This window comes from Polypterus senegalus, chromosome 3 (genome assembly GCF_016835505.1).
Source record: "Polypterus senegalus isolate Bchr_013 chromosome 3, ASM1683550v1, whole genome shotgun sequence".
Classification (NCBI taxonomy): domain Eukaryota; kingdom Metazoa; phylum Chordata; class Cladistia; order Polypteriformes; family Polypteridae; genus Polypterus; species Polypterus senegalus.
Window position 1 is genome coordinate 297,285,059 of NC_053156.1, and position 144,179 is coordinate 297,429,237.

The window sequence follows — 144,179 nt, forward strand, 5'->3', positions numbered from 1 at the left end:
GTGACGTCAACAGAGCCAGGTGGAACTTCCTGTGAATGATCTGCAGGAAAGCGAGAAAAAGAGTCAGTGCACTCTGCCACATCCCGGTCAGATTCGGAATTGCACTCAAGCCCTTTAGCTGTCTCCCATGCGCACGTGTGTGACAGCATATAATAAGGTCATAAGCCCACCATTAGCATCTCAACATTTGGGTCGTATACTTGTGCTTTAATTGTAATGTGCCCAGGATGGCACCATTTTTCATTTACTTTTCTTCTTGCCGCTTTTACTCCTGCCTATGTCCATCCCCGTGATTTTAAATCCATCCAGTGCAACCGTGGACTCCGGAGTTTCAGCTCTAAGCCACATCTCAGTGAAGCAGAGGAGACTGCGGAGTTTGTGTTCCCTTTGGCTCCTGATCAGCACTGAGAGCTCATCCATTTTGTTCACTAACAATCTTAGATGTTCAATTATAAATTAAAAAATAAAAATAATAGAACTGCTCTTGTATTGTGCAATGGAGCTAAAAGGTCCCAGTAAGAAAAAAAAAGCCTTAAAACTTACTGACTGTGCTCACTTTGAAGTAACAAAGGTTTTGATTTAAGAAAACACGTCTTCCGTGTCTCTGAAAAATGATTGTGATGGCAAAAGTAAACTGAAATTTATCCCAGACTCTTGAAACTGTTTTCATTATTATTACCACGCTTATTTTAACTTCACCTGTTTGTTGTCTGGTACAAATCTTATAATCAATATTTCACCCACTTCCTATTGTCCAAATGACTTAACATTTTGCACACTTACTCACTTCTGATGACGGTACATGAATCAATATCAGTTTCACTAATTGATCAATTAATCCATGTTAATTAAGAAATGAAATTTTCATATGAAGAATAGCTAAAGATTTCACCAATAGATGGCGCTTGTAGCAGATAGACATATTAAAGGAAGTGTTATTGATTACAAAATTACACTAAAACAAGACTTATATTAAGTTAAAAAGTGTACTAAAAAAGTACATCACTCATAAAATAAAAGCATGGGCGTTTCTCATCAATCAATAAAATCTTAGCTAAAATCTATCCATATATTATATAGTGCCTTTCACATCTATCTATCTATCTATCTATCTATCTATCTATCTATCTATCTATCTATCTATCTATCTATGATATAGTGCCTTTCATATCTATCTATCTATCTATCTATCTATTATATAGTGCCTTTCACATCTATCTATCTATCTATTCTGTGGTGGGCTTGCACCCTGCCCGGGATTTGTTTCCTGCCTTACACCCTGTGCTGGCTGGGATTGGCTCCAGCAGACCCCCATGACCCTGTGTTAGGATATAGTGGGTTGGAGAATGACTGACTGACTGACTCTCTATCTATTATCACACAAGTGCGATAATTCCTCACTGATCCTCAAGGTGGCGCTCTATATTAATGCCTTTTCTCTTCCTCCCACACTGGATGACTAACATCTATCTATCTATCTATCTATCTATCTATCTATCTATCTATCTATCTATCTATCTATCTATCTATTATATAGTGCCTTCATATCTATCTATCTATCTATCTATCTATCTATCTATCTATCTATCTATCTATCTATCTATTATATAGTGCCTTCATATCTATCTATCTATCTATCTATCTATCTATCTATCTATCTATCTATCTATGCCTGTGTTATGTGCCTGTGTTTTGTGGGTGGTTTCCCAAGACTGTTCTCAGCCCTATTAAGGTGACGGTATCTCACAGTTCCTGGCAAGTCATTCAGATATATCACGGAGTCTGTGAATGTGCTTGTGTTTCTTGCTGTATATTTTGATTCATTGGATTGTTTGAACTTCTGGTCCTTTTCTTTGGCATGGCCTTGGGTCTCCTTTTTGGCACTTTTTTGATCTTGGACTGCCTTTGCTTGGCAGCTCCTTTATGTCCTTTCTATGCTCTTCAGCGCTATACTGTATAGTGAAACAGAGCATTTTTGTTTCCCCTCATTACTAGCCAGGGTTTTAACTACTTGTCGATTCCTGAAAGGAGAGATGCATGAGAATAAACCTCATACAGGTAGGCAGTAGACTTCTTAGGCATACCATCAACCACATCCTGGAACCGAGTTTCTTTGCAGCCTTTGTCGATTTTTGTAAAGTATTCAACTCAGTTGATCGAGCTGTCCTGTACGACAACCTGAAACTTTGCTGGATATCATGGCTGGCCTGTACACTTGTACTGTGAGTGCTGTGCAGAGAGAAGGCAGAACCTTTGTGTTTTTCCCAGGTGTTTTTAGGGTCCATCAGGGGTGTGTTCTGCTCCTAATCTGTTCAATGCTGGCATGGACTGGGTGTTGGGCAAGGTCGTGGGGTCCAACAGCTGTGGGGCATCTATTGATGAAGAAAGATTCACTGATCTTGACTTTGCTGACGATGCTGTGATGTTCGCAGAGTGAATGGAGCCTCTGATCGGTGCGCTCGTGAGACTGAGCGAGGAGTCGGAGTGTCTGGGTTTGGGTGGGTCCTGATATAAACCAACATCCAAGCCTTTAATGACCTCTTGAGCACGGCCATCAGCAGTGTGTCTGTCTGCGGAGAGAGTGTTGACCTCGTCGAGAGGTTTACTTACCTCGGCAGTGACATTAATGTCTCTGGTGACTCTACCTGTGAAGTCAATAGATGGATTGGGAGAGCATGGGGGCTCATGAGGTTGCTGGAAAGGGGTGTGTGGCGCTCCAGATATCTTTGCAAGATGACGAGGGTCCAAGTCTTTAAAGTCCTATTGCTCCCTGATTTGCTCAATAGTTGTGCGACATGAACGCTATCCAGTGACCTGAGATCAAGACTGAACTCCTTCATGTGTGTCTCTATGGAGAATCCTTGTGTACCGCTGGTTTGATTTTGTGTGGCATGTTACCTGCATTGTGAGAGGAGCGTCAGTTACAGCACTACGGCCATGTGGCACGATTCAACGAGGGAAATCAGCTCACAGGACCCTTATTGTTAAGGACCCGAGTGGCTGGGCCAGGCCTGGGGGGATTGCCAACTGGGATCCCAAGCTGTTTCATCGTGTGGTGCACACAGCAATGCACTGTAACAGCACATGTTCCCCAACCTGACCTGACTTGACCTGCTAGGCAGTAATCAGCCATTGAGACAAGAAGCAGGACCTGCCTTGCTGTCTTGCTGAAACTGAGCGAAGGACTGAGATCACTGCAAAATCAGTTTCACTTCCTCAAGTGAGGGCTACCCACATTCAAATGTCTTTTCGCAACTTCCAACTTTTTTGTAAGAGTGTGGCAGCAGGCTTAACAGCTGTGTTTGTGCAAGAGAGCCAGGAAAATTGAAAATAAGTCTACAGGACAAGTCCACATGGACACCTGAAGGTGACTGGATTTTGGTTTCTGATCTTGATTCCTACTTATACCAGGTGGCCGGGTTGCACCATGTTTATCTCTGCTACAGTATGAGATTCTTCCCCAGTCTTTATATTTGTAGGGTCTGCACATCCTCCACAGGCCCACAGTGGTTTTTCCCTTGGTACAGCAGCTTTCTTCTCACATTTCATGGACATCATAATGACTGAAACATGAGAATGTCCTCTGATGGATTAACTCCCCATGCAGGGTTGGTCTCTTGTGTCTATACTGCTGGGAAAGAAGAGGCTCTCATTACCAGTTAATGAGTTGATGGATAATTAACAGAATCTGAAAGAGTGGAAACTGCAAACGTAATTTAAAATATTGTAAAGCGAAGACATTTTCAGAAACACAGTACAGTACTTCAGTCAGAACAGAGGGACAGAGATGGAATGTTAGAAAATGTTAGAAACTTTATCTTCACTCAGAGATGCACGTAGTAAGTTGTGTATTAGACCAGTGTTTCTCAACCAGTGGGTCACAACCCATTTTTTGGTCACAGGTTGCTGTCGTTGAGTGAGAGAGTGAGTTGCAGTGGACCACCTAAGCAATTAACAGTGTTGTGTAATATTTATCCACATATTTATTTACAATCTTCACACATATGGAACCGGGATGATAATAATAATAATAATAATAATACATTTTATTTATATAGCGTCTTTCCCATGCTCATAATCAACGCTGTTATATGTGCATGCATTTCAACAAGGTACCTACCCACCCCTCCTCTGATATTCACAGGTGATTCATTAAAGGGAGCTGCTCCGACATCAGCACTTGTCTCACCAAGGGGTCAACTTGAGGAAACATAAAAAGAGGTACAACTGGGTTGGGACACCATGAAGTTGGAAAAACACTGTATTAGAACGTAGGACTTCCCTTTTATCACCGCAGATCAGTTTAAATACCTCAGCGTGAACATTAAGCTCTTTGTCAACAAAATTTTGCTGTCTGCATGGAAAAACTTAAGCAAGACTTGCATAGATGGTCTATCTGACTTTAGCTGGAAGAATGAACACTGTCAAGATGAAAATCCTTCCTCAGCTTCTTTTTCTGTTTCAAAGCATTCCGATATACATCAATAAATCATTATTTAAGAAGTTAAATTCAATTATAACCTCATTTATTTCGAATTCAAAACATCCACATATCCAAAGGGCGACCCTGCAAAGACCGGAGGCAGTAGATGGCATGGCACTACCTAACTTTTAATTTTATTATAGGTATTATTTCAAATCATCCCCATATACATTACCAAATCATTTTTTATGAAGTTAGATTCAATCAATCAATCAATCAATAAACATTTATTTATATAGCACATATTCATACAAAAAAATGTAGCTCAAAGTGCTTTACAAAATGAATAGAAAAATAGAAGACACAATAAAAAATAAACATAAGTCAACATTAATTAACATAGAATTAATAAGGTCCGATGGCCAGGGTGGACAGAAAAAACAAAAAAAACTCCAAAGGCTGGAGAAAAAAATAAAATCTGTAGGGGTTCCAGACCACGAGACCGCCCAGTCCCCTCTGGGCAATCTACCTAACATAAGTCAAACAGTCCTCTTTGTATTTAGGGTTTTCATGGAAGGACCTGATAATGATGGTCACGTAGACTTCTGGCTTTCAGTCCATCAATGTTGGTGCATCCTGATGCTTTGAGTAGATGGTGGTGGCGCAGGCCGCCACCACAAAGAAACCGGAAAAAGAAATAGAAGAGAGAGTTGGGGTCAGTACGGATTTTAGATTTTGTGAATAGTTATTAGATAGATAGATAGATAGAATATTATGAAGAATTGAACATACAGAGTATCAGTATTAAGTTAAAGTGAAGTTATAAAAAGGCCATGTTAAAGTAATGTGTTTTCAGCAGTTTTTTAAATTGCTCCACTGTATTTGCCTGGTGAATTCCTATTGGCAGGCTATTCCAGATTTTAGGTGCATAACAGCAGAAGGCCGCCTCACCACTTCTTTTAAGTTTAGCTTTTGGAATTATAAGGAGACACTCATTTGAAGATCTAAGGTTACGATTTGGAATATAACGTGTCAGGCATTCCGATATATAAGATGGAGCAAGATTATTTAAGGCTTTATAAACCATAAGCAGTATTTTAAAGTCAATCATAAGCTCCTTCATTTGGAATTGAAAATATCCACTGACTTTAGCTGGAAGAATGAACACGCAAAGGGCGACCCTAGAATTTTGAATTTTATTACTGGGTGGCAAATATACAAGCTATGAAAACATGGACATTGACACAAGTAAATGAACAGACACAGGCTTGGTCTGCAGTAGAAATAAAATCCTGAAGTATTTCTATATACTCCGTGCTTTGTACCCCAATAAGTACAACAACAACAACAACATTTATTTATATAGCACATTTTCATACAAACAGTAGCTCAAAGTGCTTTACATAATAATGAATAGAAAAAAGACACAATAAGAAAACAAAATAAATCAACATTAATTAACATCGAATAAGAGTAAGGTTCAATGGCCAGGGGGGACAGAAAAAACAAAAAAAACTTCACACGGCTGGAGAAAAAATAAAATCTGTAGGGATTCCACACCATGAGACCACCCAGTCCCCTCTGGGCATTCTACCTAACATAAATGAAACAGTCCTCTTTGGATTTAGGGTTCTCACGGAAGGGCCTGATGATGATGATGATGGTCACGTAGACTTCTGCCTTTTAATCCATCCATCATTGTTGGAGCATCATGAAGCTTTGAGTAGGTGGAGGTGGCGCAGGCCATCACCACAAAGAAACCAGAATAAGAAACAGAAAAGAGAGTAGGGGTCAGTACGGATTTTACAAGTCATCACCAATATACTAACAACCCAATTGTGCTTCACTCACTCAGAATATGGAACCAACGTAGGAAGCATTTTAAGACAGAGAAGTTTTTACCTGTGGCACCACTGCATGATAACCAGCTTTTCCCACCCTGTCAAACGTACGCAGCTTTTAATGTCTAGAAAACATCCAGGATTAAATCACTTAGAGATCTGTACATTGACAATGAACAATTACACACTAAATTTAACTTTCCAGCAACACATTTCTTTCACTACCTTCAAATTAGAAACTTTGCTAAACAAAACCTGTCCAACTTTCCTCACCTCCCTCTAATATCAATCAAAATGAGGACTCGGACAGCATTTCTGTAATATATGAATATATTGTACACCCCTTCCCTTTCAAAGATTCGAGAGTACAGTGGGAAAAGGATCTCTCACTCAGCATCTCAGAAAAGGAGTGGCAGGCAGTCGTGCACAGAATTCACTCGAGCTCCATATACACAAAGCATACAATTGATCAACTTAAAATGATCTATCGAGCACATCTTGATAGGTTGGAGTGGTGGCTCTGAGGCTAGGGATCTGCACTGGCAATCGGAAGGTTGCCGGTTCATATCCGGTAAATACCAAAAAGGACTCTGCTCTGTTGTGCCCTTGAGCAAGGCCCTTAACCTGCAATTGTTGAGCACTTTGAGTAGTGAGAAAAGTGCTATATAAATGCAAAGATTTACATCTGTCTCATTTAAAATTGTCCTAAATGTTTCCGGGGAAAGAAGGAACCTGTGAATGTTGCAATCGAGCTCCAGCCTCACTGGGTCACATGTTTTGGGCCTGCACCAAATTAACATCATTCTGGACCAGAATCTTTAACTGCCTATCCGACAGCCTTGGGGTCACAATCACCTCCTAATCCACTAACAGCTGTGTTTGGTGGGCTCACAAGGGGGCTTAAAGTGGAGAAGGACAAACAAACTGTAATGGCCTTTACTTCACTATTGGCACGTTGACTTGTCTTGCTCAACTGGAAGAATCCTAACTCACCTCTGTTAAGTCATATATTATCTAAAATTGGAAAAAAATCTAATTATCACTTAGAGGATCTTTGCAGAACTTTTTAAATACCTGGTAGGATCCCATCATCTAATCTTTTATTCTATTTATTTTTTATTTGTTTACTTACTTGTTTTTCTTACTATTAAAGTTTTACTCTGTTGGCCTAACTCTCTTTCTCATGGGTGGGCGTTGATTTTATTGCGAACCTAGTTTTGTAAAATTTGATTTGCTTCTATGGAATGTCATTCAATTGCAATAAATTCAATTAAAAGTTTAAAGAAAAAAAAAAAAGAACATAGGACTTTAAGGAACTTCAAAATTCAACTTAAGTGAAGTAAAGAGAATGAGGCCTCCAAATGCTCCACAAAAGTCATTAGTATCCAGGCCAGGCCTCCTTTACCTACCTGTGAAAGGACTCAACCTAATGGGGATGAATCCCTGCCCCAGTGGCCTGCATCAGGCTTTGAAGGCACAAAAGGGATGATAGCCTGAAAAGCAAACTTGAATTAGAAAATTAGAACAATCGAGACGACAACAAGCCATTCAGTCCAACAAAGCTCTCCAGTCCTATCCATTTAAGTCATCTAAAAAACATCAAGTTGAGCTTTTAAAGTCCCTAAAGTCTTACTGTCGACCACACTGCTTGGTTGCTTATTCCAACTATTTGTGGTTCTCTGTGTGAAGAAAAAACCTCCTAATGTTAGTATAAAATTTCCCCTTACCAAGTTTCCAACTGTGTCCCCTTACTCTTGATGAACTCATTTTAAAGTCACCATCTCAATCCACAGGACTAATTAGGTCATAATGTTCAAACACTTCAATCAGGTCTCCTTTTCATCTCCTTTTGCTTAACTCTTTGAAGGCTGAATATTTTTTCCCAAAACCTCAGTTTTCTTAAAAGCGCGCAAAGCAATGGCTTCACACAGAAATCAACATAAAACGTCTCCTGTTTGGCATCTCTGGCAGCAGCGGCTGTTTGGGATCAACTTGATGGCCAGCAGGAAAACGTGGCGGGCTGGCGGCCTGGCTCTCTTCACACAGCGGGTGGGCAGCGGTGGCAGTCCCAGTGCAGCGCAATCTGGTTTGTACCTCTTGTCATCGTAAGTTGCGGTCCTCCCAGGCGAACGTTGTCCGTAGGTACATCAGCTACACGAACAAGTTGAGCACAATTGTCAGCTGGGGACCGATCAGGAGATGCTGGTACCTCACTTACGTTGCATTAAAATCGAATCTGACAAGTCCAAGACTGATTCAGTGATAACAGGCAAAATGTCATCCATGAACATTGTGCTTTGTGCATTCTCTTTGGCCTCTCGCCAAACGTTGATGCCATTTTAAAGGTTATTTGCTTTTCGCTACTCATTCACACCGAGGGAGTCGAGGTCAGATCAATACTTATGTGGTTTAAAGTGCCAGAGGGTAACCAGCTGTGTGTGTATCATTCATGGGGCACTGTTGTGATTAGGGTCTGTGTGTATGTAAGTCTCATGAAGTGCTAGGAGAGTGACAAGTTGTATTATTCATAAGACACTTGTGTGGTTTAAAGTGCTAGAGATTAACCAGCTGTGTGTGTGTCATTCACAGGGAGCCGCTGAGTTACTACAGTGGTGTGAAAAACTATTTGCCCCCTTCCTGATTTCTTATTCTTTTGCATGTTTGTTACACAAAATATTTCTGATCATCAAACACATTTAACCATTAGTCAGATATAACACAAGTAAACACAAAATGCAGTTTTTAAATGATGGTTTTTATTATTTAGGGAGGAAAAAAAATCCAAACCTACATGGCCCTGTGTGAAAAAGTAATTGCCCCCTGAACCTAATAACTGGTTGGGCCACCCTTAGCAGCAATAACTGCAATCAAGCGTTTGTGATAACTTGCAATGAGTCTTTTACAGCGCTCTGGAGGAATTTTGGCCCACTCATCTTTGCAGAATTGTTGTAATTCAGCTTTATTTGAGGGTTTTCTAGCATGAACCGCCTTTTTAAGGTCATGCCATAGCATCTCAATTGGATTCAGGTCAGGACTTTGACTAGGCCACTCCAAAGTCTTCATTTTGTTTTTCTTCAGCCATTCAGAGGTGGATTTGCTGGTGTGTTTTGGGTCATTGTCCTGTTGCAGCACCCAAGATCGCTTCAGCTTGAGTTGAAAAACAGATGGCCGGACATTCTCCTTCAGGATTTTTTGGTAGACAGTAGAATTCATGGTTCCATCTATCACAGCAAGCCTTCCAGGTCCTGAAGCAGCAAAACAACCCCAGACCATCACACTACCACCACCATATTTTACTGTTGGTATGATGTTCTTTTTCTGAAATGCTGTGTTTCTTTTACGCCAGATGTAACGGGACATTTGCCTTCCAAAAAGTCCAACTTTTGTCTCATCAGTCCACAAGGTATTTTCCCAAAAGTCTTGGCAATCATTGAGATGTTTCTTAGCAAAATTGAGAAGAGCCCTAATGTTCTTTTTGCTTAACAGTGGTTTGCGTCTTGGAAATCTGCCATGCAGGTCGTTTTGCCCAGTCTCTTTCTTATGGTGGAGTCGTGAACACTGACCTTAATTGAGGCAAGTGAGGCCTGCAGTTCTTTAGACGTTGTCCTGAGGTCTTTTGTGACCTCTCGGATGAGTCGCTCTGCGCTCTTGGGGTAATTTTGGTCGGCCGCCACTCATGAGAAGGTTCACCACTGTTCCATGTTTTTGCCATTTGTGGATAATGGCTCTCACTGTGGTTCACTGGAGTCCCAAAGCTTTAGAAATGGCTTTATAACCTTTACCAGACTGATAGATCTCAATTGCTTCTGTTCTCATTTGTTCCTGAATTTCTTTGGATCTTGGCATGATGTCTAGCTTTTGAGGTGCTTTTGGTCTACTTCTCTGTGTCAGGCAGCTCCTATTTAAGTGATTTCTTAATTGAAACAGGTGTGGCAGTAATCAGGCCTGGGGGTGGCTACGCAAATTGAACTCAGGTGTGATACACCACAGTTAGGTGATTTTTAACAAGGGGCAATTATTTTTCACACAGGGCCATGTAGGTTTGGATTTTTTTTTCTCCCTAAATAATAAAAACCATCATTTAAAAACTGCATTTTGTGTTTACTAGTGTTATATTTGACTAATGGTTAAATGTGTTTGATGATCAGAATACATTTTATGTGACAAACATGCAAAAGAATAAGAAATCAGGAAGGGGGCAAATAGTTTTTCACACCACTGTATGTGTAAGTGTATATCTATTGTGACAGATAAGGGGCGCTGCCGTCCCCTTGATCCCTCAGACCAGACGCCAGACACCAGGTAAAAGTCCAAATATTAAATTTATTTGAACAATAATGTGCACTAAGCTCCCTCCACTCCACAATACTCATATAATAATAAATCAATACAATAATCAATACTCAATCCTCCACACCCTGACGCGTTGTTCCCTTCCTCCCAACTCAGCTCGCCCATCTGGGATCTCCCACAGTCCTTTTTAAAGTCCTTGACCCGGAAGTGTTTCTCTCTCTCCGTCCATGTGACTGGTAACACTTCCGGGTCAGATAAAAACTCCTTTTCTTCAACCCGGAAGCACGTCATTTCCTCTGTCCACGCGACTAGGACGTACTTCCGGGTTGTAGGGAAAACAATCCTTGTTCCTCCCTGCATCATCCTCTAGCGGCACACATGGTATCCAGCAGGGCTGTGGATAAAAACTCCATTGACCATGATTCCCTGCTGGCATTCAGGGCACCTCCATGCTGCAGGGAGGGCTCCATCTGGCGGCCTGGGGGTATTGGCCGGTATGAAGGCCAGCCATATACCACACTATGCATTTGTGTGATAATCTTATGGTGCAGCAGTAGACCAACCCAGTAACAAATCTGATGAGTACACTTACCCCTAGGTAAGGGTAAGAGGAGGGAAATAGCACGATGATACAGGCCTTTACTATATCATCAAATTTTTTCTCACCATCCTGCTTTAAAATAGGAGACTAAAAGCAGCCACCACTGCAAATACATGGGGAAAGTTTAAAAAATATACCATTTCTGGGTGGCATATCCTCAAGCTTATTGTCACAGGCACTTGGTACAATTAAATTCTCTCTTACATGTTTCCTCAGAATGGCGGCATATTCCTTTGTTCAAAAATATAAAAAATAGTCAAACATTTTTATGGGATGCACTTACTTTTTCAGACTGCTGTTAGTGATTAAAGAATGATCACAGCTGGCCACAATCCACCAGTCCAGGAGAGTTTAGCCACCTCAGTGATGCCCAATAATTTCAACAGTCAGCCACAAAATGCCATCTTCCCAGTTCTTTAAAAGAGTGAAAACAAGTCACGTGGATGCAGCTCCAGAAAAAAAAATGCCTGACGGTGCAAAAGTGGAGGAAATGAGCTAAGGGCCATGGTGACCACAAACACAGCTGGTGGCCATAGGGTGACACCCACGGCGGCTCTTAGGCTTACCTCATTCCAGTGTTCTCTTCATTCAGATTCTGACATCGGTCAGAGATGAGCTCCACTCTGTTGTCTCAGATGCTACCCCTGGTGTTACCGCTCCTGCTTCTACTGCAGACATGGTCCAGCCTGGCTGAAGAGCCACATCAGTTAGCAACCTGCGCTGGTCATCCAGGGATACCAGGATCACCGGGCAACAACGGAGTGCCAGGGAGAGATGGACGAGATGGAAAGGAGGGGAGAGAAGGCACAAAAGGAGAGAAGGGTGAGGCAATGTGGGGCAAACAGGACCTGGGGAGGAAGATCATAAAGGCAATGAAAAGCCACCAGAGGTCATTGGTGCCAACCCTGGAATAGGGTTCAGGATTTAAAATTTGCACTAGTGGGCTCAGTAACGATGTGTTAAGTGTATCACATTACATTAGGCCTGGATTTTAAGGAGAGATGGTCTGTAGTTAGACCTGACCACCCCACTCCTCTAAAGGCTTCAGAACAACTCCCAAATAGAGCTAGGCTTTGTCTTGCACCCAAAAGTAGCATCAGAAAATGTGCGGCAAGTGTTCTTGATGTTGGAAACTGAAAGGCAACAAGCTGTAGAATGAAAGACAGACCTTTGTCTTGAGTCACAGATTTGGTTGGAGACCTAAAGCTGAGATCCACTGATGTCAGGTTTTATAAACAGGCCTTCATTTTCACTAAAATCATATGTCTTCACTTCTGCTGGTTGATGTGGACTGAGAATCCTCAAAATTCTTTAGCACTTGTTAGTGTCCGATGATAAGCTTATAATAACCGTCGTAATACTTAATTATTTTATTGATACTTTTACAACTTATTTACAAATTTTTTTGGTCATCATTAATAAAACTATCAGAACTGGACTGGGCAGAGCAATTATATTGTTTTAATACAATTACAGGTTTGTGCAACAACAACATTTATTTCTATAGCACATTTTCATACAAATACTGTAATGTAGCTCAAAGGGCTTTACATGATTTACATGCATTGGAATGACTGACTTGGGAGTGCAGGCTGATGAGAGTGTGGTGCTAATCTGGGGAGAACCGTCTTCACCTGAGGCACTGCAGCATCTGCAACAACTTTTGGAAGATGCAGTAGGAGCAGATGGGCAAGCTTTTGAGCAGATGGGCAAGTGGCTTTCACTTACATTGCATAGTTCCTCTAGATATGACCGTGTGTTGTGGTGGAAGACAGTGCAGTTATTCACAGCTCAGAGATGTTTTCAGAATATGCACATTGGAATCACGTAAGTCTTTGAGTTTCACATGTTAAGTAATCTCTATCTCGAGGTCTTTGTAACATTTCCATTTCCTTGAGAGAGATATTTGAATCATCTGGGACTGCTGTGTTATCAAGTAGGCGTTGTCTCTTTCTCCAATCATGGAGTATGAAGTCTGGCCAATCTGCTCTGATAGTACAACTGCTGTTCACAGACATGTTGAACATGATGGTGATGTACTCAATCATAATGACTTTTTCAAATGGATGACTATACCTGTGATCAGGAACTGGCAGGCTAAGCTCTTGAAGCAGTGGCCTGTACATGCAGCTACCTCTCTGATTGTGCTGATGTGTGCATTGTTTCGGTCTAACATTGAGCATCCAACAACAATATGACTGCAGTGCTCCTGTTCTTGTTGACACAACCTGTACTTGCTTTCATTATCCATCTTGAAAATATTCTTTTGATCATAGTGCATGTTCAGTACCTGATCATCATCATCCTCATCTTCTTTTAACATAGTAGCAGAACACTGGTGCAGTAGTTAGTGCAACCACCTAACTCATCCAGCATTGTCTATCTTGATGATATTCTCTTGATGATAGTCTATATTTAGTGCCTGATTAACATCATCATCATCATCTTCTTCTAACATAGTTGCAGAATGGTGGTGCACTAGCACTAGTTAGTTTAACCACCTAACACAACCAGTATTGTCTATCATAGGGATTATTCCTTCAATGATAGTCCATATTTAGTGCCTCATCATCATCATGACCTTCTTCTTCTTCTTCTCCTTCTAACATAGTAGCAGAACACTGGTGCAGTAGTAAGTGCAGCCACAACACAACCAGCATTGTCTATCTTGAGAATATTTCTTGGATGATAGTCCATATATTTAGTGTCTGATCATCATCATCTGCTTCTTCTTCTTCTTCTTCTTCTTCTAACATAGTAACAGAATGCTGGTGCACTAGTTAGTGTATCATCATCATCTTCTTCTTCTTCTTTTAACACAGTAACAGAACACTGGTGCAGTAGTTAGTGCAACCATCTAATACATCCAGTATTGTCTATCTTGAGGATATTCTTTTAATGATAGTCCATGTTTAGTGCCTGTTCTTCTTCTTCTTCTTCTTCTTCTTCTTCTTCTTCTAACATAGTAACAGAATGCTGGTGCACTAGTTAGTGTAACCACCTAACACAAGCAGCATTGTCAATCTTGAGAATATTCCTTTGATGATAGTCCATATTTAGTGCCTGATCATCATCATCATCATCTTCTTCTTCTTCTTTTAACACAGTAACAGAATACTGGTAACAGTAGTTAGTGCAACCACCTAATACATCCTGTATTGTCTATCTTGAGGATACTCTTTTGATGATAGTCCATGTGTAGTGTCTGATCATCATCATCATCATCTTTATCTTCTTCTAACATAGTATCAGAATGTTGGTGTGGTAGCTAATGTAACCACCTAAAATAACCAGCATTCTCTATCTAGAGTATTTTACTTGGATGAAAGTCCATATTTAGTGTCTGATCATTATCTTTTTCTTCTTCTAACATAGTAGTAGAACATTGGTTCAGTAGTTAGTGCAACCACCTTACACAACCAACATTGTTTATCTTGAGAATATTCCTTTTATGATAGTCCATATTTAGTGCCTGATAATCATCATCTTCTTCTTCTTCTTCTTCTTCTTCCAACATAGTAGCAGAATACTGGTACAGTAGTTAGAGAAGTGGTTCTCAACCTGTGGGGCGGGCCCCCCTAGGGGGGGAGCAAAGTAACAAAAAGGGGGGCGCGAAGATGTTAAAAAAAGAAAACAAGAATCAAAATATGAACAAAAAATCTGTTGAAACCAAAACAAATTAACTTAAACTACATTCTGATACGAGAACAATAAATATAGAGTTAGATAAATGTCGATAAAAGTTAAGTAGGTATAATAAAACATGCATCTACATTTCCAAAAAATGTTAGGGGGCCGCGAATAAAACTGTTATGAAAACTCGGGTCGCAAATACTTAAAGGTTGAGAAATGCTGAGTTAGTGCAACCACCTAATACATCCTGATTTGTCTATCTTGAGGTTACTCTTTTGATGATAGTTCATGTGTAGTGCCTGATCATCATCATCATACATCATAATCTTCATCTTCTTCTTCTTCTAACATAGTAGCAGAATGCTGGTGTGGTAGTTAATGTAACTACCTAACATAACCAGCATTCTCTATCTAGAGTATTTTACTTGGATGATAGTCCATATTTAGTGTCTGATCATCATCTTCTTCTTCTTCTTCTAACATAGTAGTAGAACACTGGTGCAGTAGTTAGTGCAACCACCTAATACATACAGTATTGACTATCTTGAGAATATTCTTTTGATAATAGTTCACCTTTAGTGCCTAATCATCATCTTCTTCTTCTTCTTCTTCTTCTAACATAGTAACAGAATGCTGGTGCACTAGTTAGTGTGACCACCTAACAATACAAGCATTGTCTATCTTGAGAATATTACTCTGAAGATGGTGTATGTTAAGTGCCTAATCTTCTTCTTCCCATTGTTGTTCTTCTTTTATGTGAGTGGTACAGTGGTAAGTGAAGTTGCCTCACACATCCAGCATACTAGGTTCAAATCCCACACTTGATCGGAGTAATGTTTAAAGTCTACATATTCTCACTTTGTCTATGGGTTTTCCAAACATGTGCCTATTACGATAATTTGTGAACTCTAAACTGGCTGACAGTGTGTGCATGCGTGTTACAAAGGTTGAAATAAGACATTGGTTTAATGTGATGAATGTGGGTAGAGCCAGTTTCTGTAGCCTTCGGCCACCACCCAACTTAAACTGCACCCCACCTCCTTGGCCCCTCCCATAGGTGGTGAGCCCATGGGGAGGAGGACCCACGTTACCTCTTCGGGCTGTGCCCAGCCGAGCCCCGTGCAGGCCCGGCCACCAGGCGCTCGCCATCGAGCCCCACCTCCAGGCCTGGCTCCAGAAGGGGGCCCCGGTGACCCGTGTCCGGGCAAGGGAAAACGTCGTCCAAGGTTTTTGTTCTTCATTGGAGGTTTGTTGAACCGCTCTTTGTCTCATCCCTCACCTAGGACCAGTTTGCCTTGGGTGGCCCTACCAGGAGCATAAAGCCCCGGACAACATAGCTCCTAGGATCATTGGGACACGCAAACCCCTCCACCACGATAAGGTGATGGTTCAAGGAGGGGTTTCAAGGAGACCATTTCCAGTGAGAGTTGGACTCCGCCAGGGCTGCCCTTTGTCACCGATTCTGTTCATAACTTTTATGGACAGAATTTTTAGGCGCAGCCAGGGTGTTGAAGGGGTCCAGTTTGGTGGACTCAGGACTGGGTCACTGCTTTTTGCAGATGATGATGTCCTGTTTACTTCTTCAGGCCATAACCTTCAGCTCTCTCTGGATTGGTTCGCAGCCGAGTGTGAAGCGGCTGGGATGAGAATCAGAACCTCCAAATCTAAGACCATGGTCCTCAGTCGGAAAAGGGTGGAGTGCCCTCTCAGGGTTGGAAGCGAGATCCTGCCCCAAGTGGAGGAGTTCAAGTATCTTGGGGTCTTGTTCACAAGTGAGGGAAGAATGGAGCGTGAGATCAACAGGCGGATCGGTGCGGCATCCACAGTGATGCAGGCTCTGCATCAGTCTGTCATGGTGAAAAAGGAGCTGAGCCGTAAGGCAAAGCTCTCAGTTTACCAGTTGATCTATGCTCCTACCCTCACCTATGGTCATGAGCTATGGGTAGTGACCGAAAGAACGAGATCGCGAATACAAGCGGCTGAAATGAGTTTCCTCCGCAGGGTGTCTGGGCTTTCCCTTAAAGATAAGGTGAGAAGCTCAGTCATCCGGGAGGGGCTCAGAGTAGAGTCTCTGCTCCTCCGCATCGAGATGAGTCAGATGAGGTGGCTCGGGCATCTGATCAGAATGCCTCCTGGACGCCTCCTCGCAACTCCAACCGGGAGGAGGCCCCGGAGAAGACCCAGGACACGCTGGAGGGACTATGTCTCCCGGCTGGCCTGGGAACGCCTTGGGATTCTCCCGGAAGAGCTGGAAGAAGTGGCCGGGGAGAGGGAAGTCAGGGCCTCTCTGCTTAAGCTGCTGCCCCCGCGACCCGACCTCGGATAAGTGGAAGAGGATGGATGGATGGATGGATGGATGGATGGATGGATGGATGGATGAATGTGGGTAGAATAAGAAAGGGACAAATTCAAAATGACACCAAGATTCCTAGCAGAAGAAAAAGGTCTGAAGACATGGTCACTAAGGGTGATTGAGAAGGAGCTCATGTTCTTAAGTTGAGCTTCAGCACCAATTAGCATGATGTTGGTTTTTGTTACTGTTTCATTTTAAAAGATTATATTCCATCCAGGTTTTAATTTCACTGAGGCAAGTTGTAAACATAAACAACTCTGATGTACTTTCACATTTAACAGTACAATAGATCTGAGTATCATCCATATTGAAATGGTAGCCCAGTCCTAATATTTGAATAATTTGGCCAAGGGGGATCTTGTAGATACAGAAGAACTGAGGACAGCAGACAGAGCCTGGCGGAACTCCTTGTGTGACCAGTGCTGAGCCGGACCTTCTGTTGCCAAGACTAACAAATTCCTGCCTATCAGTCTGATAAGTCATAAAGCACAGGAAGGCAGTGCCAGAGATACCCAGAATGTTCTCCATGCCTGGCAGTATCAAGTGCTGAGGCCTAACCGATCATCCTGTCAGAAATACATTGGATCAGAGTGGCCTGGGCATCAGGGTCATCAGAATTTTCCACCTGCTAAGTGAGAATGAAACCAACTGAAGACACTGCCAGAGAGGCCCACCCGTTGTCTAAGGTGATTGATAAGAATGCTGTGGTCTGTGGTGTCAAATGTTGCACTCAGGTCTAGGAGAACAAGAACAGATATGTGGCCTGTGTCCACATTAACCTGAATTGTCATTGACTGCTTCAACCAATGCAGTTTCTGTACAATTATTTGTTCTCAAACTTTACTGAAACTTATCAAGATCAGAATGTTTATTCAAGTAATCATCTAACTGTTGTTTCACTTTTATTATTAATTCAGGAGATATTGGTATCCAAGGTCCTCCAGGAACTGAGGGGCCACTTGGCCCACTTGGACCCAAAGGAGCCCCAGGAGATCCAGGGCCCAGAGGTAAGGAGCTCAGAGTGATGCTGAATTTTCTTTTCTAGAAATTCCCAATGGTTTCACCCCTCAAGCCCCCAGCACCCAGGATGACACTTCTTTTTCTACTCATTCTTCCCTTTCTTGAAACTAAAGCCAATCATCTGTATCATGAAATGATCTGATGACTAACCTGCCATTTGTTTTGTAATCTTTCCTCCGTTTTTGTCATTTCAGGTGAACGGGGTGTGTGGGGTCCTCCAGGGAAAGTGGGACCAGCTGGGGAGAAAGGGGAGAAGGGAGAAGTAGGAGCCCTCGGCAGGCCAGGTAGGTCATGACATCATGTCCCAATAAGTAAGTCCAGTCTGACTGTCTAATGTTGTATGTCTGTCTGTATGATGGTCATGATAATATTTAGATCAACATTTGGTCCTCTGACAACTAAGAAATTCAACTCAGAAATGTGCATGGTGATGAGTTTGGGGTATTGGAGATTGTGGTGACCTGACTACAACAAAAATTCCTTTTGTTGGTAAAAAGATTGGCAGTGGGCAAAATGGACAACAAATAACAAAGAACTAGGACCCTGGGAGGAAATTCCACTTGATAGCCATTAGGTTATCTGAGGTTAATCTAAGGAGATAACAAAAGGGACGGGATTCCCTTTATGGAATTTACCGAAGGTATATGAGAACGTATCCAGACCCCATCACTTTTCACAAAAATCAGAAATATCTCATTGACACAAGTATTCAGATCCATTCCTCAATACTTACTTAAGACTTCTTGACATTTGACGTGACAAGATTCATAGACCTGGATTTGAGGATTTGGTGCCATTCTTCTCTGCAGATCAGCTCAAGCTCCTTCAGGATGGCTGGAGACCATCATTGGACAACCATTTTCAAGTCTCTCCAGAGATGTTCAATTAGGTTCAAGTCTGAGTTTTGGCTGGGCCACTCAAGGACATTCACAGAGTCCCACCTGTGTTCTTGTTGCTTTGTCCTATTGGAAGGTCAGCCTTTGGCCCAGTCTTCAGTCCAGAGATTTCATAAATGGGTTTTCATTAAGAATAACTCTGTTCTTTCAGCTATTTCTCAACCCTCAGTAGTCTTTCAGTCCTCGACCCTATAGCATGATGCTGCCACCACCATGCTTCACTATTGAGAAGGCATTGCGCAAGTCAGGAGTGGTGCCTGGTTTCCTCCAGACATGATGCTTAGCAATGAGATCAAACAGTTCCATCTGGGTTTCATCAAAGCAGAGAACCTTGTTTCTCATAGTCTGAGAGTCCATTAGCTGCATCTATGCAAACTACAAATGGCACCTAATATGCTTTTTACAGAAGAGAGACTTCCCTCTGACCACTTAAAGACCAAATTGGTGGAGTGTTACAGTGATTATTGTCCCTTTGGAAGTTCCTCCCATCTCCATATACAGTTCTTCTGAAGCTTAGCCAGAGAAACCATCAGGTGCTTGGTCACCTGTCTTATCAACGCCTTTCCCCCACGATTACTCAATTTGGCCAGGTGTTCCAACCATCTTCCATTTAAGAATTCTGTAGTCCACCATGGTCTTTGGAGCCTTCAATGTTGCAGGTGTTTTCTGTAGGCCTACCTCTGATCTATGCTGTAACACGATTTTCTTTCTCTAAGCTCTGCTTAGAGTTTTTACTCAGCTGTGGGATCTTCTATAGACAGGTGTGTGCCTTTCCTACTCAGTTCAATCAATTAAATTGATCACAAGTGGACTCCCAATCTCACTGAGATTGCATAGGTGGTGAACCAGCTGAGGGTAGGGAATCTACAGGGATCTGTGGTATCCGGGATGAAATTCTCCAGGCTGGTGGCAAGGCTGTCCTCCTGGCATTGTAAGCAATATTTGATTCCATCTGGGAGATGGACATCATCCTAACTGACTGGAAAACTTACCTGTACACTGGTACTGTGAGTGCTGTGCAGAGTGGAGGCAGGACCTCTGCATTTTTCCCAGTTGATTCTGGGGTTCATCAGCGGTGTGTTCTGCTCCAACTCTGTTCAATGCTTGTATGGACTGGGTGTTGGGCAGAGTCATTGGGCCCAGCAGCTGTGGGGCATCTGTTGGTAAAGAAAGATTCACAGATCTTGACTTTGCTGATGACGATGTGATCTTTGCGGAGTCAATGGAGGCTCTGATAGAGGCTCTTGAGAGACTGAGTGAGGAGTCTGAGTGTCTTGGCTTGCAAGTGTCCTGATAAAAACCAACATCCAGGCCTTTAATGACCTCTTGGGCAGGGCCATCAGCGGTGTGTCTGTCTGTGGTGAGAGTGTCGACCTCGTCATTGAGAGGTTTACTTACTTCGGCAGTGACATTCATGTCTCTGGTGACTCTTCGTATGAAGTTAGTAGACGGATTGGGAGAGCATAGGGGGACCATGAGGTCACTGGAAAGGGGTGTGTGGCACTCCTGATATCTCTGCAAAAGGATGAAGGTCCAACTCTTTAGATGCTTCTTGTTTGTGAGACAAGGATGCTGTCCAGTAACCTGAGATGAAGACTCGTCTCCTTCGGTGCTGTGTCTCTGCTGAGAATCCTTGGGTACCACTGGTGTGACTTTGTGTTGATCATGGAGTCCCGAATTGTATTGTATTGTATTGTAAGGGAGCGTCAGTTACAGCACTACAGCCATGTGGCATGATTCCTCAAGGGTGATGCGGCTTGCAGGACTCGAGTAGCTGGACCAGGCCAAGGGGATGCTCACGTAAAACCTGGCTGCAACAGACACAGGGTCATTTCCAGAGTGTGGGACTGGTTCGAGTGTCTGCCTTGAGGGTTGCCAACCAGGATCCCGAGTTGTTTCATCGTGTTCATAATAGCACTCAGTTTTGTGTTCATTTTCTCCTCCATCATAAACTCCAGGGGGTCCAGAGTGCGTCCCATAACTGAACTTGCCCATTTAATGAGCTTGATGATTCGGTGGTCTGCTCTTGATTTGATGTTACCTACCCAGCATGCTACATTAGAAGATATAAAGGATGTCACTTCCCACATAAAAAGAACACTGTCTACTATGGAAGAAGAGCTTGTCATTAATGTGGACTCCCAAGTATCTGTAGGAGTGGACCACCTCCACATCTACTCCTTGAATAATGGCTGGACACAGAAGCTCTTTGGTGTGTTGAAGGTCAATAAGCAGTTCCTTGGTTTTGCTGATGTCACACTGCAGGCAGTTCTCAAAATTGTCCCCCTGACTCGTTTCTTCTACCAATTGTGACGGGCAGCCGGGGCCCACGCCCAGCCGGGACGCCTCTGCTGCATATGTTCCGGGGTAGCAGCCATGGACAGCTCAAAACCTCTCCTGGGATGCTTGGTGACAGCCTCCCTGGCCGACGGTGATTTTCCAACCTCCCGCAGGGCTCCACGGGAGATGGAGTCCTCCACAGTCTGGCTGGGAGCGGAGGTGGCCGCTAGGGGGAGCTGCCTGGATTCCACAGCCCGACTGGACAAATCTTCAGCCCTACCCAGAAGTGCAATTGGGAACAGATGGTCAAGCACCTGGAACACGTCCGGGTGGCTATAAAAGGGTCCAGCCACCACCACTCAGGAGCCAGAATCGGGAGGAGGAGGACTAAGCTTGACGAGGAGTGGTGGTAGAAGAAGAGAGAACGGTGTTGTGGGTCTTTGTTTTGTGCTTTGGGACTGTGTTGGGCTGTGGGACATGGGAAAGATGTGCCCCATGGCTGAAGAGAAAATAAAGAAAGGTTTTTCATTGTATACGCACCTCCGTGTCCATCTGTGTCGGGTCAGGTGCCTATAGAGCACCTTTTTGTTACACAATACACCCCCATAAGTACAGACTTGTCTGAGAATTTCTGCAGGTGTCCTGGCCTGCTGTTATACTGTATTTATAAGTCTGTGGTGTACAGAGTGAAGAGAAAAGAGGCAGGCCTGTTCCTTGTGGTTCAACTATGTTGGGTTTATGGATACATGTGGAGTAACTTGTTAAATTCGCTTTGTTAAATTCAGGGCCGCCAGCCAACGAGAGTCTCATTGCAGCGCTGGAATCCCAACTTGAGTCGATGTCCAGGCTGTGGGAGCAGTTTGCTAAACTCGAAAGACGTAAGTAGTGCCGCTCTGTCTACAGCATGACAATAACAGGTGTACCTTTGCAGTCCAGTTCATTGTACGGAGTCATTGCCTATGTCAGAAGCACTGGAGGCAGATGCCAGCTCTGGGTGGGGCGCCAGTCACTTGTAGGGCCCATTTACATACAGTGCTCATCATAATGTTTGGGACAACGACTAATTTTTCCTTGATTTCCCCCTCTGCTTCACAGTTTAAAACTAGAAATCAAACAATTCAGACATCGTGATTAAATTACACATGGCAGACTTTCATTTAAGGGGACTTTTCAGTGACACACAGCACTTTTTTCTACATTGTCCCCCCATTTCTTGTCACCATAATGTTTGGGACACAGCAATGGCAGGTCTGTTAAAGCCGTCATATTTAAGATTTTGTCGCATATCCCAGCATGCAATGACTGCTTGTCATCAGCGATTCACAGAAATCAGAAGGTGCTGAAGGTCTTCTCATGTGATGATCTGCCAAGCCTCTCGTGCAGCCATCTTCAGCTCCTGCTTGTTTCTTCATGTTTTCTCCTAAGTATATGGAAGGCCTGCTCAGTTGGATTGAAATTAGGTGACTGGCTTGGTCATTCAAGAATTTTTTATTTTTTAGTTTTGATAAACTCCTGTGTTGCCTCAGCAGTGTGTTTAGCTTGTTACCTTGTGAGAGGATGTGAGTTTGAAGGTCTTTACTGAACTTGAGTAGATCAGATATTTTTACACACCTCAGAATTCATTGTGGCGTCAGCAGTTCCATCATCAATGAGAGAAGTGTGCAGGACCTCTGGCAGCCATACATGCCCAAGCCATAACACCCCCAGCACCGCCATGTTTAACAGATGAGGTGGTCTGCTTTGGATCTTGGGCAGTTCCTTGTCATCTTCACACTTTGCTCTCACCATCACTCTGATGAGGTTCATCTTTATCTCATCTGCCCACCAGACCTTTTCCCAGAATATAGCAGCCTGTTTCAGGTCCTTTGTCCCAAACTGTCATCTGGCCATCCTGTTTTTGTGGTTTGCATCTTGCAGTGTGTCCTCTGTGTTTCTGTTCATGAAGTCTTCTGCTGATATTCGTCTCTGACACGCACACACATCGGCCCCCTGAAGTCTGTTTCTGATCTGTCAGTCAGGCATTTGTGGCTTTTTCTTGACCATAGTGAGGATTCTTCTGTCATCAGCGGTGGAGGTCTTCTTTGGCCTACCAGTCCCTTTGTGAGCCCACCAGTGCGTCCTTTCTTCTTCATGATATTCCAGAAAGTTGATTTTGGTCATCCTAAAGTTTAACCAAAGTCTCTAATGGTTTTATTCTAGTTCTTCAGCCTCATTATGGCTTCACATGACTTTCACTGGCGCAGCTCTTGTCCTTATGTTGAACAACGGCAACTACAGACTTCAAAGGGTAGAATCAAGCTGAGGTATCTTATAAAGCAACAAAACCCACCCGAGGAATCACAAACACCTGTGACGCCAAACATTACAGTGCCCTGAAATGCGGTGACTGTGTAAAAAAATATTCTGACTGAATTGTCTGCAAAATGAAAGTCTGCCATGGGCACTTTAATCCTGTTTGATTTGTTTGATTTGTAATTTTAAACTTTCGAAGAACACCGTAGTGGCGCTAACGGCGAGTGAAAACTTCAACTCCCAGCAGTCTCTGCAGTGGCTCTGATTGGTCATCTGCTGAGGGTGCAGGGGCTGCTGGAGACAAGGAGGCCGGCATGACATTTTAAAGGAGGCCAGTTATATACTGTATATTTTTGTTGTTTCGTGTCTTGAGTTACCTGTCTGTTTGCTTTCTCGCTCAATGCCTGTGGATTCTTTTGTTTGTCCTGGAGATCGTCTCCTGTTCGGTGTATGGACCGTCTGGTGTCTTCCTGCTACACGAGGACTGTATTAGGATTGGTTGTCGACCTGCAAAGAAAGGAGCGCTCCTGATCCCATCAGGAAATTCTGGTAGGGCTGATCTTTACAATCACATACAGCGAGCTGATTTCTGGACTATTCATCTCCGTCATTTCATTACCTCAGTTGCCGTTTTCTATGGACTTCATCGTGTGTGGGTTTTGTTAGATGTTTGTTATCGTTGAATTTGTGTTTATTGCATAATCCCCGGAAGGGAACTGGGCTGGGATCATTGCTATTTGCGTAATGTGAAAAGATTACGACGGACACGGAAAGAGGTTTGGGGGCAACTGCCCGTATACTTCAAAATAGGATGATGGTTGGTTCAGAGTTTTACAGACTTTAGTCCAAACAAGAACAAACAGACAGGCAAACATGGCGGCTTTAAAGTCAGGCAGGGGAAGTGATGTCATCAGGACAGGAACTGGAAGTGATGTCATTGGAGCTAGAAACCAGAAGTGATGTCATCACACCCCTTCCCCCACCAACCCCAAGTCACCACCATTATCCACCCCCAAACCCCCCCATCTCTCAAGCCTACCCACCCCAGAATCGGAAGTGACGTCATCGGTTCCGGAAACAGAAGTGTTGTCATCGGATCCAGGCGAAATTTCCCATGGTCGGTCTGCTGATGAAAAAGAGTAAGGATCAGTGAACTCTGCCATCTCCTGGTCTGGCATGGAATTATCTTCCTTTGAGCCTTTTAGCTGCCTCTCATGTGCACGTATGACAGTAGTTATATTTCATTTATTATTGTTGAATACAGTCTTCATTTTCTGTTTTATTACCGGTGTGCTTTTTGTCTCTGGGAGGGAGTGTGTGTGCATGAGTCGGGCCAAGGCTGGGTGTATTCCTGGGATCCCCACGGAAAAAAATAAATAAATCACCGTCATAGGCGGTGTGAATCTTAGCTGAGTTTTTAGTCCGCTACAACGTGCCTTTATCCCAAACATTATGGAGAGCAGTGTATATGTCAATTTACAATAAAAGATGCCTCTGGGATGCTGGAAGAGCCCGTCCACTCCATATAGTAGCTGGTCTGGGATTTACAACCAAGCCTGCCTTCCAGAGCATCAATCAATGTGCCCTCCACCCCAACACCTTATAATCTAATCAATTCAAATTAAATGTAGGGGCTCATCCCCTAATTCTCCATCTAAACTGAGCCATATGCTATTCCACTAGGATCATGTCTCCAAATAAAAAAGGGAATCATCCACACCTCTGCTGGAGGCCTAAGAAAAATCCTGAGTTTTATGGATCTGCTAAATCACAACAGCTTTTCCATTTATGTTTCTGGTCAAGTAAGGTGTCATACAGTCCAGAATGAGACACATTACCTGAATTGTGAGGGAGCATCAGTTACGGCACTATGGCTATGTGTCGCGATTCTCCGAGGGTGATCGGGCTCATTGTTGAGGACCTGAGTGGCTGGACCAGGCCAAGAGGACACCTACGTAACACCTGGCTGTGACACATAGATGGTCATTTGTGGAGGGTTGGTCTGCCTAGGGGGCTGCCAACCAGGATTCTAAGGCATTATTAAAGTACACATTGAAGACTTTCATTTAAAAGGATTTGGATATAGAAATGACACCACTTTTTACATTCTCCCTTAATTTCAAGGGAATATTTGGGACAATTGGCAGGTTTGTGGTTCCTCAGGTGTATTTCAATTCCTTATAATATTCCTTGGCATCCTTCTACCCTTTGGGGTCTGTAGTTGCCATTATTCAACATGAAGACAATAGCTGTAACAATGAAAGTCAAAGAATCCATTATGAGGTTGAACAACGAGAGTAAAACCATTCAAGACGTCAGTGAGGCCTTAGGATTACCTAAACCAGTCAGTTAGTCAGTCATTTTCTACCCTGCTTAGTCCTAAACAGGGTTGCTGCGGGGTGCGGTAGTCTAGGATTTCAAGGATTCAGTCCTCTGAATTGATTCCTTTCTTCATTAAATGGCAGCCAAACAGAAGCGGGATATGAAATGAGCCGAGAGATGACCAGCTAAACTGGAACGTCAAACTCCCAGCCAGTTTCACTCCAACCAGTTTCTTAATGAGAAGCCAATTCTTGTTGTTAATTAAAGCCGTCATTAAATATCAGGACTTGTCGCTGCTTTCATTCGGCCACAGCAGACTATTGATTTTCTGTTTTTTCTAAGACCACAGTCAAGATGTTTTGGTAGCCTGAGCAGACCAACATGACTGAGACCTTCACCTTTTTTATTTTCAGGTTAGCTGGTCATGTTTTGTGTCTCATTGTTGTTTGGCTGCTCATTAAGGAAAAAAGAAACAACTAAGGGGGTCTGAGTCAAGTTAATCAGCAGCAATTAAGAAGGTGGTTAGAATGAAAACCGGCAGACACTGCTGCCCACCAGGACCGAAGTTGGACACCCCGGGCACCATTGCTATAGTCTAAGGAGTCTACCTTGACCAAATCGGCCTGTTTCCTTCATCATATTGGATGATTTACTGTATCACGTTTCACATGCTTTATTTGCCTGATTAAATTTCTTCCCATCCTATCTTGTGTTCTTCCTCTCAGGCTTTACCTTCACACACTGGAGGCTTCATAAACACAAGCTCTTTGCTGTCACCTTCAATCCAGGCACCTTTGAAAATGGCCTGAAGCTTTGCAAGGAGGCAGGAGGTATTATGCCATACCCAGAGAATGAAGAGGAAAACAACATCTTCCACGATTTGTACAAAAAAGTCGGACTGATGTACATCGGTGTCACTGATACGAAGACAGAGGGGACCTTCGTGGACCTTAAGGGCAGACCTTTGTCATTCACTAAGTGGAAGGCTGGAGAGCCCAATAACTCAGGAGGCAGTGAGAACTGCATTCATATTTGGCATAATGGAGAGTGGAATGACACAAACTGCAATAGTGAAATGCATGCCATCTGCCTTTTTCTGCCAAGTTCTGTGTAGTTTTACGTTGCCAGGACAAGTTGGGGTTACTGAGAGGGTTTAATTGGCATAGACAAAGCTTCTCCATTTAGCTTGCCTGGATCAGCTACTAGGCTTTTACAAGCAGATGCGTATCATGAAATAAATGCTTACCACAATTTCCATTTCTTAGTCCCTAGTGTTATTGTGTGGACTTTCTTACACCTTCCTATGTGATTAAATTGTTTAGAATTCAATTTTGTTATTAATTTTAAGTTTCAGTTCTGTTTTCACCTCATTGGTTTCATTTACCATCTTGTTTTCCTTGTTGTCATATTTCACATTCATTACCACTGATGACATCACCCCCTCTTTACAGTATTAACATGTCAGCCAAGGCACAGTACAGCATCCTTCGGCAGGTAAAACTGTTAAAGAAGACCAAAATCTTAGAAGTTTAAAGAATTCAAATAAAGCGACAAATCTAAGGTGATGTTTCATGTTTCTGTGTATATGAATATTCGATTGATTTGTCCTTTGAATTCAAGGCATTTTGTTGTTTCGTGATTTCCTATGTAAGTGCCCAAGAGGGTAGATGGGCATCCCAGCCAGGTTGGAAGGTGTGGCCTACAGGGGGCGCTCCAGCTCCCCAAAAGATAGACGCAAGCACAAGTTCTTTCTAATACACAGGCTTTTATTTACAGGTGGGAAACTCTTCCCAAATGTTTCCCACTCACGGAAACAGTACAATAAGCACAGATGATAAAGGACACAACAATGCCTTTCTTTTCTTCTTCTTTCCCTCTTCCTCTGTCTCTCCTTCCACCTCCACTCCTCCCCACAAACTTCATTCCTCTTTCTCCCAACGCTGGCTCCTGGAGCAGTGGCAGTGGGCTTCTTTGATCCAGTACCTGGGAGTACTTCTAGTGACCCCTTAGTGTGGTCCGGAAGCACTTGAGGTAGAAACCCAACCAAGTATGGCTCCTCTGTCCCTGCAGTAAACCCAAGCGACACTCATGGAACCCAACAGGCCTGTGCCAAACTCCAACTCCCATGAAGCCCTGTGGAAATTCCAGGCACCGCTGCAACATAGTGGGGCTGCCGTCTAGCGTTCCAGGGGAGGTAATGTCCTGTGCCTGTTTCCTACCCTGGTCCTTCCATTATTGAGGCATCCTGAACAGTTTATGGCTCTGGCCGTCTGCACAAAAAGCTAATTTCCTGCCAAGGAAACACCTTCATACCAGGTTGAAGTGATATAATGGATGGGCTGGCAGAAGCTGGAAGAGCAATTCCATCCCCTTTATGACAGGTGGCAGTGGTCCTCTTGTTGCATCCTAATTTAGACACCCACAGGGATGCTTGGGAGTTGGGAGTCCAGAATCGCAGCCCTATCAGGATTCCTGGGTGCTGGTAGAGGGCTCTGTCAGGGGAGGACCTCCCTGCTTTCCATATGATCTAGAAGGGCTTCCAAAAGGACATACTGTGACATCAGAAGCATTCCCGGGTCTGCCTTGAAAATGAGCCCACCACCTCATATCGGAGAATCAGGAGGCAGAAGTAAGAAAAAATGTACTTGTTTGGTGTATTTTGGCTGCTGTTTGTATCTGATAGTGTTGGTGAAACATAGAAATTATTTTATTGGAACCCCAAATTACAGTAAATGAGCTGGCATTGTGTTTGAGTTCTGGGGGCTCAGTGGCACCTCTTTGTGGTTACAACTAGGACTGACCTTTCTGCTTCCTGCCTATTCTTTACATAAGAACATAAGAAGTGTGACAAATGAAAAGAGACCATTCATTCCATCCTGCTTGTCTGTGAAGTTATAACTGAACTGCCCCAGTCATCTAAGTGAGAAGAGTCTTAATGATGAGCTCTTGAAGTCCATATCTTGGTAGTTTGTTCCATATTCCCACAGTCCTTACTAGCTTCAGTCCTTAATGCCCTTCTCCTTAATTTCTGGTGGTGTCCTCGAGTACGTGATTCACCGTTAAGTTGAAAGAATTCTGCTGGATCTCCTTTATCAATGCCGTTGAGGATTTTGAAGACGTGGATGATGTGGATCTCCTCTGCTTGAGCCTAAATAGGTGTAATACTCAGAGTCCGTCACAGTACAACATGTCCTCAAGTCCTGGGATGCTACTGGTTGCTCTCGGCAGCAGAGATTCAAGTAGGAGGATTCCTGAGAAAGTTGAATAATTTTGCTCATGTGCAGAGAAGCCCTGTTGTGGTGTGAAATTTCATTTACAAGTTGATAAATATTTTGTATGTCTTTATTTGTAATTTAGACAAAGCAAGTCTTTAGGACTGAATCTTTGTATTTTTACAACAGGGTCGATGGAAGTGCCTAAAACCAGTTTGGCAAGTGTTTCTCTGCAGGACTCTCTCAATCAACCTCTGCATGGATGCCCACTACCTAGCTGGCGAGCTTCACCTTAACAAAGGGTATTGAGGGCAGGTGTGAAACCATTGTGTCGCACCAGAATTCTATTGCTCTAAAGTTGCCTGTTTGGTTTTAAATCAGAAGCCATTAAGTACCACAGAGCCCTATTGATAGCGTAGAGAATCTGTAAATTTGCTTGCTTTACTCATCCCTCTCTTTCTTACACCATCTGATGAAGGAACATCTCACACACTGTGAACTGAAAAAAATCACACTGGGAAGCACAACGCGGCAGCCATATTGAGACAGGCATGTGGCCTGTCCTGAAGAAAGCTGACCAAAAATGATGACTTAACTGGAAACATTTTAAGTAACTACAAGCCTGTGTAACCCTAACCCTAATTATCAGGTTGTATGGTTGCCAATATTCACTTGCACTTTGCTCATTGTTACTATTTATGAATATTATCAATAATACATTATTTAAAGTGTAACTTAACTCCTGCTTGTCTTTTACTACACCTATTTGCCTGAGATTATAAATGTAGAAGGGAAGGTGGTGAGAAGTTATATGCTACAATAGCTTATAAACAGTGGTACATCTGTGAGATTTGAGCCATTCTGACAAAAGGCTACATCAGCATACTCCCAATTGTGCCCCTGTAGAAGGTGCTGAGGATGGCAGTGGGGATTCTCACTCTCTTCAGCCTCCTAAGGAAGTGCAACCCCGCTGAGCTTTCCTGGCCTTGTGTGTGGTACTGAGAGTCCAGGAGATATCCACAGTGATGTAGACCTCCAAGAATTATGTGCTGTGGACCCTCTGATAAAGCCATTGATATGCAGGCAGCCTTTGCTGTGAAGACCACAATCAACTCGTTTGTCTTGTTGACATTAAGGGATGGATTGTCGTGCCCACACCAGCTCACTAATTGTTCCACTTCTGCTCTGTCAGATGTTTCAGCTTCATTACAGATGAGTCCTACTGCTCTTGTATCTTCAGCAAACTTAATGAGCTGATTTATGCTGGCTTTGGCAGTACAGTCATGTGTTGGCAGGGTAAAGAGCAATGGACTGAGCACACAGCCCTGAGGGGCCCCTGTGCTCAGTTTGATGGCACACAATGTTTTAGTGCTCACATGTACTGTCTGTTGTCTTTCAATCACTTCCATGATGTGGAACCTGTAGGCTCTGGTAATGTTATGGATTGCTGCCCTGAAAATGTTTCTTCGTCAGCTTGTCACAACAGTCAGGACAGCACTGCATGGACATTCTGCCACCCACTAAGCACAAACAGTCCCAACAGATGTGTTGTGTGCAACAAGCGTGAGCAGCACAAAGAAACGCATTGTATTTATGGCACGTGTTCTTCTCAGCCTGCGCTCTGTGTGGTGCCTTCCTTCAAGGACTTTCATCAGTCATGTTGCTGGTGTGAAAAGGAACAGACTCGACACACGTAATAAAGGTTTGGAACAGCCATCCATATAATATTCCTAGCTGTTTTTTTCAAGCAATCAGAATTGTTGACAGTACCGAGTCCAAGATAGAACTGATGAGGGTTGGGAAAGATGGCGGCTTTAAGTGATCAGACTGGAAGTGGTGTAGGGTAACCGGAAGTGATGTTCTTCTGACATCAGCCTGTGTGTCGGAACTGGAAATGGCGTTCTTCTGGGAGCCGGAACCGGAAGTGACGTTCCCGCGGCTGGTCTGTAGAGATAACAGGAGAAGGTTTCGTGCACCCCACCCTCCCCTGGCCTGGCGTGGAATTGCCTTTACTTGGTCTACACAACATCCCCCTACTCGCACGTGTGTGACACTGGTCAAAATAAAGCAATTAACAGTTTCTGTTGATAATAAAATTGCTCCTTTCTAATTCATTTCATTACAAGTTCTGATAGAGTTTATCATAACAGCATCCTGGTAATAAATGGTCCAGCAGTCAATGTGTTCAGGCTTGCGTTTACTCGTAGCTGCTGCTTGTGGCTAATTACACAATTTGCGCCGCACTGAAAACTAGCAATGTGGTGCAGTGAGTGAGTGATCACACAGGAAACAGTGCTATATTTTCAATGGTGGTATTCATAATATTTCCATTATAGCTTGGTAATATCCCCCTCAAATGAAACTACTGCAAATAGTGACATCAAACATGCGTGAAGCAGATCAACAATAACAACAACAAAATTCATTTCTATAGCACATTTTCATACAAATGATGCAGCTCAAAGTGCCTTACAACATGAAGAAAGAAAAAATTAAAAATATAAAAATAAAATTAGGCAATACTAATTACCATATATACTCATGGATAGGTTCTCCTGCGGATAAGTCAGGACTTGATTATACTGTATGATTTCTGGAGTTTTATAATGTTGGTCGTATAAGTCGAATGCGGAAGACTCAGGCTATTGTTCCAAGAGATTATGATATGCCCACCTGAGAGAGTAACCATGAAGCACATGGCCATTTTTTTTTGTGTGGGTGCAACAATGCGCTGTATCAGCGTGTGCTCCTAATCTCTATCTCTCTCTATTGTGCCTACGTTCGGTAATACCCGAAATTTTCCGAACCGACATTTGCTCTGATTTGTGTTTTTTATATCTTACACCCTCATACACCTTTATCGTAAGAGCATCCCTTATCTACGATGGAGCGTTCGATCAGAAGAAAATATGAAGCTGTGTTGAAATTAAAAGTCATTAAAGTAGTGAAAGAAATTGGTAACTGCGCTGCTGCAACGAAGTTCGATGCACCTGAGAAACTGGTGCGAGACTGGAGGAGGCAAGACGATGTAAAAGAAAAATTAAGTTTTGCATTTTTGAACAGGCGTACAAGTCAGGGTCTGATTTTATGATTGATTTTTTGGGATTCAAGACCCAACTTGTTCAGGGTAGTGCAGATCTAATTATGCAGATCCAGACCGTCTGGATGATTTTGATTTATGTGGGGACAATTCCAGTTCGGCATGAAGACGATTCTTCATGTTGTCAGTTTGCACACTTCTCGATGGTCCAGGAATTTTCAGGTGATTTTCTATGTAGTAAACTTAAAAAGTTATAGCGTAATAAAAAGTGCATAATTAGATCTGGACCACCCTATACACGAGTATATACGGTAACAAAGAATAACGTAAGGTCCAATGGCGAGGAGGACAGAAAAAACGAAGTCTGCAGGGATTCCACGGCCATGAGGCATGATTTTCCTCATGATTTTCAGGCTTCAAATGGAAGAATAAGATGATGATGATTTTTTTGGAGAGGAATATAGCAGATAAGGCGAAAGAAGACCCCAAGAGATTCTTTCAGTATTTTAGTAGTAAAAGAACAGACAAGGAGGAGGTGAAGAGCATCAGGAATAGTAAAGGGGAATTAAAAGATACAGACAGTGAAATAGCGGATGCCCTAAACTTACATTTTTCTGAGGTGTTTACAATTGAGCAAGTGGATAACCTCAGAGCAGTAACAGGGACTACTAAGGAGGTACTGAGGGATTTGGAAATTGTAGAGGGAGAAGTGCTGCTCAGATTAAATAAGATGAAATCAAACAAATCACCAGGACCAGATAATATTTACCCTCGTGTTCTTAAGGAGGCTAGTGAGTACAGATATAAACCCTTGACACATATTTTTAGGAAGTCACTGTGCACTGGAGAGATTCCAAAGGACTGGAAAATGTCAAATATCATCCCATTATATAAAAGGGGTGACAGGGCAGATCCAAGCAACTATAGGCCAGTAAGATTAACAAGCATCACAGGAAAATTAATGGAAGGAATTATTAAGGATAAGATTGAGCAACACATGGCAAGGACAGGAGTTATTCTGAACAGTCAGCGTGGGTTCAGAAGAGGGAGGTCGTGTTTTACTAACATGTTGGAATTCTATGAGGAGGCAACAAAAGCATATGATCAAAGTGGAGCAGATGATATTATTTATCTGGACTTTCAGAAAGCATTTGATAAGGTGCCACATGAGAGGTTGGGCATCAAACTAAAAGAAGTGGGAGTTCAGGGTGATGTTTTTAGAGGGTGATGGTGTGAGGAATCTCATCAGAACTGGCCGATGTTAAGAGTGGTGTTCCACAGGGGTCAGTGCTAGGGCCGCTGCTATTTTTAATATATATAAATGAATTAGATAGGAATATAAGTAACAAGCTGGTTAAGTTTGCAGATGATACCAAGATAGGTGGATTAGCAGATAATTTGGAATCCGTTATATCATCACAGAAGGACTTGGATAGCAGACAGGCTTGGGCAGATTGTTGCCAGTTGATGTTTAATGTCAGTACATGTAAGGTATTACACATAGGAAGTAAAAATATTAGGTTTGAATACACAATGGGCGGTCGGAAAATCGAGAGTACACCTTATGAGAAGGATTTAGGAGTCATAGTGGACTCCAAGCTATCAACTTCCCAACAGTGTTCAGAAGCCATTAAGAAGGCTAACAGAATGTCAGGTTATATAGCGCCTTGACATGTGGAGTACAAGTCACAGGAGATTCTGCTCAACCTTTATAATGCGCTGGTGAGGCCTCATCTTGAGTACTGTGTGCAGTTTTGGTCTCCAGGCTACAAAAAGGACATAGCAGCACTAGAAAAGGTCCAGAGAAGAGCGACTAGGCTGATTCAAGGGCTACAGAGGTTGAATTGTGAGGAAAGATTAAAAGAGCTGAGCCTTTACAGTTTAAGCAAAAGAAGATTAAGAGGTGACATGATTGAAGTGTTTAAAATTATGAAGGGAATTAGTCCAGTGGATCGAGACTTATATTTTAAAAAGAGCTCATCAAGAACACGGGGACACAGTTGAAAACTTGTTAAGGGTAAATTTCACACAAACATTAGGAAGTTTTTCTTTACACAAAGAATGACAGACACTTGGAATAAGCGACCAAGTAGTGTGGTAGACAGTAAGACGTTAGGGACTTTCAAAACTCGACTTGATGTTTTCTTGGAGGAAACGAGTGGATAGGACTGGCGAGCTTTGTTGGGCTGAATGGCCTGTTCTCGTCTAGATTGTTCTAATGTTCTAATGATCCTGGTCATGTGGACCTCTGTCTTCAATCCGTCAATGTAGGGACTTCATAGTGCTTTGATTAGGTGGTGGTGGCACAAATCATCATCACAGAAAAAAAAGAAAAAGAACAGCAGAGAAAGTAGAGGTTCGTATGGATTTCAGAGCCATGAAAAAAAGACAATTAAATGCATATACAGAATATCAGGGTTACACTAAACTGAAGCTATGAGAAAGCCATGTTAAAGTAATGAGTGTTAAGCAGTTTTAGCAGATCAGGCAGTGGTGTAAATGTGAAGTGGAGTAGCTTACAAAACACATGCGTGAAAGTTCTGCAAATGGCTGCTACAGCTTTGTAATGTCACACTGGCCTTGAAAAGCATCATGGGGCGCTGGAAAAAAAAATCCAGCCACCCGGGCGAATTTCCAGGAAAGTATTCGGTGAACAAAGTCACCGGGAAATAAAGAATATGCACTGTGATAAACGGTTTGGCAGAGTTTCCTGATCAACACTATTTACAAATTGTCACACAAATGCATCGAAGGATAGCCCACCGGGCTCATCTGATTTACATCATAATGCTCCGAGACGAGGGGGATACTGGCGCTAATCGTGTCCTCTTCTGTTCCCTCCACATTGCCAAGGAGATGCCCAGTGAGCACAGCTGACTCCGCCCCTTCCTGTCCTCCTCCTACATGGTCTTGAGCTGTCATTCTGTGATCAGAGCTCCATCCTCGTAACATTCATTAAAGAACAGGCCTTGTGTGCTCCTGGAGGCTACCTGAGTTTCCTTTTTTGCTTTACATCTGTGCCATAGAATGCCTCCAGGTTGGCACCCCGATATTTATTACTTTCTGGCTTGTTATTCCTCGCTTGACCACAAAGTTTAAGGCCTAAAAAGTGTAACTGTTTTATTAAGTTCTTTGAGCATGGAAAAGGTGCTACATAAATAAAATGTATTATTACTATTAACATTATAATTATTATTATTGTTATTACTATTATTATTAATTAATTAATTGTTTCAGAGCAAGATACCTTGGTAACAAAACATTATGGTTCAAAAGTACTTGCTCTTTTCCTTTTAACTAAACTTCTATCCTTGTCTTGTGACTGTTACTTTATTTTTAAACCACTCATATTAATAGTTAAGGTCTCACATATCCTTTTTGGAGCCAAATTGGTTAATAAGCCGAGCTTTCACTGGTGGCTCAGGGTGGTCTGTTTCCTTGACACCCAACATTTCCTATTTATCACACACATGCATTCCACACTGCTTTGTGTCAGGGTGGGCACAGCTGTAAGTAAAGGGTTAACAGATCAAACAAAAAGCTGGAGGCAATGACATCCAGCTTAGCCATTTCTGAAAAGCTCAAACTATATAAACACTGACAAGAAGCGCGGGAAGTCAAACCCACCTGATGTGCCGTCTACCCTTTGTGCCCTTACTGTCGTACCACAAACAAGAGCCAGTTCAGAAATGAAATACTTCTAATGACACTGAGAGGCAAAGTGGCATCAAAAATCCCCCCAGCCTACAGACCTTCTTCAGCAATTCAGTCAGCCATCCTTTGTAAGTGCCAGGCAGGATTATCCGGCAAACTACCCGGGAGAAAAGAGGGATCCTTTTCAAGAAGGGAAGCCAGAATGGAAGAGCAGCGATGGACTGGCATCCCATCTGGGATGGGTATGGACCCCTAACCTGGACAGGATGACAACAACAACAACAAAATTTCTTTCTGTGGCACATTTACATACAAATGGTGTAGAGTAGCTCAAAGTGCTTTACAGCAGGGGTGTCAAGCTCCAGTCCTGGAGGGCCGCAGTGGCTGCAGGTTTTCATTCTAACCATCTTCTTAATTAGTGACCCATTTTTGCTGCTAATTACTTCTTTTAATTAACTTGACTCAGGCCCTTTAGTTGTTTCTTTTTCCTTAAGGTCTCACATATCCATTTCGCACCCAAATTGGTTAATAAGCCGAGCTTTCACTGGTGGCTAAGGGTGGTCTGTTTCCTTGACTCCCAACAATTCCTATTTATCACACGCATGCATTCCACACTGCTTTGTGTCAGGGTGGGCACAGCTGTAAGTAAAGGGTTAACAGATCAAACAAAAAGCTGATGGCAACGACCTCCAGCTTAGCCATTTCTGAAAAGCTCAAACTATATAAACACTGACAAGAAGCACGGGAAGTCGAGCCCACCTGATGTGCCGTCTACCCTTTGTGCCCTTAAAGTCGTACCACAAACAAGAGCCAGTCCAAAAATGAAATGCTTCTAATGATACTGAGAGGCAAAGTGGCAACACATCAAAACTCCCCCCAGCCTACAGACCTTCTTCAGCAATTCAGCCAGCCATCCTTTGTAAGTGCCAGGCAGGATTATCCGGTAAACCACCCGGGAGAAAAGAGGGATACTTGCCAAGAAGGGAAGCCAGAATGGAAGGGCAGCAATGGACTGGCATCCCATCTGGGATGGGTATGGACCCCTAACTTGGACAGGATGACAACAACAACAACAATAATTCTTTCTATAGCACATTGTCATACAAATGGTGTACAGTGCATCTGGAAAGTATTCACAGCGCATCACTTTTTCCACATTTTCTTATGTTACAGCCTTATTCCAAACTGGATTAAATTAATTTTTTTTCCCTCAGAATTCTACACACAACACCCCATAATGACAACGTGAAAAAAGTTTACTTAAGGTTTTTGCAAATTTATTAAAAGTAAAAAAACTGAGAAATCACATGTCCATAAGTATTCACAGCCTTTGCCATGAAGCTCCAAATTGAGCTCAGGTGCCTCCTGTTTTCCCTGATCATCCTTGAGATGTTTAATTGGAGTCTACCTGTGGTAAATTCAGTTGACTGGACAGGATTTGGAAAGGCACACACCTGTCTATAGAAGGTCCCACAGTTGACAGTTCATGTCAGAGCACAAACCAAGCATGAAGTCAAAGGAATTGTCTGTAGACCTCCGAGACAGGATTGTCTCGAGGCACAAGTCTGGGAAAGGTGACAGAAAACTTTCTGCTGCTTTGCAGGTCTCAATGAGCACAGTGGCCTCCATCATCCGTAAGTGGAAGAAGTTCGAAACCACCAGGACTCTTCCTAGAGCTGACCGGCCATCTAAACTGAGCGATTGGGGGAGAAGGGCCTTAGTCAGGGAGGTGACCAAGAACCTGATGGTCACTCTGTCAGAGCTCCAGAGGTCCTCTGTGGAGAGAGGAGAACCTTCCAGAAGGACAACAATCTCTGCAGCCATCCACCAATCAGGCCTGTATGGTAGAGTGGCCAGACGGTAGCCACTCCTTAGTAAAAGGCACATGGCAGCCCACCTGGAGTTTGCCAAAAGGCACCTGAAGGACTCTCAGACCATGAGAAACAAAATTCTCTGATCTGATGAGACAAAGATTGAACTCTTTGGTGTGAATGCCAGGCTTCACGTTTGGAGGAAACCAGGCACCATTCATCACCAGGCCAATACCATCCCTACAGTGAAGCATGGTGGTGGCAACATCATGCTGTGGGGATGGAACTGGGAGACTAGTCAGGATAAAGGGAAAGATGACTGCAGCAATGTACAGAGACATCCTGGATGAAAACCTGCTCCAGAGCGCTCTTGACCTCAAACTGGGGCGACGGGTCATCTTTCAGCAGGACAACGACCCTAAGCACACAGCCAAGATATCAAAGTAGTGGCTTCAGGACAACTCTGTGAAGGTCCTTGAGTGGCCCAGCCAGAGCCCAGACTTGAATCCGATTGAACATCTCTGGAGAGATCTTAACATGGCTCTGCACCGACGCTTCCCATCCAACCTGATCGAGCTTGAGAGGTGCTGCCAAGAGGAATGGGCGAAACTGGCCAAGGATAGGTGTGCCAAGCTTGTGGCATCATATTCAAAAAGACTTGAGGCTGGAATTGCTGCCAAAGGTGCATCGACACAGTATTGAGCAAAGGCTGTGAATACTTATGTACATGTGCTTTCTCAGTTTTTTTATTTTTAATAAATTTGTAAAAACCTCAAGTAAACTTTTTTCACATTGTCATTATGGGGTGTTATGTGCAGAATTCTGAGGAAAAAAATGAATTTAATCCATTTTGGAATAAGGCTGTAACATAACAAAATGTGGAAAAAGTGATGCGCTGTGAATACTTTCCGGATGCACTGTATCTCAAAGTGCTTTACAGCAGGGGTGTCAAACTCCAGTCCTGGAGGGCCGCAGTGGCAGAGGCGTAGCTAGGGTTTTACGCCCCCTCCTGTTTGTCAAGATGCAATGAGGAAGGAAAAGAAAGTTTTAAAAAATGGATTTAAAATAACATTATTTTAAGAAAAATAATTCATATTTTTTATTTTAAATAGTTTTACATTTTTTAATATTTTAATTTTTTAAAGCACTTTTATGCATATATTTTCAAGGTTTTACTAAATTTATAATTAAGACAACAATGGTAGTTCGAAAATATATATTTGCAACAACTTAGACAATGATACACTAATGCCTCATGCCAGTCACGCGGCCTGTTTAATAACGTCAAAAATGTTTCTGGGTGGGAGTCAAGCATGTTAGAGTAGTGGAGGGGATAAATTATTGTCTGTTGGGTATATAGAACTAATACGTGCTTCGAAATCAGAAAGAGACAAAAAACACAGGAAAAAGATATCCTCATACTGATGGAGTGATGGACTGAGTATGTGAATGTTTTTTATTTACTTTTTAGTGTATTTAAGAACGGAAAACATTTCATTCTAAAATTTCGTAATATCAATTTGGCGCTCCCTGGATGCTGCGCCTGGGGACAGATGTCCCCACCTTGCCCCCTCCCCAGCTACACCACTGCACAGTGGCTGCAGGTTTTCATTCTAACCATCTTCCTAATTAGTGACCAGTTTTTGCTGCTAATTACTTCTTCTAATTAACTTGACTCAGGCCCTTTAGTTGTTTCTTTTTCCTTAACTAGCAGCCAAACAATAATGAGACGCAAAACAAGCGGCCACATCACACAATATCTGAAAATAAAGACAGGTGAAGGTCTCAGTAAGGCTGATCTCTCAACTCACCAAAACTCTTTGACGATGTTCTTATGAAAAACAGAAAATCAACAGTTTTGGAAATGCCAGCTGTGGCAGAACGAGGGCAACAACAAGCCGTGGAATTAAATAACGAGTTTAATTAACAGCAAGAATTGGCTTCTCATTAAGAAGCTGGTTGGAGTTTGAAGGTTGGCTCGTTTCACGTCTCATTTCTGTTTGGCTGTATTTTAATGAGGAAACAAATCAATTCAGAGGACTGAATCCTTCTAACAGGGCTATTAAAATTTGAATTAGCAGTGAAAACAAGTTTCTGATTCGGAAAAGGGTTAGAATGAAATCCTTTAGCCGCTGCGACCCTCCAGGCCTGGAGTTTAACACTCGTGCTTTACAGGATGAAGAAAGAGAAGACAAAATATTACAAAAAAAAAATCAGGCAATGCTAATTAACATAGAATAAAAGTAAGGTCTGATGGTCAGGGATGGACAGAAAAACTAAAAAATACTCCAGACAGCTGGAGAAAAAAAAAAAAACAAAATCTGCAGGGGTCCCAAGACCACCGGGCCCCCACTGGTCAACTATCTAATATAAATGATCTCAGTCATTCCTCATGGTTTTCAGGCTTCACGTGGAAGAATTAGACGATGCTGGTCATGTGGACCTCTGGCCTTTAATCCATCAAAGTAGGGACATCACGGTGCTTTGATTAGGTGGTAGTGGCGCAGATCGACCACCATAGAAAAATGGAAAAAGAGCAGCAGAGAAAGTAGGGGTTAGTAGAGATTTCGGAGCCACTAAAAATTAATGATAATGCAATGCATATACAGAATATCAGGGTTACACTAAAATTAAGCTATGAGAAAGCCATGTTACACTAACGGGATTTTAGTAGTTTTTTAAAGTGCTCCACCGTATCAGCCTGGTGAATTTTTATCAGTCAGCTATTCCAGATTTTAGGTGCATAACAGCAGAAGGCCGCCTCACCACTTCTTTTAAGTTTAGCTCTTAGGATTATAAACAGACCCTCATTAAAAGATGTAAGGTTACGATTTGGAGTGTAAGGTGAGAGACATTTGAAATATAAGATGGAGCAGATTATTGAAGACTTTGTAAACTATAAGCGGGATTTTTAAGTCAATTCTAAATGGCACAGGTAACCAGTGTAGTGATGCTCAGACTGGGGTGATGTACTCAGACTCTGCATAACAACAGCAGGCCGCCCGCCTCACCACTTCTTTTAAGTTTAGCTCTTGGAATTCTAAGCAGACCCTCATTTGAAGATCCAAGGTTACGATATGGAGTGTGAGGTGAGAGGCAGAGTGAGATTATTGAAGGCTTTGTAAACCATAAACAGCATTTTAAAGTCAATTCTAAATGGCACAGGTAACCAGTGTAGTGACGCTCAGACTGGTGTGATGTGTTCTGCTTTTCTTTTCTTAGCTAAGATTCTGTCAGCTCCATTCTACACTCGTTGTAACTGATTGATATCTTTTTTTGGGTGGTCCTGAGAGGAGTGTGTCATAGTAATCTAGTCGACTGAAAACAAAAGCTAATTTCTTAGCATCTTGCAAAGTTACAAGAGGTCTAACTTTTGCTATATTTCTTAAGTGAAAAAATACTGTCCTAGTAATCTGATTAATATGTGATTTAAAATTCAGGTCAGGTCTTTACCTCCATCTTGACTTTTAAGCCTATTGGATCAAGTTTATTTCTAATACCATCCATCCATCCATTATCCAACCCGCTATATCCTAACTACAGGGTCACGGGGGTCTGCTGGAGCCAATTCCAGCCAACACAGGGCACAGGCAGGAAACAAACCCCGGGCAGGGCGCCAGCCCACTGCAGTTCTAATGCCCTCATTATATCCATTTTCGACAATCACTAAAATTTAATAACAAAGAGGCATGGGAAGGCTCAAAGTTCTGAATATGATTATCCCCTTTCCACTAGATGGCAGCATTCTAGGACCTCAATAACCGTGTGGACACCTGTAGGGCATGATGAAAGTTGTAGCGCCATAAGTTGACCATTCAGAGGATACAGCAGGGATTTATGATCTCTCGTTTCAATCCTGAATTTTAACTCACGGACCGTCCCTGTTTTAATGGATTATTTATTTATTTTTGAATATGGCACTGCTCTATTTGACTGTTTGTTTGACTTGGGTTGAAATAAAGGCACTGCACACTGTTACACCCTAACCCTTGCTACATGCGTGTCCTCATTTGCCCAGCTCATCCTTGGTCACGTTATCAATGGTGGCAGGTTCAAGAGGCTCACAAAAGCAACAGGGAGTATGGAACCAGCTTGACCCGTTGCAGTCCTCTTAAAATCAGAGTCTGCAATGTTCACTTTAATCACGATGTCCGAATTTTTTGATTTGTAATTTCAAACTCTAAAACAGAGGGAGGAATCAAGGAAAAAATTTGTCTGTGTCTCAAACATTATGTATTACTAGGGGGCTTTGCCCCCTGCTCATTTTGCTTGTCAACCCCCAGGCCTGTGCTATGCGCTGGGCTCTTTGCAGTTCTGCCATTTGCGGGTGGGGATGCGGATGAACAATGTAAACAGATTTTTATTTTGTTACATATGTATCAGCGCATGTATAACTGCCCGTGATTGAATTTCGGCTCTTTCTCTCTATTAAATAAAATGACTTTTTCAAATGTTTGGCTCTGAGATTTGTTAACGGGAAACTGTAAACATTTTAATACGAATGGCATATCAAGATCTCCTTTCTTGTCAAATGTTATCCCCTGAAGATGTACTACATTACCTTTCGTGCATACATCCTTCTTTCTACAGTAATTCGTGCGGTGGGAAACAGGACAGTGTTAACGGTTGTAGGTATTCTACAGGATATTGTATGTTGTTTATTTTCATCTTCCACACCACCACCACTAGCTGTTTCAGTATAGTCTAATGATACACATTTAACCAATTTGCCATGTAACCGATCATCAATGTTTGCGTTAATTTGTTTGACTTCATCGTTTCTCTGTGCTACGATTGCCTGTGTACTCATTTTTTCTGTTGATAACCCTTCGGGATGAAATTCTTCAATAAAAATTTGGACATAATATGTGTTCATTAGTTGGGAACTTAAAGTGGGGAAAACGTAAAAATTGTTAAGACCTGATAGTGCAGGAACTGTGTCTGACAAAAGCATTCACACGAATGAGAGGTGAGAGAGTCGAGGTCTTGTTTGAAAATGTGTGAGAGGAGGGAGGGACTTGAACAACAACAACAACAACAACATTTATTTCTATAGCACATTTTCATACAAACAGTAGCTCAAAGTGCTTTACATATTAAAGAATAGAAAAATGAAAGACACAATTATAAAACAAAATAAATCAACAATAATTAACATCGAATAAGAGTAAGGTTCAATGGCCAGGGGGGACAGAAAAAACAAAAAAAACTCCACACGGCTGGAGAAAAAATAAAATCTGTAGGGATTCCACACCATGAGACCGCCCAGTCCCCTCTGGGCATTCTACCCAACATAAATGAAACAGTCCTCTTTGGATTTAGGGTTCTCACGGAAGGGCTTGATGATGATGATGGTCACGTAGACTTCTTCCTTTTAATCCGTCCATCATTGTTGGAGCATCATGAAGCTTTGAGTAGGTGGAGGTGGCGCAGGCAAAAAGAAACAGAAAAGAGAGTAGGGGTCAGTACCGATTTTAGAGCCACCATGAATAGTTAGTTTGAGGAAATTGAACATATAGAGTATCAGGATTAAGTTAAATTAAGATTAAAATGAAGTTATAAAAAGGCCATGTTAAAGTAATATGTTTTCAGCAGTGTTTTAAAGTGCTCTACTGTATTAGCCTGGCGAATTCCTATTGGCAGGCTATTCCATATTTTAGGTGCATAGCAGCAGAAGGCCGCCTCACCACTTCTTTTCAGTTTTGTTCTTGGAATTCTCAAAGAATTCTCAAAAAATCTCAAGGCAAAATTCTCGTCTTCTGGGACATGAAAAAGTCTTTTCCATAAAGTCTTGTCTCGTCAAAGGATTTTTTTATATAATAGAGAGATTTAACATTGTGTATTAGTGTTTGTTGAAACACCAGCTTTCATTGGGGAATCCGTGTTTACTTTTCTACTTGGGTAAGCTAAACACGTAGAGATGGTAAATGACACAATTGCGACTGCTGACTTCCCAGCTCTGCCGTATGATGAATTAGCATTAAAACATCACCTGCTTTGCCGCTGTGATTCCTGCAGAGGGCACTGAAGGTGTAAAGATGCTCGAAAATGACAAAGTGTTGTTGGAGTTGAATAAAACAAGCACCTTGTTAGTCAAGAGTTCTAAATAAGAACAGAAAATGAGCCCACATCCATCTACATCTGCAAGTTGCGTACCTTCTAGGATTTGTTTTAAGATTACTGTATTTCATTCATTTTTAAATGTCTTCATGGTCGTGCTCCTCCCCATGTTAGAAATTTAATTATAAAAATATGTTCCTTTCAGATCTGCCTGGTTGGTGTTTTCCTAAAAAGAGTATGCGGAGATGAGAGTCAGCTTTTTACAGCGTTCAAATTGTTTTCCTTGATTATTTGTGAGCTCTGCAGTGCATGTAAAAGTATTTTTTCATTTTCTTGATTTACAACATTGAATCCCAGTGGGTTTAACATGCTGCTTTTCACGTTGATCAGCAGAAAAAGGATAATTGATGTCAAAGTGATAACAGATCTCTATTAATTAGAAATGTAAAATACAAAACACTTGATCACTTGTGAATTTCCCCTTGGGATTAATAAAGTATCTATCTATCTATCTATCTATCTATCTATCTATCTATCTATCTATCTATCTATCTATCTATCTAAATATTGACCTCCTTTAATATGATAAACTATGTCACAGGAGGAAGCTGAGTGGACCGAAAGAAGGTAATTTCATGCCAGGCCAGGGGGCGGCAGGGTGCACTAAAACTTTCTCTATTTTCGCTGCAGACCAGACACGGGAAAACCTGCCTGATTTCTCATACAAGACATCACTGCTGCTTCCGGTGCCAAGAGTGATGTCCCTTCCAGTTCTGGGCCCGTAAAAAGATGTCACTTCTGGTTCCTGCCACAAGAAAGACGTCATTTATGGTTTCGACATAGATGACATCACTTCCTTTGATGGCCTTTGAAGCCGCCATCTTTGCCACTACTCATCAGTTCATGTTGAGAACTCATCCTGAGCACATCTGTGCAACTTCAATTAACCTTTGCAGCTAGGTACAATATATGGGTGGCTGCCCCAAATCTTTTTGTGTGTCCATGGGTGACTTCTTTCACAACTGAAATCCTCACTGGGGCATCCCATTGGTTATAGAAGTCATGGAATGAGTTCAATGGAGGTCACTTGTCTGGAGCTTCAATTCGCTGTCGTATAAATGCACCTAAAGGGCCCATCTTGTGGTGGGGTCAGTATGGTGGATTGACTTACACAATGAAGACAAAGGAACATTCAGAGCACAAGACAAAAAAAATATCCATGCCACCGAATATCAACTGTAGATGCACCAGAAGATAATTGGGCGTCCCACCCCTGGATGGAAGCAAACTCCTTACTCAGAATGCCTTATGGTTCCCATCCTGACTGGAAAACCCAATGATACCAGGAACCAGCAGGGGAGCAATTCATCCACCAGCATTCTAGGTGGCAATGTCCTTCATGTAATGTCCCAGTCTGGATAACTGTTGGGCCTCATGGGAGTTGGAGTCTGGAAATGCAGCCTTGTAGGGTTCCCTGGGGGACGGCTTCAATAGCTCTGGGAGTCAGAATCTGGAGGAAATGGGCAACACTCAAATGGAGGACGCTTGGAGGTTTACTGTGTTTGTAATTGCATTTGTGGCTTGTTATTGAAAGGAGAGTTGGAGGGATGCTTGGGAAAGGAATAAAGATCCTTCATTTTATCTTATCAATGTGTGGTGCCTTACTGTGTCTCTGGTTTGGGGCTCTCTGGTGCCCCCTTGTGGTTACACCATCAAGAAAGGGAAAGAGTATGGCAGAGACGATGTGGTAGAAGTTCAATTGGAAATAGAATTGAAGAAAGAAATCTTGTCTTCATTAAAACCTTCACTAAAAGTCAGGAACCAGGCAGGAGGAAGCTTGTCCACTGCATCTTTAATTACTCTCCAGGAAAGCCTGAAGAGGGAGCATTCATCCCAGCCTGTTGTTCCAGAATGTTCAGAGTGGTCAAAACAATAAGGGCAGAGGTCCATTCTACAAGTATAAACAACTGAATTTACATTACAGTGCTCATTAATGCAAATATTTACTCTGATTGGTTTGTTCATTTACATCCAAATGTTTTACTACACTCTTGATTTTCTCATTTCTCTGAGGTTCAGCTATTACCCTTGACATCTCTGTGTGTTTCACATCTGTCCAGTCTTGTTGTTTACAGGACATCTGCTGATCTCTCAGTCATCTCCTAGTACATTTTGTGTGCTTCATCAAAGTCAAAGTGAACTTTATTGTCATCTCAACCATATAGAAGTATACAGATAGACGAAATTGCGAAGCTCAGGGTCCACAGTGTAACAACATGAAGTGCAAATAATAAATTAAAAATAGAATTAAAATTAAAATTTAAAATTAAAACACAAACAATACAAGACATTGTGCAAAGACAAGACAAAGAAGTAGCAGCAATATTGACGTGTAGTAAGCAATATGAACATTGATGCAATGTATGGTATTTGCAATCTAGATACATAAATATATATATCGGTATGTAATATAATAAATAAATAATAGATATAGATAATACAGAGGTTATCAGTGTATGATAATAGTTGTTTAAGACATGTGTATACAATGACAGGCCATAATGTTTGACAGCAGAAGGATATCAAGAACGTCAAAATCCTTCAAGGTCAGTATGAGATCTTCAGTTCTTTTCTACCTACACACTCGTCTTTGTAGGACAGTGGCCTGCATGTACAAAAGTTCTGTTTTTAGAGGTGGTTGAGGCCGTGTGAAAGATCCCAGGGGGCAGCATGGTGTTAAGGAGTCTGACAGCTTGGGGGTAAAAACTCTCCTTCAGCCTGGTAGATCTGGCTCTGATGCCCCAATAATGTTCTGTGCTGCCTTCACTATCCTTTGCAGGTTATTGTGGTTGAATATGTTGCAGTTACCATATCAGACAGTGATGCAGCTGGTCAGAACATTCTCAATGGTGCCTCTGTGGAACATGAGGCCACCTCAGAAAGTATAATCTCTGTAGAACTTTCTTGATGAGGTGTTATGCGTCCACGTAGGTTTCTCAGTTATGTGCACACTGAGGAACTTGGTAGTCCTAACAGTCTCCACATCTAAACCGCTGATGCTGAGTGGGATGTGGGGTGGATGTGAATTTATGAAGCCCGCAATTATCTCTTTTGTCTTGTTGACATTGAGAGATAGATTGTTGTCTTCACACCATGCGGACAGTCGTTCCACCTCATCTCTGTATGCTGTTTCATCATCTCTGCTTATCAGTGCCAGCACTGTCGTATTATCCGCAAACTTGATGATGTGGTCATTCAGCATGACTGGTTTGGTGGCTGGTCAGTGATGGTATATCTGGGGGGGAGGCATATCCATGGAGGGACGCACAGACCTCTACAGGCTAGACAACAGCACCTTGACTGTCATTAGGTATCAGGATGAAATCCTTGGCCCCACTGTCAGACCATATGCTGGTGCAGTGGCTCCTGGGTTCCTCCTGGTGCACCACAACGCCTGGCCTCATGTGGCGAGAGGATGAAGGAATTGATAGCATTGACTAAACAACCCCCATAAACCCACGCTCACTCTCCTGACCTCATTCCAATAGAACACCTCTGGGTGGAACATTATGTTTCGGTCCATTCAGCGCCACCAGGTTGCACCTCTGACTGTCCAAGAGCTCAGTGATGCCCTGGTCCAGATCTGGGAGGAGATCCTCCAGGACCCCATCCGTCGTCTCATTAGGACGTTGTCAGGCATGCATACAAGCACATGGGGGGCATACAAACTTCAGAGTATGATTTGGAGTTGCTGCAAAGAAATTTCGCCCAAATGGACTCGTCTACCTGCCTATCGCATTATTTGTTCCCTTTGATTTTCAGGGTGTCCCTCTGTCTGTTGATGATTTTCATTTTCATCCTTTCGTTCCACATGCATCACCATATTAGTTCATCCAGCAGGATCTTTTTCCCATTGAGATCTGATGCGTTTTCAAAGTGTGCCTTTCATTTTTTTAGAGCAGTTTACTTAACGATTGTTACCTATAAAGTCTCTCTCACACTGGAAATCTGCTAGAGCAGAATGTCCACAAAGACTGAAGAAGATAAGTGAGAAAGGCCACCAGGAGACATCTGCAAACTCTGAAAGAGTAACAAGTTACAGAGGCTGGGATTGGAGACACAGTAGCTGCTGCCCGGATGCTTCACCAGTTGCATCCTTATAGGACAGCGACAAGGAGAAAAATCACACCCAGGACATCTCGGCAGAAGGCACATGGTAGACTCTGAAGTTAGCTACGGTACAAGAATGCTGTATGGTCTGACAAGACCAAAGTAGAGCTTTATGGCCATTAGACTAAACATCATCTTAATGCTGCACATATTCAAAAACACGCCATTCCCACCATAAAGGTGCTGGGAGGCATGTGAGGGGAAAAATGAACGCAGGAAAATCTGACAAGGTCTGCACCTTGAGAGAAGACCAACAAGACAACAAATCCAAGCATAAAAGCCAAAGCTTCACAGGAATGGCTGAACGTTGTGGAGTGGCTGAGCCAGAGTCCAGATCTGAATCCAATAGAGAATTTGTGTCTGAACTTGACAAAGGTGGTCCACTCAGGAGCACCGTGACACCTGACAGTGCTGGAGAAGCTTTAGAAGGAAGAAGAGAGAGGAAAAATGGCAGAACCAATAGAGAAAGAGAGAGAGAGAGAGACCTAAGGCTGTCATGACTGCCGTCTACTAACATACTGACCTCAAGGCGGTAAGATCACTGACTTTGTTTTATATTTGTAATTAATTTAGCCCACCTTGCACAGATCTGCTTTCACTTTGACATAGGTGCAAATAAAGGACAGCCATGTTGGAATTCCATATATAACGACGGCTCAAGATGCTTCCTTATTTAGTATTTCTGTAACAGCTAGGAAGTCGGGGGTCTGTGATGGTCCGGGCTGGCTCCATGGCAGCATGAACCCATGACCATCAGCAACAAAGGATGAGCTGGGCAAATGACAACACAAATAATCAGCAAGAGTTGCTGTAAAGTGATTTTATTAAAACAAATAAAGTGCAGTGCCACAATTGTTCATAAATAAATAAATACAACAAATCCATAACATTGAAGAGATTAGTGGAAGTTAAAAGTCCAAATAAATAGACACAGCCTCTTGTATTCTGCCAAACTGAAAGTGGACATTCAAGACAAGTTCTACATCTTTACTTCTCCAGAGGAAGCAGAAAAAGAGCTAAGAAAATTGATCCCGACAATTTGGAAATACGAGTGTGAGCCGCATCGTGTCCTGGCAAGGCAAAGAAGATCTCACCTGCTGTTTGATCCATTCGCAGTGAGACTCGTGCCGTAATTATACATCATTTTTCCTTCTCTGCCACGTTTTTTTTTTTGCTTACATTTGAATCACAATTACATGCTTGTATGTATGTCTGCATGTATATGTTGGGATTCAATGTTGTGTAACAATTAAATGTGAGGACTTCCAAGGCGGTGAGTACTTTTTATTGGTACTGTGATTATATTTAAACTTTTAAAAAGTTTCTTGAAGCATATTTGTTTCATATTACTTTGAACTTGTTTCTTCGCCGTGACAAACTTGATTCTTTTGTCTCTTTCCTGTTTTGCTGTTAGAATTCCAGCGCTTTCTCAGGATTTAAGGATTGAGGCACACTGTAACATCAATCTTTTCATTGGTTTTCTATACCTTTTAGAATTAGTTTTAAGATTCTTTTATAATTATTGTAACATTTTGCCTTTTTGTTGCTATGTCATTTTCTTGTAAAGTTGTTATTATTCAGTGTCAGAAAAATGCAAATACTTGTCGTCTGCGAGCCTGGCAACATGTCCGGCGGTAAGTGGGGACTTTCCATTTGAAGCCTGTGTTTACACTCTGACCAGTCACAGAGGGTTATGTAAACTCCCCAAAGCTACCCCCCACCACCACATACCACTGACACGTCCTCCTGTCTGTCAGTTGTGTCGAGGCCTTGATGAATACAGAGGTGCGCAGAGCAAAAGGTAGGCCCATTTTCACGTGTCCTTCTTATCCTGGTTATTTCGGTACAGATTCTGCCTTGGGAAATCTGATTTCAGTGTGGCCGTGGACTTTATCTTGTCCTGGAATCTGAACTTCACTTACGGGCTTACACTCAATCATCAACACAGACAAATGGGGTTAAAGTCTTGGTTTTTGAGGGCCCAAACCCTGATGTGGGCACACATTCTACCAGCTGCCCCTAAAATCTAATGTTGCCTTTAGTGGACAGACAGACCCTGTGTTTGAAGTCACGGATTCCTTTGAGATGTGAGTGTAGGCCCAGACTCAGAAGATATGTGATGACAGACTCGGTCTTCTGGTGGCACAAGCTGTGTAGCTGGGGTTCCAGCTTTCATTGAGATCAGAGGCCTTCAGCCTACTAGGGTGCAGCAAACCCCACGGATGACAACAACTGAAATTCTATGTGGCCAGCTGACGCCATCCTTGGCAGATGATTTACTGTAGGCAGTGATTACACAGCTGGGGTCCTGGATGGTAAGCTCTAATGTGTCCAGGGGTGGGCTTATGAGGCTAAAGCACACCTAAATGGTGACACCGGCTCTGATGTGATACGACCACTGACGCCATCCTTGGTAAGTGATCTGAGGTGGGTGCAGGTTACTGTAAGGAAAAACAAAAAAATGAAAAGTGCTTGAAGCTGCCTGCCTGTTAAACGAGGACATCCTGACTTCACCAGCACACTTTAGATTAGAAAATTACATCACATTTAACATTTAGCTTTGTACAATACTTTGTTCTGTGATAACAGTTTACATAAATGAAGTCTTATTTCTTGTACCTGGGACTTTTAATATATTTTAACTAGTGTGAGGGATGGCCAGTGTCCTGGGCCGCCCTCGAGATGGAAGGACAGAGGGAGACAGCATGCACGGGGCATTGTCTCCCCCCAGACTGCTAGATGGCAGTGCCACAGTTTCCCGTAGGGCATCATGGGACTTGGAGTTTGTTCGCTCAGCCCTGTGGGTTCTGTGGGTGGCACCAGGGAGTACTGCATGGACCGGGGAGTCCCACTTTATTGGGCTCTCACCTCACCCAGAAGTGCTTTAGTACATGCGAAGTGCTTCCAGGTGGGATATAAAAGGAGCTGCTTGCCACAATTCTGGAACCCAGAATCGTAAGGAAGGAGGATGAAGCTTGTAGAAAGGAACAGAGGAGGCAGTGAACGGGTCAAAGAAGACAAAAAGCTTGGAGAGTGCTGCATTCCTCGGTGCTTTGTAACTTGTGATTGTGCTGTGAGAAACTCTTTTTTGGGAAGAGAGTTTCACATAATCAAGACTCTTTGTCTCCGAACATTTGTACTGGGTGTTTGGGGAGCTGGAGTGCAATTAGGACCAGGTAGTTAATCACCTGGAATGCTTCCGGGTGTGCTATAAAAGGGCCCAGCCACCACCACTCGAGGAGCCAGAGTTGGGAGGAAGGAGACGAAGCTTGAGAAGGAGTGGTGGTAAAGGAAGAGAAGTGTTGTGTATTTGTGCTTGTGCTTTGGGACTGTGTTTGGGCTGTGTGGCATGGGGAAGACGTGCCCCACAGCTGAAGAAAAATAAAGTCTTTTTACTTTTTATATGTGCCTCCGTGTCTATCTGTGTCGGGTCAGGCGCCTACATAGCGCCTTTGTTACACATATTATATAATAAAATTTTACTTTTATAAATCAAAATATGTGGTTTTCAAAATAGTTGGGGAGTTGGAGAGGTGAGGATAACAGTGTCAAAACACTGGGGAGGGCAGGGTTCAAAGAGTTAATAACCAATGGATGTCTAGATATCCACTCACATGGTTTGAAAATCTCATTAAATTTCTTCCAGGATTGGTGACTGATCCCCAGAAATGGAGCCGCATGCCTTTCTCCTGCTGACCATCATTCTAAGTATGGCACTGTACTGTTGTGTGGAGCCCACAAGCCCAAACATCTGTCACGGGATGCCAGGGTTATCAGGAAGAGATGGGAGAGATGGAAGGGAAGGGAAGGAAGGTCCACCAGGTCTGAAAGGAGAAAAAGGAGATAAAGGTGAGTGAAAAAAGATACGAAACATGGAAAATTCTTCGGCACATGTGGCAAAGGTGATGGCCAGTTTTGCTCTTTTGGTTCTGTCTTGTGGAGTATAGAGACAAATTACAGAAATAGCTGAAAGAGCAAAGTTTCATAAATGTGGATAACTCAGAGGTTGTGTGGAGCCCAAGGTATCTGGTAAGAAGTGGTCTGCTTATACAAGGGGAATAGTTACCCACAAATCAAGCCATAGTAGGGTGGCTTTGAGCCTAGTGACACATGTGCTGGTTTTCGGTCTCACTGAGTGCGTTAACATGCATGTGTAAAACCAGGACAAGGTGAGTACCCCGGTTAAGAAAGAAATGCATGTGCAGGTACGTTTCTGGAATTCTCCATTGGCAAAACACTCCAATGGCATTAAACTGTGCAAAAAAGAGTTCTATGTCATCATTGGTCGCCATGAACCTGAAAACAAGCATGGAGCCTGTCATGACTTTAGTGTACTTCACAAGTCAGAGCTCAGACAGTGGCATTGAGGTGCTTTTTATGGGTTACTAACTTATTTTGGAAAATTCATTAAAGTCGAAGGTGGATCAAAACTGGCAAAAATATTTTAGGAACTGTGTAGATTATGAGATGATGTTCATTTTTTTTTCTATTCTTTAACTGGGGGAAAATGTAGGAAAGGTCAAAAAGTTTCATATAAACATATGAAAATATGGTTGCTTTTACTGATTTATAGAAAGCCAGGTCGAGATATTGTAAGGGTTAAAATACTTCCCCTCAAGCTCTCTGGATTTCTTTATTTTAATTTCCATTTCCTAGTCCTCTAGCAACATAAAGTTTATTAAATGTAACATGTTCTGACCAACATCCCCATGTTTGTGAACAGGTGTTAAAGTCATTGGTCCTCCTGGGAAAGTTGGACCACCAGGCCAAACAGGGCAGAAAGGTGACAGGGGCAGCCCAGGTGCCAATGGCCAAGGAGGGCAAAAAGGAGATTGTGGAGCACCAGGGACCCCAGGTAAGAAAACTCTATGGCTTCTAGTAGTGATGGAAATAATTAGGATACAGTAAGGTTTCTATTTTTAATCACTTTGTTCGCCCACCCCCAGGTTTGATTATCTGGATATTGTCAGGGATGCCAGGGGCGATGACCCGGCCGGGATGCCTTCAGGGACCGGAAGTGGGCGTGCGCCCATCTGGGATCACGTGGGGGCCGCCTTCCTGGTTGCTTTGGGGGCCACGGGTTCAGGGCATGGAAGCCCCACCCTGTAGGGGCCCGTGGTCACCGCCAGGAGGCGCCCCAATGCCTTGGGACTTGTGACCTCAGCACTTCCGCCACATCAGGAAGTGCTGGGGGGAAGATTTATAAGGACACCCGGAGAGCTGCCGAGAGAACAGCCGGCACTTCCGCCAGGCTGGGGCGTGGCCAAGAGGGGACTATAAAAGGGGCCGTCTCCCTTCATTCAGGGCTGGAGTTGGGTGGAAGAAGGACGAGGCAGAGAGGAGAGTGGAGGCGGCCCGAAGAAAGGCATTAGAGTGGCCAGGACTGTGTTGGGGTTTGTGCACTGACTTTATTTTGTGTCTGGGTGACACTTATATTGTAAATAATTGTAAATAAAAACGTGTGGTGGTAAAAATCAACATGTCCGCCTGTCTGTGTCCGGGTCGGCTCCACCATATATAATTTAAAAAAATTGATATTTTCATGGGAATTGTTACCTACTCTTTCGATTCTATGTTGCACCGCTTCTCCGTGATCTATACTAATAAAAGGCAAAGCCCTCACTCACTCCCTCACTCACTCACTGACTCATCACTAATTCTCCAACTTCCCGTGTAGGTAGAAGGCTGAAATTTGTCAGACTCATTCCTTACAGCTTACTTACAAAAGTTGGGCAGGTTTCATTTCGAAATTCTACGCATAAGGGTCATAACTGGAAACTATTTTTCCCCATATAATGTAATGGAGTCTTGAGTTGGAGATGGCCGTGGGGCGGAGTTTCGTGTGACATCATCACGCCTCCTACGTAAGTACGTAGAGAACAAGGAAGAACTCCAAACAGCGATGAGCACAAAACGCCATTTCACAATTGAGAAGGCAGAAAAACATTATGAAGCAAATGATGCATACAAGCATATTCATAAGTACAGCTACTGCAGAAACAAAGCATGGCGTGAACCGTAAGTTTATATTAAATTAAGTTCATAGACAAGCTGCCACTAGCGTTTGTAATTTAGTGCCTGCCCATATAAGGCCGTCCATCAGCGCAATCAATACAAACACTGCCGGTAAATGTTCACGGGTGAAGGACTGTGCTTATGCAGAGGAAGATGAGATGGTCAGGGTGGTGTTTGGCACAAACTCATTGAAACTGCGAGAGAAACTTTTAAGTGCCGGGTCTTAGCTGACATTACACGAGATGGCACCAGTACAGCTGGGAACCTTCGATGCAAGAACACCAAGCGGCTCACGTGAACTGACGCAGTGCACAGACAAAAAGCAACAGTTCCAAAGAGTGCTGAACAAAAACCGAATTACACAATTGAGAAGGCAGCAAAAAATATGAAGCGTCTTATACATACAATCATATTCATAAGTGCAGCTACTGCGGAAACAAAGCACACGGTGGAAAAAGTGAATGTCCTGCTAAAGGAAGACAGTGTAAAAAAACCCGTGCATGCAGTTTGTCACATCACAGATAAAAGGAAGACGAGCTGTTTATTGATGCAGTAAGGAACTAATCGATGAATGAAACCTCTTATCTTTACAACGATTGACAAACACGGAATGTAACTTGAACACATCCTACAAATACGAGCCTGATTGAAAGAAATAATGATAATCAAATCCTTGATGACAGCAACATTCAATAACACTCACAAAACAATTACTGTATATTGACAATCATGTTACGTTATTTTTAAAATGTTCCCTTTTCTTTTCATAACTTCTACTTCTCCACTGCGATACGGGTATATATATAAATGTATATATATACCCGATCTACAATACATACTTTAGCATAGACAAGCCACACGCTGTGGCTAATTGTAGAGTCTTAAGCCTCTAACGCCGACATTCGAGGTTCGATTCGAGAGGGATGTACTGACTATGTACGCTGCGCTACCGATTCATTTTACCTTCGCATCTCCTTGGTTTGGGACGTATGAAAAATATTAGGTTAACGCAGAATCATGTTACGTTATTTTTAAAATTTTCCCTTTCTTAGCACAAGCACAGCTGAGAAGCTTCGATGCATGTACTCCATAAGCGTTAAAAATAACGCATTTAATCACACTTTCAATTCCAAGCAAACGGGAACTTTTGTCAATGCATGATTTCCTGGTACATCCATTACACTGATGCACACATCACAGCTACAAAAATGTTAGAGTGGAATAAAGCGTTCCTACGACTGATCATTTCGACTACCCGAGCGAAGCCTTGATAAAAGCATGGTTTTGTGCACACTGAAAAGCAAGCAAAATTAGATGCATTACAGAAAGCGGACTTTGTGGCTCTTACTGGGGATCATTGGACTTCCGTGACCGTTAGTAATTCTAAATACATCTAATTACAAAATGTTCAATGATCACACTGTTTTAGCCTAATGTACAAAATAATTTTGGCTAATGTTACTCAGAGTTTAAAGAGTAAGCTGGTCAAATTACCTTTTATGTTTCTGACTTATTTTTTAAGAAGAAAACTGCACTTTATGTTGAAATTTTGGTTATTATTATTTAAAGACAATACTATTCTGAAAATGTACTTAAAGTACTTAAACTACCACTTTATTTTTAAGTCTGCCCAATTTTAACCAGGGATGATATTTTTGTTTCTGTTTTGAATTCAAATGCAGTTTAAAAGCTTTTTTTCAGAAATTAAAACAGCTTCAGTTTACAATATTCATGTCCATGTCTATTATTTGATTCTGTCGCCCACTAAAACCGTTTTAAATAAAAAAAAAAACATTTGCGATTTGGGGCAAATTTACGTGTCGATTACATACGATTAATCAAGATTAATTCTTACACAGCCTCTAATTAATTGGATTAATTTTTTAATCGAGTCCCACCCTAATATATATATATGTAGATATATATATGTAGATTTGTATATATATGTGTATATACAGTATATATGTAGATATGTATATGTTGTATATACAGTATATATATATATGTGTGTGTGTATATACAGTATGTGTATATATGTATATGTATATATATGTATGTGTGTATATGTATATATATATAACTGTATATATGTATGTGTATAGATGTGTGTATATATATATATATATATATATATGCCAGCAACACTCATGACAATGACAAAACAATTACATTGTCAATCATGTTACGTTATTATTAAAATGTTTCCTTTTCTTTTTACTTCTCCGCTGCCAATCGCAGGTATTTTGCTATATATATATAATATAAATAGATAGATATGACAACAACACTCATATCAATGACAAAACAATTACATTAACAATCATCTTACGTTATTTTTAAAATGTTTGCTTTTCTTTTTCATAACTTCTTTAACACACTACTTCTCCGCTGTGAAGTGCGGGTATTCTGCTAGTTATAAATATAAACCTGACCAAATTGTGGTTTCTTCAAAATTAAACTTGTCGTAGCTTTAATTGTTGCGGGACCTTAGATTCTCATAGCGTGTGGTCCGTTATTGTGTAAATCTATGTTTTGAGCATTGAATGATGCAAATGCAAAAAGATTATTGTAGACTCTGATTTTTTGCCTGTAGTGTTTGTGGATTTCACTTTCACTAAACAACAAATCTTTTAATTCTCGTGGATACACCTCTTCATTGGGAGGCAACACGACTTTTCCTTGATGGCAACACGAATTAGACAACAACAACATTTATTTCTATTGCACATTTTCATACAAACGATGGAGCTCAAAGTGCTTTACAGGATGAAGAAAGAGAAAAAAGACAAAATAAATAAGAATTAAAATTAGAGAACACTAACAGAATAAAAGTAAGGTCCGATGGCCAGGGAGGACAAAACAAACAAACAAAAAAAAAACTCTGCAATAAAATCTGCAGGGGGTCCGAGGCCACAAGACCACCCAGCCCCCGCTAGGCATTCTACCCAACGTCAATGACCTCAATCAGTCCTCATGGTATTCAGGGTTCACATGGAAGAACTTGATGATGACGGTCATGTGGACTTCTGGACTTTAATCCATCAATGGAGGGACATCACGGTGCTTTGATCAGGTGGTGGTGGTGCAGATCAACACCACAGAAAACCAGAAAAATTACAGAAGAGAAAGTAGGGGTTAGTATGGCCACCATGAATAGTAATGATAATTAATTGAATATACAGAGCGTCAGGATTAAATTAAAATGAAGTTATGAGAAAGTAATGATAATTTTCAAAGTAGTTTCAAAGTGCTCCACTGTATTAGCCTGGCCAATTCCTATTGGCAAGCTACTCCAGATTTTAAATGCATAACCGCAGAAGGCCTCCCGCCTCACCACTTCTTTTAAGTGTAGCTCTTGGAATTCTAAGCAGACCCTAATTTGAAGATCTAAGGTTACGATTTGGAATGTAAGATGTCAGACACTCCAAAATATAAGATGGATTGAGATTATTTAAGGCTTTGTAAAATCATAAGCAGTATTTTATAGTCCATTCTGAATGACACAGGTAACCAGTGCAGTGACATCAAAACTGGGGTGATGTGCTCGGATTTTCTTTTCCGAGTTAAGATTCTAGCAGCTCCATTCTGCACTCATTGCAATCGGTTGATGTCTTTTTTTTGGTGGTCCTGAGAGGAGTGTGTTACAGTAATTTTACCGACTGAAAACGAAAATGTGAACTCATTTTTCAGCATCTTGCAATTTTATAAGAGGTCTAACTTTTGCCATATTTCTTAAGTGAAAAATGCTGTCCTAGTTAATCTGATTAATATGCGATTTAAAATTCAGCTCAGAGTCAATAGTTACCCTTAAATTCTTTACCTTTGTCTTTACTTTTAATCCTAATGAATCAAGTTTATTTCTAATAACCTCATTATTTCCATAATATAGATGATCAATAAGTCTCCAACTTTAAAGCATTACAATATCTATATACTTCTGTCCATGTATTCGATCTCTTTTTGCTGTTCCGTTATTTCACCGAGTAATATTTTCTGTTTGTTTGCGCTAATGAGATCTTTACGTTCTTTTTTTTTTATATTTTCGAATGTTACTACTTTCATAATCTGTAACTTCCTCTGTATGTGTATCACGCCAACGTTTTTTTGAGCCTTTCGAATTCCACAGTTTTCATAATCTCTAACCTGCTCTGCATGTGTATCGTGCCAGCGTTTTTGAACGTCTTGTATTTCTGACCCCGATTGGACATACAAGGTTTTCCAATCCACTTGGTCCGGGCTGATTATTACTTTCCTTATTTTCAGAATTTGAACATAGATTATTATTGTTCTTTTGTACATTGTTCTTTTCACTCCAGTGCTTTTGCGTCGCTTCTCGACGCACTGCTCTTTCTTCTTCGCTTAGTTGTTGACATGCCATCTAGAACGTATCAAATTTTTAAGTGCTGGGAGCACATGAAGTGTGTCTGCTGAAAGCATTCCAACAACTGAAAGGTTAGATGTCCATGACCTTGTTTTAAATTGTTTGTAAGTAGGGCATGACGGGCATAAGTGACCGCCTCACGGGTCTTGATTCCAAAGGTTGTAAAGTCTCATCTCGCGGGACGTCAAAGTGTCTTTCTGAGAAGATCACGTCTCGACCCAAGATTTTTTTATTATAATAGAGAGATTTGTCTAATTCCACCATTTTCAGAGATCTGAATGTAAACTTCACATCTTTTTTTTGTTTTTGGAGTTTTTGTTTCTGTTTGTGTTAATAGTTGTAAAATATTTTGAATTGTATTTTAACAATCACCACCATTTTACGTTCCTGTCGTTAGGACAACTTCACCTGTTGTTAGGGGAGTGTCCTCCAAGGTTATGACCTTTGGGTAACGATGCAATTAGTTGAAAGGTTGCTCAGGATTTCACTTTCTTGCGGACTCAAAGCCAATTTTCAAGTCGACCCTTTCAAAGAGCTTTTTACTGTGAACATACCTTTTGACTTGAATTTGTTCTTCAATTTTTAATTATGATTTATGTCTCTTGTTTTGGCTTTGTTGCTTGTTTTGACCCTTTTCCATTTAAACTTCTATCCTCTGGTTCTCTCTTAAAACTCTCTGAAACTACACTGACGTATCAGGAATGGTGACAAAGATCCTGCAAAGTATTAAGGAACTAGCTGTTGATTTATCACTGAAGTCACAAACATAACAGAAAAGATGTAAAATCATCTATAAGACCCATAAAAGTAGGCCAAGACTTTCACTGACCAACCCAGAAGTGGCTCACCCAGACCAGCTTACCCCAACTACTAACAGTAGGCCTCCAGCCTGGCTAGGCTCAAAATTGGAATTTTAAAGTTCAAAAAGTCTGAATTAGCATAAGCTACCCTGATTTGGGGTATTTATAAGAAATGTAATGAGTTACTTCATGAGATAGAAGTACGTAATAAACAAGAATGGCTGAACCAGACATTTGAAATATTAAAATGTGTGCTTCAATTCAATCATTTAAAGTCTTCATTATAAAAGAAATTTGTCTTTATTTCACCCTCTGATTGAGGTGCATACGGGACTACATTCCTGGGAAAGGATCAAAAATCAATAACAATATATTCATAATCACTGACTTTGAAATAGTCTAAAATGATACCACACATGCTTATGCTTGAAATTTGTCATTTTTAACTTTCTAGGAGTGGCTCTTAGAGTGCTAGGACCCCCATTAAGCAACCAAATATCAAATATATTATCATATCCGGGATCAGCAACCTCAAAATCGTATAAACGACATTCCACTTGCCTGTACTACCAATCCCCATTTTTTCGATGTTTCATGAAAAGGAGTAACTTTGACGCCTTGTATCTCAATAGGGGGTGAACCCCTGGGGTCGGTTGATGTGTCATGCAATTCACGCCCATCTAATCATTTTTACTGAAAACACCTTCTGGTTTATTACAAGGTTTAATTTCCAACACAAAATATGGTCCAAAAATGGCCTAAAACCATTGGAGAGCCACAAATAGAGGTAACCCCAGGAAATACCTTGCATAAACCAGACATCCAGACGAGTTTAATGGTATATCATATGTGGGGATTTTCTTGTACAATCACTGAAGAGATTTTGTTATATCCATCTGTAATAAGTTTATATGTTTAATATGTCACTGTACTCTGTACAAATATTTTAAATCTGCTTTTCTTTTCTTTCTACATGCACAGCTGAGCCAGATTTAGTACAAAGGGGCTCAGCATTTAGAACTGCTAGGCCAAGCATAGGACAAGATAGACAAAGACAAAAGGGCAACATGTACTTAGCATGCCTCCCTTTGCCTTGTTTGGAATGTCATGATTTACCTAAGTAAGGGCCTGCACTTGGAGAAAGGATATAAAGCCTTGGAACATTGCCCGGCACACCTTTTAAGCCGACGGACAGATGGGAGATAATGTCATCCGATCCTCAAAGTCCTTCAAGCGCAGCAACGAAAATGGCAGACTGTATACATCGAGATCCCACTTCGATAATAGTCTTGCTATTACTCATCTGTTATGCTGCACAATTCGTCATTAAAGAAAGCTATCACTATTTTATTTTCTATCACTATGTTATTATAAAGTTATTTTCTCCTATGTGATTTCTTACCGCCGTATCACTATGGGAGGGATGTCGCCTTTTAATATTATATCAATACAGTTTTGGGTTACTTAAGATGCTGCAACTACAAAAGAACTTATTCCAACCAGGAAGCTAGCGGCCCCTAGAGAAAAACACCATCCCATAAAGAAATCTCCAGGTTCCAATTTCCAAAAACGTTGTTTATTACAACAATGTCTCGATCTCATCACAGTTGCTCTAAGAACTCTCCTCCCATCCCTTACCCATTTCTTTATACAGTGGTACCTCGGTATACATCCGCTTTGGAATAAGTCCAACTAGGTATACGTCCTGTTTGGACTCGGAAAAATTTTGCTTGGTATACGACCTTTGTTTGAAATATTCTACCCTTGTTTTCCTCTCTTGATACAAAGCCACGACTGCCCACGAGCGTCAGTACGCCAGCTGCTATCATGCAGTATACAACCTGCACTATAACTCTATGTGAATTTTCACGTAATTCTGTGTTTTTTCTAGTAAACTTGAATTGATTGTTGAAAAGTATGAAGGTGGCATGCGTATCCGGGACTTTGCTGCTGCATACCGTATGCCGAGAACGACGGTATCTACGATTGTGAAAAACAAAGACTTTATTAAAAAGTAAATTGAGGTTAAATTTTCATTTATTTAATCTAATTGCTTTTGTATTTATGTATTTTAGTATTAAGCAGTGTTTAAATTATTTTATACAACCCCATCAATGTATAATATGCCAATAACAATAGAATTTTTTTTCATGGGAACGGATTAATCATTTTCCCTTTATTTCTTATGGGAAAATTTTGTTTGGTATACGTCCTGCTTGGTATAAGTCAAAGGATCTGGAACGGATTAAGGACGTATACTGTGGTACCACTGTATATCATTTCCTACACTGCCACGTACTGTCCAAAATTAATAACATTAATTACACAACATAACAGATTTCAGAGTGTTTAGAAGTAATTCTTATGAACACAAAATATCAAAATGTGAGGGAGAAATTGTGAAAACTCTGGCTTTTGAACAAAAGATGTCTGCTATATATTTTGGATTTTGATTCATCTCAGGCCACCATGTTTTATTCCATTGTCTAGTTAGCTTTCCCATCACTGTCCTTTGGGATCATGACCCACAATTAAATGCAATGATGGGGTTACAAGATCACCCAATTCACCGTATTGTCATCTGAGCTGCAGATAATAAACTTTGCTTTGTGCCTTTATAAAGAATTTTTCATTTTTGATCTCTGATGTGACTTTTAGTTACATTCAAAGACTGATGGATTAGAAATGAGTACATTAGAGGGTCAGCTCAGATTGGACAGTTGAGTCGGCTTGCTGTCACAACTGCGTCATGCTGGCTTTTTAAATGTTGCAGTAGAGATGTCATGACATGCAACTTCTGGCAACTGCTTCCCAGCAACAGAAACTCACATCCTAGCGATTAGCAGGACAGTGCAACGGGAGAATTTGAATCTATTCTAAAAATGTCAAAACACAAGGAAACAAAGGATTAATATAATCCCTACAGGAGTAGATGAAAAAAACTTCAGCTTATAAGGCAGATCATCACCATGTTTAATATGAGGTTACGCTTTATTGTCAAGTCATGACGAGCATGTGAAGATGGCCATTTAGAGATGCTGCCCGTCCAATCTGATGGAACTTGAGAGATTTCAGTTTTTAATTTTTGATAAATCTGAAACCTTTCTGAAAACACATTTTCACTTTGGGTTATTGAGAGTAGATTCATGGGCAAAAATTGCCAATTTATCAATTTAATATTAAATCTACCAACAGTAAATTGTGCAGAAAGTGAGGAGGTCAGAATACTTTATGAATCCACTGTATAAAAAACATTATTGACATGCAGTGTATTTTATTTACTTATTTTTTGCTTGGATTTAGGGTATTGAGTGAAAGCTGCCTCCATGCTTGCTGTGCCCCAGGGGTCATCATTTCACTTTGTTCATTTTAGGGCAACCGGCTGATGTGAGGCGTATTGCAGAGCTAGAAAGAGAACTGAGGGCAATGAAATTCAGCCTCTCCAAACTTGAAAAACGTAAGTGTGCCATTCGACATTTCATCACAAGTTCTGCTGTAAAAATTAGTTAAAATGAAGCTGTTTCTACTTATTATTGACTCCTCACGGGGTTTAATAATCTGGACAGCGGGGAACACCAGGGCAGGCTTGTAGGGTGTCTTCATTTTTGTATGGGATTCTTCCTCGGATTTCAGATTTCTGTCTCAGAATGTGAATCTTTCCTTAAAATATCAAAACCACAATGAAGCAAAGGATTAAGATGACCACTAAAGGAACAGATGGAAAACTTGTAAGGCAGATCATCTCCATGTTTAATATGAGGTCAAATATGTGGTTGGGATAACTGGTGAGACTGAACTGGGTCTCCTCTTCTATGCGAGGTTCCTGAGATGGGCTGACCTCTTCTTCAGTTGAGGCCAATGTTGGTGCCACCATCTTCAGCTTCTTAATACCTCCAAATAGGAAAAAGCAAAGTGAGAAAGAAAGAAAGACCTGTGAAGAGGAGCAAATGAAGAAATAGATAAGAAAGGTACTATATAAAGTAAAAAAGATACATAGAGACGGAAAGGCACTATATATACAGTGGTAGAGTATATAAAATGAAATAGTGAAATATGGCAGGCACTATATAAAACGAAAACATACAGATTGATATGAAAGGCAGTATATGACAGATATAATAGATAGGTAGATGGATATAAAATGAACTATATAAAGTAAAAATAGAAACATAGATAATGAAAGGCACTATATAGAACAGATACAGTGCATCCAGAAAGTATTCACAGCGCATCACTTTTTCCACATTTTCTTATGTTACAGCCTTATTCCAAAATGGATTAAATTCATTTTTTTCCGCAGAATTCTACACACAACACCCCATAATGACAACATGAAAAATGTTTAATTAAAGATGTAGCAAATTTATTTAAAATAAAAAAACTGAGAACTCACATGTACATAAGTATTCACAGCCTTTGCTCAATACTTTGTCGATGCACCTTTGGCAGCAATTCCAGCCTCAAGTCTTTTTGAATATGATGCCACAAGCTTGGCACGCCTATCCTTGGCCAGTTTCGCCCATTCCTCTTTGCAGCACCTCTCAAGCTCCATCAGGTTGGATGGGAAGCGTCGGTGCACAGCCATTTTAAGATCTCTCCAGAGATGTTCAATCAGATTCAAGTCTGGGCTCTGGCTGGGCCACTCAAGGACATTCACAGAGTTGTCCTGAAGCCACTCCTTTGATATCTTGGCTGTGTGCTTAGGGTCGTTGTCCTGCTGAAAGATGAACCGTCGCCCCAGTTTGAGGTCAAGAGCGCTTTGGAGCAGGTTTTCATCCAGGATGTCTCTGTACATTGTTGCAGTCATCTTTCCCTTTATCCTGACTAGTCTCCCAGTTCCAACCACAGCATGATGCTGCCACCACCATGCTTCACTGTAGGGATGGTATTGGCCTGGTGAAGAGCGGTGCCCGGTTTCCTCCAAACGTGACACCTGGCATTCACACCAAAGAGTTCAATCTTTGTCTCATCAGACCAGAGAATTTTGTTTCTCATGGTCTGAGATTCCTTCAGGTGCCTTCTGGCAAACTCCAGGCAGGCTGCCATGTGCCTTTTACTAAGGAGTGGCTTCCGTCTGGCCACTCTGCCATGCAGGCCTGATTGGTGGATTGCTGCAGAGATGGTTGTCCTTCTGGAAGGTTCTCCTCTCTCCACAAAGGACCTCTGGAGCTCTGACAGAGTGACCATCAGGTTCTTGGTCACCTCCCTGACTAAGGCCCTTCTCCCTCGATCGCTCAGTTTAGATGGCCGGCCAGCTCTAGGAAGGGTCCTGGTGGTTTCAAACTTCTTCCACTTACGGATGATGGAGGCCACTGTGCTCATTGGGACCTTAAAAGCAGCAGAAATTTTTCTGTAACCTTCCCCAGACTTGTGCCTGGAGACAATCCTGTCTCGGAGGTCTACAGACAATTCCTTTGACTTCATGCTTGGTTTGTGCTCTGACATGAACTGTCGACTGTGGGACCTTCTATAGACAGGTGTGTGCCTTTTCAAATCATGTCCAGTCAACTGAATTGACCACAGGTGGACTCCAATGAAGCTGCAGAAACATCTCAAGGATGATCAGGGGAAACAGGATGCACCTGAGCTCAATTTGGAGCTTCATGGCAAAGGCTGTGAATACTTATGTACATGTGCTTTCTCAATTTTTTTACTTTTAATAAATTTGCAAAAACCTCAAGTAAACTTTTTTCACGTTGTCATTATGGGGTGTTGTGTGCAGAATTCTGAGGAAAAAAATTAATTTAATCCATTTTGGAATAAGGCTGTAACATAACAAAATGTGGAAAAAGTGATGCGCTGTGAATACTTTCCGGATGCACTGTATCTGTTCTATATTTAATAGATAGATAGATAGATAGATAGATAGATAGATAGATAGATAGATAGACATGTGCAGAACATAGTGAGATTCTTATTTGCCTGTGCTAATCAATTTATTCCCATCACCATCTCCCCTCTTCAGAGCCATAATTAGCTAGCAGAACTATCATACCTCAAAACTTCTACATTCCTTATCTGCAAAATATTTAAGAAACATATTGGATAAGTGTATTCTACAAAATGAAATTAATAATGTATGTTCTTATTTTCAAAGCAATTTTTGCAAATAGTGAACTACACCCATTCCAATAAAGTTGCGACAGTATTGAAAATGTTATCCTCTCGCTAAAAAACAAACCGTCTTCCAGGGCACAGGTTTCTTGCAAACTGTGTGCCCTCCATGCCTGGCACGCGGTAAGGCAGGTCACTAACTGAGACTACTCTATGGTCAGAGGGACAAGAAATAGTTAGAAAGCCCCAATTCAATTGAGCTTGCGGGGGGCTATAAGAACCTCCCATATGTTATTCACTAATTTATAGGCAAACATTTAATATAACTTAAATAACTAGCAAATACTCTTACACCCACTGTTCCTCCACTCCATTGGTATTCTCTACTGTTCACAGATCTTCTGCTGTTTTAGATTCCTTCAACACATGTCCACCCTCTTCTCCTAAACTCTTCCCCACTTCTACTGGTATTTCATCCTGTCCTGTTGTCTTTCCATTTTTCATTCTTTTCTGTGCCTCCTTTACTTCCTCCCTCCTAATTCTTGCTACAAATCTTTCGTTTGCTTTATCTGTTCCTTCCCAGCTTGTTCCTAGTTTTCACTATTCTGCACCTCCTTCTCGCTCCCTCTTTTGTCTCAAGTTTTTCATTCACCTCCTCTAAAGTCTGTCCCTGGGCTCTTGCCACTGCCCTCTTTGCCTCCTTGTTTGTCTGCCAATACATTTCTTGATCTTCACCTCCCTGCCTGACTGGTACCACGTCTTCCTTGCTTCCTCCTTAGCCTTTATCATTTCCTACACATCTCTGTTGCACCACCATGTCCCTTTGTCCCCACGTGGGCTCCTTCCTGTCATCCTTCTCAACAACCTGCTCTTGATATGAAGGGGGATCAAGCTAAAGTGGAAAATGGAATGAACCTTAACAAAACTGATCATGTCGTTTCTCAATGGAGTCTCCACCCTTCTCAATGCTGGAAGTGCCAGCAGAATAAAAGGATTTGTCCTCGCAGCTACTCGGGCACCCGAGTTATTGTCAAACAGTCCATGCTGAGGGGTACTACAGTCATTAGTGAAAGTTACTGTGACTTGCTGGACACCCCTGTGCTATTTGATCCATGGGGATTGCTGTCTCAAAGTGTCCCTTTGTTGCAAGACAATGACACACACTGCTAAGAACACCAAGGCTTGACTGGAGAAACTGAAGTTTCAGGTTTTGCCACATCCTCCTTATCTGCCAGATTTGGCACCGTGTGATTTCCACCTAAAAAAACATCTGGGTGGTCATCAATTCAAGACAGATGACAACGTGAAAAAAGTGGTACACGAGTGGTTGGCGAAGACAAGACAAAACCTTTTATACTGTGGATCTTTCAGGTTATTGAGAAGGGTGGAGACGACATTGAGAAATGACAGCATCATTTTTGTGAAGGTTTGTTCCATTTTCTAATAAATCCAATTTTCTAACTTTAGCTCGACTCCCCCTCGTACAATTTATAACCTCAGGCAAACCATCGTATTTAATTACATTTTTCAGCACACCGACCTGGTGGAAAAACAGCTTTTTATAAATCGATGCATTAATAATTCAGTCTTCTGGTATGTTCTCAGGTGTTCTCCTCACCATCTGGAAGAGCTACGGACAAAAGAGTTTTGCAACGAGGAACAGTAAGGGGACATTTGAAGGCGGGTTAAAACTGTGTGCCGAAGCAGGTGGGCAAATCGCGATGGCAGCCAACGAGGAGGAGAACGAAGTAATTGCTTCCTTTCTCAAAACGGGTGAATATGCGTTCATTGGGGTTACAGACAGGAAGACGGAGGGCAACTTTGAGGACGTCAACGGGAACCCGGTGACATTTACTAAGTGGAAATCAGGAGAGCCCAACAATTTTGACGGGAACGAGGACTGCACCATCACAAGCTCTGAGGGAATTTGGAACGATGTGAAATGTGAAGCGATCGTCAATATAATATGTCAGTTTTAGTGACGTCCATGTCACCATTCAGTGGTGATGTGGTCCTTGTTGTTCTGTGCGCTTGTCACATCTATTGTGATTTGCATGAAGTGATTTATTTCAAATGCAATACCACAAGCAATGTACTCAAGCTTTGTTTTTTACTGTATGAAGCAATTTCATGTTTGTCACTGATTAGCACGCGTGCTGTGAGTCACACTTTGTAAAATAAACTTTGATTTGCACACGTTTGTGTTCCAAGTTCATTATCCAATCCAATGACGTTCATTCATTTCCTTTCGTTCGCTTAAATTTCACAGTTTAAGGGTTTCATCAGCTTTGGCGCCCCCCTCTGGTTAGGCTGGTCATGTGTTCAGAGTTCATGCACAGTAAAGACATTTTCACATTCCTAGTCCATTTGCTTTGTTCCAAATCAGGGAAACTGGCGTTCCTGTGTTTCAGTTTCCAGTGTGATGGACGATCGGCAGCTCAACCCTTGTGGGATGCCCAAAGAGTGAAAGGATGGGCTGGAAGCAGCTACTTTAGGACACTGCCTCCCCCAGGACACTAGAGAGTGATTTCCCAGGAACACAGGGCACCCTGGGATCTGGAGTTCGTCTTCACAGCCCTGCTGGGTACCATAGGTGCTGCCAGGAGACGCTGCAGGAAGACCTTTGGACTCTTATTTTCTACATAGCCCGGTAGTGTAAGAAGGTCATGAAGAACTTCTGGACTGAAGATAAACTTAAGTGCTCTATCGACCCAGAAGTGTGGACAATTCTGGGATTGATGCTGGGAGAGCTGATGTCATCAGGGATCGACAGAGGGAAGGCGGAAGTGGCAATGCGTGGCCAGGTAATCGTGGCAGATTCATGGCGGCGGTGCATCTTCTTTCTGCAGGAATAAAGAGAGAGAGAGGTTATTACCCCGCCATTCCCTTCTGGCATGCAACTTCACACTACAGTTTGGGTCCATGCGCGGTCCCCTAATCGCATGTGCGTGACAAGGGGCACTGGCACTCTCTTACAAGGTGTCTATTCTAACAAAGAAGGGCACTTGTTCTGTCTCTAAGTGCCCAGATTCTGCTAATGAAGGGCACTGGCTTTGTATTTGAAGGTCCAGAATCTGGAACTGAATTTGAGGGTATTGTGGCATTTAGTATATAGTCTTTTTGGGTGGGCCACACTCAACCATTGGAGGAATTGTGACGCTAAAAGCACAATCTTTGTTTTTGGTAGGTCAGACTCTGGTGTTGATGGGCACTGTTGTTTTTTTTTGAGGACTTGCTCTGGTATTGAAGGGGCACTGGCTCTGCCTTTGGGGCCCAGAATTTGACATTGAGGTTTTAGCCCCTTTTGGCAAGTCATCACTCGACCTTTGGTGACACTGACTGTGACACTAAATGCAGAGCTTCTACTTTTGGTGGCTCAGACTCGGGTATTAAGGGGCACGGGCTCTGTATCTAAGGAGCCAGACACAGGTACTATGGGGTACTGGCTATGCCAATTTAGGATTTGGTTCTGGTATTGAAGGCACTAGCTTTGTCTTCGGCACAGTGACTCAGTGGGTAACGCTGCTGTCTCACAGTTTGGAGATCTGGGTTCGCTTCCAGGTTCCTTCCTGCATGGAGTTTGCATGTTCTCCCCGTGTCTGCATGGGTTTTCTCCGGGTGCTCCGGTTTCCTCCCACAGTCCAAAGACATGCAGGTTAGGTGCATTGGCGATCCTAAATTGTTCCTAGTGATTGGTGTGTGTGTGTGCCCTGCAGTGGGCTGGCTCCCTGCCCGGGGTTTGTTTCCTGCCTCGCGCCCTGTGTTGGCTGGGATTGGCTCCAGCAGACCCCCATGACCCTGTGTTAGGATATACTGGGTTATCCTAACACAGTGTTAGGATGGATGGATAGCTTTGCTCTGATGCCCAAACTCTGGTATTGGGTTTCACTTACTTTATCTTTTGGGGATTTGACACTGGCATTAAAGGGCACTGACTCTCCCCTCAAGGCCCCAGACAGTTTTACTGAGGGGCACTGGCTCTTTCTTTTGAGATTTGCTCCAGTATTAAAGGGGCACTGGTTCTATCTTTGTGGCTCAGAATGTGACATTGAGGGTATAGCCTTTATGGCCAGGTCATTACTCAGTCTATAATGACACTGCCTGTGACACTAAATGCAGATCTTCCACTTTTGGTGTTCTCGGACTCTGGTATTGAGGGGCACTGGCTATGCATTTTGGGGTTTTGGCTTTCTATTGAGGGGCGCTGGCTCTCTCTTTGAAGACCCAAACCCTGGTACTAGGGAGTACTGGGATTTTCTTTTGGGAATTTGACTCTAGTATTAAAGGGCATTGGGCCCTGTCTTTCAAGTATGTATCTCTGTAGCCAGGAGCGGAATGTCGAGTTGGAGGGGCAGTGTCATGTGGGAGGGGACATACTTGATGGGTAGGATGAGGTTTTCAAAATAAAAGTCCTTCATGCATGAAGTTGTCAAAATAAAATTTGTTGTGAATATTCTGAAGTTTTCCCAGCTTATTCTACTTATTATAGGAAAATATACAATTTAAATATACAATTTAAACAGAACTGACAGGTTACACTCCAGAAGGATTTAGGAGTCATAGTGGACTCTAAGCAGTCGACTTCCTGACAGTGTTCAGAAGCCATTAAGAAGGCTAACAGTGTGTGGAGTACAAGTCACAGGAGGTTCTGCTCAGTCTTTATAACACACTGGTGAGGCCTCATCTGGAGTCCTGTGTGCAGTTTTGGTCTCCAGGCTACAAAAAGGTCATAACAACACTAGAAAAGGTCCAGAGAAGAGCGACTAGGCTGATTAGAGCACTACAGGGGTTGAAATTTAATGTCAGTAAATGTAAAGTAATACACATAGGAAGTGAAAATGTGAGATGTGAATACACAATGGGAGGTCCAAAAATCGAGAGTCCACCTTATGAGAAGGATTTAGGAGTCATAGTGGACTCTAAGCTATCAACTTCCCATCAGTGTTCAGATGCCAAATAGAAGGCTAACAGAATGTCAGGTTATATAGCGCCTTGATGTGTGGAGTACAAGTCACAGGAGGTTCTGCTCAGCCTTTGTAACACACTGGTGAGGCCTCGTCTGGAGTCCTGGGTGCAGGTTTGGTCTCCAGGCTACAAAAAGGACATAGCAGCGCTAGAATAGGTCCAGCAAAGAGCTACTAGGCTGATTTGTGGCAGATGAAATTTAATGTCAGTAAATGTAAAGTAAATGTAGGAAGTAAGAATGTTAGGTTTCAATACACAGTGGGAGGTCTGAAACTTGAAGCAACTCGTATGAGAAGGATTTAGGAGTTGCAAAGGACTTGACACTATCATCTGCCTGACAGTGTGCAGAAGCCATTAAGAAGGCTAACAGAATGTCAGGTTATATAGCGCCTTGATGTGTGCAGTACAAGTCACAGGAGGTTCTGCTCAGTCTTTATAACACACTGGTGAGGCCTCATCTGGAGTACTGACTGCAGTTTTGGTCTCCATTCTACAAAAAGGACATAACAGCACAAGAAAAAGACAAGAGAAGAGCAACTCGGCTGATTAGAGGGCTAAAGGGGACGAGTTATAAGGAAAGATTAAAAGAGCTGAGACTTTACAGTTTAAGAAAAAGAAGATTAAGAGGAGACCTCACTGAAGTGTTTAAAATTATGAGGGGATCAAGACTGTGACTTTAAAATGGGCTCATCAGGAACATGGGGTTAGCATTCGAAACTTGTTAAGGGTAAATTTCACACAAACATTAGGAAGCTTTTCTTCACACAAAGAACCACAGACTCATGGAATAATAGACCAAGTAGTGTGGTGGACAGGAGGACTTTAGGGACCTCTGAAACTCGACTTGATGTTTGTGACGCTGAAACCTGTCCCCATAGTAACTTGCTGCCTACACCTGTATAACTTTACTTTGAGTGTCTAGCAGTACAAGACACAGACAGAGAAAAAAATATATATACACACACATATATATATATATATATATATATATATATATATATATATTGTGACGGACAGCCGGCTCCCATGCCCGGTCGGGACGCCCCTGCTGCATATGTTCCGGGGAAGCCACCATGGACAGCTCAATATCTCCCCCGGGATGCTAGGTGGCAGCCTCCCTGGCCAATGTTCATTTCCCACTCTCCCATGTGGCTCCATGGGACATGGAGTCCTCTACAGCCTGGTTGGGAGATGGGGTGGCTGCTAGGGGGCTCTGCCAAGACTCAAGAGCCTGGCAGGACGAATCTTCAGCCCCACCCGGAGGTGCAATTAGGACCAGGTGGTCAAGCACTTGGAACACTTCCGGGTGGGGTATAAAACGAGCCAGCCTCCACCACTGAGGAGCCAGAGTTGGGAGTAAGGAGACGAAGCTTGTGAGGAGGAGGAAGGAGGTCAAGAGAGAGAGAGAGAGAGAGAAAGAAAGAAAGAAAGAGAGAAAGAAGAAGAAGACGACAGTGGAGAGAGTTGGTGTGAGAACATTGTGGTGCAGAAACATTTAGACAATAAAGAAGTGTGTTTTGGACATCTTGGTGTCGGTCTGTCTGTGTCTGGGGGTACGCTTTCCACAATATATATATATATATATATATATATATACTGAGAACAAAGGGCTTTAAATAAGAGGACTTACCGTCATTCGGTAGTGTGTGAAGGGAGGGGGTTATTGTAGTTCTTTATTCACCGGCTATCTCCTTACAACTAAGGACGCAAGCGCCAGTCCAGATGCCATTTTAAACGTGGCGCTTTGATCAGGTGCTTTTGCCGTGCTTAGGAATCTGGGAAGAAACGGCCGTGGGCGTGAAAGTTTTTTTTTCTTTAAAAGTCATTGAGTTTTGTTAGTTCAATGTTTTTTTTTTGTTTGTTATTTCGGAGATCACAGATATTGAAAAGTGCTATTGGTTTATTGTTATTGTTTCTTGTGAGCAGGATTAGGTTAGTGTGGATGTGGAGCCTTTTGTGTGGTTTCTCCTCCGCCGCCCCACCCTGAAACAGAATATGGTTAGTGTCGTCCTACAACAGTGGGCTCCGGGAAAGAAATGAGAGCGGCTTTATAAGGGGTTGGACATGAGCTGCTAGGGGGGAACGTTTACCTGATTGAGGATTGCAGAGTTGTGTATGGGCTGCTTGACAGGAGAATGACAGTCTCCTATTAGTCAGTTTAGGCTCCTGATTTTTGGAAGTTGAAGGAGCTTATTTGACTATATCCGGCACCGCCCCGAGTGGCAGCCATTCCAGCAGCTCCCTGTATGAATTTATCTTTTTTGCCTTTTTTAATCTATTTTTCTCTATTTCACTGATCACTTCTACCACTTTCTTTTATGTGGAATCGCTCCCTAGACACTTTTTACTGCTTTTACTACTTGACATGGATTTTTACACACCGAGAATCGCCTATTTGAGTAGTCAAGTTAAAACACTGAGAAGAAATGCTCATGCCGGTGTGGTTTCCTATTTACCTGACGAGGTAAGAAGATGATATGGGGGCAGCCGAGCCTGCGCTAAGATAAAAGATAAGATAAAAGCCAAGCAGCTTGCGAGAAAATGGCGTTATAAACCGTCAGGGCCTTCTGTGATCCTGGGAAATGTGAACTCACTACCAAATAAGATCGACGAACTGGCTGTGCTGGTGAAAAATGTCAGAACCTACAGAGAATGCAACTTGCTGTGTTTTAGTGAAACTTGGCTTACAACTACCATCCCAGATGCTAACGTGGAGCTACCCGGGTTTAGCACAGTTAGAGCGGACAGAGACGCAAATACCTGCGGGAACAAGAAAGGAGGAGGACTTGCTCTCTATGTCAATACAAGATGGTGCAACTCAGGACATGTAAACGTTAAAATCTCCACTTGCTGCAGGGACATCAAACTGTTGGCCGTAAGTCTGCACCCCTATTACTTGCCCAGAGAGTTTGGACACGTGATTGTTGTTATTGTTTACATCCCCCCTCAAGCGAACGTGGAGATAGCGAGTGACATCATCCATTCCACGGTTACTAAGTTACAAATGCAGCACCCTGAGGCACTTGGGATAATTGCTGGAGACTTTAACTCCCAGTATGTGAACTGTAACACCCGGGGTAATAGGACTATCGACCTACTGTATGCAAACGTTAAAGACGCATACAGCGCCACCCCGCTGCCTGCGCTTGGGAAAGCAGATCATAACCTGGTTCTGCTTCAGCTTCACTACAAACCAAGAGTGAGGGAGCTATCTACAACCACACGCTTATTCAGGAAGCGGTCCCCTGAGGCAGAGCAGGCTATGAGAGACTGCTTTGGAACTACTGACTGGGATGTCCTGCAGTGGTCACATAGTGAGAACATTGAAGAGGCTGTTGACTGCACAACTGCACAACAGAGGCAGTGGTGCAGTAAGAATTATGTTTCTGGACTTCTCCAGCACCTTCAACACCTTCCAACCTCTGTTCCTTAGGATCAAGCTGACAGAGGTGGGAGTAGATTCATACCTGGTGGCATGGATCGTGGACTATCTTACAGAAAGACCTCAGTATGTGCGTCTCGGGAACAGCAGGTCTGACATTGTGGTCAGCATCACAGGAGCCCCGCAGGGGACTGTACTTTCTCTGGTCCTGTTCAGCCAGCATACATCAGACTTCCAATACGTTTCGGAGTCCTGCCACATGCAAAAGTTTGCTGATGACACTGCTATCGTGGGCTGCATCAGGAGTGAGCAGGAGGAGAAGTTCAGGAAGCTAATCAAAGACTTTGTTAAATGGTGCGACTAAAACCACTTACACCTGAACACCAGTAAAACCAAGGAACTGGTAGTGGATTTTAGGAGGCCCAGGCCCATCATGGACCCCGTGATCATCAGAGGTGACTGTGCAGAGGGTACAGACCTATAAATACCTGGGAGTGCAGCTGGATGACAAATTGGACTGGACTGGACTGCCAATACTGATGCTCTGTGCAAGAGAGGACAGAGCCGACTATACTTCCTTAGAAGGCTGGCATCTTTCAACATCTGCAATAAGAAGTTGCAGATGTTCTATTAGACGGTTGTGTCGAGTGCCCTCTTCTATGTGGTGGTATGCTGGGGAGGCAGCATAAAGAAGAGGGATGCCTCACGCCTGGACAAACTGGTGAGGAAGGCAGGCTCTGTTGTAGGCACAGAGCTGGACAGTTTGACATCCGTGGCAGAGCGAAGGGCGCTGAGCAGACTCCTGTCAGTCATGGAGAATCCACTGCATCCACTGAACAGGATCATCTCCAGACAGAGGAGCAGCTTCAGCGACAGACTGCTGTCACCATCCTGCTCACTGACAGACTGAGGAGACCCCACACTATGTGACTCTTCAATTCCACCCGGGGGGGTAAACGCTAACATTATTCAAAGTTATTGTCTGCTTTTACATGCATTTTTATTACTCTTTAATTTAATATTGTTTTTTTGTATCAGTATACTGCTCCTGGATTATGTGAATTTCCCCTTGGGATTAATAAAGTATCTATCTATCTATCTATCTATCTATCTATCTATCTATCTATCTATCTATCTATCTAAATATTTAAGACTGCTTCAGAGCCTTATTTTTGTAGTTAATGGTCAGGCAGGTTTTTTTTTCATAGAAAGTGAAAGTTTCCTCGAAGATAAGGCCATATTTTGATTTTTTTATTTTGTTGGTTTTTTTTTTTTTTTTGACGTTTGTGGTGCAGAGGTTTATGAGTTATTTTATTTATCTATTTTTTATTTGTAAAACTTTTTTATGTGTGAGTATGGACACTTTATATATTACTGCCCCAGAACGTTACTTGCCAATGGTTTGAAACAATAAACTACTGTTTTACTTTTTTCTTCATGCTGTCATTCTTTGGTTTTGACTCTGATGGTATCAACTCCCAGTCCTGGTCGTTCACAAACTACTAGCAGGTTACCTACTCCTGTAGGTGGCTTGTGACAATGTTATTTTGGAGGAGATACGTGGTCATGTCTGGAAAGCTTTTGTTGGGCTGAATGGCCTGTTCTCGTCTCAGTTGTTCTAATGTTCATGTTGCTAATGATGGCCGCAAACTGATCACCAGCCACCCGGCAGTAGTAATTTTTCTAGCAACTGAGGACATTGTATGTAAAAACCTTGAAGAGAAAACTGGAATACATGGAATAAGCTACCCAGTAGTGTGGTAGACAGTAGACATTTAGGAATCATCTAAACTCAACTTGATGTTATTGTCAAAGAACTAAGGACTGAATGGCCTCTTCTCGTCCAGATTGTTTTAATGTTCTAATGTTTCTGAAGAACTAATGTTGAGTTGACAAATACTGAATGTAACCTTTATTAATGTTTCCAAGTCTAATGATATTACTAGAAAATCTCACTTGCTAAGGTTCCTGAAAGTATTAAAGTCAGTTTTTTTTAGACACTACCAGATACGTTGAAGGTTAGGAATAGAAACTGCTGAACCAGCAAACACCATTCAGGAAACTGCTGAAGAGAGAAGGAAGTACTGGTTTTTGGGGGGTTGGGAAGATGAAATGCTTTCTAAAATCCTGCCTACTTCACCTCAGTGTAGTTAGCAACACAATATTTTAGTCATTATTAACCAATCCTGTTGCACAAACACCTAGTAACTCCTTAGTTTAGCTATCTTGGTTTGTTGTATCATAGGCATATGACATCTCCTGTCTCATCGGCCAGCTCTCTGAAGAAGTGACGAGTTGTAGGAGCCTCTCTTCTGCAGAAGTAAAGAATTCTGACTTTGAACTACTGGGTTGGTCTCTCTTATACTTCACCATTGCTGTAACTCAAATAAAAAAGCCTTGCACTCCACTTCAGGAGAAGTCTAACACACTTTTCTTTTTGTTCCAGTACTGATCTCCAAAAATGCAGCTGCACAGCCTCGTCCTGACATCAGCCATTCTCATCACGGTCATCTGGTCTTGTCTAGCCGAGGAGCCCACAAAGACGACCTTCTGTATGGATACGCCAGGAAGGAATGGAAGAGAAGGATATCCTGGGCCACCTGGCCCGAAAGGAGAGAAGGGAGACACAGGTTTGTGAGCAGTGCGCGCGCGTGTGTGTGTGTTGGTGTGGGCACAGAGCGACCTAAACTCTAACCAATAGCTAATTACTGTATGAATTGTACAGCCTTGGACATTTTGTTCTTCTAGTTACGAACAGTGGGAACGGTGATGGACAGGTTGACAGATGAGATTAGACAGGCATCCCTGTGGACTGTGATGTTTGCTGATGACATTGTGATCTGTAGTGATAGTAGGGAGCTGGTTGAGGAGATCCTGGAGAGGTGAAGATCTGCTCTAGAGAGGAGAAGAATGAAGGTCAGTAGGACGACAGAATACATGTGTGTGAATGAGAGGGAGGTCAGTGGAATTGTGAAGAAGCAGGGAGTAGAGTTGGCGAAGGTGGATGAGTTTACAAACTTGGGGTCAACAGTACAGAGTAATGGGGATTGTAGAAGAGAGGTGAAGAAGAGAGTGCAGGCAGGGTGGAGTGGGTGGAGAAGAGGGTCAGGAGTAATTTGTGGCAGGCAGATATCAGCAAGAGTGAAAGGGAAGGTCTACAGGATGGTAGTGAGACCAGCTATGTTATAAGGGCTGGAGACAGTGGCACTGACCAGAAAGCAGGAGACAGAGATGGAGGTGGCAGAGTTAAAGATGTTAAGATTGGCATTGGGTGTGACAAGGATGGACAGGATTAGAAATGAGGACATTAGAGGGTCACCTCAGGTTGGACGGTTGGGAGACAAATTCAGAGAGGCGAGATTGCATTGGTTTGGACATGTGCAGAGGAGAGATGCTGGGTATATTGGGTGAAGGGTGCTAAGGATAGAGCTGCCAGGGAAGAGGAAGGCCTAAGAGAAGATTTATGGATGTGGTGAGAGAGGCCATGCAGGTGATGGGTGTAACAGAACAAGATGCAGAGGATGGATGGGTGGATGGATGGGTGGATGGATAGATAGATAGATAGATAGATAGATAGATAGATAGATAGATAGATAGATAGATAGATAGATAGATACTTTATTAATCAGCAGCATAATGATATAAACAATATTAATTAAAGAGTGATAAAAACACAGTGCCAGTTAGAAAATGCAAGGTGGAGAGTGCTAGGCAGGTATAACAGTCTGTAATCTTGTATAATGTTAACGTTTACTTCCCCGGGTGGAATTGAAGAGTCGCATAGAGTGGAGCAGGATGGTGACAGCAGTCTGTCACTGAAGCTTCTCCTCTGTCTAGAGATGATCCTGTTCAGTGGATGCAGTGGATTCTCCATGATTGACAAGAGTCTGCTCAGTGCCTGTCGCTCTGCCATGGATGTCAAACTGTCCAGCTCTGTGCCTACAATAGAGCCTGCCTTCCTCACCAGTTTGTCCAGGCGTGAGGCGTGTGGTGTTCTTGCTGTGTGCAGTAGAGGGCAGTAGGCATGGAGGAGTGGGGGAGAAGGGTGGAGAGGATCGTAGAGTGTTGGGTTGGAGTTGAGCATTAAAAAGAGGATTGTGATAAAGAAGACTACGTGCTGTTTTTACTGTGATAATACACAACATATTGGCGACGAGGATGTCTTTACTATCCCTGCAGCAGCCAGCACCTTTCCTTCCTCACCCGGGTGAGCCTACAGTTACTTTTACTGCTTGGCTACGCATTTTTGAGAATTACATGCTTGCCGCTAATCAGGTCGATCTACCCGACGCGAGAAAACGTGCTTTGCTTATTCATTGTCTCGGAGCAGAAGGACAACGTATTTTTTACACATTACCATCTGAAGACAATACATACAACACTGCGGTAGCGGTTCTAAAAAAGTTTTTTGTGCCGAAAGTTAATGCTGTCACTGAGCGTTACAAGTTCCGCCAGCGCAGCCAAAGGGCTGGCGAGTCAATCGAGCAATATGTTGCAGCTTTACGAGAACTGGTGGTTACTTGTGGGTTTGGAGAACTGACGGATGAAATGATACGGGATCAGGTTTTGGAAAAGACTAGTTCTTCTCGTATCAGAGAAAGTCTACTTCTGGAGTCGGATTTAACTTTGTCGAAAACAATTACAATTGCAAGTCAGATTGAATACGCCATGGCTGAGGCCAAAACACTTAGCCAAGGGGCTGCTGCTAGTGTGCACGCTGTTCTTACAACGCAAAAAGTGGACAAAACGCCGCTGCACAAAAGCAGTATAGTAAGACGTAGAGCGCCAGCACAACTGACCAGACAGTTAACTGACATGCAGAAAAAGACGTGTTTTAGGTGTGGATCAGCGCAACACACAGCGAATCATGCGGGGTGTCCTGCTAAAGATGCAGAGTGCCGTAAATGTAAAAAGCATGGTCATTTTGCGAAGGTTTGTCGCAGTGCAAGATATACAGATGTCCATGAAGTAACAACTCCTGAAGTTACGGTGCTGCATGTAGAAAACAATATTAATACCTCAGATAAGATCCTGTGCACTGTCTCCATCACTACTGTATCAAATAGAGAAGTGATTCCAATTAGCTTGATGCTTGATACTGGTTCAGCTGTTTCGATTTTACCTGAAGCAGTTTATGCTACTTATTTCAAAGGAATCACTTACAGCTCCTAAACTGCGACTGGTTAGTTACCTTAAAGAACAAATTCCTGTTCTGGGATGCCTGCCTGTGACTGTAACATATCAGTCCAACAGTGTTGATGCAGAGTTTTATATAGTACAGGCAGGAACATCTATACTGGGTAGAGATCTATTTGCTGCACTTAAATTGCAATTACTGGATGGCTATATTACTACATTGCCCTTTACCACAGTGCAACCAGTGTCAGCACTCACACCATCAGTCAACAACAGTGATCTGGGTTGTGCAAAAGACTTTGTGCACAAAATAAAAAATATGATCAGAGGTGAAGCCTGTCCAACAGAAATTGCGACGATTACCTTTCTCAATAAGAGATGCTGTTTCAGAGGAGTTAAAAAAGCTAGTTGAACAAGATGTTATTGAAAAAGTGGAGTCATCTGAATGGGTTTCGCCAATTGTAGTAACCTTAAAGAAAACAGGAGGGATTCATTTGTGTGTTGATCTGCATGAACCTAACAAAGCAGTTGTAATTGATAGTTACCCATTACCAATTATGGAAGAAATATTTGCAGAACTAAGAGATGCAAAGGTATTTTCAACACTGGACCTTCAAAGTGCCTATCATCAAGTACTTCTTCATGAGGACAGCCGAGATATCACTACATTTATCACCCATGACGGTTTATTCCGCTTCAAACGTGTTCCTTATGGACTTGCTTCGGCACCTGCTTGTTTTCAGAGGATGATGGCATCAATTTTAAGAAATCAGCAAGGTGTACAGTGTTATTTGGATGATATTATTGTGTATGGGTCAACTCCTGACCTTCATGAAAAACACCTTAAAGCTGTCTTGCACCACATTAATGCAGCAGGATTAAAACTGAATTTTTCAAAATGTCAGTTTAGACAGAACAAATTGTCATTCTTAGGTCATATAATTTCTCAAGAAGGCTTAAAACCAGATCCAGAACATGTCAAAGCAGTTACGCAAGCCCCTGCACCCTCTGACCTACAGGCATTACGTTCCTTTTGGGTCTCACTTCTTGGTATGCTAAATTTATACCTAATTACGCATCAGTGGTTGAACCATTGAGAGCATTACTGCGTGGAACTTCAGTGCTTACGTGGTCTGATGCAGCTCAACACAGTTTTGATATTGTCAAACAATTAATTGTAAATAGCCCAGCACTAACCCTGTTTGACCCTATATTACCTACTGTGGTCACTACAGATGCTTCAGACTATGGCTTAGGTGCAGTCCTTTCACAGATTCACTCAGATAATAAGGAGAGAACTGTATCATTTGCATCCAGAACACTCAGCGAAACAGAACGGAAATACTCAACAGTAGAGAAAGAGGCTCTGGCATGCGTATGGGCTACAGAAAAGTGGAGAACGATCTGAGGGGACGTCACTTTACTTTACGGACAGATCATAGCCCACTGACGACATTACTGACAAGTAAAGGACTAGGAAGAGCGGGAATGCGCATAGCTAGATGGTCAGCCAGACTTCTAAATTTCAATTACACCATTCAGTACAAACCAGGTTCAGAGAATATTACAGCTGATTGCTTGTCGCGACTACCTTTACCTAGCACAGATAAAATACTTGATGAGGACGTTGAGGTGGTTGCACTTATAAAGGCATTGCCTTCTATTATTACTCGAAGAATTTAAAAATGCCTGTCTTAAATGTCCAGTACATATTAAGCTGAAAGAGCTTTTACAAAAGAAATGGCCAAAATCGGAAAAAAATCTAGATCCAAATATTCGAGCGTATTACAGAGTGAGGCATGAATTGTCTTTAATGGATGGCTATATCATCCGCGGATCTCACCGCTTGTTGGTGCCTTTGAACTTACAGGATAAACTGGTACATATTGCACATGAGAGTCATCAAGGTATCGTCAGAACCAAACAAAGATTGAGAGATCTGTTTTGGTGGCCTGGAATGGATGCCCTGGTGGAAGTGACAATTCGTTCATGTGTAACCTGTCAACTCCATGACAAAACAGCAATTGTACACTCCTCCACTTCAGCCAGTACCTTTTCCTAACTTTGCATGGGAGAAACTTGCAATAGATATTGTAGGGCCATTTGCAGATGGAGCACTGGACTGTCGTTTTGCAATTACTCTGATAGATTATTACAGCAAATGGCCAGAAGTGGCTTTTACTTCTCAAGTAACCTCTGCTACTGTCATTACGTTCCTCACATCAGTTTTCAGCAGAGAAGGTTATCCAAGGGAACTGATTTCAGATAATGGCCTCAGTTTGTCTCTCGAATTTGAAACCTTCCTGAGAGAGAGGAATATAACCCACAGAAAATCATCATTATACTATCCCCAGGCAAATGGTGAAATTGAGAGATTCAACAGAAGTCTCAAAGAAACGATACTAACCGCAAGCCTTGAAGGAAAACCTTGGAAAGCATTTGTTTCTGAGTATTTACTTAACTATCGAGCAACTCGCCATGCAACAACCAAGATGTCTCCTTCAGAGCTACTTCATGGTAGACAGATGCATACAAAGTTACATATTACAGTGTTGAAAGAAAATATAAAGCCAGAGACACAGATGAAAGGTATTATGGATGCAGTACGACAAAAACAGGACAAAAGTAAAATTTACACAGATCTAAAGCGAGGGGCCAGGGAAGTTGATTTTCAGCCTGGATCATTTGTGCGTGTAAAAAAACCTGGAATACAGAAGAAAGGAAGATCTAAGTTTACTAAACCACTTCAAGTATTGAGAAAGAAAGGACAGTATACCTATGAGTTGTCGGATGGAGGTATATGGAATGCGTTTCATCTTGCTTCTGTTCGTTCAGACCACGAAGAGGAAAATGATGAAAGGCATCTATCTGTTTCTGTTATGCCACACAGACTTACCCAGTCTGAAACTGTTAGACGGAGTGAAAGAGTTAGAACACCACCTGTATGGGCAAATGATTATCAGATGTAAATGACAATAATAGTTGGTTTCAGAGGAATGCAGAATGCATTTTCATATGTTTTCTCAATGTAAAAATCTTGTGTGCTGATTGGGATGATTTAGTTCAAGTTCTGTTAGTTTACAAAATGTAATTTGTTACAAGCTTTATTTACTAAAGGGGGAATATGTGGTGTTCCTGCTGTGTGCAGTAGAGGGCAGTAGGCATGGAGGAGTGGGGGAGAAGGGTGGAGAGGATCGTAGAGTGTTGGGTTGGAGTTGAGCATTAAAAAGAGGATTGTGATAAAGAAGACTACGTGCTGTTTTTACTGTGATAATACACAACAAGGCGTCCCTCTTCTTTATGCTGCCTCCCCAGCACACCACCGCGTAGAAGAGGGCGCTCGACACAACCGTCTGATAGAACATCTGCAACTTCTTATAGCAGATGTTGAAAGACACCAGCCTTCTAAGGAAGTATAGTCGGTTCTGTTCTCTCTTGCACAGAGCATCAGTATTGGCAGTCCAGTCCAATTTATCATCCAGCTGCACTCCCAGGTATTTATAGGTCTGTACCCTCTGCACACAGTCACCTCTGATGATCACAGGGTCCATGAGGGGCCTGGTCCTCCTAAAATCCACCACCAGCTCCTTGGTTTTGCTGGTGTTCAGTTGTAGTTGGTTTGAGTCGCACCATTTAACAAAGTCCTTGATTAGGTTCCTATTCTCCTCCTCCTGCCCACTCCTGATGCAGCTCATGATAGCAGTGTCATCAGTGAACTTTTGCACGTCGCAGGACTCCAAGTTGTATTGGCGCTAAGTAACGAAAGCTTACCACTACGCCACGGAAACTTCTGTAAAACTCTTGAATCTTTTATGAAAGTGTTTAGTTGATCTTTGGCTGTCAGGCTTCACACATTTTATAGTTTATGTCTACATTTTGTAACATTTATTACTAAAATATGAAAAAGTTTCTGTTTTAACATTGTGTTTACACACATTACTGTAGAAACGGAACACACATGAAATGCGTGTGTTCCAAATAACAATCTATTATTTCCACTCTAAAACTCCACTTCACTCCCAGATAATCGAGGCATGAGCTCGGAGAAGTTTGTACATGTTCTAAGTCAGTGGGGGGAATGGAATAGCTGGCTGCTTGCAGTTTGTTTTTATCGGCACATTTACAGGACAAAGGAGGCTGGCGGAGAGGTGAGAATGGTTTTAAGAAGCGATTTAAGGTGGGACGGATCTACAAGTTTTTTCGTAGACTCTGGTAATTCTAGTGTTAACCAAATCGAGGAAGAGGGAAAACTTGAAGCAAAGATCAGAGGAGAGATGTGAAAAATATCATAAAATAAGTAGTATTGAACACCACATAACAAATTTACACTTGTGAGAAAGTAAGTACACCCCATGGAAATTGTTGACTTTTTCAACATATCCAAGCAGGCAAAGAGTAGATCTTCTATGCAAGCAGTGCCTACAGGTAAAGATGATATACTTGTATAAAAACACAAGGAAAAGTGGCCTTTTCAAACATTTTCGCAACAAAATGTCAATAAGATGTAATGTTCTGCAGAGAAAAGGTAAGTCCACCTCAGAAGCTGGTATTGCCCCTTTACTTATAATATGTGTTTTTTTTAACTACCCATCTGTCTCTGACATTAACTCAGTGATATTTTCGAGCACTCCTCCATAGTCCTTCATTTGCAAGATGCCTTTGGGTTTTCTTGCATGTCCTGCTCCTTTCAAATCCCCCCATAACATTTCAATGGGATTGCTTTGACTGGGCCAGTCCATAACCTTCCATTTGTTCTTCTTGAGCCATTCCTTCTTGGATGTGCTATTGTGTTTTGGATCCTGATCATGCTGAAAGGTTCAACTTCAACTGTTTTGGAGAAATGGCCTCACCTTCTCCTCAATCCCACTTTAATATGATGAAGAATTTATTGTTGACTTGTTCACTGCAGCCTTCCAAAGCCCTGAGGTAGAAAAGCAATCCCAACCAGGGGCCTCAGTTAATTAATAGTGCATACACCCATTACCTTGCACGCTTTGAGATGTATAAAAACTAAAGTTGGCATAAAGCCACACACATTTACACGGTAGCCCCCCTACCTTACATACACACCTTTCTACTCAGTTTTGCAAACTGGCGGCACCCATCATCAAAGCAGTGCTACTGTTTCTGTGTCATTTTACCTTTCTTTTTCATATTTGCATCAATGAAGCAGGATTTATCAAATACACCGAAACTAATTGCATATCGTTCACAAATTTGATTCACTTGATCATAATCATTCTGTAACAATATAATATTGCATGGAATGGCTAAACTATTCCAACTACCATGGCTGCTTTAGCATTGTTAGAAGACATAGCAAATGAAAGAATCAGAAGAGAGTGCGTATTTATAGGTGATAATGATGATGACTGGCTTCCCTGTCGATTTCAGTTTCTGCACAGCTCTCCTCCTGGGGTTGTGTGCTGAATTAGCGCCAGGCTACAAAAAGGACATAGCAACACTAGAAAAAGACAAGAGAAGAGTGACTCACCTGATTATAGTGCTACGGGGGAAGAGTTATGAGGAAAGATTAAAAGAGCTGAGCCTTTACAGTTTAAGAAAAAGAAGAGTAAGAGGAGATCTGAGTGAAGTGTTTAACATTATGAATGGTATTAGTCCAGTGGATCGAGATGGTGACTTTAAAATGAGTTCATCAAGAACACGGGGACACAGCTGGAAACTTGTGAAGGGAAAATTTCTCACAAACATTAGGAAGTTTTTCTTTACACAAAGAACTATAGACACTGAATAAGCGAACCAAGTAGTGTGGTGGACAGTAAGACGTTAGGGACTTTCAGAACTCGACTTGATGTTTTTTTTGGAAGAAATAAGTGGACAGGACTGGTGGGCTTTGTTGGGCTGAATGGCCTGTTCTCGTACAGATTGTTCTAATGCTCTAAAGAAGAGTTAAGCCATGTTCCCAAAAACATAGACCTACTCCAAGATCATCCAGCCGAAGAGCATGTTGATTCCAAGATGTCATTTTTTAAACTTCATTTAACGCTGAGAGTTTTTTAATCTCCATTGAATGCTACAGTCAACTGTTAATGACGATTTCAAGTGCACGCTCTAGTGTCAGTCCCACATGCTCAGATTTTATTCTTAAATTCAGGCTTTCAAAACCCCCAACAGTGGTGGACTGGCGCCTACCATTCGAGAGCACTTGGGTTCTCCTCCTGGTCCATCACTTTTCAGTTTTCATTTCGCATTCTGGATTTTTAATGTGAATTCTTCAGTACACATTTTGCATTTTTAATGTCAGGCCGTCAAACTTTTCTCATTCCATGCACTCATCTTTTAGTGTTCAATTCATGCCTTCACTTTCTCTTCATTTTACCTTCTCACTTTCTTTTCTTAATTTCACTCAACCCTAACCCTAATTTTTAAACTTCATTTCAGGCCATCACCTTTCTCTCATGACAAGAATGCAGTGAAGTTTACCTTCCTGTTCTTATTGCTTGCTATTTGGTTTGCCTCAATTACCCATTAAGAGTATTGTGGTCTCAAATACACCAAATTATTGGAATATCGAGTAGTCCTGGTAAGTAGTATTAAGTCAGGGTACATCTGTCAAAATATCAATCAAAGATGACTGATGATGTGATGTCCCCGCCCCTTTCCTCTGATTGGTGGGTTCCAATCTGTCCCTAACCCCACCCAGACCCCACCACACCCGTCTGATTGGCTCAGGGTTTGTGTCCAGAGCAGATTGATGGATGCTGCCACGAGCGTGCCAGCAAAGCAGCGGGTCCAGATGGTGTATCACCACGATTGCTGAAGGCCTGTGCATTGGAGCTGGGGAGTCCTCTACAGCGCATCTTCAATCTCAGCCTGGAACAGGGGAGAGTCCCGAGGCTTTTAAAAACATCTTGTATCACCCCAGTCTCAAAGGTATCATGTCCTGGTGAGCTGAACGACCTCCGGCCTGTCGCTCTGACGTCACATCTGATGAAAACCATGGAGCGGCTGCTGCTTCACCACCTGAGGCCACAGGTCCGCCACGCCCTCAACCCTCTGCAGTTCGCATACCAGGAGAAGGTGGGAGCGGAGGATGCCATAATCTATATGCTACACCAGGGGTCCTCAATCCCAGTCCTGGAGAGCCGCAGTGGCTGCAGGTTTTTGTTCTGACCTGGTTGCTTAATTAGAAAGCAATTCTTGCCAATAAAGCACTAACAAGCTATGAAATTAAATTAACTCTGCTATGTCAGGTCTTTCTCATATCCTAGATTTTCTTTCCCTTTCTATCATGCAAATGATTTGAAGGCTAAAGTGGATGAGTAATTCTCAGTCCTTCACTTTTTTCTCTTCATTTTTCTTCCAAGTATTTAATTAAACCCAATAGTGCAGATAAATACACACAGGTGTAAATGTAAATAAGCTAAATGGAGAAATGCTGCTCTCTCTTGTCATTTGCATGTTATTGATAATAAGGAGCAATTAAAATAGCTGTTTAAGACAAAATTAAGCAATAAGGGCTCAAAATCACTAAAGTGAAGCAGAAGTGTTACTTTAGCAATAAGTGCTTTTTATTAAGCAACTGGGTTGGAGCAAAAACCTGCAGCCACTGCGGCTCTCCAGGACCGTGATTGAGGACCCCTGTGCTACACCAATCCCTCTCCCACTTGGACAGAGGTAGTGATGCTGTAAGAATTCTGTTTTTGGACCTCTCTAGTGCCTTCAACACCATCCAACCTCTGCTCCTTAGGGACAAGCTGACTGAGATGGGAGTAGACTCATACCTGGTGGCATGGATCGTGGACTATCTTACAGACAGACCTCAGTATGTGCGTCTCGGGAACTGCAGGTCTGACATTGTGTTCAGCAACACAGGAGCACTGCAGGGGACTGGACTTTCTCCGGTCCTGTTCAGCCAATATACATCGGACTTCCAATACAACTTGGAGTCCTGCCACGTGCAAAAGTTCACTGACGACACTGCTATCGTGGGCTGCATCAGGAGTGGGAAGGAGGAGGAGTATAGGAACCTAATCAGACTTTGTTAAATGGTGCGACTCAAACCACCTACAACTGAACACCAGCAAAACCAAGGAGCTGGTGGTGGATTTTAGAAGAACCAGGCCCCTCATGAACCCCGTGATCATCAGAGGTGACTGTGTGCAGAGGGTACAGACCTATAAATACCTGGGAGTGCAGCTGGATGATAAATTGGACTGGACTGCCAACACTGATGCTCTGTGCAAGAGAGGACAGAGCCGACTATACTTCCTTAGAAGGCTGGCATCCTTTAACATCTGCAATAAGATGCTGCAGGTGTTCTGTCAGACAGTTGTGGCGTGCTGGGGATGCAGCACAAAGAAGAAGTGACGCCTCACGCCTGGACAAACTGGTGAGGAAGGCAAGCTCTATTGTAGGCATGGAGCTGGACAGTGCTACTATCTGTGGCAGAGCGACGGGCGCTGAGCAGACTCCTGTCAATCATGGAGAATCCACTGCATCCACTGAACAGGATCATCTCCAGACAGAAGAGCAGCTTCAGCGACAGACTGCAGTCACCGTCCTGCTCCACTGACACACTGAGGAGACCCCACACTATGCGACTCTTCAATTCCACCGGGGTTAAACATTAATATTATACAAAATTATTGTCTGTTTTACCTGCATTGTTATCACTCTTTAATTTAATATTGTTTTTTATCAGTATGCTGCTGCTGGAATATGGGAATTTCCCCTTGGGATTAATAAAGTATCTATCCATCCATTATCCAACCTGCTACATCCTAACTACAGGATCACGGGGGTCTGCTGGAGCCAATCCCAGCCAACACAGGGTGCAAGGCAGGAAACAAACCCCGGATAGGGTGCCAGCCCACAGCAGGACATGCACACACCCACACACACACACTAGGGACAATTTAGAATCGCCAATGCACCTAACCTGCATGTTTTTGGACTGTAGGAGGAAACCGGTGCACCAGGAGGAAATCCACACAGACACGGGGAGAACATGGAAACTCCACGCAGGGAGGACCCGGGAAGCAAACCCAGGTCTCCAAACTCCGAGACAGCAGCGTTACCCACTGAGTCACTGTGCCGAAGACAAAGCTAGTGCCTTCAATACCAGAACCAAATCTTAAATTGGCATAGCCAGTACCTCATAGTACCATTGTCTGGCTCCTTAGATAAAGAGCCCGTGCCCCTTAATACCCGAGTCTGAGCCACCAAAAGTAGAAGCTCTGCATTTAGTGTCACAGTCACTGTCAGCAAAGATCGAGTGATAACTTGTCAAAAGGGGCTAAAACCTCAATGTTAAATTCTGGGCCCCAAAGGCAGAGCCATTGCCCCTTCAATACCAGAGTAAGTCTTCAAAAGAAAACAACAGTGCCTCTGAATACCAGAGTCTGACCTACCAAAAACAGGTCTCCTAACTGCCGCCCCACAACAGAACATTAAGTCAAAAATGCAATAAGAACAAGCAAAAGAGATGATAAACACTCACCGACTCCATAGCGCATTCAGAACGAACTACCAGGAACTGTGGGAAATCCTCATCATACAGAGGTGAGGGCAGTCCCTGGTGGTGATGGGCAGGTGGTACCACCTCTCAGAGAACAACCTACAAGAGACAAGGCACATAACAAAGGTTCAGAGATAAAATTAAAAGCAAACAATAATGCTGTGACCATTAGCATCGAGTGCTTGTCATTTTTGTTTTAAAACCCTTTTTTTGAGTAAATGGGAAGGGCCCCAACATTTTGCCACACTGGTTGATGGCAGGTGATGTTCAAACAGGTTCTCCCTTCTGGAAGACAGGGCTCTTCACCAATAAATGAGGAGCAGAGGCGGAAACACATTGCCTGTCCGTACACTACTCTGATTTCTTCAACACCCTGCATCACAAAGGCAACTCTTCCTTCTCCTTGAGTCAATATGGCTAAAGTTTTTAATTTCTTTCATCAAGCATTGCCTTTGAGCTGCTTTTGGATGGACATCACAAACCCAGTGCATTTCTGGATTATCTCCATGTCTTGGGTATCACTTCATTTTCTGGCCTTTTAGCTTTCATGACCATCACAATTGTTTTTTCGTGTATTCCTCTAGGTTTGTGTCTTCTCCTGCCTCCAAACAATGTGTTACTCAACACCCTTTCAGGTTTATCTCTTGTTTCCCATAGCACTGGCCATGTTTTCCCACCTGGCTCATAACACTTGTCTGACTATTCTTTTGGTAAATCCCCTGAACTTGTCTGCATGTCTGTCGCTCAGAAGTAAACGCTGGGGAGATAAATCACTATGAGAACAAGAGTAGAATGTAACAGACCTCAGAGGGGCTTACTGTTGTTTAATGACGTGTTCATCTCCAAAGGCAACAGCAATGGAGGCTCACCTACAATATAATTGTTAGACTCGGGATGCTCCACATGTTTCTATTCACAATTAATGGCCGTATTTCGAGCAATTTCTTCTTGCACTGACAATCATTCTTCGTGACCCCAGTCAAGTATATACACCTGCCTTCTTGTCTGCGTTGCCCCCCGGGTAAGCATGTCACTTTTTTCATTTCAGGAGAGCCAGCTGACATGCGCCGCATTGTACAACTGGAACTAGAAATTCAAGCTTTGAAGACCACGATTTCCAATCTTGAAAAACGTAAGTGTGTCACCTCCATCTGCTCACTTTTTTTTTTTTTTTAATTTTTAATTTTATTAATTTTATTACAATCCATACATAGCAATCAAGTTTTTACAAAAAAAAGAATTATTTTAAGAACAGATCGATCCCCACCCCTGAGAGAGAGAGCAAGCCAAACGGTGTAAGATTTAAGGCTTGTAAACATACCTAAGTTAATAAATTCTCTTTGCTTTATAAACTTATTTTAAAATATTACTGATTAGATCCTGCCATGTTTTGAAAAAAGTCTGTACGGATCCTCTAACTGAGTATTTCATTTTTTCCAATTTCAAATAATATAACACATCGGTTTCCCACTGACTTAAAAGAGGAGAGTTTGGATTCTTTCAGTTTATCAGAATAAGTCTGCGTGCCAAGAGTGTAGTAAATGCAATCACAATTTGTTTGTCTTTCTCCACTTTAAGCCTTTTGTCTTTGTAGGGTCGTTCTTTTGATGCATGGATGTTTTGAATTCCAAATAAATGAGGTTATTGTTGAATCTAATTGCTTAAAGAATGATTTATTAATGTATATTGGAATGTTTTGAAATAAAAAAGGAGCTTAGGAAGAATATTCATCTTAACAGTGTTAATTCTTCCAGCTAGTGTGAGATGAACGGTTGACCATCTATGCAAGTCCTGTTTAATTTTTTCCATGCAGACGACGAAATTTTGTTGATAAAGAGCTTTATGTTTACTTGTGATGTTTACCCCGAGGTATTTAAACTGATCTGCAATGATAAAAGTTAGGGTGTCTAATCTAATATTATATGCTTGAGAATTCACTGGAAAGAGTACACTTTTATTCAGATTAATTCTGAGACCAGAGAGCTTTTGAAATTCTGTGAGTGCTGCTAAGACTGCAGGCACAGAATTTTCTGGGTCCGATATATACAGTACCATATCATCTGCATATAATGAGATTTTCTGTTCCAGTCCTTCTCTGCTAATCCCCTTTATCTGATCAGTATTTCGACAATGTATTGCCAGTGGTTCAATGGCAATGCAAACAGCAGCGGTGACAAGGGCATCCTTGTCTTGTGCCACGTTCTAGTTTAAAGTAGTCTGAGCAAATGTTATTAATGCAAACTGAAGCTTCTGGGTTAGTATACAGTAATTTAATCCATGCACAAATGTTGGGCCAAACCCAAACTTCTCCAAATAGTAAAAGGTATTTCCATTCAATCATGTCGAATGCTTTTCTGCATCCAATGATAATAATATTTCTGGGGTGTTTGATTTAGTTGGTGAGTATATTACATTAAACAGGCGTCAAGATTTGAAGATAAGTGTCGGCCCCTAATAAATCCAGTTTGGTCTTGTGATATTACGAGGGAGCACTTTCTCCATCCTTCTAGCTATGATTTTAGAGAGTATTTTAACGTCGTTATTCAGAAGTGAAATTGGTCTGTATGATGCACATTGTAATAAGTCCTTATTTTGTTTTGGAAAGACAGTGATTAGTGCTTGGCGAAAGGTTTGTGGAAGAATTGGTTATCTCTGGCTTCTGTAAATGTTGCTAATAGGAGGGAGCTAGCTGAGCGGAGAATTTCTTGTAAAACTCTGCAGGGTAGCCGTCAGGGCCTGCTGCTTTTCCACCTTGGAGTGACTTTATAGCATCTAGTAATTCTGATAATGCCAGAGGTTTATCAAGTTCCTCCACACTAAAAGCGTCAATTTGTGGTATCTGTAATGTATCCAGAAATGCATTAGATTGTATATTGTCTTCTTTAAACTCAGTAGTATATAGGGATTTATAGTAGTCTCTGAAAGTGTGCATTATATTTTTGTGTTCGATGATTTTATCTCCGTTCGTGTTAGTGATTACGAGATTGCGTTATGCATCTTGCTTGTGAATTTGTTGAGCTAAAAGCTTATTAGCTTTCTCTCCATGTTCATAATAATGATGTCTGGATTTGTAAATTAGTTGTTCAGTTTCTTTAGTTGTCAAGAGGTTTAATTCTGAATGTAGAGCCTGCCTCCTCTTATGTAGAGTCTCGCTTGGTAGTCTGGCATGTTCTTCATCTATTTTAGTAATTTCGCTTTTTATCTCTGCTACTTTCTTCGCTTCGGATTTATTTCTGTGGGAAAGATATGAGATAATCTGTCCTCTTAAGAAGGCCTTAAGAGTTTCCCAGAGTATTCCTGCAGAGATCTCAGGGGATGTATTTGTCTCTAGAAAGAATTTGATTTGTTTGGATATAAATTCAGTACAATTCTCGTCAGCTAATAGAAGCGGGTTGAGGCCATCTGCGGGTGAGTGTATGGGGCTTAGTAATTTCAGCTCCAAGATCATTGGAGCATGGTCTGAAATAACAATAGCATCGTATTTACAAGATTTAATCTTAGGCAAGAAGTTATTGTCTATAAAGAAGTAATCAATCCTTGAGTAGCAATGATGTACTGGTGAGTAGAAAGAATATGTTCTTGAATTTGGGTTTAAAAACCTCCAGGGATCTGATAAGTTGTGATCAGTTATAAACTTTGTAATTATCTTTGCGGTGTTAGTTGCATTCCCCCTGTGGAGGAAGTCTTATCTAAAAGTGGATTTAAACACAATTAAAGTCCCCAGCCATTATAACTTTATGAGTGTTCAGATTGGGAATGGATGCAAATAAATTTTGTATAAATTCCTTATCATCAACATTAGGTGCATAAACATTTATCAAAATCATTTTACAGTTAGATAAGTCTCCCATGACCATCACATATCTCCCTTCAGGATCCAATACTACATCTGATGCTACAAATGGTACTGTTCTATGTATGAGAATTCCCACCCTCTAGTTTTCTTTGTAAAACTAGAATGGAACATTTGGCCAGTCCAGTCTTTTGCAGCGGAACTGATCCTTGCTTAGTAAGTGGGTTTCCTGTAAAAATACTATTTTAGCATTTAGACCTGTTAGGTGAGAAAGTACTTTCTTTCTCTTTAATTCGTGATTCAGGCCTTTAACATTCCAGCTTACGAAGTTAACTGTCCCATCATGGAGACACTGATTCTGAGTTTTTGATGTCATTTTATAGTCTTAACTGGAAGTGAAATAGTTTAGGTCTTAATTTCCTATTTCCCCAAGAGTTGTTGCCATGCAGCTTATTATTACGTTGATAGTTATAATTATAAAGATTGAGATGATAGATTAGGTATAGATCAAGCCTGCTCTCTTTCTCTTCCCCCCTTAACCCCCCACCCTCCCTTTTTGCCTCCCCAAGTGAGGCTAAAACCCACTTCACGCAGTCCCAGTCCTCTGACATACCCAGAGACAGAGCACGTCCAAAGCACAACAAGCCCCATGCAGTGGCGCTTTAGGTTAAAAGATAGAGATATCTGTTACCAATATAGTCTTTAAAAGAGAAAAAAAAAAAAAATTTTGCACTTAAGATATATATATATAGTCTTCAGCAATTTTAGTACATTAAGATGATACCCCCAGATAATAAACCCAGGTGATGGTGTTAAAGATGTGTCCAAAATAAGCATAACAAGTCTTAATGCAGTAATAGCAATAACACTAAACCAAGGGTATGATATTGAACAGTCTGTTTAGGGTACACATGAAATAATTAGAAAAGAAAAAAGAAAAAAAAAGGAGGAAAAGTAATTAAGCACAATAAAACATAAACATATAGCGCCTAGTAATACTAAGTAATAATAAAATATATGAGAATATATGCTGATAAAAACCCGTATTTTAAAACAATAGATCAGACAGTAGATTATTAATCCTAGCTTTATCATTTACCACCATGACTCACTATTATGTATCAGAATAGTCCCGGGATCAGCTTTCTTAATTCATTTTCTGCATCTTCCTTGCTAATGAAGACATAGAATGACCCTGCCATTCCACTTTCAGTTTTGCGGATACAGGAGGCTGTATTTGACACTGGCTTGCCGTAACGCTGTTTAATATTATAGAAGGCTGCGTTTAATAGCTGTTCCAGGAGAGAAGTCAGGGAAGATACGAATGTGGTTATTTTCATATATAATATCTTCCTTGTTTCTGAGGAGTGCCATCACCTCTAGCTTAAATGATAATCGTTCAAAACGAACTATAAAAGATCTTGGTCGGGTCTGACGGTGTTTGATCGCGTGCGCTGTAAGCCGCTGCTATCTCAGATTCTGCTTTAAAGTCGCCCCGATTATTTTAGAAAAAAGTTCAGCTGCGAATTTCACAGGGTTTGAACTTTCTCGATTCTCGGCAGACCTTCAATTCTGACATTATACCTTCTACTCCCATCTTCTAAAGCAGCCAGTCTGTCTCCAAGTTTTCTCCGAGTTTTTACATTCGAACTGACATTTACTGCTCTTTCCTCGGCACTGGCAGCTAAATGTTCGCCATTTCGATCCGATTCGTGAATGTCTCCTTAAGATGCTCCAATTGATCAGCAAGCGTGCTCAGTTTAACCAAGTTTTTCTGAGTGCGCTCTTCAATTTTACCCAGCACCTGTCGAAGTTCAAGTTGCATCTTTTGACGCAGCCATTCATTGGCCTGTTTCATCTCCTGTTTCAATTCCTGTTTCAGTCTCTCAAGTGCCTTTGCCGTTGCTTTCTCATTAGCCTTCTCGCTTTTCTTTATATCTTGCGTGAGCTCAGCGAGCAACACTTTCAATTCAGATCAATTGTGCCTTCTTGTACCGTAGATGAAGCAGCAGACTTTGCTGAAGCCGGTGCCCCCACTGCTCCAGTCCCGCGTAACTGCGTAACTGAAGCCGCGGACTTCCTGGCCCTTTCCAGTTTTAGGTAATCTTCTCCAATCGGCGAGCTATCCACATCTGCACTCACGATCGCACCTTCGCTCCCCTTTTCGCTCTCAGCCGGCGATGATGTAGCGGACCGTGGTCCCGAGGAGTCTGTGCTTTCGCCCATCTGATCCAGGTCTGTCTCTGATAGGCCGTATCTTGAACTGGGGCTTGCTGATCGCAGCTTGGATGTAGCTTTAGTTTTCGATTCTTTCGAACCCCCCTTCTTGCTGGCCATGTTTATATGTGCTTACATATACTGTAGCAGTCCCTCTCGAGTTGAATAAATACAGGATATCTCAGAATAATAAGCAAATAATATGAAAAATAGTGCTCACACTGTAGGGGTGGGTGGTGGAGGTGCATGAAGTTCTCGAATTCATTGAATCATCACAGAGGGACTTGGATGCATACAGGCTTGGGCAGATTTCTAGAGGGTGAAATTTAATGTCAGTAAATGTAAAGAATCATGCGTAGGAAGTAGAGTACAAATGGGAGGTTTGAATACACAATGTGAGGTCTGAATATCAAAAGTCCACCTTATTAGAAGGATTTAGGAGTCGTAGTTTTTCATCAGTGATCTTATTAGTGATAGGAAAATTGATTTTATTGCACTAAGTGAAACGTGGCTTAGCTCAGATGGTGCGGCTGCTTTAATCAAATCTGCGCCTCCGAATTACAGCTTTACTCATGCGGATCGCCAAGGAAAGAGAGGCGGCGGTCTAGCAAACATTTATTCAAGCCGGTTAAAGTGTAAACATGTCAGTTTTGGTAAATTCAAGTCCTTTGAGTTTCTTGCTGTTGTTATTCGTGTAATTTCTCAGTTTCTAGTATTATCCGTGTATTGACCTCCTAAATGCAATGCGTCTTTCTTTGAGGAATTCTCAGACTTGGTGTCAATTATAATTACGAACTATGACACACTCTTAATAGTCGGCGACTTTAACTTTCATATCGATAATCAGTGTAACCAAAAAGTAAAAGAATTCATGAACCTCCTGGACTCTTTTGATTTGAGATGCTCATTAGCCAGCCTACACATAAATCATGTCATACGTTAGACTTAGTGATTACCAAAGGACTAAAAGTTGATGTGAAGCAGGTCATTGATATTGGTCTATCAGACCTTTTTTTTTTTTTACTATTTAATATAGAAATAATGATAGAAAACATTCACGAGCAGCATATAGTTAAAAAACGCCTCTTTGACTCATCAGCAGCTTTAAAACTTACAAACATTCTAAGCAATCAGTCCGTTTATAGTGCCAACTACAATAGCGAGGATAATGTAAATAGTAAGGTGGAAAGATTTAATATAAGGTGAGAGCAGCTGTTGACATAGTCACACCAGAAAAGACAGTTAAAAAATGTTCTAGCATTGTTATACCATGGAAGACACAAAGAGTGTCTGATTTAAAGAGAACATGCCGGAGAGCTGAGCGTAAATGGAGAAAAACTAAACTAACTAACATCTATGAAATACTGAAGGTGAAAATAACAGAATACAATAACACTGTCCGTCTTGAGAGGCGCTGCTATTTCTCTAGAATTATTAATAATAATGCTAGCAATCCCAGAGTCTTATTCTCTAGGATTGATCGTCTGCTAAACCAGATAACTCAAAGGAATGCCTCCAAAATACTTCTAGTGAAACCTGTGAGGCTATTGCTGTATTTTTCAATCAAAAAATGAATGATCTCAGAAATAACATAGTACATCCCCGAATACTGATCCTCTTAAACCCCGGTATTCCATTTTAAGAAAATTTAATTCTTTAACCAGGATAGATTTACCTGATTTACATAGAATAATCTCTCACCTGAGACCCTCCACCTGCGTCCTTGACCCAATACCAACAAGGTTTTTCATAGAAGTATCGGGCGTGCTAATTGACAATATTCTTGACATAGTTTATTCGTCATTAGATACGGGGGTCTTCCCAGACTGTCTTAAGACTGCTGTAGTTAAACCCCTACTCAAGAAAAATAATCTTGACCCCTCTGCTTTTGAAAATTTTAGACCCATTTCTAACCTGCCTTTCTTAAGTAAAATTCTGGAGAAGGCAGTCATTATACAATTAAATGACCACCTCAATAAACCTGCTATTCTTGATAAGTTTCAGTCGGGTTTAAGAACAAATCACAGCACAGAAACTGCACACGTTAAAGTAGTAAATGACTTGCGGGTAAATGCAGACAGAGGCCGGGTATCTGTTCTCATCCTCCTTGATCTGAGTGCCGCATTTGACACCATTGACCACAATATTCTTAGAAACCACCTTAGTCAATGGGTGGGCCTCTCTGGCAGGGACTTAAATTGGTTTGGATCCTATCTGGCAGGGAGAAAATTCTTTGTTAGTTGTGGTAATCACATCTCAAAGACACATGATATCCGATATGGTGTTCCACGAGGCTCTATCCTGGGTCCGCTGCTCTTTTCAATCTACATGCTTCCGTTAGGTCAGATTATCTCGGGGCACAATGTGAGCTACCACAGCTATGCTGATGACATGCAGCTGTACTTATCAATACCACCTGATGACCCAGACTCTGTTGTTTCACTAACACAATGTCTTACTTGTGTTTCTTAATGGATGAGTAGTAATTTTTTCAAGCTAAATAAAGAAAAAACAGAAATTTTAGTGATTGGCAATAATTGATATAATGAGGTTATTAGAAATAAACTTGATGCATTAGGAGACAAAGTCAAGACGGACAAAAAGAATTTAGGGGTAGTTGTTGACTGTGACCTGAATTTTAAATCGCATATTAATCAGATCACTAGGACAGCATTTTTTCACTTAAGAAATATAACAAAAGTTAGACCTCTTGCTTTGTTTTCAGTCAAATAGATTACTGTAACGCACTCATCTTAGGACCACCCAAAAAAGTCATAAATCGTTTGCAATGAGTGCAGAATGCAGCTGCTAGAATCCTAACTAGGAAAAGAAAATCTGAACACATTTCTCCAAGTTTGATGTCACTGCACTGGTTACCTGTGTCTTTCAGAATTGACTTTAAAATTCTGCTTATGGTTTACAAAGCCTTAAATAATCTGCTCCATCTTATATATCAGAGTGTCTGACATCTTATATTCCAAATATTAACCTTAGATCTTCAAATGAGTGTCTGCTTAGAATTCCAAGAGCTAAGCTTAAAAGAAGTGGTGAGGCGGGCGGCCTTCTGCTGTTATGCATCCAAAATCTGGAATAGCCTGCCAATAGGAATTCACCAGGCTAATACAGTGGAGCGCTTTATAAAACTGCTAAAAACACATTACTTTAACATGGCTTTCTCATAACTTCATTTTAGTTTACTCCTGATGCTCTGTATATTCAATTGATTATCATTACTTTTCATGTTGGTTCCAAAATCCGTACTAATCCCTAATCTCTGTTCTTTCTCGGTTTTCTGTACCTAATCAAAACACCGAGATGTTCCTACTTTGATGGATAAAAGGCCAGAAGTCCACATGACTATCATCATTATGTCCTTCCATGAGAACCCTAAATACAATAAGGACTGATCATTTATGTTAGGTAGAATGTCCCGAGGGGGCTTGGCAGTCTCGTGGCCTGGAATCCCTGCAGATTTGTTTTTTTTTTTGTTTTTTTTTCTTTCCTCCCTGGCCATCGGACCTTACTCTTATTCTATGTTAATTAGTGTTGTCTTATTTTAATTTCTTTCTCTTTTTCTTCATCATGTAAAGCACTTTGAGCTACATTTTTTGTATGAAAATTTGCTATATAAATAAATGTTGCTGTTGTAGCAGACTTGACACTATCAACTGCCAGACAGTGTTAAGAAACAATTAAGACGGCAAACAGAATGTCATGTTATATAGCGCCTTGAGGAACATATATTGGTGTAAAAGTATAACAAAAGTGCACTTTTATTCAAGTGCACTTTTTCCATCGCCTTTTCCTGTAAGAAGCAATGTACACACTTCTCCCTATGGTGTGGTTTCTATTACACACCTTAAAGAAAGAGACAATATATGTGAAAATATCATCGCACTAATGCAATATTATTTGAAAACGAACAGCGTCAGATTGGGTGTGAATTTATGCAGGAACTGGAAATTCTCTGATGCGGGACCTTCCCCCAGGGAAGAAAGTACAGTGTCAGGTGCTCATTCAGTGTAATAGAAACCATAGCACAGAGAGTTGTGTGCACTGCAACAAGTACACATGTCGTAAATCTAGGAAGGATGGTCCGTGGTTGTGTGGGAACTGTTAATATTTGAATGTGATGATTTTATATAGCACGGAATGGAAATCAGCACTTCTTAGCATTGAACCATGCATGCTGTCGTATCATTCACCTACTGTAACTTGCTTTATTTTTTCTTCGGTTATACCGGTAGTCTTGAATAAAAGTGCACTTGTTTTGTTTGCGAAATGAAGTGTCTGCGTGCACTTTTCGTGGCTCAAACACAGGAACATAAGTTGGTGTAAAATTATAACAAAACAACGGGCAGATGGGGAGTGTCTGATGATTGCATATAGTGCCGAAGTTACTGCTCTTTACCATTTTCTCCTCTGCATGTCCTGGAGTACAAAAGAAACAGCATACAGCAACATGCGGGGACTGGCAGGAACACTCAATAAAACTGAATAAAAAGGAAAGCAAGTGACGGTGACATACGAAGAAGGCAGCTTCGCCAGCATTTGTGTGTCAGAACCCGGTTTTTGCAGGGGGGTGGCGTTAGTATGCATCGTGGTACACTGCAGAGCTATAGCGCGTCTTTATGTGAAAACAGCCGTGTCAGATGGGGTTGTATGGATTGATTCTGAACGCAACTGAGTGAATGAAAAGTGAATTAAAAAAAAAAAAAGCTAACCTTTACAAGGATCATAAATTGCACCGGCTGTTACAGACTGAAATCAAATGTATGCTTTTATTCTAAAATAGTAAGACTAAGAGCAGTTTACTTCTCAAAATGGAGGGGTGCAGGATCGAACTCGCAACCTTTTGATTCCAAGGCAAGAAATGATTCTATTGCACCACAGAGGCAGTTACAATAAACTGCTGTCGATGTCGCATGTTAAGGCGGCTTTTTGTTTCTGCAGTTATATTTTTGAATAAAAGCGCAATTGTTGTGTTATTTTTGTGAAAATGTTTCTTTGATATTTGGACTTCAGGCTTCATAAATTATATAGTTTATGCCTACATTTTGTCATCTACTACTAGAATATAAACAACGTTTCTGTTTTAACAATGTGTTGACACAGATTACTGTAGAAACAGAACAGACATGAAATGCGTGTGTTCCAAATAACGATCTATTATTTCCACTCTAAAACTCCACTTCACTCCCAGATACTCAATCAAGGCATGAGCTGAGAGAAGTTTGTTCACGTTCTAAATTGGTTGGGGGATGGAATAGCCGGCTGCTCCAAGCTTCTCTTTATCAGCACATATAGAAGACAAAGGACGCTGGCAGAGAGGTGTGAAGGGATTTAAGAAGCAATTTAAGGTGGGACGGAATTACGAGTTTTTTCGTAGGCTCTGGTAATACTAGTGTTAAAACGCAGCAATAAAAAAAGAACTTACTCCAACCAGGGAGCTAACGCCCCCTAGAGGAAAACACTACTCCAATCTCACATTAGTTTCTCAGACACATCAAATTTTGTTGCGGCAGCGCAGTTACCAATTTCTTTCACTACTTCAGTGTCGTTTAATTTAAAACCAGCTTCATATTTTCTTCTGATCGAGCGCTCCATCGTAGATAAGGGATGTTCTTACGATTAAGGTGTTTGAGGGTGTGAGATACAAAAAACACAAAACAGTGCAAACGTCGCTTCAGAATTTTCCGGGTATTACCGCGTGGTCACGTAGGCACAATAGAGAGAGAGAGAGAGAAAGGTTAGGAGCACACGCTGCTACAGTGCATTGCCGCACCCACATAGAAAAAAGGCTGTGTGCTCCGTGGTTACTCTCTCAGGTGGGCATTAGCATATCATAAACCCTTGTACCAATAGCGTGTGTTTTCCACATTCGACTTTTACGACTGACACTATAAAATACCAGGAATTATACTGTACAATGAAGTATGAGTATATACAGTATTTCTTTCAAGTCCTGTCCTCCCCTTGGCCGACGATAGAAAAAATAACTGACTTCAAAAATACCAAATTTATCCTTTAAATCAGTGTTTCCCACCACTGCCATCAGTTTTTAGAAAATTTTTGCCAATCCGCAAAATGGCAGGTCAGGCCATTATATGAGTGCTATAAATGCGAAAGTCCCCCAAAGCGCAAAATGTAAAGTCACTGGTCTGCTGAGCTCTTCCTGTATTAACCCGGAATTATATGATGATGCGAGCCGCTTGTTTTACACAAACCTGAAAGGACAATCACTCTTCATTAAAATGAATGGCTTGAAACTGCTTAGGGGGACAAATCAGAAGGACAATCAAGCATCATTAATTGAAATTTTGAAAGATTGACCAGCAAAAGAAGAAATTTCAAACCAATCAGAAGTGTGTTTCATTGTATTTCAGGTTGGTGCCCTCCTCGTGTGCCTTTCTGTTTAATTTTCTTTTTTTTGTCAGTGACCTCTAAATTGAGCCGAGTGTGGCTTGACTTTTACAAATGAATACATTTGCATTCAGCTGTGTAATTGTAACATTTAATATTTTCACAGGTATGCAGTTTATCTACTGGAGCAAACACGGTCAAAAGAGATTTGGCACCAAAAATGACAAACTAACCTTTGATGAGGGAGTGAAGCTCTGCAAGGAAGCCAGTGGAGAAATTGCAATGCCAGCAAATGAAGGAGAGAACGCGGCCTTAATGAAGCTCGTGAATTCTTCTGGGGCCGCATACCTCGGCCTGAACGATAGAGTGACAGAAGGCAGGTTTGAAGACGTCAGTGGGAATCGCGTGAAATTCACAAAATGGAAGTCAGGGGAGCCCAATAATTTCTATGGGAATGAGGACTGTTCTGTAATAACATTTGATGGGACTTGGAATGACATTACATGTAGTGAGAGTAATACCATAATTTGTCAGTTTCGGTAAAATGGGATGGAAGGAAGTCAGATGTAGACATAAGATGTCTGCACGTTTTTTCAGATATTTGTTCAGCACACTCTCTGTACAGCGTGTCATGAGTATTCAATGTCTTATTTCACACAGAGCTATGGCTGCTCTTTATTTTTTAAAAATTTTTCAACAAGTTTTGTTTTAGCGAGACGGCCATGAAAACAAAAGCAGCCGATTAAAGGACAAATCAAGAGAATCGTTCAACAGAAGCAGAGGTGAAACACCAAAGTAGAGATTGTTAAACTTTATCCTTTGGGTAAAAACAAGTTCAAATTTGTTAATAAATTCTTTATCGTAACCAAAATAAATCCTTATTTTTTTATTTTTACTATTCAATATGCATTTTTGGCGGCACGGTGGCGCAGTGGTAGCGCTGCTGCCTCGCAGTTAGGAGATCAGGGTTCACTTCCCGGGTCCTCCCTGCGTGGAGTTTCCTCCGGGCACTCCAGTTTCCTCCCACAGTCCAAAGACATGCAGGTTAGGTGGATTGGTGATCCTAAATTGGCCTTAGTGTGTACTTGGTGCGTGAGTGTTTGTGTGTGTCCTGTGGTGGGTTGGCACCCTGCCCGGGATTGGTTCCTGCCCTGTGTTGGCTGGGATTGGCTCCAGTGGACCCCCGTGACCCTGTGTTTGGATTCAGCGGGTTGGAAGATGGATGGATATGCATTTTTTAAGTGAAAGAGTTTCTTTGGTTTCACACAGTTTCGATTTGGAGATTGAATTTGAAATAACTTGAGCTTGACTTTACACCGTGTGCGATTCACATGCCTAGCAATAAGTAGCATTGCATTAACAAAATGACGGTGACCACAAAAAACCAGAAAAACAAACAAGAGTAGCAAAACAAAATTTTATCACTTGTGAGCCCTAGGGGCGTTAGAGCACCCCAAACTCCAGGAGCCTCATGCATTACACCGTGCATAGAATTCACACTAAAATATGGCGTACAGACAAAAGTGGAAATGTGCGTATGCACAAAAAAATCCAGATGCATCAATCTGTGCGTACACCAACTTCCACGTTCTTCCACTACATAAATCCTGGTCAGCATGAAAAGTAGCGCACATGCACGCGCCTGCTGCCACTCACCAAATTACTCCCAGAATTACGCCTCTGAATATGCAAATCAATATAAATAGCCCTTATCTCAGCATTCTGTGAAAAGGCAATTGCAAAAGCACAGATGAAAACAGAAGAATTTCAGCGAATACCAAGTGGAGGCAAGAAAAAACTTACTATTTGTTGGTTTAAATAGTGGTAAAAACAACAAAAGGAAGTTGATCGAGTGACAGAGTGTTGGCGAAACTCGAAATCTCAAGTTCACAAAGTCGCAATAAAAAAGTCGAAATAAAAAAGAAGTTGTCAGATATCAAAGTCGCTGTGAAAAGGGGAGTCGTATCCCACAATCTGAGTGTCATATGAAAGCTTATTATGGTACAGAGAAAAAAAAAATAGGGACACAGTGGGGAAAAAAGCTCGAAATGTCAACTTTAATCTCGAAATTTCCACTTTAATCACGTAGTTTATTTTCTCATTAAAGTAGAACATCATAAACTGCATCTTAAAATCTTTTAATTTACTAGTTTCTCAAATCCCATCATAACTAAAGTAGCACATTAAATTGTATGTGTTCTTCTATGTGTGTGAATCACTACGTGCTTCTTAAACAAGCTTTCATGTCCTCCGACAGGACACAAAATCGATTACATTCGTGATATTGCAGAGAATCCTTGGGTACCGTTGTTTTAACTTTGTTTCAAATGAGCGGTTGCTTAAGGAGTCGCGAATGAGGCACATGACCTGCATTATGAGGGAGCGTCAGTTACGGCACTACGGCCATGTGGTGCGTTTCCCCGAGGTTGATCCAGCTCATTGTTGAGGACCCGAGTGGATGGACCAGGCCAAGGGGTCGCCCACGTAACACCTGGCTTTGGCAGATATAGGGTCACTTCTGGAGGGTGGGACTGGACCATGTGTGTGCCTGGGGGGTTGCAAACTGGGATCCTGAGTTGTTTCGTCATGTAGTGTATAATATAATAAACATAATTTGCTACATTTCATCTTAAAAATGATATCATTATCATATTAAAATACGCACTTTATAAAGTGGCTCAGGTTGTGTAATATTATAACTGTATTGCAGTATTACAGTGAGGTGATTGTACTAATAAGTCCTAAGAGTTCTACCAGGAGCACTTGATGGACTGATTGAGTGCGTTTAGATCTCTTGAGATGAAACTGTTTGTGAACCGCGAGGTCCGTACAGGAAAGGCTTTGAAACGTTTGTCATATGAGAGCAGTTCAATAGACAGCATGGCTGAGGCAGCATGTGCTTGATGCTGTATACCGATAATTCTCTTTCCGATCAGCTGCTGTAGAGCTGTGATTCACATTCAGATACAGTGATAAAAATACTCCGAGTGGTGTAGTGAGAGTAATATGAAAAAAACATGATCTGCTGTGGCAACCCCTAACGTGAGCAGCTGAACGAGGAAGAAGGTACAGTGAGAGTAACAACGCTAAAGCAGTTATGGTATTTGGAATAGTTTGGCCATTTTGTGGACCATTATACTGTTACAGGTTAATTACAATCAGAGGCTTTAACTAATAATCAATATGCGATTAATTTTAATGTATTTGATAAAGCCGCGTCAGGGATGTGGATCTAAAAAAGAAAGGGAAACTACACTGGAACAAAAGCACTACTTTGATGCTGGGTGCCTCCAGTTTCCAAAACCAAAAGGAGAACTTGCTTTACGCCAAGTTTAGGTTTCATACATCGCAATGTGAGCGTGGAAATGGGAGTACGCAACATTTTTGTGCATACCCGCCTTTTATACATGAGGCCCCAGATGCGACCACACAGACACAAGTTCCAGGTACAAATGCAAGGTTCATAAACAAATACGTTACAAAGACTTCCTTCTGATAGTGGCACAAGCATAATACAATTCTTTCTTTCTTTCTTTCTTTCTTTCTTCTCCTTCACACCTCATCCAGGTGAGCTTTGTCCATCCTCCACACCCAGCTGCATCTCACCTGAATGAAGTCGCATGGCTTCTTTTATCTTGGACCTGAGAAGACTTGCAGTGCCAGTGTAAGCACTCTAGGGTCAAACAAAAGCCACAAAAAGTAGAGATTACTAATCCCAGAAGCTCCAGCTGGTGGCCTCCAACAAACCCAAAAGGGCTGCCCTACAGGACTACAGGTCCCAGCATGCCCTGCGGGTGTGCGTGTAGAAATCCTGGCCCAGGAATGCTACCCTCTACTGCAGGAGTGTTGAACTCTGGGCCTGGAGGGCTGCAGTGGCTGCAGGTTTTCATTCTAACACTTTTCCTAATCAGTGAAAGGTTTTCACTGCTAATTAACTCCTTTTCCCTTCATTTGAATAGCCATGGTTTTAAGGAATGGGTCCTCTGAATTGATTCATTTCTTCATTAAATGGCAGCCAAAAGTAAATGAGATGTGAAACAAGCCAACAGATGACCAGCTAATCTAGGATTTCAAACTCCAACCAATTTCACTCCAACCAATCTCTTAATGAGAAGATGATTCCTGCTGTTAATTAAACTCATTATTTAATTCCATGGCCTGTTGCTGCTCTCATTCTGCCACAGCAGGCATTTCCACTGTTGATTTTTCTGTTTTTTTTTCTAACAACACTATCAAAAAGTTTTAGTGAGCTGAGAGATCAACCTTACTGAGACCTTCACCTTTCCTTATTTTCATATATTGTGTGACGGGCGTAGGTGAGCTGGTCAAGTGGTGGCTTGTTTTGTGTCTCATTATTGTTTGGCTGCTAAATAAGGAAAATTAGACAACTAAGGGGCCTGAGTCAAGTTAATTAAAACTAAAGGAAAAGAAGTTAATTAGCAGCAATACTGGTCACTAATAAAGAAGATGGTTAGAATGAAAACCTGCAGTCAAAATTAAAGAAATGAAAGAAGATTTATAAGCATTAAACAGAACGTTTCTTAAACAAGAACTTTTCTTTTCTTTGCAATACCAATTTTTTCTCTATTTTTGTGTGTTACAAGAATGACAAAAAGACATCAAAAATGGTATGGGGCAGCCACCCATATAATATGCCCTGGCTGCAATTGTAGATAACGTTGTGAGATGTTCACAAGTCAAAGTCCAAAACAGAACTGATGCTGGTTAACAAAGATGGAGGCTTTATTTGCCAAGACTGGAAGTGACATCATCATAGGGACCAGAAACAGATGTGATGTCATCAACAACCCCCATACCGGAAGTGTCGTCATCAGGGGTGCCAGAACCATGCAGGATTTCACGTGGATTGTCTGCGAGGGAACTGGTCTGGTGTGGAACTACTATTACTCACGCCCATTAGCTGTTTCCAAATTGCACGTGTGTGACATGTGTGAACTGTTTTACTTTGAATTTCTTACTAAAGTTTTTAAAATGAAGATATTTTTGTCTGTGGAATCATTTCAATGTGTCAAACATTTGCCAGAATCCCTGAAGCATACTAAAGGTGCAGAACTTTGGTCATTTTCTGTAAATGCAGCTATAATCAGAACGTAAAATAAAAAGATGTTCAGAACAAGGAATAAAGGCATCCAAAACAAGCAAAAGAAAGACAGGAATGGAGGTCCATTAAGATGTGACAGTAGGGCAGGACCAGAACACATAAAAAATGGAACCTGACATAAATTACAAACTGGGTCAGATGCAAACCCCATTAAAAATCGTTTTAAACAAGTTGAATGCATCCTATTTACAATTTTATGTTAAATAAACTGGTTATTTGAATTTCTGAATCAGTTTATGATTTCCTTTAACACTGAACTCCAAATGCATTTTGCTGAACTGAATCTCACTTAACAAAAATAGCAAAAGGCTTTTTACGGGCATCTCGGAGATGGACGTACAGCAGTGAGACGCGTTTGAATTGAAAACCGTCTTGTAAAACTAAGCTGAAGAAAGAATGAGACGAGGAAGAGGATGATAGAGAGATGCTGAACGCTGTGAGGATCGACTTGTGCTAAAAATCCAAGAATGTTGTAAAAATGTTTGTTTCATTTGTTCATGGGCGTGATGCTTACTTTTTTGCTTGACATTTTGGACGTGGATGGTTGAAGCTTCATTTACAGGCTGTTGTGCTTTAGGGAGGTTGAGTTCTCTTCTGAAGATTATGGCTTGGCTAGCTACGGAGTTCTTTTTCTTCAGCTCTTCATACTCATGAGGAGGGAGTCCTTTTTGGTGTTAAGGTAAGTATCTAGACCCTTCTCTTGTTCTTTCATAGGTGGTTTCCAGTTGGATTAGGCCTCTGCCACCCTCATTATTAGGTAGTGTAACGGATGGCTAGCAGCTCCACCCTGCTGGGACACCCAGAGAATGAAAGGATGGGGGACGGCAGCTACTTAGGGACACTGTCTCCCCAAAGACGCTAGATGGCAGCCTCTGTACAGCACCAGATTCCCGCAGGGCACCCTGGGATTTGGAGTTCGGCATCACAGCCCTGCTGGGCGCCACCAGTGGACGAAAACATCTTGGTGCTTTCACCTGGTGTCTTGCATGTCTGTCTGTTGGGTTTAAGGGGCAACAGTGACCCCTAGCATCCACAGGAGGTATAATCTGCCAACATCTGACTTTGGGTGGTGCATCTTTTATGAGGTGAGTATTTTTCTTGTTTTTCTGTCATGTTTTCTGATCTCTTCCAGTTTCCAATTGACAATATTGACACTGTAAGTTATGACTGGAATAGCCAGGGTGTTGTTCCATTCTGTTGGTTGCACTGAGTTCAGATTTTGTTACCATTCGTACTCTTCGATAGCACTCCTTTCTGATCTTTTCTTTCATTTTAGTATGTTGCATCCCATCCCTTTCATTCACTCCCAGGTATTTGTATGTGCCTTCATGTTCTAAGTCCATGTCTAAATCCATTTGGATGTTTCTGGTGGTGGTAAGTTCACCTTTTTTGAACATGGCTTTGGCACATTTGCCTAGTGCCAACCACATTTTGATGTTGTCACTGAAGCCTTTTACGCTCGTTAAAAGGATAGTTGGTTCATGTTCATGTCTTCATTTCAGGTCATCCATATAGAACAGATCGGGGGGTCCAACTCCGGTCTTGGAGGGCCAGAGTGGCTGCAGGTTTTCATTCTAAGCCTTTTTCTAATTAGGGACCAGTTTCCACTGCTAATTAACTCCTTTTCCCTTCATTTTAATAGCCTTGTTTTCAAGGATTCAGTCCTCTGAATTGATTCGTTTCATAATTACAGAAATGAGATGTGAAAAGTACCAACAAATGACCAGCTATTTGGAACGTCAAACTCTTGATGGTCTGTGTGGTGTGCTGGGCTGATAACATCACTTCAAGAGAGGACCACTGAATCAACAAGCTAATTAAAAGCTCGGTTATGGGGTGCTCTCTGGACCCCCAAAGGTCAGAGAAAGGAAAGAATGAAACAAAAATATAGTGTCATTATGAACAATGCTGCACATCCTCTCTCTGTGACACAACAACACTGAGGAGGAATGTCTGCCAATGAATTTTTCAGCAGAAGTGGGTCCAGAAATGATGGGAGGTCCTTTATACCAACAACAAGACGCCTGTATAGCACCTCAATGGGACTCAGAATGCCAAAGCAGAAGATTTATTTCTTTTGAATCTTCTTCCTTTATAGTGTCAGGGATGCCAGAGGCAACGACCCGGCTGGGACGCCTTGAGGGACTGGATGTGGGTCTAAGCCCACCCTGGATCACGTGGGGGCCGCCTTCCTGGTTGCCCTGGGGGCCACGGGTACAGGGCATGAAAGCTCCACCCTGCAGGGGCCCGTGGTCACTGCCAGGAGGCGCCCCAATGCCTTGGGGACCTGTTACCCCAGCACTTCTGCCACACCAGGAAGTGCTGGGGGGAAGAATTAGGACGGGGCCCGGAGAGCTGCTGGGAGGACAGCCGGCACTGCGCTGGGGCTTGGCCAGAGAAGGGATGCCGGGAACACCTGGGGCTCATCCGGGGACTGTTTAAAAGGGGCCGTCTCCATTCATTCAGCGCTAGAGTCGGGTGGAAGGAGGACAAGGCAGAAGAGAGTGGAGGCGGCCCGAGAAGAAAGCATTGTGGCCAGGACTGAGTGTCATTTTGGGGTTTGTACACTTTATGGACTTTGGATTGGGTCTAAGTGACCATTATTATATTTGTAAATATTGTAAATAAACGTGTGGTGGTATTTTAACAAAATGTCCGTCTGTCTGTGTCCGGGCCATGTCCACAATAGTTATTCCGGTGTGTGTTCACACCATAATGTGTGTGTATCTGTGTGTATATCTATTTATCTATCTTCTTAGTTATTTATTTAAAGAGCTTCTATAAAAATCTATCTATCTATCTATCTATCTATCTATCTATCTATCTATCTATCTATCTATCTATCTATTGTGGGATATAGATATATATCATCCCAGCCGATACCCCTACGCCGCCAGATGGAGCCCTCCCTACAACATGGAGATGTCCCGAATTCCAGCAGGGCCTCATGGACATTGGAGTTTTAATGCACAGCCCTGCTGGATGCCATGGGGGCTGCCAGGGGTTGCTGCAGGGAGGCCTTGGGACTGCTATTTGCCCTATAACCCGGAAGTACGTCTTAGTCACAGCGACAGAGGAAATGACGTACTTCCGGGATGAGGAAAAGCAGTTTTCACCTGACTCGGAAGTGTTAAGAATCACATGGACTGAGGGATCAGAAACACTTCCGGGTCAAGGACTATAAAGAGGATTGTGGGAGATCCCAGGGTTGAGCTGAGTCGGTGGCAGGGTGACAATGTGTCTGGGAGTGGAGGATTTGTAGTATTGATTAGTGTATTGTTTATTGTTATACGAGTATTGTGGAGTGGAGGGTGCTTTGTGCACATTATTGTCCAAATAAAATAATTATTGGACTTTTATCTGGTGTCTGGTGTCTGATCTGAGGGTTCAAGGGGATGACAGCGCCCCCTATCTATCTATCTATCTATCTATCTATCTATCTATCTATCTATCTATCTATCTATCTATCTATCTATCTCTTTTATAGCTACTTTTCTATCTATCAATCTATCTATCTATTATATAGTGCCTTTCACATCTATCTAACTATCTGCTACTGTTGTGGACGCGGTCCGGACACAGACAGGCGGACATGTTGCAATTCCACCACCACACGTTTATTTACACTATAAATATTATTTACAAGTTCAAAAGTGCACCCAGAAAAACCCCAATTCAGTCCTGGCCACTCAATGCCTTTCTTTGGGCCGCCTCCACTCTCTCTACCTCGTCCTTCTTCCACCCGACTCCAGCCCTGAATGAAGAGAGACGGCCCCTTTTATACATGTCCCGGATGAGTTCCAGGTGCTTCCCGGCATTCCCCCCTGGTCACGCCCCAGCGTGGCGGAAGTGCCGGCTGTTCTCCTGGCAGCTCACCGGGTGTCCTGTTCAATCTTCCCCCCAGCACTTCCGGGTGTGGCGGAAGTGCTGAGGTAACAGGTCCCCAAGGCATTGGGGCGCCTCCTGGCGGTGACCACGGGCCCCTGCAGAGTGGGGCTTCCATGCCCTCAACCTGTGGCCCCCAAAGCAACCAGGGCAGCGGCAAATCCAGGGTGGGCGCAAACCCACATCCGGTCCCTCACGTTGTCCCAGCCGATTCGTTTGCCCCTGGCATCCCTGACACTGTATATAGTGCCTTTCACATCTATCTATCTGTAAGCTTTATGTGTTAATAAAGGAGACATTTTTCATTTAATTAAACTTTTTATCTGCTTGGGGGTTCACCACAAATGCACTCCTTTGTCTTACACAGGGAAAAAACTCATTGAAAAAAAAAGGTAGAGAAGCTGGATTTTTGCACATACTGTAATGTTTAGATGATGGGGTCACAAGTGCGCATGTAAATTTGTTAAATCTTTGTTCTCAGGAGCAGATGGTGCTCAGGGTGTCCCTGGAATCAGTGGACCTTCAGGCCCAGCAGGGCAGGGCAGGAGTCCCAGGTAGGTAGTCACAGACAATCGGCATGATGACATTCCTAGCAAAGTCATTGTGTCCTTAGGTGGCTGTTTCCTAGCTAAATGTAGCTTCCATACATTAACTCCAACAGCACCATAGCTGAAGCCAAATGGTGGTGTGTTTTTAAATCTATAATGATTTAATCAGTCTGAGTGCCACACTCCTGTCCATCCTGGACTTTCTCTCTCAGTTTGGGTCCTTCCTTTTCTTTTTAGAACAAAGTAATATAGATACAATAAAAGAAAGAGAAAAATCTGTAAAGAGTCATCATCAAGATGGCAAGAATCTGCACTGACTGTAAATAGATAAATAGATAAATAAATAAGTTTTATTTTTCCCCAAGGGAAAAGACTTTACAGAAGCTCAAGAAACACAGAAAAAAATAACTTTCCAAAAAATGTGTGTGAAGAAAAAGCAGAGAGAGAACACAGAGGTTCTGTTAAAGGATGTCAAGCTGTGCAAAGATGGGGAGTTGAACCAACTGTCTGGCCGGGATCACAAGAAGCTCAGTTTTTGCCAGGTTGAGCTGCAGATAGGGGTTCTTCATCAAGGTTGAGATATCAGTAAGACTCAGGACGGAATGACAAGAAGAGCTGTGTATCATCCACATAACACTGATAAGTGACTGGGGGGACTCGTGGTCTGGACCCCCTGCAGATTACATTTTTTTTCTCCAGCCGTCTGGAGTTTTTTTTTTTTCTGTCCACCCTGGCCATCGGACCTTACTTATTCTATGTTAATTAAGGTTGACTTATTTTTATTTTTTATTGTGTCTTCTATTTTTCTATTCTTCATTTTGTAAAGCACTTTGAGCTACATTTTTTTGTATGAAAATGTGCTATATAAATAAATGTTGTTGTTGTTATAAGAGAAACCAAGGGATCAGGTGATGGAACCCAATGAGGTAGTGAACAGACAGCAAGATCTAAATCTCTCCCGTGTAGGACCTGTGAGCCATATAGTAATCTTTGTAACGTCTGGGACCTGAAAGCCTCAATTTTACTTTTTCAGATCTACAAGCCCCTGGCCTCTTTCAGCCACTGGCAAGGGCAGAACATCCCATCTGTACCAAATACATGCCATCCAAAAAAAAATGTAAAATTAAAGTTAAAATGGACTTCTTAAGACAAATGGGTGGTTCAGACCTAATTAGTTTCTGTCACAACATAAAGGAAATTAAATTATTAAGAATAAGAACTCTACCACTACAAGAAATGTCTCATATAAGCCAGCTCCAGTGTTTTAGTCTGGCCTGCACTTTCTCTACCCATTACACCCAATTTTCTTCTGCAATGCCCTCTCCACTCAAGTACACCTCACAGGACATGAAGGCTCTTTTATTCCACTCGAGCTTGGCTGGAGGACATAGGGGAGTTGTGGTAGTCCAGTCCCCGATTGAAAATGTAACCTGGGTGACGTCCTCTGTGGTGTGGTCATTGTGGCAGAGCTGGCATTACAATGATAGATGGCACTACTAATTTTTATACAACAAGAAAAAAATATCAACAAAACCCCCTAGAGACACAGGAATGTGCACCAGCCAGCAACCCACAGCCACATCCACGCCAGCCCAAAGCAATCGAGAGGCAGCAGACAGAAAGGATAGAGTTGGATAGACCGTAATGCATGAATTAGGTATTCTGTGTTGAATCAGTCTCATACACTTGGCTTCTTAAACTATTTCTTTATTTTTCCTTAGCCTAAATCAGCATTCCATAATAACCAAACTTCAGCATTACTTAAAGTACTTAATAAATGGCATCCCTGCTTAACTCAGTTCCAAAGCTTAAACATCCGCCATATTCAATTTGCACCATTTTATTATTACCTAGCTGACCCCCATGGCTCCGCCTGCGTAGCAGTGAAATAGGACAGGGAGGAGGGTCCTGCCCCGCTCGCCACTCCTAACGCATTGCCACCCTGCTCAGCTCGTCGTCTGGGATTTCCCATCGTCCTTTTATATTCTGTGACCCGGAAGTGTTTCGAGCCTTCAGTCCACGTGACCTCCTATCACTTCCTGGGTCAGAACATAAGTCCTCTTCTTCATCCCGGAAGTACGTCATTCCTCCTATCGCTGTGACTAAGACGTACTTCCGGGTTATAGGGCACATATGATTCTCTGGGCCTCCCTGCAGCGTCCTCTAGGGGCCCCTGTGGTATCCAGCAGGTCTGTGGATGAAAACTACAATGTCCAGAATCCCCTGCTGGGGCTCTACTCAATAAGGGCGTGCACAAAAATGCGAGCTTCAAAAGGGCGACCCCAATTGGGCGCGGCGAATAAAGGCGTTCGTAGATAATTTAGTTCAAATGGCTCTGGAATATGTGAAGAGCAACAAAAGTGCAGATCTACTCATAGTCGAAGGCTACACATTCAGAAAGGAGAAAACTATCAACGGGAAACACATCTGGAAATGAACTGAATATAGGATTGGAAAATATTCATCTGGCTGTCGTACCAAAAATGGATTATTCGTCAAGAAGTTCATGCATTAATTAATTGGATGTTTTAATATTCTTGCTTTCGCCTTTTTATATGTTCAATCATTGCCTTTATCTAATACATTTTCTGTAACAATTTTCTTGCATTTGCCTTTATTCGCTCGCCCAATTGAGGTCGGCCTTTTGCAGCTCACCTTTATTTACGCGCCCTTATTGAAGGATACCCCCTGCTGGCATTCGGGGCACCTCCATGCTGCAGGGAGAGCTCCAGCTGGCGGCCTGGATGTATTGGCCGGGATGACTGGCCGGCCATAGTCCACAAGAGATTTAGCCATTAAACCAACTCACATGTATTCCTTCTTTTGAATCAAAAGTTCATTACATTTTGTAAACAACATCAATATTTAATTAACCTGAACAAGCAAATTAAACACATTTTTACTTGGATGAATTTATCATTTAGGCATATAGTCATTCATAGGGTTACCAGATACCTGCCAACCCAAAGGAGGACACTGAAGGTTATAAAGGAGAACAAAGGAGAACGCGTCCCATTCTATTCATGAAACACGGTGTGAACTGTTACAATGAAAACTTTAAAAACAACTAATTTGACAGGTCGCAAAACGAGTCGTCAAAATTAAAATTGATAGTAAGCTATGCAGTTTCATATTTTTCAGACGAGGCGACTTTTCTCAGCAGTTTATCATTCCCTGTAACATAGGTGTGGAAATCCAGACAAAAAAAATGTTCTTGTGCTGCTACAGCAGCCTGTGTTAATATTGTTACTAGACTGTTTGGTCCATTCCTAACCCAAGGTTTAGTCAATACATATTGGTAAGTCTTAGCTCACTTTTTGCTATTGGCGCTGCTTTGGTTTTCACATCTAAATACTTTGTATGACTTCTTGCCAGAAACCTACATTAAAATATATGGATTCTCAGCCTTGACTTTCTTGGTGAATAAAGCTATATGTCCACCTTCGCTACAACCAACGGGGCAACGCACACTCTGTACGGACTGGGTCTTGGGAGAGAAGCCTCGCTAATACGGCATTCAGGGATGGAATAGTTCTTTAAAATTGTACTTTGTAAGAAGTGTTCCTCTAATAGAGTCACCAGACAGTCTATTTCTTTCTTTTGTCCACTGTGCATTGACCAAGGAAAATGCTCTTTCAACGCTGGCATTATGCCCAGGAATACACAAGAAAAAATTGTAGATTTTAAGCAGCTCTGAGGAGCTGGCTTCATTTACACAACTTTGAAACAATGCCATCTTTCTGTGTTTTTTGCTGGTAACGTGTTCTAAATAAGTGGTACGCTTGTTTACAACGGACATGTAAGAACCACAAACCAAAAACTTTTCTTTGTTTTTGGTGAGTCCTTCACCAATCATGGATACTTTGTTTTCATGTGGCCCAAGAATTTGCGTTTCTGATTAGCACACGTGCTGTGAGTCACACTTCATAAAAATAAACTTTGATTTGAACATGTTTGTGTTCCAGGTTCATTATCCAATCCAATGACGTTCATTCATTTCCTTTTGTTAGTTTAAATTTCACAGTTTAAGCGTGTCATCTTAAACACAGGAGACTTTGGCGCCCCCCTCTGGTTAGGCTGCTCATGTGTTCAGAGTTAATGCACAGTAAAGACATTTTCACACTACTAGTTCCAAATCAGGGAAACTGGCGTTCCTGTGTTTCAGTTTCCAGTGTGATGGACGGTCGGCAGCTCAACCCTTGTGGGACGCCCAAAGAGTGAAAGCAGCTACTTTGGGATACTGCCTCCCCCCAGGACAACTGAGAGTGATTTCCCTGGAGCACAGGGCACCCTGGGATCTGGAGCTCGGCTTCACAGCCCTGCTGGGTACCATAGGTGCTGTAGGAAGACCTTTGGACTCTTATTTTCTACATAGCCTGGCAGTGCTAGAAGGTCACGGGAACTGAAGTCCAGAAGTACCTCCGGGCTGAAGAAAAACTTTCTATTCGACCCGGAAGTGCAGACAAGTCATGTGATCGGAAGGTTGGAAGTACTACCAGGTTGTACACTATTTAAAGGACTACTGAGAACCCATCAGGCAAACCAGAGTCTGCTGGGAGGTGTGCAGGAGAAGATAGATAGAGAAAAAGAGAGAGAGAGAGAGAAAGAAAGAGAATTGTGCTTGGTGATTTACTTGCCTGTAATATTGTGGCTGTGGTGCTTTGGACACTATTTATAGAAGAAACAGGATTACCATATATAGTCTCGGAGAAGTCAGGGCTTGACTTAACCATATACTTTCTGGTATTTTATAATGTCGGTCATATAAGTCGAATGCGTAAAACTCACGCTGTTGCTCTAAGAGATTACGATATGCTAACGTCCACCTAAGAGTAACCACGGAGCACATGGCCTTTTTTTCTGTGTATTGTGCCTATGTGACCACACGGTAATGCACAAACTATTCCAAAGCAGCGTTTGCACTGTTTTGTGTTCTTTGTATCTCATTCCCTCATACACATTTATAATAAGAGCATCCCTTATCTACGATGGAGCGTTCAATCAGAAGAAGATATGAAGCTGGTTTAAAATTAAAAGTCATTGAAGTGGAAAAAGAAATTGGGAACTGCGCTGCTGCAACAAAATTGTCTGCATCTGAGAAACTAGTGTGAGATTGGAGGAGGCAAGAAGATGTAAAAAAAAATTAAAAGTCACATTTTTGAACAAGTGTATAAATCAGGGTCTGATTTTATGATACATTTTTCAGGTTTCAAGGCCCGACTTATACAAGAGTATATACGGTAAAAATAATTCTCCGTGCTTTTACTTTGTGTCCTGAGTGTCTGCCTTTTTGGTTTGAACGGGCAACAGCGACCCCTAGCGTTCATTCATTTACAGTTAGTGTGGTTGTGTTTTACGCAGTCGAGTTCAAGTAAAATGAACACATCAACAGACATCCTGTGGCCATGTCGTGAACTTCATTCAGTGGGCAGAAACAGAAAAAAATATCATGTCAGGCCTTTAGAATGCCTATAAATACCTACATCAGTGATATTCCAGATAGTCGATTTTGGTCATCCTACAGATGTCTTCAATGGTTTCATTCTCGTTCTTCAGTCTCATAATGGCTTCTTTGACCTCCATCGGCACATCTCTAGTCCTCATCTTGCCATCATGTTTTTGTGGTTTCCATCTTGTAGTGTGTCCTCTTTGTTTCTGTTCATGAAGTCTTCCGATGATAGTCATCTCTCACACACACACACACCATCCATCCATCCATCCATCCATCCTCTTCCGCTTATCTGAGGTCGGGTCGCGGGGGCAGCAGCTTAAGCAGAGATGCCCAGACTTCCCTCTCCCCGCCACTTCTTCCAGCTCTTCGGGAGAATCCCAAAGGCGTTCCCAGGCCAGCCGGGAGACATAGTCCCTCCAGCGTGTCCTGGGTCTTCCCCGGGACCTCCTCCCGGTTGGACATGCACGGAACACCTCACCAGGGAGGCGTCCAGGAGGCATCCTGATCAGATGAAGAGCCAGCTCATCTGACTCTCGATGCGGAGGAGCAGCGGCTCTACTCTGAGCCCCTCCCGGATGACTGAGCTTCTCACCCTATCTTTAAGGGAAAGCCCAGACACCCTGCGGAGGAAACTCATTTCAGCCGCTTGTATTCGCGATCTCGTTCTTTCGGTCACTACCCATAGCTCATGACCATAGGTGAGGGTAGGAGTGTAGATCGACTGGTAAATTGAGAGCTTTGCCTTACGGCTCAGCGCTCCTTTTCACCACGACAGACCGATGCAGAGCCTGCATCACTGCGGACCGCACCATCCGCCTGTCGATCTCACGCCCATTCTTCCCTCACTCGTGAACAAGACCCCGAGATACTTGAACTCCTCCACTTGGGGCAGGATCTCTCCCCCATCTGAGAGGGCACTCCACCCTTTTCCGGCTGAGGACCATGGTCTCGGATTTGGAGGTGCTGATTCTCATCCCAGCCGCTTCACACTCAGCTGCGAACCGATCCAGAGAGAGCTGAAGATCACGGCCTGATGAAGCAAACAGGACAACATCATCTGCAAAAGCAGTGACCCAATCCTGAGTCCACCAAACGGACCCCTTCAACACCCTGGCTGCGCCTAGAAATTCTGTCCATAAAAGTTATGAACAGAATCGGTGACAAAGGGCAGCCCTGGCGGAGTCCAACTCTCACTGGAAACGGGCTCGACTTACTGCGGCAATGCGGACCAAGCTCTGACACGGTTGTACAGGACCGAACAGCTCTTATCAGGGGTCCGTACCCCATACTCCCGAGCACCCCCACAGGATTCCCCGAGGGACACGGTCGAATGCCTTTTCCAAGTCCACAAAACACATGTAGACCGGTTGGGCAAACTCCCATGCACCCTCCAGGACTCTGCTAAGGGTGAAGAGCTGGTCCACTGTTCCGCAACCAGGACGAAAACCACACTGTTCCTCCTGAATCCGAGGTTCACTATCCGACGGACCCTCCTCTCCAGAACCCCGAATAGACTTTTCCAGGGAGGCTGAGGAGTGTGATCCCTCTATAGTTGGAACACACCCTCGGTCCCCTTTTAAAGAGGGGACCACCACCCCGTCTGCCAATCCAGAGGCACTGTCCCGATGTCCATGCGATGTTGCAGAGACGTGTCAACCAAGACAGTCCTACAACATCCAGAGCCTTAAGGAACTCGCGATCTCATCCACCCCGGGCCCTGCCACCAAGGAGTTTTTGACCACCTCGGTGACTTCAGTCCCAGAGATGGGAGAGCCCACCTCAGAGTCCCCAGGCTCTGCTTCCTCATTGGAAGGCATGTTAGTGGGATTGAGGAGGTCTTGAAGTACTCCCCCACCGACCCACAGTCCGAAGTCGAGGTCAGCAGCACACCATCCCCACCATATACGGTGTTGACACTGCACTGCTTCCCCCTCCTGAGACGCCGAACGGTGGACCAGAATCTCCTCGAAGCCGTTCGAAAGTCGTTCTCCATGGCCTCTCCAAACTCCTCCCATGCCCGAGTTTTTGCCTCAGCAACAACGAAGCTGCGTTCCGCTTGGCCTGCCGGTACCTATCAGCTGCCTCCAGAGACCCACAGGACAAAAAAGTCCTATAGGACTCCTTCTTCAGCTTGACGGCATCCCTCACCCCCGGTGTCCACCAACGGGTTCGGGGATTGCCGCCACGACAGGCACCGACCACCTTGCGGCCACAGCTCCGTCAGCCGCCTCAACAATAGAGGCACGGAACATGGCCCATTCGACTCAATGTCCCCACCTCCCTCGGGACGTGGTTGAAGTTCTGCGGAGGTGGGAGTTGAAGCTACTTCTGACAGGGGACTCTGCCAGCCGTTCCCAGCAGACCCTCACAACACGTTTGGGCCTACCAGGTCTGACCGCATCTTCCCCACCATCGAAGCCAACTCACCACCAGGTGGTGATCAGTTGACAGCTCCGCCCCTCTCTTCACCCGAGTGTCCAAGACATATGGCTGCAAGTCCGACGACACGACCACAAAGTCAATCATCGACCTGAGGCCTAGGGTGTCCTGGTGCCAAGTGCACATATGAACACCCTTATGCTTGAACATGGTGTTCGTTATGGACAATCCGTGACGAGCACAGAAGTCCAATAACAAAACACCGCCGGGTTCAGATCGGGGCCATTCCTCCCAATCACGCCCTTCCAGGTCTCACTGTCATTGCCCACGTGAGCATTGAAGTCTCCCAGCAAAACGAGGGAATCCCAGAAGGTATGCCCTCTAGCACCCCTCCAGAGACTCCAAAAGGGTGGATACTCCAAACTGCTGTTGGCATACGCACAAACAACAGTCAGGACCCTTCCCCACCCGGCGGAGGGAGGCCACCCTCTAAACCCCAATGCACAGGCTCCAGTCGGGGCAATAAGTATGCCCACACCTGCTCGGGGCCTCTCACCGGGGGCAACTTCAGAGTGGTAGAGAGTCCAGCCCCTCTCAAGGAGATTGGTTCCAGAGTCCAAGCTGTGCGTCGAGGTGAGTCCGAATATATCTAGCCGGAACCTCTCAACCTCGCGCACTAGCTCAGGCTCCTTCCCCTTCAGAGAGGTGACATTCCACGTCCCAAGAGCCAGTTTCTGTAGCCGAGGATCAGACCGCCAAGGTCCCCGCCTCCGGCCACCACCCAACTCACACTGCACCCAACCTCCTTGGCCCCTCCCATAGGTGGTGAGCCCATGGGGAGGAGGACCCCCGTTACCTCTTCTTGCTGTGCCCGGCCGAGCCCCATGGGTGCAGGCCCGGCCACCAGGCGCTCGCCATAGAGCCCCACCTCCAAGCCTGGCTCCAGAGGGGGGCCCCGGTGACACAGCGTCTGGGCAAGGGAAAATGTCGTCCAAGCTTTTTATTCCTCATCGGAGGTTTGTTGAACCGTTCTTTGTCTCATCCCTCACCTAGGACCAGTTTGTCTTGGGTGGCCCTACCAGGGGCATAAAGCCCCGGACAACATAGCTCCTAGGATCATTGGGACACGCAAACCCTCCACCAAGATAAGGTGATGGTTCAAGGACACACACACACCTGCCTTCTGAAGTCTGTTTCTGATCTGTCAGACAGGCGTCTGTTGCTTTTCCTTGACCATGTGAGGATTCTTCTGTCATCAGCAGTGCAGGTCTTCCTTGGCCTACCAGTCCCTTTGTGATGACAGATCTCACCATTGTGTTCTTTCTTCTTCATGATATTCCAGACAGTTGATTTTGATCATCCTACAGATGTCCCCAGTGGTTTTATTCCAGCCTCACAATGGCTTCTTTGACCTCCATCGTCACTGCTCTTGCCCTCATCTTGAACAACGGCAACTACAGACTCCAAAGAGTAGAAGCAAGCCGAGGTATCTTATGAAGCCATGAAACCCACCTGAGGAATCACATACACCTGCGAAGTCAATAGTCCCAAATATTATGGTGCCCTGAATTGGGGGGACTACGTGTTGTGTGACCGAAATGTCTGCAAATTCCCACAAATGAAAGTCTGTAATGTGCACTTGAATCACGAAGTCTGAATTGCTGGATTTGTAGTTTTAAACTGTGGAGCAGATTGAGGAAAAACGTGTCTTTGTCCCAAACATTGTGGAGGGCACGGCTAAGTACTCTGACAATTTCCCCAGGCCTGTTTCTGTTTGTTTCATGCACAGAAACATAATAACATAATAACAGGGAAAATAACAGACAAATGAGTTTATCTTTAAATTCTCTGTAGCAACACAAACATGTATGTGGACTTTAGTATGAGGGAGCTTTACATTCTGAGAGATTTCATAAAAGTCACATAATTACATAACAAGCACACATCCCCCCCAGATATAGGGGTCTGCACGGAGTCTGTCCTGTTGACACTTTGACGAATGCAGGAAGTGCAGCACATGTGGTAGGCCTAATTTGTGTCTTCCCATTCCTGTCAGCTACTTAGCTTTATCATTGGGATTCAGATGTGAGTTCGGCCCTTGGCAGGGGGTCACAGACCGAACTACAGGGGGCACAGACTCTAACCCCAAAGGAAGAGTTGAGCATTGAGGGCCTAAACCTACAGCCCAGACATCCAATACTGGTTTTGAGGGTGTAAAAGAAAGACGCACAAATCTTCAAGGTTTGGGGTTTCCGGCCCCGTATACTGTAAAAAATATGCAAAAATAATTTTGTCAGTGCAGTATTGATTTCCATATACAACAACAGACAGTCAAAATGACGGAGGGGGGAACATTTATGATGAGGGACCGGAAGTAGAGAGAGAGGGTTGCTGCGAAGGAACCGAGATAGATGCTGGGAGCGCTGATGTCATCAGGGATCGACAGAGGGAAGGCGGAAGTGGCAATGTGTGGCCGGGTAATCGTGGCAGATTCATGGCGGCGGTGCGTCTTTCTTTCTGCAGGAATAAAGAGAGAGAGAGGTTAGTACCCCGCCATTCCCTTCTGGCATGCGACTTCACGCTACAGTTTTGGTCCGTACGCTGTCCCCTAATCGCACGTGCGTGACAAGGGGCACTGACTGTCTCTTACAAGGTGTCTATTCTGACAAAGAAGGGCACTTGTTCTGTCTCTAAGTGCCCAGATTCTTCTAATGAAGGGCACTGGCTTTGTATTTGAGGGTCCAGAATCTGGAACTGAATTTGAGGATATTGCGGCATTTAGTATATAGTCTTTTTGGGTGGGCCACACTCAACCACTGGAGGAATTGTGACGCTGAAAGCACAATCTCTGTTTTTGGTAGGTCAGACTCTGGTGTTGAGGGGCACTGTTGTTTTCTTTTGAGGATTTACTCTGGTATTGAAGGGGCACTGGCTCTGCCTCTGGGGCCCAGAATTTGACATTGAGGTTTTAGCCCCTTTTGGCAAGTCATCACTCGATCTTTGGTGACACTGACTGTGACACTAAATGCAGAGCTTCTACTTTTGGTGGCTCAGACTCAGGTATTAAGGGGCACGGGCTCTGTATCTAAGGAGCCAGACACTGGTACTATAGGGTACTGGCTATGCCAATTTAGGATTTGGTTCTGGTATTGAAGGCACTAGCTTTGTCTTTGGCACAGTGACTCAGTGGGTAGCACTGCTTTCTCGCAGTTTGGAGACCTGGGTTTGCTTCCCAGTTCCTCCCTGCGTGGAGTTTGCATGTTCTCCCAGTGTCTGCTTGGGTTTCCTCCGGGTGCTCCGGTTTCCTCCCACAGTCCAAACACATGCAGGTTAGGTGCATTGGTGATTCTAAATTGTCCCTAGTGTATGCTTGGTGTGTGTGAGTGTGTGTGCCCTGCAGTGGGCTGGCTCCCTGCCCGGGGTTTGTTTCCTGCCTTGTGCTCTGTGTTGGCTGGGATTGGCTCCAGCAGACCCCCATGACCCTGTGTTAGGATATACTGGGTTATCCTAACACAGTGTTAGGATGGATGGATAGCTTTGCTCTGATGCCCAAACACTGGTATTGGGTTTCACTTACTTTATCTTTTGGGGATTTGACACTGGCATTAAAAGGCACTGACTCTCCCCTCAAGGCCCCAGACAGTTTTACTGAGGGGCACTGGTTCTATCTTTGTGGCCCAGAATGTGACATTGAGGGTATAACCTTTATGGCCAGGTCATTACTCAGTCTTTACTGACACTGCCTGTGACACTAAATGCAGATCTTCCACTTTTGGTGGCTTGGACTCTGGTATTGAGGGGCACTGGCTATGCCTTTTGGAGTTTTGGCTTTCTATTGAGGGGCACTGGCTCTCTCTTTGAAGACCCAAATCCTGGTACTAGGGTGTACTGGGATTTTCTTCAAGGAATTTGACTCTAGTATTAAAGGGCATCTGCGGTGGGTTGGCACCCTGCCCAGGATTGGTTCCTGCCTTGTGCCCTGTGTTGGCTGGGATTGGCTCCAGCAGACCCCCGTGTCCCTGTATTCGGATTCTGCGGGTTAGAAAATGGATGGATTAAAGGGCATTGGGCCCTGTCTTTCAAGTATGTATCTCTATAGCCAAGAGCGGAATGTCGAGTTGGAGGGGCAGTGTCATGTGGGAGGGGACATACTTGATGGGTAGGATGTGGTTTTCAAAATAAAAGTCCTTCATGCATGAAGTTGTCAAAATAAAAGTTTGTCGTGAATATTCTGAAGTTTTCCCAGCTTATTCTACTTATTATAGGAAAATATACAATTTAAATATACAATTTAAACAGAACTGACAGGTTACAGTCCAGAAGGATTTGGAGTCATAGTGGACTCCAAGCAATCGACTTCCTGACAGTGTTCAGAAGCCATTAAGAAGGCTAACAGTGTGTGGAGTACAAGTCACAGGAGGTTCTGCTTAGTCTTTATAACACACTGGTGAGGCCTCATCTGGACTTCTGGGTGCAGGTTTGGTCTCCATGCTACAAAAAGGACATAACAGCGCTAGAAAAGTTCCAGAGAAGAGCGACTGGGCTGATTAGAGGACTACAGAGATTGAGTTATGAGGAACGATTAAAGAAGCTGAGCCTTTACAGTTTAAGTAAAAGAAGATTAAGAGGAGACCTGAATGAAGTGTTTAAAATTATGAGGGGATCAAGACTGTGACATTAAAATGGGTTCCTCAAGATCATGGGGTTACCATTTGAAACTTGTTAAGGGTAAATTTCACACAAACATTAGGAAGTTTTTCTTCACACAGAGAACCACAGACACTTAGAATAAGTGACAAAGTAGTGTGGTGAACAGGAGGACTTTAGGGACCTCTGAAACTCGACTTGATGTTATTTTGGATTAGGTACGTGGACATGTCTGGAAAGTTTTGTTGGGCTGGATGGTCTGTTTTTGTCTCAATTGTTCTAATGTTCATGTTGCTAATGATGGGAGCAAACTGATCACTTTTCTAGCAACTGAGGACATTGTATGTAACAACCTCGAAGAGAAAACTGTGTAGAGAGTAGAAATTTAGGGATCATCTAAACTCAACTTGATGTTATTTTCGAAGAATTGAGCACTGAATGCACAGTTCTCATCCAGATTGTTTTAATGTTCAATTGTTTCTGAAGAACTAATGTTGAGTTGAAAAATACTGAATTTAACCTTTATTAATGTTTCCAAGTCTAATGATATTACTAGAAGATCTCACTTGCTGAAGTTCCTGAGAGTAATACAGTCAGTTTTTTTTTTTTAGACATACCAGATACGTTGAAGGTTAGAAATAGAAATTGCTAAACCAGCAAACACCATTCAGGAAACTGCTGAAGAGGAGGAGGCAGTAGTGGTTTTTTTTGGTGGTTGGGAGGAGGAAATGCTTTCTAAAATCCTGCCTACTTCATGTCAGTTTAGTTAGTAACAAAATATTTTTGTCATTATTAACCAATCCTGTGGCCCAAACACCTAGTAACTCCTTATTTAGCTATCTTGGTTTGTTGTATCATAGGTATATAACATCTCCTGTCTCATCGGCCAGCTCTCTGAAGACGTGACGAGTTGTAGGAGCCTCCCTTCTGCAGAAGTAAAGAATTCTAACTTTGAACTACTGGGTTGGTCTCTCTTATAAAGCCTTGCACTCCACTTCAGGAGAAGTCTAACACACTTTTCTTTTTGATCCAGTACTGAGCTCCAAAAATGCAGCTGCACAGCCTCGTCCTGACATTAGCCATTCTCATCACAGCCATCTGGTCTTGTCTAGCTGAGCAGCCCACAAAGACGACCTTCTGTATGGATACATCAGGAAGGAATGGAAGAGAAGGAAGGCCTGGGCCACCTGGCCCGAAAGGAGACAAGGGAGACCCAGGTTTGAGAGCAGTGTGTGTGTGTGTGTGTGTGTTGGTGTGGGCACAGAGCTACCTAAACTCTAAACTGTATCTAATTACTGTATGAATTGTACAGCCTTGGGCATTTTGTTCTTCTAGTTATGAACAGTGGGAATGGTGATGGACAGGTTGACAGATGAGATTAGACAGGAGTCCCTGTGGACTATGATGTTTGCTGATGACATTGTGATCTGTAGTGATAGTAGGGAGCAGGTTGAGGAGACCTAGAGAGGTGGAGATCTGCTCTAGAGAGGAGAAGAATGAAGATCAGTAGGACCACCAAGACAGAATACATGTGTGTGAATGATAGGGAGGTCAGTGGAATTTTGAGGATGCAGGGAGTAGAGTTGGCGAAGGTGGATGAGCTTTAAAACTTGGGGTTAACAGTACAGAGTAATGGGGATTGTAGAAGAGAGGTTAAGAAGAGAGTGTAGGCAGGGTGGAATGGGTGGGGAAGAGTGTCAGGAGTGATTTGTGGCAGACAGATATCAGCAAGAGTGAAAGGGAAGGTCTGCAGGATGGTAGTGAGACCAGCTATGTTATAAGGGCTGGAGACGGTGGCACTGACCAGAAAGCAGAGATGGAGGTTGCAGAGTTAAAGATGTTAAGATTGGCATTGGGTGTGACAAGGATGGACAGGATTAGAAATGAGGACATTAGAGGGTCACCTCAGGTTGGACGGTTGGGAGACAAAGTCAGAGAGGCGAGATTGCATTGGTTTGGACATGTGCAGAGGAGAGATGCTGGGTATATTGGGAGAAGGGTGCTAAGGATAGAGCTGCCAGGGAAGAGGAAAAGAGGAAGGCCTAAGAGAAGGTTTATGGATGTGGTGAGAGAGAACATGCAGGTGATGGGTGTAACAGAACAAGATGCAGAGGATGGATAGATAGATAGATAGATAGATAGATAGATAGATAGATAGATAGATAGATAGATAGATAGATAGATAGATAGATAGATAGATAGATAGATAGATAGATACTTTATTTAGCAGCATAATGATATAAACAATATTAATTAAAGAGTAATAAAAACACAGTGCAAGTTAAAAAATGCAAGGTGGAGAGTGCAAGGCAGGTATAACAGTCTGTAATCTTGTGTAGTGTTAAGCCGGGTAAAATTGAAGAGTTGCATAGTGTTCGGTCTCTTCAGTCTGTCAGTGGAGCAGGACGGTGAGAGCAGTCTGTCGCTGAAGCTGCTCCTCTGTCTGGAGATGATCCTGTTCAGTGGATGCAGTGGATTCTCCATGATTGACAGGAGTCTGCTCAGCGCCTGTCGCTCTGCCATGGATGTCAAACTGTCCAGCTCTGTGCCTACAATAGACCCTGCCTTCCTCACCAGTTTGTCCAGGCATGAGGCGTCCCTCTTCTTTACGCTGCCTCCCCAGCACACCACCGCGTAGAAGAGGGCGCTTGCCACAACCGTCTGGTAGAACAGCTACAGCATCTTATTGCAGATCTTGAAGGACGCCAGTCTTCTAAGGAAGTATAGTCGGCTCTGTCCTCTCTTACACAGAGTATCAGTATTGGCAGTCCAGTCCAATTTATCATCCAGCTGCACTCCCAGGTACTTATTGGTCTGCACCCTCTTCACACAGTCACCTCTGATAATCACAGGGTCCATGAGGGGCCGGGGCCTCCTAAAATCCACCACCAGCTCCATGGTTTTGCTGGTGTTCAGCTGTAGATGATTTGAGTTGCACCATTTAACAAAGTCCTTGATTAGGTTCCTATACTCCTCCTCCTACCCACTCCTGATGCAGTCCATGATAGCAGAGTCGTCAGTGAACTTTTGCACATGGCAGGACTGTGAGTTGTATTGGAAATTTGATGTATGTTGGCTGAACAGGACCGGAGAAAGCACAGTCACCTGCGGCGCTCCTGTGCTGCTGACCACAATGTCAGACCTACAGTTTCCAAGACGCACATATTGAGGTCTGTCTGTAAGATAGTCCACGATCCATGGCACCAGGTATGAATCTACTCCCATCTCAGTCAGCTTGTCTCTAAGGAGCAGAGGTTGGATGGTGTTGAAGGCACTAGAGAAGTCCAGAAACATAATTCTTACTGCAACACTTCCTCTGTCCAAGTGGGAGAGGGATCGGTGTAGCATATAGATGATGGCATCCTCCGCTTCCACCTTCTCCTGGTATGCAAACTGCAGAGGGTCGAGGGCATGGTGGACCTGTGGCCTCAGGTGGTGAAGTAGAAGCCGCTCCATGGTCTTCATCACATGTGACGTCCGAGCGACAGGCCTGAAGTCATTCAGCTCATCAGGATGTGATACCTTTGGGACTAGGGTGATACAAGATGTTTTCCAAAGCCTTGGGACTCTCCCGTGTTCCAGGCTCAGGTTGAAGATGCGCTGTAGAGGACTCCCCAGTTCCAATGCACATGTCTTCAGCAGTCATGGCGATACTCCATCTGGACCTGCTGCTTTGCTGGCAGAAAGTCTCAGTTTTCTGCTTACCTGGGCTGCTGTAGTTGTGGGTGGGGACGTCTCTCCTATGCTGGTATCAACAGAAGGATGGTTGGAGGGTGCAGCACTCCGAGGTAAGAGTGGATTAGGGAGGTCAAACCTGTTGAAGAAGTTGTTCATGTGGTTTACTCTCTCCATGTCTCTCTCGATGGTGGCACCCCGCTTCGAGCTGCAGCCAGTGATGATCTTCATCTCATCCCACACTTCCTTCATGCTGTTGTTCTGCAACTTCTGCTCCAGCTTTCTCCTGTACTGCTCTTTCGCTACCCTGAGCTGGACTCGGAGTTCCTTCTGCACGTGCTTGAGCCCATGCTGATCACTGACTTTAAAAGCCCTTTTCTTCTGGTTCAAAGGCCCTTGATGTCACATGCCATCCATGGCTTGTTGTTAGCATAGCAGTGTACTGTTCTTACTGGAACTACAATGTCCATACAGAAGTTGATTTAGTCAGTAGTGCAGTCAACAACCTCCTCAATGTTCTCACTATGTGACCCCTGCAGGATATCCCAGTCCGTAGTTCCAGTCTCTCAGAGCCTGCTCTGCCTCAGGGGACCACTTCCTGAATGAGCGTATGGTTGTAGGTAGCTCCTTCACTCTTGGCTTGTAGTGAGGCTGAAGCAGACCCAGGTTATGATCTGCTTCCCAAGCGCAGGCAGCAGGGTGACGCTGTATGCGTCTTTAACGTTTGCATACAGTAGGTCAATAGACCTATTTCCCCGGGTGTTACAATCCGCATACTGGGAGAAGGCAGGTAATGTTTTGTCCAGCGTCACATGGTTAAAGTCTCCAGAGATTAGCACAAGTGCCTCGGGGTGCTGTGTTTGTAGTTTAGTAACTGCAGAATGGATGATGTCATCCACTATCTCCACGTATGCCCGAGGAGGGATGTAAACAATAACAACAATGTCATGTCCAAACCTTCTGGGTAAGGAAGAGGGATGCAGACTTATGGCCAACAGTTTAATGTCTCTGCAGCAAGTGGAGATTTTGACATTTACATGTCCAGGGTTGCACCGCCTTCTCTTCACATAGAGAGCGAGTCCTCCTCCTTTCTGCTTCCCGCAGGTATTTGCATCTCTGTCTGCTCTAACTGTGCTAAACCCGGATAGCTCCACGTTAGCATCTGGGATGCTAGTTGTTAGCCACGTTTCACTAAAACACAACAAACTGCATTCTCTGTAGTCCTGACATTTTTTACCAGTGCAGCCAGTTCCTTGATCTTATTTGGTAGTGAGTTCACATTTCCCAGGATCACAGAAGGCACCAAAGGCTTATATTGCCACTTCCTCGCTAGCTGCTTAGCCTTTAGCTTAGCGCCGGCTCTGTTGCCACAATACCGCCTTCTTACCTCGTAATGTAAATAGGGAAACACACCGGCACGGGCCTTTGTTCTCAGCACTAGAAGTTGACTACCTGAATAGATGAGTCTCGGCGTGTAAAAATCCACATCCAAGTAGTAAAAAGTGTCCAGTGAACGAGTCCAACTGCTTTAGCGCTGTTGGAAGACATAGCAAATGGAAGAATCAGAAGAAAGTGTGTCTTTATAGATGACTAGCCAACCTGCGGCGTAACATACGCCACATAATCAGGCCGGTTTTTTAATGATTTTTAAGCACAGGGAGAAAATTAACATTTGAAAAATCGGTAATGTAATAAATCAGCAAGAAAAGCAACATTGTAACAATGCACTTAACGAACCAACACACAATCGTCCGTGCGGCGCTCAGGCGCGGAAGGTGGAACGGAAGGAGAGGAGAAGGACATCCACTCCGCTCCCTCCGTCATGCTAGTCTGCTGATTTGTCATGCAGTATGCACTGCCTGCTCATGTGCCCACCTCCAACTCGTTACTTGAGTTGTTGTCTTTGCACAGTCCAGATGCAGCTGTGACTCATGTAGACTTTTCATTGCTCTGTGCAGTTTTGGCTGCTTTTCTATATATAATCCACTAAGACACCCGACCACGGTAGTAGCGAGGTGAGAGGGGTGTGTGTACAAAGGGTAGGGACGTAATGAGTGGGAGCGTATGAGTCGCACTTAGTGAGAATTCCATGGTTTGCAGCCCGAATGGGGTTCAACGGCTTACCCACGCCTCTCCGCGCTGTGTAGACACATGGTCAATCTCATGCATAATTATTTATTGAATGCTAAACACTTCTGGAAAGACACGGTTGTCTAAAACGGGTTGGTGTGAGAATACAACAGTAAGTGAATGAAAAGATGGAACTCTGGAGAGAGCAAAATACAACACAATAGTGAACCCGCGGCATAACAAACACCGTGTGGCTCAGACGTGCATGTGGATTCTTAGCACAGACGAAAGGGACTAACTGGGTGGTCGGTGAGTTTTGCGTCCGGGCAAATGGGCAGGCAGTGTGAATGCCTAGAGAGCGAGGGTAGATGCCAGCCGGTGAAAAGTGTTGGTGGGCAGGGAAACGTCTTCGGTGTTCCTGTAGGAGCATCTAAGAAGACGATTGTTTGTCGCGGATGCGAATAGCTGTATGTAGCGTGTAAAACAGTTGGGTATCGTGCGTCGTAACCGAAAACTCGGTTTTTAAAGACTGCTTACTTCATTGTGCTTTAACCTCAGTTGTAAAGGATTGTTTTAAGGATCCCATGGGATACCCCTCGCAAACCGTTTCACATGCTGCATATGGCGATTCACCTCTGCGAGAAACATGCCTCTATGAACAGTCAACGTAGCTCGGAGGTGCATAACATGCCCATGACATTAACCTGACCTGCACTGCATGTGGCTTCTACGACAGCCGAATATAAATGACGCCATTTTTACTGTGTCGTCTCGTCCGAGTTGGTGGGCGTGGCCCTGCGAGTTGTCGTCGTATCCAATGGTCTTGAAGTTGGTGGGCGTGGCTCCTTCTTGCGTGCACCATAGGTGTCTCACTTGTCGGCGGCTTAGTGAATCCACGCCCCTTCCGGCGTGCTTTCCATGGTTGTCTTGCCTTAGTGAATTATATATATAGATGATGATGATGACTGGCTTTTCAGTCGATTTCAGTTTCTGCACAGCTCTCCTCCTGGGGCTGTGTGCTGAATTAGCGCCAGGCTAAAAAAAGGATATAGCAACACTAGAAAAAGACAAAAGAAGAGTGACTAAGCTGATTATAGGGCTACAGGGGAAGAGTTATGAGGAAAGATTAAAAGAGCTGAGCCTTTACAGTTTAAGAAAAAGAAGAGTAAGAGGAGACCTGAGTGAAGTGTTTAAAATGATGAAGGAAATTAGTCCAGTGGATCGAGACTTGTATTTTAAAATGAGTTCATCAGGAACACGGGGACACAGTTGGAAACTTGTTAAGGGGAAATTTTACACAAACATTAGGAAGTTTTTCTTTACACAAAGAACGATAGACACTTGGAATAAGTAAGCAAGTAGTGTGGTGGACAGTAAGACGTTAGGGACTTTCAAAACTCGACTTGATGTTTTTTTGGAAGAAATAAGTGGATAGGACTGGTGGGCTTTGTTGGGCTGAATGGCCTGTTCTCGTCCAGATTGTTCTAATGCTCTAAAGAAGAGTTAAGCCATGTTCCCAAAACACAGACCTACTCCAAGATCATTCAGCCAAAGGGCATGTTGATTTCAAGCTGTCATTTTTTAAACTTCATTTAACGCTGAGAGTTTTTTAATCTCCATTGCATGCTAGAGTCAACTGTTAATGACGATTTCAAGTGCACGCTCTAGTGTCAGTCTCACGTGCTCAGATGTTATTCTTAAATTCAGACTTTCAAAACCCCCAACAGTTATGGACTGGCGCCTACCATTCAAGAGCACTTGGGTTCTCCTCCTGGTCCATCACTTTTCAGTTTTGATTTCACATTCTGGATTTTCAATGTGAATTTTTCAGTACACATTTTGCATTTTTAATGTCAGGCCATCACACTTTTCTCATTCCATGCTCTCAACTTTTAGTGTTCATTTCATGCCTTCACTTTCTCTTCATTTTACTTTCTCATTTTCTTTTTTTCGTTTCACTCTCGCCATTTTTAATCTTCATTTCAGGCCATCACCTTTCTCTCATGAAAAGAACACAGCGAAGTTCACCTCCTGTTCTTATTGCTTGCTATTTGGTTTGCCTCAATTACCCATTAAGAGTATTGTGGTCTCCAATACATCAAATTATTGGAATATCAAGTAGTCCTGGTAAGTAGTATTAAGTCAGGGTACATCTGTCAAAATGTCAATCAAAGATGATTGATGACTTGATGACCCCACCCCTTGTCCTCTGATTGGTGCGTTCCAACCTGTCCCATCCCTAACCCTGCTCAGACTCCACCTTAATCCCACCCCCTCTGACCTGATTGGTGGATTTAAATGATGCTCACCACCCCTTTCCTCTAATTGATGAGTTCCAACCAGTCCCCTCTGCCCAGAACCCACCTTAATCCCACCCCCTCCGCTTGATTGGTCAGGGTTTGTGTCAAGAGCAGTTTAAGGGGTGTTGGTCCCACCCAGACCCCACCTTAATCCCAACCTCAACCGCCTGATTGATTCAGGGTTTGTGTCAACAGCAGTTTGATGGGTGTGGATCACGCCTTAATCCCACCATACCCACCTGACTGGTTTAGGGTTTCTGTTCAGAGCAGATTGATGGATGCTGCCAGGAACATGCCAGCAAAGCAGCGGGTCCAGATGGAGTATCGCCACAACTGCTGAAGACCTGTGCATTGGAGCTGGGGAGTCCTCTACAGCGCATTTTCAATCTCAGCCTGGAACAGGGGAGAGTCCTGAGGCTTTGGTAAACATCTTGTATCACCCCAGTCCCAAAGGTATCGCGTCCTGATGAGCTGAATGACTTCAGGCCTGTCGCTCTGACGTCACATGTGATGAAGACCATGGAGTGGCTGCTGCTTCACCACCTGGGGCCACAGGTCCGCCACACCCTCGACCCTCTACAGTTCGCATACCAGGAGAAGGTGGGAGCAGAGGAAGCCATCATCTATATGCTACCTGTACAGAGGCAGTGGTGTTGTAAGAATTATGTTTCTGGACTTCTCTAGCGCATTCAACACCATCCAACCTCTGCTCCTTAGGGACAAGCTGACGGAGATGGGAGTAGATTCATACCTGGTGGCATGGATGATGGACTATCTTACAGACAGGCCTCAATATGTGCGTCTTGGGAACTGCAGGTCTGACACTGTACTTTCTCAGGTCCTGTTCAGCCAACATACATCAGACTTCCAATACAACTCAGAGTCCTGCCACGTGCAAAAGTTCGCTGACGACACTGCTATTGTGGGCTGCATCAGGAGTGGGCAGGAGGAGGTATAGGAACCTAATCAAGGACTTTGTTAAATGGTGCGATTCAAACCACCTACAACTGAACACCAGCAAAACCAAGGAGCTGGTGGTGGATTTTAGGAGGACCAGGCCCCTCATGGACCCCGTGATCATCAGAGGTGACTGTGAAGAGGGTACAGACCTATAAATGCCTGGGAGTGCAGCTGGATGATAAATTGGACTGGACTGCCAATACTGATGCTCTGTGCAAGAGAGGACAGAGCCGACTATACTTCCTTAGAAGGCTGGCATCCTTTAACATCTGCAATAAGATGCTGCAGATGTTCTACCAGACGGTTGTGGTGAGCGCCCTCTTCTACACGGTGGTGTGCAGGGGAGGCAGCATAAAGAAGAGGGACGCCTCACACCTGGACAAACTGGTGAGGAAGGCAGGTTCTATTGTAGGCACGGAGCTGGACAGTTTGACATCTGTGGCAGAGCAACGGGCGCTGAGCAGACTCCTGTCAATCATGGAGAATCCACTGCATCCACTGAACAGGATCATCTCCAGACAGAGGAGCAGCTTCAGCGACAGACTGCTGTCACTGTCCTACTCCACTGACAGACTGAGGAGACCCCACACTATGTGACTCTTCAGTTCCACCCGGGGGGGGTAAACGTTAACATTATACAAAGTTATTATCTGTTATACCTGTATTGTTATCACTCTTTAATTTATTGTTCTATATCAGTATGCTGCTGCTGGAGTATGTGGATTTCCCCTTGGGATTAATAAAGTATCCATCCATCCATTATCCAACCCACTACATCCAAACTACAGGGTCATGGGAGTCTGCTGGGCCAATCCCAGCCAACAATCCCGGGCAGGGTGCCAGCCCGCAGGAGGACGTGCGCACACACTAGGGACAATTTAGAATCGCCAATGCACCTAACCTGCATGTCTTTGGACTGTGGGAGGAAACTGGTGCACCAGGAGGAAATCCACCCAGACACGGGGAGAACATGCAAACTCCACACAGGGAGGACCAGGGAAGCGAACCCAGGTCTCCTAACTGCGAGGCAGCAGCACTACCACTGCGCCACCGTGCCGCCCCACAACAGAACATTAAGTCAAAAATGCAATAAGAACAAGCAAAAGAGATGATAAACACTCACTGACTCCATAGCGCATTCAGAACGAACTACCAGGAACTGTGGGAAATCCTCATCAAACAGAGGTGAGGGCAGTCCCTGGTGGTGATGGGCAGGTGGTACCACCTCTCGGAGAACAACCCACAACAGACAAGGCACATAACAAAGGTTCAGAGATAAAATTAAAAGCAAACAATAATGCTGTGACCATTAGCATCGAGTGCCTGTCATTTTTGTTTAAAACCCTTTTTTGAGTAAATGGGAAAGCCCCCAACATTTTGCCAACTGGTTGATGGCAGGTGATGTTCAAAGAGGTTCTCCCTTCTGGAAGACAGGGCTCTTCACCAATGAATGAGAGGCGGAAACACATTGCCTGTCCGTACACTACTCTGATTTCTTCAACACCCTGCATCACAAAGGCAACTCTTCCTTCTCCTTGAGTCAATATGGCTAAAGTTTTTAATTTCTTTCATCAAGCATTGCTGTTAAGCTGATTTTGGATGGACATCACAAACCCAGTGCATTTCTGGAATATCTCCATGTCTGGGGTATCACTTCATTTTCTGGTCTTTTTCGCTTTCATGACCTTCACAATTGTTTTTTCGTGTTTTCCTCTAGGTTTGTCTCTTCTCCTGCCTCCAAACAATGTCTTACTCAACACCCATTCAGGTTTATCTCTTGTTTCTCATAGCACTGGCCATGTTTTCCCACCTGGCTCATAACACTGACCCTCACTTGTCTGACTATTCTTTTGGTAAATCCCCTGAACTTGTCTGCATGTCTGTCGCTCAGAAGTAAACGCTGGGGAGATAAATCACTATGAGAACAAGAGTAGAATGTAACAGACCTCAGAGGGGCTTACTGTTGTTTAATGACGTGTTCATCTCCAAAGGCAACAGCAATGGAGGCTCACCTACAATATAATTGTTAGACTCGGGATGCTCCACATGTTTCTATTCACAATTAATGGCCGTATTTCGAGCACTTTCTTCTTGCACTGACAATCCTCCTTCATGACCCCGGTCAAGTTTATACACCTGCCTTCTTGTCTGCTTTGCCCCCCGGGTCAGCATGTCACTTTTTTCATTTCAGGACAGCCAGCTGACATGCACCGCATTGAACAACTGGAACTAGAAATTCAAGCTTTGAAGACCACGATTTCCAATCTTGAAAAACGTAAGTGTGTCACCTCCATCTGCTCACTTTTGATGGTGTAGACATTTGTCATTATTCAAAGGGAAGTTTCAGTGGCATCTGTGGTGAAGCGTACTTAGGAGTCCGTGGCAGCATGCATGTTTTTTAATTAAAAAACGTGTGCTCACACTGTAGGGGTGGGTGGTGGAGGTGCATGAAGTTCTCGAATTCGTTGAATCATCACAGAGGGACTTGGATGAATACAGGCTTGGGCAGATTTCTAGACGATGAAATTTAATGTCAGTAAATGTAAAGAATCATACTTAGGAAGTAGAGTACAAATGGGAGGTTTGAATACACAATGTGTGAATATCTTATTAGAAGGATTTTGGAGTCGTAGTTTTTCATCAGCGATCTTATTAGTGATAGGAAAATTGATTTTATTGCACTAAGTGAAACGTGGCTTAGCTCAGATGGTGCGGCTGCTTTAATCAAATCTGCGCTTCCGAATTACAGCTTTACTCATGCGGATCGCCAAGGAAAGAGAGGCGGCGGTCTAGCAAACATTTACTCAAGCCGGTTAAAGTGTAAACATGTCAGTTTTGGTAAATTCAAGTCCTTTGAGTTTCTTGCTGTTGTTATTCGTGTAATTTCTCAGTTTCTAGTATTATCCGTGTATTGACCTCCTAAATGCAATGCGTCTTTCTTTGAGGAATTCTCAGACTTGGTGTCAATTATAATTACGAACTATGACACACTCTTAATAGTCGCCGACTTTAACTTTCATGTCGATAATCAGTGTAACGAAAAAAGTAAAAGAATTCATGAACCTCCTGGACTCTTTTGATTTGAGATGCTCATTAGTCAGCCTACACATAAAGCAGGTCATACGTTAGACTTAGTGATTACCAAAGGACTAAAAGTTGATGTGAAGCAGGTCATTGATATTGGTCTATCAGACCATTTTTTTAACTATTTAATATAGAAATAATGATAGAAAACATTCATTAGAACATTAGAACATTATAACAATCTAGACGAGAACAGGCCATTCAGCCCAACAAAGCTCGCCAGTCCTATCCACTTGTTTCCTCCAAGAAAACATCAAGTCGAGTTTTGAAAGTCCCTAACGTCTTACTGTCTACCACACTACTTGGTCGCTTATTCCAAGTGTCCATCGTTCTTTGTGTAAAGAAAAACTTCCTAATGTTTGTGCAAAATTTACCCTTAACAAGTTTCCAACTGTGTCCCCGTGTTCTTGATGAGCTCATTTTAAAATACAAGTCTCGATCCACTGGACTAATTCCCTTCATAATTTTAAACACTTCAATCATGTCACCTCTTAATCTTCTTTTGCTTAAACTGTAAAGGCTCAGCTCTTTAAATCTTTCCTCATAATTCAACCCCTGTAGACCTGGAATCAGCCTAGTCACTCGTCTCTGGACCTTTTCTAGTGCTGCTATGTCCTTTTTGTAGCCTGGAGATCAAAACTGCACACAGTACTCCAGATGAGGCCTCACCAGTGCATTATAAAGGTTGAGCAGAACCTCCTGTGACTTGTACTCCACAGATCAAGGCGCTATATAACCTGACATTCTGTGAGCCTTCTTAATGGCTTCTGAACACTGTTGATAGCTTAGAGTCCACTATGACTCCTAAATCCTTCTCATAAGGTGTACTCTCGATTTTCCGACCGCCCATTATGTATTCAAACCTAATATTTTTACTTCCTATGTGTAATACTTTACATTTACTGACATTAAATTTCATTTGCCACAAATGATATAACGGATTCCAAATTCACTGCTAATCCACCTATCTTGGTATCATCTGCAAACTTAACCAGCTTGTTACTTATATTCCTATCTAAATCATTTATATATATTCAAAATAGCAGTGGCCCTAGCACTGACCCCTGTGGAACACCACTCATAACATCGGCCAGTTCTGATGAGGTTCCTCGCACCATCACCCTCTGCTTACTGTGTTTGAGCCAATTCTGCACCCATCTAAAAACATCACCCTGAACTCCCACTTCTTTTAACTTGATGCCCAACCTCTCATGTGGCACCTTATCAAATGCTTGCTGAAAGTCCAGATAAATAATATCATAAGCTCCACTTTGATTGTATCCTTTTGTTGCCTCCTCATAGAATTCCAACATGTTAGTAAAACACGACCTCCCTCTTCTGACCCCATGCTGACTGTTCAGACTAACTGCTGTCCTTGCCATGTGTTGCTCAATCTTATCCTTAATAATTCCTTCCATTAATTTTCCTGTGATGCTTGTTAAGCTTACTGGCCTATAGTTGCTTGGATCTGCCCTGTCACCCTTTTATATAATGGGATGATATTTGCCATTTTCAGTCCTTTGGAATCTCTCCAGTGCACACTGACTTCCTAAAAATATGTGTCAAGGGTTTATATATGTACTCACTAGCCTCCTTAAGAACACGAGGATAAATATTATCTGGTCCTGGTGATTTGTTTGATTTCATATTATTTAATCTGAGCAGCACTTCTCCCTCTACAATTTCCAAATCCCTCAGTACCTCCTTAGTAGTCCCTGTTACTGCTCTGAGGTTATCCACTTGCTCAATTGTAAACACCTCAGAAAAATGTAAGTTTAGGGCATCTGCTATTTCATTGTCTGTATCTTTTAATTCTCCTTTACTATTCCTGATGAACTTGACCTCCTCCTTAACTGTTCTTTTACTACTAAAATACTGAAAGAATCTCTTGGGGTCTTCTTTCGCCTTATCTGCTATATTCCTCTCCAACTCTTTTAGCCTCTCTGATATCCTTTTAATGGTTGCCCTCATGTTTCTCATGCGCACGATTCCTTTGCAGTCATTAGTCTTATATGCCTTATACAGCAGTTTTTTCCTTTGCAACTTCTTTTTTAAATCTTTATTAATCCATCATGGAGTTTTTTTTAGTTTCCTATTACTTCCAAATTTAGGTATGTATCTGTCCTGCATTACATGTAAAACATTTTTAAACCTGTTCCACTGCTCCTCGACTGTCTGCACATTTAAAAGCTTATCCCAGTCTATCCTACTTAGACTTTGTCGCATCTGCTCAAAATTAGCCCTACCAAAGTTCAACTTAACCAATTTGGTCTTTGCAGCTGTACTCTTACAAAATACTGAGAATTGTATTACATTATGGTCACTTGACCCTAGTGGTTCAATTACCTCTACACCCTCAATTCTCTCCTGATTATCACAGAATACTAAATCCAGACAGGCTTCACCCCGTGTTGGTGCTTTAACATGCTGTGTTAAAAAACAGTCGCTGATTACTTCTAAAAACTCCTGCTCTTGTGCTCCTCCATCTGCAAGGTTATTACAGTTAATATTTGGATAATTAAAGTCCCCCATGACTATAATATCCCCCTGTAAACTTGCCTTTTTGATATTACTGAAAAGATGTGTGTTGAAATTACTGTCTGAATTGGGTGGTCTATAACACACTCCTACAATAAGACCATTTTCCCTAATATTTTCCAGGCGAAGCCAGATGTCCTCACTAAGATGGGGCTCATCATCCAACTGAAGATGACTTACATTTAAACCCTGTTTGGCATAAACAGCAACCCCACCTCCTTTTCTGTTCTGTCTATCCTTCCTAAAAAATGTGTATCCCTCTATGTTACACTCATCCCCATCTTTGTTATTTAGCCAGGTTTCATGAGAAGCTTATTGTTAAAAAAACGCTTCTTTGATTCATCAGCAGCCTTAAAGCTTACAAACATTCTAAGCAATCGGTCCGTTTATAGTGCCAACTATAATAGCGAGGATAATGTAAATAGTAAGGTGGAAAAATTTAATACTAAGGTGAGAGCAGCTGCTGACATAGTCACACCTGAAAAGACAGTTAAAAAATCTTCTAGCATTGTTATACCATGGAAGACCCAAAGAGTGTCTGATTTAAAGAGAACATGCCGTAGAGCTGAGCGTAAATGGAGAAAAACTAAACTAACTATCCACTATGAAATATTGAAGGTGAAAATAACAGAATACAATAACACTGTCCGTCTTGAGAGGCACTGCTATTTCTCTAGAATTATTAATAATAATGCTAGCAATCCCAGAGTCTTATTCTCTACGATTTATCGTCTGCTAAACCAGATAACTCAAAGGAATGCCTCCAAAATACTTCCAATGAGACTTGTGAGGCTATTGTTGTATTTTACAATCAAAAAATTAATGATATTAGAAATAACATAGTACATCCACCCAATACTGATCCTCTTAAACCCGGTATTCCATTTTAAGCAAATTTAATTCTTTCACTTGGATAGATTTACCTGATTTATATAAAATAATTTCTCAAATGAGACCCTCCACCTGTGTTCTTGACCCAATACCAACAAGTTTTTTCAAAGAAGTATTGGGTGTGCTAATTCATAATATTCTTCACATAGTAAACTCGTTATTAAATACGGGGGTCTTCCCAGACTGTCTTAAGACTGCTGTAGTTAAACCCCTACTCAAGAAAAATTATCTTGACTCCTCTGTTTTTGAAAATTTAAGACCATTTCTAACCTGCCCTTCTTAAGTAAAATTCCAGAGAAGGCAGTTATTATGCAGCTAAATGACCACCTCAATAAACCTGCCATTCTTGATAAGTTTCAGTCGGGTTTCAGAACAAATCACAGCACAGAAACTGCACTCGTTAAAGTAGTAAATGACTTTCGGGTAAATGCAGACAGAGGCCATGTATCTGTTCTCATCCTCTTAGATCTGAGTGCTGCATTTGACACCATTGATCACAATATTCTTAGAAATCACCTTAGTCAATGGGTGGGCCTCTCTGGCAGGGTCTTAAATTGGTTTGAATCCTACCTGGCAGGGAGAAAAATCTTTGTTAGTTGTGGTAATCAAATCTCAAAGACACATGATATCCGATATGGTGTTCCACAAGGCTCTATCCTGGGTCCGCTGCTCTTTTCAATCTACATGCTTCCGTTAGGTCAGATTATCTCGTGGCACAACGTGAACTACCACAGCTATGCTGATGACATGCAGCTGTATTTATCAGTACACCTGACGACCCTGACTCTGTTGTTTCACTAACATAATGTCTTACTTGTGTTTCTGAATGGATGAGTAGTACTTTTCTCAAGTTAAATAAAGAGAAAACAGAAATTTTAGTGATTGGCAATAATTGATATAATGAGGTTATTAGAAATAAACTTGATGTATTAGGATTAAAAGTCAAGATGGACGCAAAGACTTTAGGGGAAACTGTTGACTGTGACCTGAATTTTAAATCGCATATTAATCAGATCACTAGGACAGCATTTTTTCACTTAAGAAATATAACAAAAGTTAGACCTCTTACTTTGTTTTCAGTCAAATAGATTACTGTAACGCATTCCTCTTAGGACCACCCAAAAAAGTCATAAATCGTTTGCAACGAGTGCAGAATTGAGCTGTTAGAATCCTAACTAGGAAAAGAAAATCCAAGCACTTTTCTCCAAGTTCGATGTCACTGCACTGGTTACCTGTGCCATTTAGAATTGACTTTAAAATCCTGCTTATGGTTTACAAAGCCTTAAATAATCTGCTACATCTTATATATCTATATACCCCTACAGATTTTATTTATTTTTTTCTCCAGGCTTTGGAGTTTTTTTTTCTGTCCACCCTGGCCATCGGACCTTACTTATTCTATGTTAATTAATGTTGACTTATGTTTATTTTTTATTGTGTCTTCTATTTCTCTATTCATTTTGTAAAAAGCACTTTGAGCTACATTTTTTTGTATGAATATGTGCTATATAAATAAATGTTGATTGATTGATTGATATCAAAATGTCTGACATGTTATATTCCAAATCGTAACCTTAGATCTTCAAATGTCTGCTTAGAATTCCAAGAGCTAAACTTAAAAGAAGTGGTGAGGCGGACGGTCTTCTGCTGTTATGAACCCAAAATCTGGAATAGCCTGCCAATAGGAATTCACCATTCACTTTAAAAACTGCTAAAATCACATTACTTTAACATGGCCTTCTCATAACTTCATTTTAGTTTAATATTGATGCTCTGTATATTCAATTAATTATCATAACTGTTCATGGTGGCTCCAAAATCCGTACCAACCCCTAATCTCTGTTCTTTCCCGGTTTTCTGTGGTGGCGCTCTGCACCACCACCACCTAATCAAAACACCAAGATGTTCCTACTTTGATGGATTAAAGGCCAGAAGTCCACATGACTATCATCATTAAGTCCTTCCATGAGAACCCTAAATTAAATGAGTACTGTTCATTGATGTTAGGTAGAATGTCCCGAGGGGGCTTGGCAGTCTCATGGTCTGGAACCCCTGCAGATTTTATTTTTTCTCCAGCCGTCTGGAGTTTTTTTTTTTTGTTGTTGTTGTTTTTTTCTCCTTCCCTGGCCATCGGACCTTACTCTTATTCTATGTTAATTAGTGTTCTCTTATTTTAATTCCAACTTTGTCTTTCATTCTCTTTTTCTTAATAATGTAAAGCACTTTGTGCTACATTTTTTTGCATGTCAGACAGTGTTAAGAAACAATTAAGACGGCAAACAGAATGTCATGTTATATAGCACCTTGATGTGTGAAGTACAAGGAGGTTCTGCTCAACCTTTATAGCACACTGGTGAGGCCTTATCTGGAGTCCTGTGTGTGTTTTGGTCTCCAGGCTACAAAAAGGACATAGCAGCACAAGAAAAAGACAATAGAAGAGCGACTGGGCTGATTCAGGGCTACAGGGAATGAGTTATGAGGAAAGATTAAAAGAGCTGAGCCTTTACAGTTTAAGACAAGGAAGATTAAGAGGTGACATGAGTGAAACGTTTAAAATGATAAAGGGAATTAGTCCAGTGGATCAGGACGGTGACTTTAAAATGAGTTCATCAAGAACACGGGTACATAGTTGGAAACTTGTTAAGGGTGAATTTCACACAAACATTAGGAAGTTTTTCTTTACACAAAGAACGATAGACACTTGATATAAGCAGACAAGTAGTGGTGGACAGTAAGACGTTACGGACTTCAAACTCAGCTTCATATTATTTTATAAAAATTAAATGGATAAGAGTTGGCGGGCTTTGTTGGGCTGAATGGCCTGTTCTCGTCCAGATTGTTCTAATGTTCTGGCCAATTAAGATGACTACGACCATACCAGTATAAAAAGAGCCCAAGTAAAAGGAAGAGGGAGATCCTAGAAGAATGCTGTTCTGTAATTTTAAAATGGAGGCAATGAGACAAGTAGCAACTCTGGAAACTAATAGTCTAAAAACGTATGTATAATGTAAAGTGGCAAAGCATGCCTTCTGTTTTTCTGACACACGTTTGTGAGAACAAAAGGGGACTGGAAATAATCATTGTAGCTCCAATTCCTGGTATTATCTTTTTCTTGAGGTAAGGATGCGTTTTCTATTTGGTTGTGTGATAACAGTGAATTCGTGGGAGGAGATCTCACACAAATACTGACGTAAATCAAGCATGTGGTAGGAAATGTTTACTGTGATTTAGTCTTTCAAAAGGAAACTGAGGCCCAGGCGGTTAAATGTCAATCCGGAGGAAATCAACTGCTGAGGTAGCGCGCACAACTGGTCTTCTTTAACAATGGCTGAATGTCATAATATTGGTGTGTTTTTGTTTGAAAATGACATGTATAAGCTATTTTACCATATGCTTGATAACTTTCTTGGGATGAAAAATTGACGTACTTGGTAGTTTTTTAAGCTTTTATTTTAACGGTGGTGGCCCATGCCCAATAGCTCCATTATAAAGCACCTGTGCAGGCAAGATACTGTATTTAAAAAAATGTATTGAAAACACTTGACTTTAGAACACAATTTTGTGAATGTCACGCATGCATGTCCGAGGGTCACTTTTCAGGCTCGTACCACTCAATGGGCACCAAAGGGCACAATCACTTACTCTCTTATCACTCTTAACACCCTCAGCTCAGTGGCAATTGACCACCCCCTTTGAGTCAGGCTAAAATAACAAGGCGCTCCCGAAAGTTGGCGTCTCATTCAGGAGATGATGTGCCCGCATTCTGAAGGTCCCACCCTGTGTCAAGACCACTCTTCAGAGCCTATGGATTCAAAGCCAATGGCTAACAGATTCTTTTCTTGACCCTTTGTGCTATCAGGCATTTTTTATTATTAGTTCTTTTTCTTTCTAAATACGTATAAGTCAGGTCTTGAAACACAAAAAATCGATCATAAAATCAGACCCCGACTTATACGCCTGATCAAAAATGGGACACTTGATTTTTTTTTTTTTTTTACATCTTCTTGCGTCCTTGTAATCGGAATATAAGTTTAATGTCACTGTGCTCTGTTCAAATATTACAAATCTGCTTCTTCTCACATGTACAGCTAAAGGCCAGATTTAACACACAGGGGCTCATCATTTACAACTGCTAGGCAAGCATTAGAAGACAAGAAAGGGATGACTACGAAAATGAGCATTGTACTATTTCTGTGTGTTAAGAGTCAGCATGCCTCTCTTTTCCTTGTTTGGAATGGCATGATTTACCTAAGTGAGGGCCTGCACATTAAGAAACAGTATAAAGCCTTGGAACATTGCCCGGCACACCTTTGAAGCCGAATGACGGATGGAAGATAACATCATCCAATCCTGAAAATCCTTCCAGCGTAGTGATGAAAATGGCAGACTATACACATGGCCCTGTCATGGCTTCCTCATCTGTTATGCCGCCTAAACGGTCATTAAAGAAAGCTAAGTTATTTTCTTCTATGTGATTTCTTACCACCGTATCACTATGGGGGGGATATTGCCTCTTTATAATATATATATATATATATATATATATATATATATATATATATATATATATATATATTTAGGTTCAAGTTACTTAAAACGCAGCAATAAAAAAAGAACTTACTCCAACCAGCGAGCTAACGCCCCCTAGAGGAAAACACTCCTCCAATCTCGCATCAGGTTCTCAGACACATCAAATTTTGTTGCGGCAGCGCAGTTACCAATTTCTTTCGCTACTTCAGTGACGTTTAATTTAAAACCAGCTTCATCTTTTCTTCTGATCGAGTGCTCCATCGTAGATAAGGGATGTTCTTACGATTAAGATTGTAATGGATGGCCAGTTTCCTATTCCGGCCCTCACCCCCAGGCCACCAGGAGGAGCTCTCCCGAGAGTATGTACGGGCCCCGAATTCCAGCAGGGCCTCATGGACTATGTAGTTTTTATGCACAGCCCTGCTGGATACCTTAGGGGCCACTGGGAGTCGCTGTCGGGAGGTCAGTGGACTCATTTGTGCACTATGACCTGGATGTTCGTCACAGGAAGAGCGACGGGCTTCCAGAGTGAGGAAAAGCATTGTTTACTCTGAATTCCCAGAAAGAATAAGGACTTGTGGACTGTCGGATTGGGAACACTTCCGGGTCAGGGAATATAAAAGGACTGAGGGAGCTCCCAGACGACGAGCTGAGCTGGGTGGTAAGAGGGCAAAATGTCTGGAGGATTGGTTTATTGAGTATTTGTGATTGTTTAATGAGTAGTGTGGAGTGGAGGGTGCTTAGTGCACATTATTATAATAAAAAGATTTATTGTAGCACTTTTACCTGGTGTTTGGTGGGGTACCTGAGGGTTCAAGGGAGCGATAGTGCCCCCTACTGCTACACTGGCATATAAAAACTACATTGTATGAGGGTGTGAGATCCAAAGAACACAAAACAGTGCAAACGTCGCTTCAGAATTTTCCGGGTATTACGGCGTGGTCACGTAGGCACAATAGAGAGAGAGTGAGAGAAGTTAGGGGCACACGCTGCTACAGCGCATTGCCGCACCCACATAGAAAAAAGGCTGTGTGCTCCGTGGTTACTCACTCATGTGGGCATTAGCATATCATAATCCCTTGTACCAATAGCGTGAGTTTTCCACATTCGACTTTTACGACCAACACTATAAAATACCAGGAATTATACTGTACAATGAAGTCCCAACTTATCCACGGGTATATACAGTATTTCTTTCAAGTCCTGTCCTCCCCTTGGCCGACGATAGAAGAAATAGCTTTGACTTCAAAAATACCAAACATCCTTTAAATCAGTGTTTCCCACCGTTGGCATCGGATTGTAGAAAATTTTTGCCAATCCGCAAAATGGCAGGCCAGGCCATTATATGAGTGCTATAAATGCGAAAGTCCCCCAAAGTGCAAAATGTAAAGTCACTGGTCTGCTGAGCTCTTCCTGTATTAACCCGGAATCATATGATGATGCGAGCCGCTCATTTTACACAAACCTGGAAAGACAATCACTCGTCATTAAAATGAATGGCTTGAAACTGCTTAGGGGGACAAATCAGAAGGACAATCAAGCATCACTAATTGAAATTTTGAAAGATTGACCAGCAAAAGAAGAAATTTCAAAACAATCAGAAGTGCGTT

General features: G+C 42.6%; 3 protein-coding genes across 3 annotated transcripts in view; all 3 read left to right on the forward strand.

The window, feature by feature from the left end:
* The first annotated feature begins 11,746 nt into the window (after positions 1-11,746).
* Positions 11,747-67,347, forward strand: LOC120526718 (pulmonary surfactant-associated protein D-like). Its single transcript, XM_039749874.1, has 9 exons — positions 11,747-11,980; positions 18,062-18,151; positions 18,359-18,448; positions 22,126-22,218; positions 26,680-27,057; positions 51,559-51,750; positions 52,625-52,756; positions 62,471-62,554; positions 66,757-67,347. The coding sequence occupies exons 1-9, from the start codon at positions 11,770-11,772 to the stop codon at positions 67,128-67,130; spliced, it is 1,644 nt and encodes a 547-aa protein (XP_039605808.1). The 5' UTR covers positions 11,747-11,769; the 3' UTR covers positions 67,131-67,347.
* An 8,304-nt stretch (positions 67,348-75,651) lies between these two features.
* Positions 75,652-101,353, forward strand: LOC120526331 (mannose-binding protein C-like). Its single transcript, XM_039749479.1, has 4 exons — positions 75,652-75,846; positions 75,945-76,128; positions 89,164-89,247; positions 100,655-101,353. The coding sequence occupies exons 2-4, from the start codon at positions 75,960-75,962 to the stop codon at positions 101,029-101,031; spliced, it is 630 nt and encodes a 209-aa protein (XP_039605413.1). The 5' UTR covers positions 75,652-75,846; positions 75,945-75,959; the 3' UTR covers positions 101,032-101,353.
* Positions 101,354-123,320: 21,967 nt separating this feature from the next.
* Positions 123,321-144,179, forward strand: part of LOC120526926 (mannose-binding protein C-like) — a 21,716-nt gene continuing 857 nt past the window's right edge. The window contains exons 1-3 of the mRNA XM_039750031.1: positions 123,321-123,456; positions 123,555-123,738; positions 133,718-133,801. Of these exons, the coding sequence (XP_039605965.1) occupies positions 123,570-123,738; positions 133,718-133,801 (253 nt within the window). The 5' untranslated portion in view covers positions 123,321-123,456; positions 123,555-123,569. The remainder of the gene's footprint in view (positions 123,457-123,554; positions 123,739-133,717; positions 133,802-144,179) is intronic.

Bases quoted from the DNA above. Each gene is read 5' to 3' on its own strand.
- LOC120526718 (XM_039749874.1), top strand. From the start codon at position 11,770: ATGAGCTCCACTCTGTTGTCTCAGATGCTACCCCTGGTGTTACCGCTC. The intron at 51,751-52,624 runs GTGAGTGAAAAA...GTTTGTGAACAG, and splicing joins AGGAGAAAAAGGAGATAAAG to GTGTTAAAGTCATTGGTCCT. The intron at 52,757-62,470 runs GTAAGAAAACTC...TGTTCATTTTAG, and splicing joins TGGAGCACCAGGGACCCCAG to GGCAACCGGCTGATGTGAGG.
- LOC120526331 (XM_039749479.1), top strand. From the start codon at position 75,960: ATGCAGCTGCACAGCCTCGTCCTGACATCAGCCATTCTCATCACGGTC. The intron at 76,129-89,163 runs GTTTGTGAGCAG...TTTTCATTTCAG, and splicing joins AGGAGAGAAGGGAGACACAG to GAGAGCCAGCTGACATGCGC. The intron at 89,248-100,654 runs GTAAGTGTGTCA...ATATTTTCACAG, and splicing joins GATTTCCAATCTTGAAAAAC to GTATGCAGTTTATCTACTGG.